At 43.2% G+C, this 144179-nt stretch overlaps 1 protein-coding gene across 1 annotated transcript; it reads left to right on the forward strand.

The window, feature by feature from the left end:
- The first annotated feature begins 219 nt into the window (after positions 1-219).
- Positions 220-81973, forward strand: large2 (LARGE xylosyl- and glucuronyltransferase 2). The gene is made up of 16 exons (XM_073464360.1): positions 220-662; positions 30400-30504; positions 58749-58974; positions 64197-64486; positions 65058-65140; positions 67526-67649; positions 70178-70349; positions 71280-71384; positions 71532-71644; positions 72962-73087; positions 73794-73949; positions 74415-74578; positions 75539-75817; positions 76548-76694; positions 76786-76981; positions 79005-81973. Exons 3-16 carry the CDS (start codon positions 58875-58877, stop codon positions 79200-79202), a joined length of 2253 nt encoding a protein of 750 aa, XP_073320461.1. The 5' UTR covers positions 220-662; positions 30400-30504; positions 58749-58874; the 3' UTR covers positions 79203-81973.
- Positions 81974-144179: the final 62206 nt, after the last annotated feature.

Consider the following 144179-nt stretch of genomic DNA (forward strand, 5'->3'; position numbering starts at 1 on the left):
GTGTGTGTGTGTGTGTGTGAGTGAGAGAGAGAGAGAGAGAGAGAGAGAGAGAGAGAGAGAGAGAGAGAGAGAGAGAGAGGGCAGGAAGTAAGAGCAGGCAGCCTCTGCTATTGGCTGAGCCGGTGTGTGTGGGCGGGGCCTGTCCCGGTGGGGGTGGTGCTGCTGCAGTCCGCCTCAGTGTTCAGGAGCAGCTGAGCAGACAGCGGACTGTGTGTTGTTCCCGGACCGAACCTCCGACCGGCTGCACAGCGACACGCAGGCGGACTGTAGAGAACCGGCGGACTGGTTCTGACAGCGGCACCGTCCTCACTCCTCCAACCCGGGCAGGGTGCACCGTGCTGCGGGTGAATCCAGCGCGGACCGAGCCTCTTTCCTCCGGAGCTCTGCTGTCCTCTCTGCTCTACATGTGTGTCTGTGTGTGCACGAGCGTTTGAGGACAGTTTTTGCAGAGCTGTTAAAGTGACACGCACACGCACGCACACGCACGCGGATACACACCTTTTTGGATTGGACGATGCCTCCACCTCCTGCAGAGCTTTGTCCCTGTTTCTGGATGGATGTTTGATTGGTTTACAAATCTCCTGGATTAAGATATGGAGTGATTCACGAGCTCGGGACCAAACAACTGTGGAAGTAACAGCCTCCAGGACCTACAGACACAGGTGAGGAACATGTTCACTCTCTGCCTCTGAGAGGAGATGATGATGATGATGATGATGATGGTGATGATGATGATGAAGAAGAAGCCAGTTTGAGTTTGATACTCAGATTTGACCCAGAGAGGATCAGAGGGAAGAGAAAGCAACAGAAATCTCTCTGCAGAATGTAATTCTGCTTTTGATGGATTATATGCGTGTGTGTGTGTGTGTGAGAGAGAGAGAGAGCGTGTGTGTGTGTGTGTGTGTGTGTGTGTGTGTGTGTGTGTGTGTGTGAGAGAGAGAGCGTGTGAGTGTGAGTGTGTGTGTGTGTGTGTGTGAGTGTGTGTGTGTGTGTGTGTGTGTGTGTCAGGTCCATGTGACCTGTGTGTTGGATAAGGTCTAACTGAGCTACATTCTTATCCACTGAGCCATGTTCAGAAGCCCCCTCACCGTGCGCGCGCACACACACACACACACACACACACACACGCTGGTTTCTCACACATAACAAAATAAATTGAAATGTTAATATTTCTGTGAATAGAAGATTTTTTTTAGGTCATGATTTTTTAAGGTTACGACCGATGACCTAATTCCTTCTGGGTTATATATTTAAATCCCAGAAACAAAACGATCAGCTGCTGTAGATCCTGAAACTCTCACTAGTGGGAACATTAACGCAGCGTCCAGTAGAAAACAAACAGGAGCAGAATCTGAGTTAGTGATTGTTTCATGAACAGAAACATGACAGGAGAGAGGAGAATCACCTGGTGATGAGTCCTGCTGTACGTCCACACAGTCGTGTCCCACTCACCTGCTCTGCTGCTTTTTAACATGAATTCTCTTCTCACCTGCTGATTTATTCAGTCCGGTTCATTCAAACTGTCGTGCTTTCATACAGCGAAGCTCCCACTGAAGCGCTGATTGTACTTTGTATTCTAAAGATGAAGGTTTTCCGGCTCATTTTGCCTCAGGATCCATCCTCCTCCACGGAGAGGGAATGGATTTGATTTAAATAAAGGAGCATATGAGTGTCATTAAAGTTTCAGTCAGTAGGATTTCCATTATTTCAGACCCAGTTCCCGTCGGTCAGCTGCAGTGTGAACACGTCCTCAGTGATCAGCGCTTTCAACACAGATTCTGCAAAAACACGACGCCAGCTTTGCTTTTTTTACACTGAACTGAACAACGCTGGCGTAAAGGCGCCCCCAGTGTGTGATTTTTAGATTACATGCCAATGTCGTGGGGCTCGACATGTAACACAACAGTGTGTGTGTGTGTGTGTGTGTGTGTGTGTGTGTGTGTGTAACGGAGCATCTCGTCCTGCTGACTCACCCTTTTTTTTTACACAGACAGTGATTCAGTGCTGTTACTCCGTCCACTAACAGCTTGTGGAGCAACAACGCCTTGTTCCACGTCTGTACGTCCAACAAGTTGGAATAATGGCGACCGCCGCTGCTTTTAACAGGTTAAATAGATGCACATGAGAGCTGAAAGGAAACAGCTGCAGTTACCTCCAGTAACCACAGGTGGCACCAAACAGAATCATAACATCGTTTATTGTGCATATTAATCAACTATTACATTTAACACCTTCTGTGTAGCTGAGCAGGGGTCAACTAATCAGTAGTTAACCAGTGAAATATGACCAACTACAACCCGAGTGCTGCAGGAACGATTCCTTAAACCTGGAAATGAGTTAGCATTTAAGATTTTCAAGAGAGAGAGAGATTTTCTGCGACACAGATATGGTTGTTAATAAACCACGACAACAAGTGTCTGAATGAGACTACAGAGGTTGTCGGTAGGGCTGGGCGATTAATTGAATTTTGATTTCGATTTCGATTTTGGCTTCCCTCGATCATGAAAACAAGATAATCGTAATAAAACGATAATTCTGCCGCACGCCGTGTCTTGTGTGGTAAATGCAGCGAACCCTTCCATCTCCACCTGTGCACTCCGCTCCGCCCCGCCACCGCCTGAACAGTTTCACTTTCAGCCTCACCGGTGCGTGTTGCCAGTGGGTGTTTGGAAAAAATGTGTAGAAGAAGACGGTAGAAGATGGCAGAAAGGAGCCTTTGGTCGGGAAGAAAGATAAAGCGAATTCTGTGGTGTGGAAACACTTCGGTTTCGAGGAGTCTGACTCGGAACAAACGAAGATATTGTGCAAGATATGTCACGCGACCGTGTCTGCACCTCAAGGGAACACGACCAATTTATTTAACCATTTAAAGTCCACACACAGAGTAATACATGACCAGGCAGTGAAGGAACAAAACAAATGAAAAGCTCCTCGACTCCTGCCACCGCCACACTGTTCTCAATTAAGGACACACTTTACACTGCCACCGCACATCCACCCAGCTCCCGCAGGCATGAAGAAATAACGGATGCCGTCACATACATGATGCCAAAGACATGTGCCCGATCAACACCGTTAGCGAGCCGGGGTTCAATAAACTGATTAACACATTGGACAAGCGGTAGTAAGTGTTACCATCACGTCACCATTTCAGCAGAATTGCGCTGCCTGCTCTTTATGACGAATGTCGCGGAAAAGTTGCAAGATAAGTGTCAACAGCATTATATTTTACCACCACAACGGACCTATGGTTTTTTATTTTTACATATTATTTAATTTATTTTATTAATATATTTTTCTCTTATTTATTTGCATTTTTCTTGTTTTTCAGTTCAAACTTATCGTGTTCAAAGAAATACCAGAGTTAAAAGTTCAATAAATGCTTGTTCTCAAATCAATGAATAATCGTCTTTAATAATCGTGATTACAATATCAATCAAAATAATCGTGATTATGATTTTTGCCATAATCGAGCAGCCCTAGTTGTCGGGGACATTAAACGTCCTCACAGCGAACACGGAGACTCATCTGCTCACTAGTCCGTCTTTACAGGCCACTTTAGTTACACACTGTTCTGACTCTGACTTTACAACTCGTACATCGATCAGTTTATAGAAAACCTGGATAGTAATTGTGCAGTAAGACGCTCAGTGGTGGAGACGTTTAAGTCATGTGACCGTGATGTCGTCTGTTTGTAGGCTAACATTAGCTTTTTACTGAGAATCATAAAGTTGTGTTTGTCACAGAGATTATTTTCTGTATTAATCCAGAATCACAGCAGGAACCAGAGTGATGCTAACTTCAGTTAGCTACGAAATGACGACATCCCTGCAGCTCTCCACCAGTGCTCTGTACACTGTATTGGGCCGGAAACCAACCCGAAAACTGTTTTAAATTTGGACCGACGTGTCAAAAAGATTCTTAGCGTTCTTTACTTCAAATGTTCCCAATATTGATAATGGAGCAGCCCAGTCTGAAAATCTGCTCACCAGGACTTTTGATCACAACTCTTCACATGTTTGAAGCGATTATAAGATAATGAAAAATATTTAAGGGTCATTTCAAACTTCATTACAAAATTTAAAACTTTATTTATGCTTTTGGAAATGACCTCTCGCTGCCCACCTGCAGTACCTTCACAGCCCACCAGTATTTAACAGGGTACTGCTGCTTTGTAGTGATACAACATTTCAGGATTTGGACTTTAACAGTTGCCTGTTTGCACATCCAGCAGACACACGGAGCCACATTAGCGTTCGAATGAAGAAGTGTTTGTGTCACCTGATGAATTTAAGTCCAGTATTGTGACACGTTTGCCTTCTGGTTTGGCGTCTGTCTTCACCAGCTGATCTCTGACTGTGACTGTCTGCTGTGGTGAGCGTCGGGTTTTTCAGAGCTTGTTTGATGACCAAAACTAAGAGCTAAAAGAGGCTAAACGGCTCTGTAAAGCTGAGGGGAACTGCAGAGTCACCATTTGTCAGATGAAATGCATCATGGGTGTATTTGCCTCTGCAGTGTACTCTGTGTTGTTGTATGTTTTCTAAAGAAACTGTGGAAATGTTGAAATGAGACGTTCTGGTTTCTGACGTCTCGCTCTGTCCTCCGTGTCCCCCCCCTCCCCCCTCCCTCTCATGTCCCTCTTTGTATTAACGGCGGCGAACACTTCCCCGGCATGTAATATTTAAATATTCATCACTTGAATGAAGGTGTGCCAGAGTGGCGCTCTGAGAGGGAACAGTAGTCGTAGCGCTCGGCTCCCACTGACTCCACACTTAACCCGTCCAGGAAGTGTGAAATCAGGTTTAGGAAATGAGAGACGCCATTTGCATCTGCTCGGAAATCCCTCGAGTGTGCGATTGGATTTCCTGATGACGCGTGTCACACTTCACCTCGAGCACTTTATGTTAATGCTGCTGTTTAGTGGAGGGAACCGGTGACGCACGGCAGAGCCGGATCAGAGCCTGAAGGGGTCGGACTCAGACCGGTTCTGGATACTGAGGCTGACTGTTTTACACATGAGATCAGTTTACATGTCATGTGGAGGACTACTCTTCTTCTACTACCTGGAGGTGTGGATCTTCTCCAGGCAGGAAGGGTCTACTCACAGGACACTATCAAGCTGCATTATGGGAAATGTAGGATGTTTTTGGAGCTTGATTCATAGATATATCAGGATATATTTTTTTACCTTTTTGAATGACTATCGCCACCTGGTGGTGTGGAGAGTTTTTTCCTCTCACGCAAGAGCAGAAGGTACGAGCTTGATGGCCGTAGGCTGAAGTCTCTGCTGTGTGCTGATTGGCCGAGACACAGGTTTATGCGACACAGGCTTGATTATTGGTCTGACTGATTATCGGAGCCGATGTTCAGCATTTTTCTGAGTACAGGTATCTGTGATTTTTGTGTCCGATTTCAGATAAAATTTTAAAATACCTGACTTCAGCTCTGATGCAGCATCTTCTCACAGTGTCCCGCCTACAACTCTATCTGATTGGTTAAACATCATGAAGATCCGAAAAGTAACTAAAGTTAACAAACACTTGTAGTGGGGTGGAAGTATGAAGTAGCAGGAAATGGAAATACTCAAGTAAAGTTCCTCAAAATTGTACTCAAGATTTTCATTTTTACTTACAATGTATGTCGTTTTCAAATACCGATCGTCGGTGTCATTGATTATATTAACTGGAATCTTTGGCCGCTCTGTATTTACAGTGTTTAACAAAGAAAAGCTCACATCTGGAAGTTGGAACTAGAAAGTATTTGTTTAATAAATGACTGAAATGATGAATTATCAAAATAGTTTTCTGTCCATCGATTAATCGACTATTGCTGCAGCTCTAGAGTCAAAAACATAAAAAGCAGATAGAAAAATGACATCACACAGATGTTGTAAACAATAAATATGGAAAAAAAATAGTATAAATATCATAAAATAACAAAGTCTTGTTCAGTTTCCTGTTTCAGCCTGACAGCGTGCACAAAACATGACTTCAGCGTCATCCAACACCTGTGGGATGAACAGGAACTATCTGAAACAGCTGATTAATCAATTTAATAATTGGAACAGAACATTTATTTACAACTATGCTGATAATCAACTTAGCATTTATGTATATTTCAAGCAAAATACCAACATTTCACAGTTCCAGCGCCTCAGTCGTGGGGATTTGATGCTTTTCATTGTTAAAAAATGAAAGTAAACTGAATTTCTTTTGGTTTTGGACCTTTGGTTTCGATTAAACAGAAATTAGCAGCCCTGGTTTGAATGCGACTGAGTCAGACCTGGTCAGCAGCACCAGTGTCGGACCTGGCTGATGCTCTGGAGTCTGACTGAGATCAAACCAGCTGCAGCAGCGTAATGAACGTGGTGTCACATGTTACATATGACTGAGCAGGTGTCCACTCACTGCTGGTTTCATCTTGTGATTATACAGTAGTAATTCTGATAATATCTGTAATAACACAGCCACATCTCGAACATGTGGCGAGTCGCTGCAGAGTAACCGAGCGAATAATTACAGAGTCGTTAGCGTCCACGCGATGACACTCAACAATCGATGGTTATTGTGATCAAGTCTAACCTGGTACCGTTTGTGACAGATGGCTGAGATGGTAACTGATCTCAGAGAAAGAGACGAAGCGATGGAGAGGAGGAGGCGGAGGAGAAGGTTCAAAAAATTAAAATTAAAAATGGAGAATGAGACAAAGAGAAAAACAGCAGATGTTCCACAATTATTCTGCAAACATACCTGGGGAGCTTCATGTGTGTGCATGACGGGGTTTAATTTTTAATCATAGTTTCATTTGTGATGAATAAAAACATTCATAACCGTGAATTTAATCAGAATCAGATGATTATAATAAATCATAAGATCTTCTCATTAAGAGCTGAAGTGTGAGTCTGGGATGTGAAGGCGACTCTGATGTGTGGGAGACGGAGATCAGGTCACAGAGTTATATTTGTGAAAGTCGTCTGTAAGCAAATATGAACTTAATATTCTGTCTCTCTAACATTATTTCATGATTCTAGTATCTTACGAACAGAGCCAGGCTAGCTGTTTCCCCCTGTTTCCAGTCTTTATGCTAAGCTAAGCTAACTGTCCCCTCCTGTAGCTTCATATGTACGTTACAGACGGCGATGGCAGCGCCGACAGCGAAGTCCCCAACAGATTCTTGGATGATTAAAAGAGTAACGACCCGTTTTTATTGAATTCATTCACTGTAACCCTCAGCAGTGCTCTGTAATGAGCTCGTCCTGCTCTGTTGTCTGCAGAACAGAAATCTAACCATTAAAATATGGCTGATCAATATTTCAAAGGTATACGCTGTATAATATTAATGTTACAAGCCCTGCTGAGTGAGCCCTAATGTACTCTGCTGCTCGTAGAGCTGATAGTGTAATAATAGTTTTATTCGACCTCTCAACCACTTCTCTAATTTACAGCACTTTTTTTTTTTTACCTTCAAGAATTCTTCTTCCTCGTCTAATAATCCATCAAGTTTTTATGTTTCCACTTCACTTCCTTTAAAGTCTGGTGAAACACAAAACATATATCAAGTGTGCAGATATAACTTAGTCGAAACTACTCGACCCATCAGTGAGTCACGCTGCTGCACCGGCTGACATCTTCTGTTATTGTTTTTTTTTAAAAATCATCTGATTTTATCAAACCTCAAATGTGTGCAAATAAAAATAATGAATGTTGATGAAGATGTTGAGGCCTCGTCGTTCATGTCAGAAGGTTCAACTGTGTTGGTGTTTCCTCAGGTGAGATGTGTTATAGTAATGGGGTGGGACAAAATATCAATACGGCAATTTTTCGTGATACTTCCTCTTGAGATACAATAATCGATACACTGGAGTCACATATTGATTTTAATAATTTGGCACAGATTGATTTAACATGAATCAGTACTCGGTAGTACTCGATGTCATTTGGTCAGTACACTTAAAAGTACAGACCAACCGTGAACACACACACCGTCCTGCTGCCACAAACACGTGTGGCAGTGTGGATGAATCTGCAGCTGAAAACAGTCCCTGATAAACACTCCATCTCCTCCTGTGTGTTTGATAAAAACTACGGTGAGCTGCTGTGTTAGTTGTTGACAGTCGGAGCACCAGCCTCTTTACAATTAAATGAAATCAGATCCTCCTTTATTTCTTATGATCCTCTTTTAATTGCTGACCTGTCTCCTGCAGTAAGCAGCAGGGCGGCAGACGGATTCGTAATAGGCAGAATTAACGACGACTATCTGCTGCTTCTGCCCGTAGCTTTGTTCTCCTCCTCCTCCTCCTCGTCCTCCTCCTCCTCCTCCTCCTCCTCCACCTCGTCCTCTTCCTCCTCCTCCTCCTCCTCCTCCTCCTCCACCTCCTCCTCCACCTCTCCTTCCTCTGTCTCTGCTCCATTTTGTGCCTCCATTCCTCCACCCGTCCCCTCTCTGCTGCTAATGGTTCCTCCATTAACCCCACCTGACGGCTGTGTGGGTAATTACAGATTTATTTACGGCCCGTGGCCACACACAATGACAAATAAATAACGTGTTTGACCAAGCGGAAAGAGACATTATCCAGCCGTGCATTTCACAGATTTGACCACACATTTAAGCCTTCATACACACACACACACACACACACACACACACACACACACACACACACACACACACACACACTACCTTTTCTCTTTAATGGAAACTGTTGCCACAAGGTCTGCACAGTATTGTCTCTGGACGTCCTTGCAGCTGCTGTATCGTCAGTTTAAACTGGAGCCCGGTGAGTTTTTCTCTCCCTCTGCTGTTTGATGAGCAGCTGAATGATTTAAAATGAAATCTTTATGGACTCTGATGCAGGTGGAGCAGACTGTGTTTCACACCATCACCTCGCTCTGATCTGAGCTGCTTCTTCTGGCCTTGTGTTTTGCAGAAGAAACAAGCTCAGAAAACAAAATCATCTTTTAGGTTATCAAGTCGTTTTTATCGCTACAGAGCAAAGTGTCGTGTTTGTGTCACCTGATGAGTCTCAGTCCAGTATTTGCTCCCTTTTAGCTCTGTTTTTGGTCTCCACCACCGCCTGAGGGAGGTCTCTTTAGCTGCTAAATGCTCCACTGAGCTCACCAGCTACTCTTTAACTGTGTCTGCTGTTTGCTGATTGGCAGGACGTGTACAGTTGCTTTTTATAGCTTTTATCTCTGAGAACAGAAAAAGCTGAAAAAGAAGTCTGCATGGGAAACCATCAGGTAGCTGTTGAGATATTTCAGTGTGGCCCAACAGAAAGAGGTGTTAGTGTGGCTGTGTGCTGCTGTGACGGACGGAGCTAACACTGCTGTATCATGCTGATCGCCGACGGTAATCGGTCCAGTTAAATGTTGAGCTGTGGTTGATTTAAATCAGATAATTAGCCTGTGCACAGACCATTTTTAATGCATTCATAATTATGACTATACTTGTGTATATAATGAATCATTCAGTTTTGTAATGAACTCTTAATTTCTGGGTTTCAGAGTTTTTCTTCCAAAATGTAAAGATTTACGCCCCTGATGTGTAGCCATGCTTAGCTTAGCAGCTACAAGAGTTTGGCTCCGGCAGACGAGCTGTACGGAGACATCTGATGTTTAAATCGTCTCCAGCTGCTTCAGTTGTTCAGCAGAACGCTGCAACTCTGTTTTACTGTGAAGCTCCAGAAATGTTCTGTGGACTCGAGACTTCAGCTGACTTTCCGTTGGTGTAAGGACTTCATAATGATTGAATTTTCATTTTTGGGTTCTCAGGCCGAAAGACTGACAGATATATGTGATTATTATGATTTATGTCAGGTTGAAATATTATGTGTGTGTGTTCATAAAGTGTTGATGCTGGTCTCTTTTTTTATGTTTCAACTTTTTACCCAACTCCTTTAAAAAAAATGTAGAACACAATCAGATGCCTCCAGAACCAGGAACTTATTCACCTGCTTCTCTGGTCTGTTCATTTTATTTAATGTGTGTTTATTCACAATCAGACATTACTCTCACGTCGATACAAAAGGTTCTTTGTACCACATTCATTAAGTTTCTACACTTGTCTCCTTCGTCTCGTCCTCTTCGTGTGAGGAAACAGATTTGTGTGTTTGTGTGTCCCGCTCGTCTTTTCTGAGCATCGACCTCCTTTCTCAACATTTCCTGAACCAGATCCAGACCGCACAGACGACTGCAGACTTGCGCGGCCTGCTGGGCTGCATGCTAATAATCCCTCTGAAGCTCTGATTGATTTCAGGTCATTATCTGTTTGCTGTGTTTGTGTTTTAGCTCTCGTACAGCTGAGAGGGCTGCTTGTCAGATTTATGCCGTCCAATACTGAGGATAAAACGTTAACAAGTGCGGTCAAATTCAGCTGTTAAGACGTCTGTTTATCACCGCTGCTACAGCTCATTTATACCTGGTCCATTTTGATTTACTCTGCGTCATTAAAACGTCTCCTGACTGCAGTTTTATTGTCATTTATTCAATCATGAGCTCGCGTTAAGAGTGTTTTTGTGATTTTAAGACCAGCTGACATTATAGAGAGAGATGGGAGCTCAGGAGGATAAAATATAACATGAAACTCCTCCTTTGTTCGTCTCAGTGGTTTGATGCTGCAGTTTTGATTTTATTTCGGCTTCACTCAGATTTCAGAGTGTTATAAAGCAAATATTGGGTTTGCCAGATGTGCCTGGTGATACAGACACCGAGTTATGAAGTGAGCTGGCTGTTTTAAGGAGTCACTACAAAAGTGTTACACATTAACATCAGTTTATTTGTCATGTTTAGTTTTTCTCAGCTGGTGAAAACAATGTAAAGATGAAATGCATTATGGGAAATGTAGGATCCACTGACTTTTTTGTGAGCACATGTCATTTAGCTACTCTGCTTCAGCTGACGTAGCCGCAGTGCTACAAGTGAGGCAACCCATCTCCAGAATGAATGTTTGTTTCTTTATGTTGCATCTTTACGTTTGTTTAGATCGAATCTTCTCTCTTGTCACAGCGCTGTGCTTACGCTCTGGTTAGGTTGAGGCACAAAAACCACTGGTTTGGATTAAAAAACCTGTTTAGGTCGACACAAACACACCTGGAAATGTCTCCAGGTGTCCTTAAAAATATCCAGTGGTGTTAACACCACCACCTTCTCCTCCACCTCCTGCTGAGAAATCCTATAATGTAAATGTGATGCCACATTTGGTACAAACATTACTGTGACCTGCTGACATTATATCCTGCAGACTGGGCTGAATGAGGAAGTTGGTTCATTTCCTGCTATATAGATTATTAAAGTACAGAAGAGCGGTTCTGATTCTGATTGTTGAAACTGATTCAATACAGCGATGGTGCCTGAGTGGGCAGACTGAGCTCCTGTCTGTGCTGGAGGTGACCTTGAAGAGGAGATTCATTCTGCAATTGAATCATAACTCTGAGATGCAAAACTGACTCGTCATTTGTTTCCATTTTGTGTCTTTGTGGTTGCATTTGGGTCGCTCCTGTGGGGACCGTGAATGAACCTTGAAACGTGACTTTGGAGGGACAGAAACACAGGAACATATTCAGGTTCTGCTGCTAGCGATGTAGAAAATAATGGTTAATAAAAAACATTTATAAATCTGCTGCATTGAATCGTAAAGCTGCTTCGAGGAGCTCTGATTTCCTGTTGACTCTGGCGCCCCCTGTGGACAGAAGCGGTATGAGCACCAGCGCCTCCTGTGGTAAAGATCTGGCCTTCATTCATTTGTTTTGGGAGCAATTAAAAGAAATATGCAACTTATTTTAATACTATATTTGACAGAAATAGCCGATCTTCTCTCTGATGGTCTTGTTTGCTTATGTAGGTCAAATAGAGGCATCAATATTAAATAGAATCAACCAGTTAAAAGTAATTTGTAGTACGTTTAATTAATTCAATCATCTCCCTGAGAACCACAGAGCTGATATTATTGGTCAGACATGAACTGAAGCTGCGCTCCACATCTCATCTCATCACTCAGTCTTTGTGTGAAAGGTGTCGAGGTCTTCTCTCACGTGTCCGTCGCTCCGGCAGCAGCAGGAGGATAAAACCTGACCCGTGTCCTGCTTCTCTTCAGTGTGCTGTGTGATACGAAGCCGAGCTGCTGCGGCGCTCATCGCCTTCAGCGCCGAGCTGCACGTGGGAGTCCAGCTCTGATTTGATGCCTTTTATAGCAGACCCCGCTGCTTTTCTCTCTGCACTCCTATTTCTGTGGACTATGAAAGGCGTGTGTGTGTGTGTGAGTGATCCTCCATCTCACCTATTTCAGTGGTCTTATGAAGGAGAAATAAACCTCCTGGTTGACTGAGATGTCAGTTTTGTTTCAAAGACACAGATCTGTGTGTTGCATTAGCGCAGCATGCTAACAGTCAGTAATGAATGAAATGAAAAGCAGATTTAGGAACGCTTTGACCTCGTCTGACCCGTGATCGTGTCCGAACATGATTTCAGTTCTATATTTGAACTTTTTGAGCTGTGAGCTGTGAGAAAAGTTCAGAGTTGACCAGGCAGATAAATGACTTTTTTATTGGTGAGAGAACCTTTCTGACTGCGTCTCCAAGTTATACGTCAAAGACTGAGAGAGCTGCTGCTTTATTTTTTTTTTGTTCTTTCAAGAATGAAACTGCAAATGGAGTTACAATTGACTCAGTGTAAGACTGAATTAAAAAAAGAAATATGTGAGGGTTTGTGTTGAGCGAGAAGTCCAGAGACAAAGTCCTAAAACTTTGTGTATCGAGTCCCAAACAAGTCCTAATACTCCATCCACTGTTGATGTTGAAACATCAGGTACGAGTCAACTGTGCTACTAAAATAGAGGAATAATCTGTTTTGATAAAATGAAAACTAGCAGAGGAAGAGCCTCGTGGATCTGACACAATCAGTGCTGTCTTCAGGCTCTTATGAGCACAGCGGGTTTGTCAAGGGCTCATTTTTCTTTAGAGGGGAAAGATTTTTTCATTCATAAAGGAAAAGTTAATCTTTCAGTTTAACTGCTGGACCCTGAAGAAGACGACTGTGTGGTTCTCATATACCATTTATTATCCTGTGGGTTTGATGTTCTGGATGTTATTTTGCAGATCTTGTACAGAAACACTTTTATCTTCTATCTTCTGTATTTTGTGCCTCGCAGTGACGTCCAGTTCACCACCTTTGTGTTTCCCACCACGTTGCTGTTGGAGTTGTTGGGGGTGTTTTGGTCCTGATGGCCTGTGTCCAACATGTGGCTTCTCAACATGCCCCTCACATTAACACGGCCTGAGTGGGGGGCTGTCGGGGGCGAGGGGGGACTCCTGCAGGGCAGTGTGAATGGAGGATCAGGGAGAGGAGGCGTTGGGGCGGGGGTAAGGTGTTTTAGCCTCAGGAGGTGTCGGCTCTCTTCATGCCGGCTCTTTTGTCCCCGCCGTCGGCCTCTTGGTATTCAGATCATCTGTTAGTGGGTGTCAGGAACATTAACTCTGCCCCCTCAGATGGATCTGTGCTCCTCTGGCTGCTCAACTGTTTCTAGCTCAGGCAGGAAGATCGTCTCTGCTGAGGCTCCTTGAGGTAAGGCTTGAACCCTGGAATCAGACCTGCTTTGTTTTGTTTTTTGTGTCATAGAAATCGATTTTGCTCAGTTTTTTCAGTTCATCTGTGATGTGCCAGCTGCAGGCAGCAAAAATATGAAAGGGAAGCATGAGGCCAAGGTACCCAGACAGAAGAGAACGCCTGATATATTTCAGACTGGTCTTTAGATGTTTTCACAGATTGAGAGGACTTTTGAATTAAGTTTTGGATCTTTTGAGCAGTTTGAGGAGCTGCACACAAGACCTAATAGTTCCTGAGGGAAGGATGGAAGTTGTCTTTTTAGAGTTGTCGACTGAATCGGATGGAAAAATAGAACAGAAGCAACACAAAGGAACCTCTGAGGCAGCGAGGCGAGCTTTAAAACCATTTATACCTGAGAGAAAGACGACTACCTCAGTCAGCTCTCGCGTCTGATTGGCTAGAATGTATTTAAAGTCGTCTGTGTTTGTCAGTTGAGGTCGAGGCCCTGGAGGCTGCTGGGATATATGTGACGCCAGATGTATGTTCTGTCAGACGTTTTTTCAGTCTTACATGAAAAATGACTTCAAGCATGAACTCCGAGTTTTGATTAACTGTTAAACAAACACACCCTGAGCTTTCCCCAGCTGATGGTGCTTCATATGTGTTCTATCAAGTTTCATGTTGTAGTTTTAAAGAAGCTTCAGTGAATTGTTGGAGCTGCAGTAACAGATGTGTCCGCCGATTTGAACTTTACTCCATGCAAACATTTTTAAACTGAATGACTACAAAGGAGGAAGTTAATGGTTTCAGTCAGATCTTTGGATGTTTGTGGTGTTTTCTCGTGTTTTTCTCTTCAGTGAATGGATATTTGGAGGCCGTTTAAGTCTGAGTAACATGTTTCACAATCACCAGGTGGCGAGACTTAATTCAAGCATATTTTTGTCTTTGTATGTTGTCATTTCGCATTATAAATTCAAAATGGCAGAGGGGAGAGGAGAAGCACCAAGCACCTCTGGAGTAGTTGTTAAATCCTCTTTTAATATAGAAAACCAGACGGGGGAAAAAGATGTGAGAAATACGTTAAATGAGATTTTAATAACATTGATCTTGTTTTTCTGGTGAGCGTGAAGCACAAAAGGGAATATTGTTCCTGTTTTTGGTGACTAACCTCCACTGGAGGAGACAGACACAAAATATATAAGAACAATATTTATAAAATCTGCTTTAAAGTATTTTAACGTCTCTTATTTAGTTGAATAATATTGTTTTTTACCTGATAATAAAATCATGTAACAGTTATTCCTGAATCACTCTTTGAACCATTGGTGCATGCTTATTCCTTCAAAATAACATATATAGGGAAAAGAAAGGTTATCGGCATAATTCTTCACTTGTTGAAGAGTTAAAACATTGAAAATGTGATTTTGATTGTGATTTAATAATTCATGCATGAATTGTAACTCTAAAATGAGATGTGGTGGAACGACATCACACGTGGCCGTCGTCTAAGAAGGAAGTTGAATCTTCTTTATAAATAGTCACCAGCTAATTTTAACTCCAGCTCCACCTCAGGAACATGTGAGATGTATATCCACGAGGTCGGCCGCAACAAACCTCAGAAGACTGTTATTTCTGGGAGAGACACCTGGTTTCAGGTACGAGTGGAGCTCTGTGATCGTGTTCACAGCTGCTGTACTGATCCGTGCAGCTCTATAATTTACTCTGCCGACTGATAATCACACTTTCTGTCCGTTGGGACGACTTTTATTATTTTTGGACTCGATGACGGCTTCCTGTCAGCTGGAGCTGATCTCTAACAGAAGTGTCAGATGGAAAATGTGGCATTTTGTTCAAATGTGAGAAAAAGCACAAGCAGATGTTTGGTGATGAGGCGACTCAGTGGTAGTAACTCTAATGAGCGACACTGTGCCTGTTTACACCGCAGGCAGACGGGACTGAAAGATGAGCTTCAGCTCTTTAGAAAAATGGAGTCGGTCTGGTGGATGAACAGTTTCTGTAGCTGAGGAGTCTCCGTCCTCGCTGCAGCTCTGTGAGGACGAACTGTCGCTCAGTCCAAATGTCTAAAAAGCTGCTGAGTCGTGCTTCAGAGCTGCTTAAAGTCCTCGTCTGAATCCCAGAAGAGGACTCGTCATCCTTCCTGTACGTATCCGTCTTGTCTCCGCTCGTCAGTCCTGCTGGAGCTGAACTTTGCTCCCAGCGTGCCATTATTGTCCCCTGATTGACAGCTCCAGTCCTGACCGGGACATTCAGTGTGACAGCTGATGATGGATCAGCTGGAGACGATGTGTTTGTGTGTGATTCAACCTTTTGTGACAGCGCTGGTTCGCTCTGTTTCCTCTCTTCACATGCGAGGGTTTGATACGAGGCTGATATGATCGCCTGTTCATGTCGGCAGCCCGAGCGTGGACTGATGTGGATCACGTGGTTCTGTCTGTAATAACGGACGAGGAGAGAGTGACAACGTTTCAGAAGATGGTTTTAAACACTGTTTTATGGATTATTTCATGATTCATGATGCAGGAATTTACTCTTTACATGAACGTATTGTGTTCTTATTCTCAATGACACCAGAGACAATGAGTGCAGTATTTTCTAATATTCTTTAATGTACAAAGATTAATAATAGTCATGTAGACCAACCGCAACCTCCAGTGGGTCGGTGTGCTCCAGTTGTCGGGGGATCACTCCGTCAGCCTCCTGGGAAAAGTTTACTCCAGGATGCTGAAAAGGAGGCTGAGACCGAACCTCAGATTCAGGAGGAACAACGCAGGTTCTGTTTAAGACGGCTTACGACCGTGTCCTCCTTTATTTAACCAAAGTCAGAGATGTTTCCAGGGACGATGTGCTCCACCAGGGTCGTCCCTTGTCCCTGATCCTGTGCGTGATAATCATGGACAAGATCTGAAGGTACAGCCACGGTGAGGAGAGCGTCTGGTTTGGAAACCTCCCGGTTGTGTCTTGGCTTTTTTTGCGAATGAGGTGGTTCTGTTGGCTTCTTTGGCCCACGCTCCTCCAGCAGACACTGGGGCCGTTTGAAGCAGAGTGTGAAGCCGTCTGAGGTCATGGTGGAGGGAGCTCCTGCCCCAAGCAGAAGAGTTTAAGTATCTCAGGGTGAAGGGGGAGCTGAACCAGAAGACAACGCTTTCAACTCACCAGTTGATCTACGCTCCAGCCCTCATCTATGGGTACCCACGAGCTTTAGGTAGTGATTGAAAGAATGAGACAGCACAAATGAGCTGCTCCTTCAGGAGTCAGCTGAGGTGGTTGGGGCATCTTGGCACCTGCTTTTGGAGGTTTTCCAGGCTCGACCAACTGGGAGGAGACCCCAGGGCAGACCCAGAGCTCACTGAAGGGATTATATATCTGATCTGGCCTGGGAACGCCTCGGGATCCTCCAGGAGCGGCTGGAAAGCGTTGCTGGGGAGAAGGACGTCTGGAGTCCCTCACTCAGCCTGCTGCCACCTCGACTCAGTGGTTGGATGTTGACCAACAGTGAGTTGGCAGTTCAGCAGCATTTGTTTTCTAGGATGACGACAGAAAGTCAAGTTTGTTCGTCCAGTTCATGAAGTTAAACCCGTGAAGGTTTGGGTTCGGGGCAGGTCAGCTGTCTGAGCTCACAGGAACCAGTGTTTCCTCTCGTCTCGGCTGCAGCAGAGATGATTTCCATTCTTTGCCTTTAAAGTCTGAATTAATGAATATTATGAATATGAAAAAGCCTCCTCCCTCTGAATCTTGTTTCTCTTTTTAATAAATTATTTGATCCTTTCTTTTTGCTCACGAGCCGAATGTAAAACATTTAGCTGGATAATTATTCATTCATTCATCCGTGCACTTGTTATATAGAGGAGAGATGAAACATTGATATATCAGTGTGGCTGGACGAGGCTGTTTTTAATGTGAAGTGGGTAAAATCACTTTCACAGACTGAGAGGAATCTCATTAACAACATAAGAGGTGACAAGTGAGTGATGACTGTAATCCTGTGCTGTTAACAAGGCAACAAGATGTGCATTAATATTTGTTCAGATATTCATCATTGATTTTTCTTTGTGCTGCTCGATGCTTTAAATCTGACAGCGTTCAGTTCAGACTGAAATGTGACTCGATCTGACCGAAGTGCGCTCGCCGTCACGGAGGACGGTGGAAGTGATGGTTGGTGTGTTGTCTGCGCTGGTTGAGGACAGGAAGCTGGCCTCAGGCAGCTGAAGGCTTCGTCCTCACAGACTCAGTCAAACTTTGATGATCTGTCCAAAAAGCTCGGCTCAGCTCGATCCTTTACACGTCTGCCAAGACGTCCCAGAGGACTTTTATCTGTGTGTCGGTACATGTGACTGTGGCTCACGGGCCAGAGTTCAGCTCTGTGAGGTTTTACATGTTTTAGCACTAATTCAGAAGAAGTTTGAGCATTTTGAGATTTATATTCCCTCACAATAAGCACAGGATATGTTCTGGTTTCTGTGACAGTAAACTAAATGTTTTTAGAGTTGTCGACACAACAAGACATTTGAGGACTCTGGGAAACGAGCTGATACTCAATCATTGGGGCCAAAGCTGATATCAGATAATAAAGAAATTCAGTTGGTGGTATTTCGGTTGATATACGGACAATTTTGCAATCGTTCCTCGTATGTTCGAGGGACACTGGAGACAAAAACATGTAACAGAGGCAGAATATTTTACAATAATAAGTGATATCAGAGCAGCGAAACAGTCAAACTTCACTGAAAATGTAATAATTATAAAGGACCCCAGACACTTTTTTATGCATTATGTTCTGAAAAAAGAAAAAGGTTTTATATATCGGCGCATTTCGGACAACATATATGCTGATACTTTATATCTGTGACAATATCAGCCGATCAATATATCGGTCAGGTTTTAGACCAAACAAGGAAAATAACTGTCAGTTGTAGACTCTTACGGGAAACATGACCATTAAATCTGAGATGTCTGAATGTCCTTGAATGCACCGTCGAGCAGTGATTTTTGAAAAAACAAATGTTTTAATTAAAATCGTCTCTGCTCACGACTGCAGCATCACATTATGATGATGTAACGTTGGTAAATGAAATTAAAGGCAACATAACGTTGGCTGTGATGGATCGTCTCTCTGCAGGTTGAAACACTTTCTGCCTTGAAGCCAGCAGGTTTATTACCTTATTTTATTTTTTCGTTAATTTTGTCGTCAAAGGGCCAAAACAGATTAAATTACCAGCATATAAAATTCAGAATAAAATAAAATGTAAGATATGAAGCTGCTACTCCCAGAATGTACTTCATGTTATTCATGGTTTGTGGGTTTATTACACACTCATATTTATATAAGTGCTCGTTTTAAATAAAAGAGGAGGCTTATATTTTTATTTGGGTCCACTCAGCAGCTCAGTCCAGAGCTCTCAGTGTGTCTCCTGGTCGTCCTCAGTAGAAACACAAGCGTTTCTGAGGTCGTGAAGGAACGTTGATGTTCACTCAGTCTTCTGTCAGAATGTTTTCGTACCTTAAAGCCGCAGTAAGTTAAATAAACCCAGGTGTCCTCCAGACAAACAGTATTATATTTACCCTTCACTTCTGCAGAAGCTGCCGGTGTGTTTGTGATCAGCGGTGACGCCGAGGACGAGCAGCAGCAGAGAGAGGATGCTGAGTCAGGGTGAAGGAGTGATGGGAGGAACTGAGGACGAGGAGGAGAGAGAGAGAGAAAGAGGGGAAGAAGAAGAGGGAGAGAGACTATTAAATATTTCAGGAAGGTGGACGAGGAGCTGCAGCTCTCTGTGGGTCAGAACATCGTCTTCACCTGAACATAGTTTTAGAAACTTGGAGAAACAAGAGTCACGCAGGAGGTCAGAGAGCACGGCTTCATGTTGGCTGTAGATCCACGTACACACAGTCAGTCATCAGTCAGTGACCGCACAGGTGATGGATGCAGAGGTGGATTATTATTATCGTCGTATTTACAGACAATCTTTGTTAACGAGTCTGATAGGCTGATTTATTTATTGTTTTATTTATTAATTCATAATATATTTTCACATTCCACTTCCAATGTTTGAATATTCTGAAGAATTTAAAGCGTACTGCTCCGTATCAGCGCCATAAAATGTTCTTAAAGGACCAGTTCACCCAGAAATGTAAATCCAGTCATCATCTCTCCCTCCATGATGATATAAAGTCAGGCTCAGCCATCATCTCCTCCTGATGATATAAAGTCAGGCTCAGCCATCATCTCCTCCTGATGATATAAAGTCAGGCTCAGCCATCATCTCCTCCTGATGATATAAAGTCAGGCTCAGCCATCATCTCCTCCTGATGATATAAAGTCAGGCTCAGCCATCGTCTCCTCCTGATGATATAAAGTCAGGCTCAGCCATCATCTCCTCCTGATGATATAAAGTCAGGCTCAGCCATCATCTCCTCCTGATGATATAAAGTCAGGCTCAGTCATCATCTCCTCCTGATGATATAAAGTCAGGCTCAGCCATCATCTCCTCCTGATGATATAAAGTCAGGCTCAGCCATCGTCTCCTCCTGATGATATAAAGTCAGGCTCAGCCATCATCTCCTCCTGATGATATAAAGTCAGGCTCAGCCATCATCTCCTCCTGATGATATAAAGTCAGGTGAAGTCTCGTAGTCCACAGAACATTTCTGGAGCTTCACAGTAAAACAGAGTTGCAGCGTTCTGCTGAACAGCTGAAGCAGCTGGAGACTTGTCTTCATATCACCCACCTCCACACCAAAGTTAAGGATGCACCTTCCTGTTTTATTCAGGATATCTGCTGATCCGATCCGATCCGATCCGATCTGATCTGATCTGATCTGATCCGATCCGATCTGATCCGATCTGATCTGATCTGATAATGGCGCTCTCTTTCTGAGAAGCTGTATTTAATGTGGACGGGTCGTGTGACAGCAGATCTGTGATCCCCTGTGAGCAGCACGCTGTCGAGCTTTGGAAACAGAAGCAGAAGCTCTGCTGCGCGTAGTGAACTTGAACTTTACTTTTCCACTTAGTGATGAAGAGGTATGAAGAAAAGTGATGATGTCACTCCATAAAGACTCTTACATAAGTCCATTTATAGCTCTCGCTGATTGATTGACCTGAGCGCTCTGGATTAATGTACATGAAGATGCACTCTGCTGCGTATCTGCCAGCAGTGCCCTCTCTCTTAAAAAAGCCTCTTCCTCCCTCCATCTCTCTCTGCTGCTCACACTGGATCTACAAGTGTCCTCCTCTTTGTATTTATAGAGCTCTCTGTGTGGGACGAGTCTTCAGTGTGTGAACACACATCTACCTACACATGCTGTGTGTGTGTGTGTGTGTGTGTGTGTTGAGTGTGTGTGTCACAGTGAGAGGTGTATATAACCGGTGACGTTGTGTGTGTGATGTGGTTATGATTTGTGACTCTCTCACCTCGGCCTGTTTGTCTCCTCCTCCTCGTTATCTCCGTCGTGCCATCAAAGAAACTCTCGATCAGGAAGTGACTTGCAGCTAATGAACCCGAGGAGACGAGGCGTGGCGCCGGGACGAGCGGCTGAAGCTAACATGAGTAAGAGAAGAGAGGGAGGAAGTGATGGAGGAGAGAAGAGCAGGATGGAGGAGCGATAAAAAGCCAGATAATGTTTTAGACTTTTGTGTGAATGCGGAAACATGAGCCGTTAATCTTGTTCATAAATAATGCAGCGTCCATTTAGCCGACGCTCCTGAACTCAGCGCCCCGAGTGAAGTGATCCACAAACTTCAGCTGGAAACTTTCTGCTGCTCTGACTTCATCTCTGCAGGACGTGTTTGAGAGCCGATCAGCTTCAGTTGATCAGAAAACCACGAGGAACAAAAGTCATTTCTTTAGAAAGAATAAAAAAGGTCGAACCAGGTCGAGTAAATCTTATTTACGTAGCTTCAAATCACACATTCGCCTCTGAGAGATTTACAGTCTGTAACATCCTTCAGACGTGTGTCAGATGTCAACAAACAACAACACTGGCAAGATTTGGACCGCAAAACCTCCTCTGTGTCTTTAGATTAAAAAATATGTAGGTACAGTTGGCAAAAGTGTCTCTTAGTAAGTACTCTTAGGCAGTTTCTTCTACAGCCTCACATGACTTCATGTAAGAGTCTAGAGGAGACTCCAAATCTTCCAGAAACACCAAAGATGAAGTGGAGCAGCCGTTAACAACACGGACTCATTGAACCTGTATCTCATGAGATGTTTACACTTTTGATTTGAAGTGTCAGACAGGAAGTGGAGCGTAACATGATGCAGCTTTGACATAAAAACTCTTAAATCAGCCGTTGCGATCAGAATTAATTCAACATTAGTTTCTGCGTCTTCATGATGGATCGTCTCCTTCTGCTCTCTGGGAGAGATGTAAAAAATGTCTCCAGATGGATTTGAACTGGACCTCCTGGTTCTTGGTTGGTGTTGTAACCTCTGAGATGTGGAAGCACCAGTGTTGGAAGTGAGCAGTCAATAGTTTTCTTCTCCTGCAGACTCGACCTCGTTGTCAGTAGAAATGTTGGCGTTGTACGTTTCTGTACACCGTGGACGGACTTTATATCTCGTGCTGTGACGCTGCTGTGTTTAAAGTCCGGTCAGGGTTAGAAGAAGATCCTGTTTTGGTACCTGGTTCTGTCGCCACAGACGAGGCTGGAAAAAATATCTGGGTGTCTCTTTTAAAATATTCAGGCTTAGAAAAGTTGAAACCCAGTCCTGAGCAGTGGTCACTGTAGAAATGCTGAACGTGTCTGTGGTTTACAGAAATGTTCATGATGCCGTTTTGTTCTGGCGACTGTTAGCTCTGCTCTGCTGTGGTGTTCACTTTTATTTTAATGAAGAATTATTCTACCAGTTTTTCCAACAAACAGATTTCATCTATAACAGATTTAGATCATCTCCAGACGTCTTGCTTTGTCCAAAACTAAAAGAAAATGACTTGTTGTTAGTGTGTGACTTCCTGTTCAGAGGAGCTTCAGGTTTCCTGAGTGCTCATTGGAGGTTAATCTGTGTGTAAACATCCAGTCTGTGTGCTCTTTGTGTGTGTGTGTGTGTGTGTGTGTGTGTGTGTGTGTGTGTGTGTGTGTGTGTCAGGTTTCACCTCCACGCTGGTGTGTGACAGTAACGACACTGTGACAGTTTGTCTGTGATCACAGGACGGGTCACTTCAGCTGGCAGCTGTTTGTTCTGCAGAGAAAAACCCGAGAGACGACGTGAAGACGAGAATCTGACAGAGAAATCATCTGATTAAACTCCAGTCAGAAGAAAACATGTTGGAAGAGGAAAGACTTGTTGAAGTTGACCACTTAACAGAACTGACCAGAGTTTTCTATTATTTTAATTTTTTTTTAGATTTGGTGCCTAAAAGCACTTCGATGTGTCTGAAAAGGTTCTGACTCGGTCCAGAAAACTGAGCTGTGAGTTATTGTTGAGTTTCAACTCAGTGTTAGAACTAAACACTCTTCAGACTGACATTATTAGTGAGCGTTATTTAAGTTGGCAGCACGTCGGTCTCCAATGATCCGGGTCACTGATCCGGTTTGATCCGGTCGGACTGAGGAGACGTTGGTCAGAAGTGTCACCTTCACAGAGAAAGTTCTGTTCACAGAAAACATCAGTCTGAGCGTCGCTCGTCGTCCTCACCTCACTCTGCTGTGTTCTGGCAGCACAGCACCAGATGTGAGTCACATCTGTGTCCAACAAGGTTGCCAGATTTGGAAGTTGGTTTCCAGGGTTTGGAACCGGACCAAAGTGGGCCAGCCGTGGGCCGGCGCTGGCACCGCTATCAGACAGGTGAACTTGAAGTGGTTATTTCACGTCATGATTCTGGCACGATGCGCTGGATTTAGAGCGCTGGTGGGCCGAACCACTTTGGTTTCCGACTGTTAGTAATTTTTACTAATTTATCAAAGAAGTCTGTGAGCGAAATAAAGTAGTTAAACATAGATGAACTCTGTAAACAGAAAAATTAAGATTAAATTTAACATCAGGCCAAAAATGAAATGTTAAAGATGTTTTCTTTCAGCTGTTGAGGGTTTATAGTCGGTTTAAAATGACAAATGTAGATTTGTACCACAAAGTCACACAGAGAGTAAAAGTATCTGATAGTAAATGTACTTAAAAAGTACAAGTGAATTATATATTTATATGTTCACCTGATGTACTGTGACTCATCATTGGATCTGATTTATAGCATTTTCCTGATTATTGGAATCAGCAGATTAAATAAATAAAATTAGAATTACATTACTTTGGCCCTGATGCAGCATGTAATCTGTAATCTGCAAAGTAATCAAAGTTATCGAATGAATGTATCAGAGTAAAAGTGCAATATCTGCACCTGTGGAGTGAAAATTTAAAGAAAATAGAAAATATTAAAATACTCTGTATCTGAATACAGTACTTGAGTGAAAACGTACTTTTAGTTTCAGTTACATTAAATCACTGTGTGTCAGAGGAGGATCGTTCTCGACTCAAAAGGCTGTTTGATTTAAATTTTTCTCGCTTTCATCAAGGTCAAGTTAAAACCACACACACACACACACACACACACACACACACACACACACACTTCCCCTCAGTCAACAAGCATGAATAAAGTCGCTAACGTGAAAATAACCAGTCGGGCGCCTGAGCTGAGCGTCCTGGGTGTAGTGGTGGTGTAGCGGTGGTGTAGCTGGGATCTCTGGGAGGCGGGTGGTGTAATGGAGCGTGGAGCGACGCTATCATAACCTCATTATTCTCCATCGCTCGCTCCCAAATACTACTGCCACCTCCACCAGATACTGAAGCAGCAGAGAGCGAGTCGATGGGTTAATCGTGCATGCAGAGTGTGTGTGTGTGTGTGTGTGTGTGTGTGTGTGTGTGTGTGTGTGTGTCAATGCTTGTTAACGTGGCAGAATTGCTTCTCTGTATTTTGGAAGTTTTACTCTAAAAGTTTCACTAATTTATGTTTTTTTTGAGTGAATTAAAAAACTATTAATGTTAAAATAATTCAGCTGAAATGATAAAATGACCACGACTCCAGAACGTTCTGTATGTTTTACTTTGGCAGCGTTTCTTTGTCTTTCTCTGTATTTTTCAGTGAAAACATGTTCAGATCCGTCGTCACCTCCAGAGCGTCTTCACTCTGAACTGTTCTGTCGTCTGACGGCAGCAGAAGCATCAGATCTTTGTGTATCTGTGTAAAATCAACAGACTCCTTTGTTAAAGGTGTAGATGTTTTCCGGGGCTGATGAGCTTCACCTCAAAGAGGAAAGCAGGATCCGCCCTCGCTGCCCTCCTTCCCCCTCTCTCTCCCTGCTGTATGCCAGTCAGGAGAAGAAGCTTTTAACCCCCCTCTGCTTTCCCTCTGCTTTCCCTCCACTTCCCACCAAAGCTAGAATCCCTCCCCGAGTCCCCAAACTCATCTAAAAATCTTTCTTATCTCCGCTCCCCCTCTCAGTTTCCCCCCAGCAGCAGCAGCATCGTCCTGTTTCTCTTTCTACTGTACCGAGAATTCAAGGATTCAGAACCTGAATTCACCCCAAAGTCTAAACCTGAGTCCCTGCAGACGCTTCACAGCAAACATGCTGAGAATACCTCAGCAGCCCTGCAGCATCTCAGCGCTTCAGTCCGTTTGTCCCGGTGAGAGAGATGCTGGTCGGACTGAAGGTAACGGCCCTGAGGTGTGGACGAGTGCTGCAGTGAGAGGCGAGGGAGCCTGGAGGAGATGTAGATGAGGACCCTGCAGTGAAAGGGTGGATGGGTCGGAGGATCTGAAGACTGGAGCCTCAGATCAGGGTTGCCAGGTCTGCTTATTAGAGGCGACTTTGTGCTTGTTTTTCTGTAAAATCACTTTCAGATGTTGGTCGTCGTGGGCTGTGGATTTTTTTTTCCAGAAACACTCAAAAATAAACTGGAAATAGCGCGGTGTCTATCACCCAGTGCATTCTGGGATACTGAGCACCTCAGGTGTTTCTCAGCTTTGTTAAACCTTAATTTCACTCAGTCATGATGCAGCCTTTAAGTCTGACTCATACAGATCATCAGTGCAATTCACAAAATTGAGTGTTTTTATAAGGGAGTCTGGGGACGTTCTGTCCCTCTTCATCTCCCTGCTGTAGTTGACTGAAGTTGAAGTGGCTGTTCTGACCTATAATATGTTGCTGTTCATGTTTGCCGTCTGCTTTAGTTCAAAATGTTGTTAATTATTGTTAATAATGGTCAGACACATGAAATCCTCACCATTCAAATCAATGCAAAAAAATTAATGTTGCCCACCGTTTACTATAAAGACATTATATAGACCGACCCCTCAGCATCCCTGGTTGAGTCTGTCTGTGAAAATACACTCCCCAAAATGAGTTCGGGGGATGGATGCATATATGCATATATGTGCATGGATGGATGGCTTAATGTGTTAGCTAATGTCTGGCTTCAGGCTGTCGTTAGCTGGGGTAACGTGTTAGCTGGGTAAATGTGTTAGCTAACGTCAGTTTGTTAGCTACAGAGCTTGTGAGTGAAACATGCAGAGCTTTAAAATTGTCCAGGACGAGTAAACGTCTGTCCTGTTAAGTCTAAATGCACATCATCATGTTTCTGCCAGTTTATTCATTTATATATTTATATATTTATATGTTTGGAGAAGCAGCTCTTAATGCTCGATGTGTTTTCACGTCGTGGCAGCTCTGAACACGACCTTGCAGTTCACTTTCTAGTCAAACTGTCGTTTCTATTTTGCACATCGATTTATTTGGAAGATAATTATGTATGTTTCTAACAATATTAATGAAATAATTGTATCAGCACTAGTTCGATCTTAATGGTAGCATGTGTGAGTACAACCTGCAGCCTGATCAAACTGTCTGACATGCTGGAAAGAGAAATCTGCAACAAATGGAGCCGCAGGGACTTAAAGGCCTGATTGAATTAGTTAAAGTGAGAAAACACTTTAACACTTAAAACATTTTGTCAGCAAGAACAGGCTCAAACTATGAAGGATAAGAATGACTTAAATGTGACTTAATCTAATGAGCTTTTTGGTCTGAAGACTAAAACTCAGACTAAATCTAAAATGGCTGCCAACATCACCACTGCAGCTCGTCCACCTCAGTCATTACTGTTTGAAGGCACTTTGCTGTATGAAGCGCCTCTGCAGCCCGCTACAGACTGAAGCTGATGTTCAGCGATATAACAACGACCCGACCACGAGACGGACTTCATGTCTGCTGTCCGTCCGTGCTGTCAGTGTCTGTTTGTTGTCCCTGTTTGTGGATCGTCTCCTTGAACGTATTTAATTATTTTGAACCCTTTCAGACGGCTGCACCTGCAGTCAGCTCCCACATGATTCGTCCTCTCTGTCGTTTGTGTCACGTCGCTTTGAAAAGTGGCACATCAAAGTGCTGATTGTCAGACCTCCTCCACGGCTCCACAAAGCTGCTAATTGGCTTTCAGTCCATGCAGTGTGACCTGTGACTGTTTGTGATGCTGATAAACTTACTGCAGTTTGAAGTATTTTTTATCCCCACGGGGTGTTGATGTGTTGATGTGTTGATGTGTTGATGTGTTGTCACCAGCCTGTCTGTGAGTTCTTCATGTGTTCTCGCCTGGTTTGATCTGAAGTCACAGACTGTATCTGATGACAGGATCCACTGAAATCAACAAGCTGTTCAACTGCACGGTGATAGAAAACAGAACTTAATAAGTTGTTTTGAGCTGCACTCTCAGTGTTTCACAGATCAGCCTGAGAGTGTTTGGTTTGTCCATTCTGGGCTACTGTAGAAACATGGTGCTGCAGCTTTTCAGTGTCACTTTGCATCATCTGCAGTTTAAATATAAGAAATCAGGTTTCAGACAAAGAGATTTGATGTATTTTCACTTGTAACGCCACGATGTGTTCGTTCACTTTTGATCAGATTTTAAATTAAGTTATTGTGAATATGTTGATCTGTGATGCAGTGAGAATATGTGTTTCTTATTTCTTTACGATGCCTTCAGGATTGTAGCATGAATTATTTTGGCCAGGTTAATTGTGACGTAAGGTTTTATATCGTCTAAAAAAAAGAGAGAATCATTAAATGTGGACATGCAATCAAACCATCTTCAGTCAGGTGATCATAAATCATAATTAAACTGTGAGTACCTTATCCATAATCCCTCACCTGATTTTAATGATCCTTGTTCGGTGTACAAGCCGAGTATTCAGCCACAGGGACAGGGCTCGCTCTTTGTATGGAAATTCAAAATAAATCAGGAAATCAATACAGTTGGACAGCTTTTTTAAGTCGTGAGGATATTCATGAACATCCTGATAATGGAAATCCACTACAAGAAACTTATCCTGAGTGTTTTTTTTATCACAATCCACAATAAAATCTTTTATCCTCCGATCCGTATTCCTGCTGCTGAGCCGTCGCAGCGACGCTCTCCCAGTCCGACCTGCACACACTCGCATGTTAAAGTGGATACATACCAGAGACTCTGTTTCCTCCAGGAGAACCAGGCTCCTCTAATCCCCCGTCCCATGATTACTGCAAACAAGTTTCCTGTAAACATCGTATACACGTCAGTTCGGTGGATTGGAAGACTTTGGATTTATTCATTTTGGACACGATGATCTTCGTCTCATCGTCTCGTCTCTGCTGGCAGAAGGAATCTTTCTTTTCATGTAGAAAAACCTTCCATGTTTTCATTCATCCTGCAGAAGTGTGTGTGTGTGTGTGTGTTAAACTGTTTTAAACCTTTAACACGATAAAGAGCAGTAATCTGTTTACTGCTGTAAGAGTAATCAGATTACTGCAGAGCATGTCAGTGCATGTGAGTCTCTCCTGATTGTGTTTACTGCTAACTAAGACAAAAACAGAAAGAAAGAGAATGAGATTATCCTCACTCACAGTGGGCAGGGCTGTGTTATGGGTGAGTGGCTGCCTCCCCCCCCCCCCCCCCTCCTCCCCCCCCCCCCTCCTCCCCCCCCCCCCCCCCCCCCCCTCCTCCCCCCCCCTCCCCCAGGTTGTATTGAGCAGCTTTAATGGCTGCTGTTGTTTCACACTACGAGCCAATCTGGCTGTGCTCCTGGAGCCATCAGAGGGCTGTTAGCACACAAACAACAGCAGCACTCCCGCTATCAGCTGCAGTAAAAACAGCCCGAGACCTCCTGCAGGTCGGGATGACTCGAGCCCCCCTCCCCCGCTCCACGCCCCGTTTGATGTGGATGCAGATTAGACTGTCGGCATGCGTGCTGAGGGTTTGTTACAGGCTCTGGCTCGGATCGGGCTCCGGGGCAGAGTTTCTGACGGGCGTCATGTCGCCTCCCTCTGTTGTGTACGGCTGCAGAGAGGAGCTGCCATCTGGACGGAGCGCAGCGAGCGCCAGGGAGGACGAAATAAAGACAACACTCTCTTTTTGTGGAGGTTTTTTGACTTCTTGCTTCACTCCACCCATCTGCCTCTCTGTCACCGCCTGAACCCCCCCAGAGCTGCACTGCACACTGGTACCTTCCCAGAAGTCAGCTGGAGTGAAGCTGCAGGCCTGGACCGATGCTTTACTCAACACTTGTTGCAGCGACTCAGTGAATACGTCTGATTGTAAGAGTTCAGTGGTCCAGTTCAGTTCTGGTGCTGTCACAATACTGGAATATCTGACTTCGATATTATATCTTGAAAAATATTCATATTTGATAACAACTGCCATCACAATATGGGAAAACATTTCATTTATTAAAAGATAAATATAATGAAGCGTGTGTACAGCATCTACGTTTATTTACTCCTTAAGGAGGTACGACAATGTGTCGAGAAGAGCGAGAAATATGCAGCTTGAGTATCGATACTGCAAACAATGAATACTGACATTGTTTCAGATATTCAGATTTATCGATATTTTTTTTGTTTATCATCACTGCCACGACATGCAGAAATGATGTGGGGCATACAACCTGTCACTTCTGTTCAGAATATCTTTGTATTTGCTTTGTCCTCCCTTTTGCTTTAATGACAGCATGCACTGCAGCTGGCACGGACTCCACAAGTTAGTGTCAAACCTGCTGACTCATGTTTCCCAGCAGGATCTGACAGTGTTCCACGAAGCGTCTTGTTGAGGTCAGGTGACTGTGGAGGAAGGACCATGTTTGGGCTCATTATACTGCTGCATGTGAATCCTTCTCCACAAAGATCAAACTAGAGGGTGGAGCATGTCTCTGAAGGATGGAGCGGTGCTTCTCCTCCGTCAGGGTGGAGCATGTCTCTGAAGGATGGAGCGGTGCTTCTCCTCCGTCAGGGTGGAGCATGTCTCTGAAGGATGGAGCGGTGCTTCTCCGTCAGAGTGGAGCATGTCTCTGAAGGATGGAGCGGAGCTTCTCCGTTATGAAATTACTGCCGTGAAGAGTCTGATTTGTGATATAATTAAATAAACAAAGCATAATATGGAACAATGGTAGTTTTTCTATCATCCAACAATCGTTGTATCACACAGCTCAAAGACGTGACCGTGTGTAAACGATTACTGGTCTTCGTTGTGGTGGATGCAGTTTTGTTTGTTCCATTTGTGATTCTGCAGTCTGAAATTCACAACATCGGATCCGGTCACATTCTGCCGTGTTCAGTCGGCCCGTGAAGCCTGATGCAGAAACACAGTGACGAGTCTAACGATGGCAGCATCAGCAGAAACATTGTGTGATTTTTCTTTGAACTGTTGAATTTCTGTCTCAGATGTTTGATTGACAGCTCAATTGATCTGCTCACACAGCTCGACAAAAAATATCCATCTTACTCTCTTTAAACGTATTTTTATGCGATATCTTCTATATTTTTTTTATCTGATAAGCAGTCTGTCACACTGTATCTGTCATCTCATACCTGTTTATGTATTTACAGACTGGATTTTCTCCCGGTGGTCCCCGTTGGAGTCGTCGACTGCGACTGAGCAGCTTCTCTCCGTCACACTTCTTTCCCACCCTGGGATTTACGTCTACGAATCTGGTGAGGAACAAACGCTTTCTTCTCCTTCTTGCTTCAAATGTCACACTTTTTCTTTCCGCTCAGTGTGTGTGTGTGTGTGTGTGTGTGTGTGTGTGTGTGTGTGTGTGTGTGTGTGTGTGTGACGAGGTTTTGTTGTCTTGACTTCATGTGAAGTGTAAAATCAGCTGCATCAAGTCAGTAACAGAAGACGTGATGATATAGAGAGTTGTTGTCGGGTTTGTTCTTTGTTGGTGATTTCTTTGTGTTTACTTTGACACGACTACTCTTCTGATTCTTCTGTGGTGTCTATAATGTGACACGAGACATGAAGAAGTAAAGTCTGAGGCATGTTTAATTGGTTTCTAAGTGATTTAAGGTTTCCTTTAATTATAGAAGCTGCAGTGGAAATGAATGTGTGCTTGAAACACAACTCATTAGCCTGGAGACTCATTCAGAGCAGGAAGCTCTCTGAAGAAAGATCACAAACAAATCAATACTGCAGTATTAATATACGATCGATACTCGCTCAATAGAGGCAGTGGAGTGTTTTGTGCTAAAATACAAAAGTGTTTCCCTGTGGTGTTTACTGTTGGTGTTGTTAGCAGGGTTAGCAACATGGCTGCTGCTAGCAGCCTGGTTCCTGTCCAAAGCAAAAAACTGAGTTTTGTGAATCCACGTTTGATCTAGAAGCCCTGATCTCAGTGCTGTGAAACGTCAGAGTAAAACAGCCGGTTGTATTAATAAGTAGGCAGACTTTCTTTCTTACCGATCGAGTGAAAAGCATTCTGGTTCTGAAGCGTCTTAAGTCCCGGTGCTGAGAGGAAACGCATATCAACGGGGGAACAGACTTTGACACAACAACGGAGCGTCTCCATCCAGTGAACGCTGTCCGTTCACTCTTGTTTCTCCCTCTTCACCCTCTTTGCCTCCTCCATCAGCAGTGATCTTTTTCTTTTGCAGTGTAGAGTTTCCACACTAGTAACCGGGGAAAACAACGCCCTTTATTGTCTCTTTGTGCCGTAATTCGACCCTCATCTTTCCAGAAAGAAATCCAGACTGAATCGCATAATGAAAGCAAGCTGATAGGGAACCAATATATAAGCGGATGGTGTCACTTTTGTACAGTCACCACACTGTACCATCAGTTATTACTTCAGGTTGAGAAGTTAGAGCCAAATATTAACTTCTGGAAGTAACAACTCTTTAATTGACATATTTCTTTAAATAACGCAACAAATGTGGAGTTATCTTAATTACACTACCACAGTTTCTGTGTCTGAATAACATGAACATGACAAACTGTATATGATGATGATAATACAATGTACTGAACTGTCAGATAGGAGATCAGCTTCAGGTGGTAAAAGTCTGCAGGGTTTGTTGCTTTTTAATAAAAATGTCACCAGCTGTGATATTTGCTGTCGGCTGCGGTCGATTTGTTCAAACACATCAGACTTAATGAGCAGAAAGAGCAAACAGGAAACAGACAGAGACGGATCTCACTGATGAAGTGTTCAAGAACGGGCTGAATTACTGACTTATATTTCGTTTTATGGAATTATATGAACGTTTAATGGAGGTACACACAGCTGATCAGTGAAAAGTATCAGTAGCAGTGTTTATCAGATCATCTGGCAGCAGCCAATCGTAGAAAGATTTTGACTTGAAACCATCTCATGTTCATGTTCAGTCATATTTCAAGATCTGTAAATATCTATTATTGCATTTATAGTCTGTGTGAATGTTTCACATGAAGCACAGATCTTGTTCACATCAGGCCCCCGGTTAGTCTTAGAAGACGATGAATGTGAGCTGTAGGCGGACTTTCTTTTAGTTTTTCCTCTGGGACACCTACAGTCGTGTTGGACTGTATGAACACTCATCCACTGCGTAGGAGAAAGTGAGCTGCTCTTCATCAGAGGTGGAAAGTTAACCAGACACGGCCGGTCCTCAAAACCAAAACACACCGAAGACACGTCCAACAAGCAGAAATATCTTCTTTGTGACTCTTGTCCAACTAAGTTTTTGAGTGCAGCGCTCACTGAGGGACTCATTACTGCCCCCTGAGGCTGGATAGAAGAAACTTTAACACAGATGGTGTTTGAGCTGCAACTTATAATTATTTCATTATTGCTTAATCACACAATTATTTTCACGATTAATCGTTAAGATAAGATGATTGTGACAAATGCTCATCATACCTCCCAGAGCCCAAAGTGACGGCTTCAGATTGTTTCTTTTGTCCAACCAACAGTCCAAAAACCCCAAAACTCTTCATGAAGCTGGAGCCAGACAATGTTTGACATTTTTGACTTGAAAATGTCTTGTGCGACTGTCACAACCGATGGTAGCGGCTGTAGTTGGTATCAGCCTGAGCTGTAGCTGGTGTTTTTCTGCCATCAGCCACAAGAGGCAGCACTGAGCCTAGTCAATATATAAAAACTAGTTTTAGCAGTTTAGTTCAGACTTTTTCCGTCACGCCGCCCTTCAGAAACTGGAAAAGACGACGACCCAACCCTGGTTACATTTTCATCAATCATCAGAAAAAAATTTAGCTCGTTTTTATTGGATGCAAAATGAGTTAACGCCCTCAAATGCAGGATGAGTCATCAAGAATGTTATTGTTCTCCAGGAAATTATAAACTCTAAATTACCATTAAGAGTCCCTGTAAAATGACTTTTTGACATCGTTGAGCCTAAAAGTGGAAGATGTGTAAAAAACACAGATTTTTGACTTCTTGGAAATTTCAAGGATGTACGCTAACTGGTTGGTTTGGTAAATGTTCGTCGTGTTAACTGCTGATGAAGAGCAGATTTCCTGAACTGAAACATCAGGACTGTTTGTCATGTCGTGGATCAGACAGCTGAGAGTGTGAACATGTGACCAGAGGCAGGAGACTCCTCATATCAAAGTGCACCAGGTGGGAATTGCGCTTCAGTTTCCTCCTGGTATCGACCGTTAGATTTCCTCCCCACCACCTCCCACATCCTCTCTGCTTTGTTGTACTCTCCCTGAAGACTTCTGCAGTGTCTTTGCTTGAGATTAGACCTCGTTCAATTTTAAAAACACGATGCACACAGCGTCGACTCTGAGCCGGCTGCCTGCACGTCGTGTGTTCTCGTGTTCGCTGCAACAACTACATGAAAAGGAGTAATTTGGGAGGCACTGGGACTTGGTTGGAGCTGTGGAGACGGAGCGAGTACGAGGCAGTGTTTTCATCCTGATCAGATAAAAAGAGGCTGCGTCGAGTGATCGTCCTCCTTTGGTCCCGTGGCTGCTGCAGATTATTTAGAGTTTGGGAATAACCGGCCTCTGAAGTCTGCGCAGCGCGAGAGGATCCACCAGCGAACTGTCAGCTTCATGACACACAGAAAACTGTTGGTGGAATTGGCTGGGGGAGTGTGTGTGTGTGTGTGTGTGTGTGTGTGCGTGTGCGTGTGCGTGTGCGTGCGTGTGTGTGTGTGTGTGTGAGAGTGTGTGTGTGTTCAGTTCAGTGGCGTATCCCAATTCGATCCCAATTTAACCAAACATCTTCCAGTTGATAAAGCAGATGTCGATAAAGTCCCAGTAATATTTGATCTGCTGTTAAGAGGAAGCAGTTGAGCTCTGTGGGGTCTTGTGGTGCTTTTCCATTGGCGCTTTTGGTGCCGAGTCAAACGATGCTACACTTAATCGTGTTTCCATTATCAGTATAAGTGCAGAGTTTTACAGAGCCGTGCCCGAGATGGATCATCTCCAGAGCAGGACCGAAGCTCGCCCGTCCTGCCTCCACGCAGGCTGCACTGACGTCTTGCGACCTTCCCCCTCTACTCAACTCATATTTGTGAAGGAGACCAGAGGGAAAGACTTTTCTAAAAGTCTGTTTGTTCAGCTCGCAGAAGTTTTCGAGTTTTGTAGCTTTTGACTGAATCTCTGTTGTCTGACGTCTAGTTTCTCTCCTGCGTCCCTGTTTACTCTCTCAGATATCTGCTGTGTTTGACTGTTTCAGGAGTCGTTAAGTTACTGCCGCTGAAAACCAACATTTAGCAGCCTCATGATAAAAGCTTTTAAATGACTAACAGGGACTTTTATTTTGAAGAATGTTTTGGAAATAAAACATGTTTTATAACTGAATTATTGGAGCGTTGTTAGCGGTTATTCTTCGATAATACTGCAGGGAGGAAGAGTATTTATTTTACAATACAAGAGTATTTAGCTCTTCGCTACCAGAGTGTCTCTTGGCGAATCAGAGTGGACTGACGGGCGGAGTGGACTGACGGGCGGACCGTCCAGCGGGCTGCTGCCACTGGGCCACCCGGCCTCTCCACTCTGACCAGCACAGAGACACTGCAGCTGCGACAGCTGGACAGGTCGGTGTGTTTACCGGGGAAACTACTGCTCACAATCAGATGTATCAGCGTCACGGCTTAGACGCAGGCCAATCAGAGGCAGTGGAGTCCATAACAACACCATACTGACCCATGTCCTCCATGATGCTGTGGCTGTCGTCGTTGTGTCCGTCTCACTGTCTCATAGAGATGCTTCTCCCTTCAGCTCGTATATTCTCAGTATCATCGATGTTAAATCAGCCTGTTTTTACAAGAGAAAAGTCTTTAATGATGAAGACCAACTGCTCAGTTTGATGAATGTACGTCGAGTCAGCGGTCCTCTGCTTTCCTGAACTGTTCAATGGGGAAACATCAGGACTGTTTTCAGACGGTTGAGACTGTGAACATGTGACCAGAGGCAGGAGACAAGTTTGCCTTTCTGGGTTTTTTTGTGTGTGTGTTGCGTTCAACGTCTCAAATGCATGGAAAAACAGGAAACAGTAGAAGCCTATCAACACCGGTGTCTGCTGCAGAGCCATCTGATGAATGCAGATCGTGCCCTCTCCCACTGACGACGACAGCCAGATGTTTGTGGGTTTTGATTATCAGTTTTAACCAACACAGCTGGACGACTTTACTGGCTTACTGACCGACACGTCTCGTATTTAACTGTAAATGTGTTGTGTATCAGTATCGTCCAGAATGACTCATGGTGTTACAAAAGTGATTCATACGAGCATTTTCTGATCCGTCACCTCGATGGAGAGAGACTGGTCCTACGCCTCCAGATCACATGTAGTAATTTTATTCATTGGCAATATAAAATATATTGATTAGTTGAGCTTTAGATAGTTAAATCAGACCCTGTAGTAGACCTGTGTGTGTGTGTGTGTGTGTGTGTGTGTCTGAACCTGCTGTGTGCAGAAATGCGACACCTCTGACTGATTGATGAGCTCGCGGCTGCAGATGACCTGTAAGACTTGTAATGAGCTTTTACAAGGTGACAGCCAGTCACACACACACACACACACACACACACACACACACACACACACACACACACACACACACACACACACACACACACAATTGTGTTCTCCCTCACCACAGTTTCCAGACCGAGGTGACCTGACTGACCACAGGGCACGCACCCACAATGCCTCGTTCTCCCACTCCTAATCCCCTGACCTCTGACCCCCTCCTCCACATCCTGCCTCTGATTGGATGGATGACAACCATTAGAGGCCATGTGATGTGCTGATCGGGTCGTCCGGGAGGCCGGAGGCTTCGTGGTTTTAATGAGCTGGTGTTCCCAGGAGAGAAGGGCAGGTCTCTGTCCTGAGGGGGTCCGTCAGGGTCAGAGGTGACATGAAGCCCCACATGAGGGTCTGAACACATGAGCATAAATATTTGACCTCATAGAAAGGTCAGTGTATTAAAGCTTAATGAATTTGAAAGTGACGGCAGGTTTCGATGTTGTGTGATCTGTGGAGGGAGGATCTGATTGAAACGTCCTATTTTTTGTTTTTATGTGGAAAGATCGAAACAAATTTAACTGTCGCGTAAAGTGGTGACTTTTTATAACCAGTTATTAAAAGAGTTACTTCAGGAATGTTTCAAGTCCACGGGGAACATCTTGTTTACTTTGTTTGACATTTAACTTTTCTTTTGAAGAGATCATAAAGAAACAATAAAAGGCGTCTTTCTTCAGAAGAAACTTAAGATTTGCGACGAGCCGAGGAGGCTGGAGAGAAGCTGTGACAAGATTTTCATTAAGGTGCCTGTTTGTCAGTTTGTGTGTCAGTTTATTATTAGATGTTTTTTTTTTTGATGGACAGAAGTACAACCTACGCTTCAAGATTATGATAATAATGTCAATAAACCATAAAGAAATTACAAAAATAATATAAATATGTTGTCATTTAAAAAATGAAATCACTTTTTCTGAATAAAAACACAAAACATGTTGATCCAAAAGATTTCTAAATGTCTGAAACACTCCATAACTTAATTACCCTGCGTCCTGTGTTCACATAGTTTCATACATAATAAACCATTTCTGTCAACCTGCTCCTCTTTAACATTCACTGGCGTGTTGTCACGACATGTTGCACCGCACGCAGTGTCACATAATGACATCATCAAGTGTACAACATGATGAGGCGGTAACACAGGAGCCTTTAGCTTTCCACTGCAAACAGAATGAATGCGCTCAATATTATGTTTTTTGATTTAAAGAGAATCATATCAAGAGCGATCTCTAACAATAGAGAGGACGTTTCCTGCATTTCATGATTACAGATGAATCAAAAATACAATAATGGATAAAACAGCCTCACTATCACTTTCGTTCGCTTCAAAATAGGATTGTATTCGTTCAAATCCTGATTGTCGGACTGATTGGACTAATTAACTCTGAACAAAAATAAAATCTTCTCATATCTGATCGAAATCATCTGAAAGAAAAAAGATTCCTTCGAGGTTGCCAGCAGCGCCTTGAGCTCCAAACAACAACAACACCGCCTCCACCCTCCTCCCTATAGTGCCTCGCTGTCCTCTTCGTCATGGCGAGTAAATGATGAGGCCGCCCTGTGAAGCCATCGACTACATTTGTTGTGACTGCTGGAGAAATGAGGGAGAAGATGGACGGGGGGGAAGTGATGAACGAAGATTGAGGGAGACAACATGCGATGCGTACAGTGAAAAGCTTTTATTAATGGATGTCACTGTATCTACTATCAACACACACACACACACACACACACACACACACACACACACACACACACACACACCTCTCGCTGTCAGGGAGATGAATCTCTGTTGGTGGATGGGAAGAAATGGAGCCGGGGCTCCGCAGGGGAAATGAACTCACGTCTATAGTTAATCATTTAGCTCCACCTCCTCTCGCTCTCTCTCTCTCTCTGTCTTTCCATACCTCGCTCGCCCTCTGTACGTGACGTTTCAAGCCGAGGAATCGCCACAATCTCAACATCAGATCCTGAAGCTGTTCGAGCACACAGCAGCTTCCTCTCAGCACTTTGTGAGTCACCGGGACGAGACGGGATTTCTGTAGATCAGCAGCCGAGAGGGTACGAGGGGTGAAATTTGATTTCACAGCCTCTCTGCTGTCGTATAATTGGTGTTAAAATAGGTTTAAGATGGAATGAACACAATGTAAACAATCCTGGAAGGAAGAAGGAGAATGTCTTCTGACTCGTGACAGATACAGTCAGATCTGGTGCTCCTCACCTGAGACGAGACCTGAAGTATCAGAGTCTTCATACTGAAAACAACAGAGTGTTTTCTGACCGCTCATCAATAGTTACAGTTCAGTTACGTTTCAGCAGCTACGTCCTCCATGGTGATGATGTAGTCCTAAAGAGATCAGTGTGAGTGTTGGAAGGAGACGAAATGTGAAACCGACCCTGTCGCCCCACAAGAACATCGCCAGTAAGATATTTAGCAAAGCTCGTATTATATTGGACGACCACATTGATTCTTCTTCTTCTACCTCTTCTTCTTCGTCTTCTTCTTCTTCTTCTTCTTCTTCTTCTTCTTCTTCGTCCTCTTCTTCTCCTCCTCCTCCTCCTTCATCTTTGTCTTCTCCTTCTTCTTCTTCGTCTTCTTCTTCATCTTCGTCTTCTTAATCATCATTTGTGTGTTTGATACGGTCTGATTATGCCATTGACCAAAAATAATATTACCATATTTTCATCTCTCGACTTCTCGAGTTAGAAAACTGTCTCTGTATGTTGGTGACCTCTAGTAAAATGACGTTACAGTTGACTATCAAACAAAAAATCAGACATTAAAACAGCAGAAATAAAGATGAGTTACAATCAGTCCTACAGATCTGTACATCATTAGACGTTTTCTCCCAGGTCGTCTGTGAGTGTGGACGTCACCTGTCAGCCGGATCACAGGAAGTGACCTGATGAAAGGTGTTTACCCTGCGCTGACCTCAGACCAGCCTGAGAGCACCGCAGCATTAATGTGGACAGAAATAGCAGCATGTGACTCACGACATTAACAGAAGCCTGACGAGGTCTCACAGCATCAAAGTGCAACGAACACACACACACACACACACACACACACACACACACACACACACACTCTGAATAATGTTGAGATGAAATCCAGTCTGTTTATGTGTTAATGTGTCAGTCAGCGAGACACAGTGTCAGCTTGACTTCACTTTTTTAGCACATTTCTGAGTCCCAACTGCCACATTTCCTCGTATTCAACCCGATTATTTATTCATTTATTCACACTGATTAAACGACGCGCCTCACATGGAAGAAACGACGAAAGAGAATCATGACATGATAAAAAGGGTTAAAAGGAAAGGACTAAAGAGTACAAACAAAACAATGCACAGTCATTATGAAACCGACCGGTTAGAGGAGATGTCAGTTATGAAAATGAGTTTGTCTGATTTCCAAAACAGAACTTGAATATTGAGATTATTTTTATGGTGGTCACCTTCAGTCCAGATCTGAGGACGACCAGTAAAGTTTTATTTTTAGATCTGAGATGAATCAAACGGGGTCAACAGCGCCGCAGAATAACAGGTGCAAACCTCAAACCTCATCAGACAGATCATAAAGCCAACTGAGAGATTTCAAGATAAGAGTTTGTTCCTGTTTTCTAGTTTCAATGCTTCGGTTGTTAAAATATACAAATCACATATATTTATATATTTATATATGACATTTATTGTTTTCCAAAGCCTGTCATGCAGCCTGACATAGATTTCTATCTTCCGGGCAGCCGTTCAGTTCTGCTCTGCTCCGGTTGTCTTGGGCTGAGTCCAGCACACCTGGCCGTCAGACTCATAATGAGCGACATGATAACAGAGTTGGCCACAGTTTATTTCCACATATATCCAAAAAGCTGCTAACTGGATCTGATTTTCAGCCAAACAGCGGCGCTTAATTGATGCGGCTCAGCTGTTCAACATTTGGAAAACCAACTCACAAAGACAAAAACCAGATTCTGGTTCTAGTTTCCAGACGCAGAGAGGAAAAATAAGAAGTGCGAGGTGTTCACAGTCAGACAGGGAACAATATTTAGCTTCAACAGCCTGATTTCTTTGAGTTTTCAGCTCAAAACATTTACAGAGGGAATTTTTTATTTAATCTCAACAAAAGCTGTTTTTACTTTCCCAAGATAAAACCCCATCCAGGCACAAACCCCTCTGTGAGCTCTGCAAGTCTGTGGACAGAGAAAGTGACAAAATATGTTTGTAGTTGCCCTCCAGACAGCCGGCATGAGCAGGAGAGCAGCTCCAGACCAGTGTAACAAAAACAAGACCATCTTCTGGTCTTCCACAGCTCTGGTTAACGTTTGGTTACGTTTAGGCACAAAAACTTAGTCAGGAAAATACTGATCAGGGTTAAAAGAAAACAGGAAGCAAACTCAGCTCTCCTGTCTGATTTCATGGCGCTATAATGTCACTTCTTCCTCAGCTCCTCCAGGTCACTAGAGGGCGCTGTCAGCTGAACTTAACACATGTGGTTTTTGACTTTGGGAGTCTGAGAGTACGTCTACGTTCATTTCAAAGTAAAAAACAGGGACGTACCACATTGATGTCATGTTCAGATTACATGTATATCTTACTTTCATGTCTGTGGGACGAGGGTTTGAGGTCGGACTCACAGCTAGATGACAAGGCTGCAGCCAGTGACGGCAGTTTGAGGCAGCATTTAAACATTTGTAAGCTTTCTCTAACTCTAACTAACTTAGCCTAAACCTAACCCGACCATATGCACGTGTGTCTCCACATACAATGTCTCCATGGTTTGCAGGAACATACATTGACAACATTTATTCTGGTGACTGGGTCGGCTTTTTACCACAAAAATGTAGCTTTTCCAAAAGTGTAAATCTTGAAACACTGGCGGTGTTTTCAGAGTTTCAGCTCAAAGTCAGGAAGACAAACACGCTGCGTCTAACTGCCTCGATCACAGTGCAGCTGCTCAACTGTGAGGAAATCCTGAAATCCTTCTCCTATTGTCTGAAAACTGCCACAGAAACACGTTAATGAGAACAGCTACTGGTGGACGTTCTCGTCCTGGGGATCACAGAGAGCAGGAGGACGGTACTGAACGGGTCACATCTGTCTGTCTCCTCACCAGATGTTTACTGTGATCCAGTTCTGTTTGTTTACCGGCAGAAAAGAGGACGAAGTAGAAAAGATAAAGCTGTCTCCTTCGTCTCAGGTGTTTCACTGTAGCAGGAAGTTCTGTCATGCCTCCTGAGCAGGAGATCAGAGGAGGTGTCAGTGGTTCTGGTGAAGTCGGTCCTGACTCAAATATGAAATGTGAGCTGTGAGGTTCAGCCTGCTGTGCCGGACCTACTCCTGCTGGTCGGGTCGGTGCCACAGGAAGTGTGTGTGTGTGTGTGTGTGTTTGGGTTTTTCAGGCATCATGGTATGATTCTGTGTCAGAGACCTATTATTTTTCTTCTCGTTCCCCTCAGTGACACAGTTCTGATCCGAAACCTTTTTAGTTTTAAATTAAAAATAAAGCAGTTTTTGCAAAGACGTGAAGATTTTACTCGTCTTTTCTGTTTTTTCATGATTTCTGCATCACGATCTTTTGAGTTCATGAAAGAGAGTCAACTCAATACTTGACCTCCGTCTGGACTGAAACAGAACCAGCTTCATTGTTCAGCCTTCAGAACAACACCAACAAAGCACTGGAGGAATATAACATTTCTCATACTGAGTTTGCTCTGGTTTAGTCAGAAAATCATGAAAAAGTTCTGGACTTGTGGACCCGTGTGTAATGAGAGACGTCAGCGTCCGTATGAAGTCGGTGTGTGGGCTGACGGAGGCAGACAGAGCGACCCTGCAGCCTCAGATGCAGCATGTTATCTGAGTCGGGGTCAGGGAAAGAGCAGCTGGTAGTTATGTAGCCTGCAGGCTCTGGTTCTGTCTCTGCTGAGTTTCAGCTGCAGCTCCACCACATGATGGAGCGTCACCTCCGGGTCACGCTGCTCCATGCTACAAGTTTTTTACTCCTGTTTCCAGCCGAGTTCTCCACCAGAAACACAGATCTTATAGGGTCAGTCCACAAAGCACAAACCACTTGATTGTCTCTCTGACCGTGTTAACTAACCACGCAGGGAGATGTTATAACTCAGGTTTCCCTCTACAGTATCAGCCTAATGCTAATGCTAATGCTAATGTCTCTGCAGTCTTACAAATGAATATAACAAAGGACATCTGAGGCTACAGGGTGTTCACAGATGTGCAGCTCATGAATGAGGAGTTTTTGCGGCCTGTTGGCATCAGTCGGCATGTTGAACCGCCTGCAGAGAAATCACTCTGATTGGCTGTTCATCTGAACGAATCAGTGCACGAGAAAAGAAACATATAAGGAAAGCCTCTTCTGTCTGTCATCATCATAGTATCCATGATTTAAACATACCACTCTTACTAAAGTAGACGCCGTCCTAATTCTTCCAGTTTTGGCCGAGACACAGGCGACGATGAGTCCTCATCAGAAAAACAATCATATAGTTCAACTGTGAAAGCAGCTTATTACAACCGTATTAATGTTTCTTCAACCTCTAGTGGCCGTAATAATTATTTCAGCAGCAAAGAAGGAAGTCAGGCTAAGTAGTCAGAGATTTAAGAGCTGTCTGTGGTCTATGGTTTATTTTAACTGACTAACATGATAAAGTGGTGTCACATAATAACATGACTGATGTCATTTTAACCCACAATGTTTTCCTAAACCGAACCAAACTGTGCAGTACAACAAAGACCTATTCAGTCGCTCATGTAGGAGGATGTGTTTGACTCAGTCGTCGTCCTTCGTCAGTTCTTTGGCGGCGGTTTGTGTCTGGGCGCGTATCTGTTGTGGTTTTATGATAATCACCCTTGTTATGCTGCGTTATGCCGACCTCGTGTGAGCTCTGGATTATCCAGGAACGTTGTTTCTCTGACATGTTGCTGTCGAGGATTTCAGACGTTTGTGAGTAAATTAAACAAATTAACTCGTCGAATTTTTAATCAGTAAACAAATCAGTACATTTTAAAAACAATGCTGCAGAATTGGAGCGTAAAAATGAAAGTATCTGGATGCATCCCACCGCTGCTTTCTATCAGAAAGTAACTGAGTAAATATAAACAGAGTTCTTGTGTCTGAATCCTACAGAAAGGTCACATTTCATTAGATTCAGTGTAAAAGAGGTCACGGACAACCTCCCATATGTTGCAGTAACATTGATAGAAATGTTTTGAGTTCCTGAGGGAGGAGAGAGATGTATTTTTTGAAACAAAGTGAGTTTTTTAAAGGCAACAATCTCAACAACTGGCCGAGCGATCGCTGAGTCATCTGTATCGATCAGCCGACCTGTGTAAAAAACCCCACGGATCTATTTCAGTACGTTTGCTCCATCGATAGATAGAAACATTATAAACCTGCAGTTCTGCTCAGAAACTGGAGGTGAACACACAACAGCTAACTGCTTTTAATAGATTCTCAGCAGAACCTCTGACCCGCTCTGTGTGTGTGTGTGAATCTGCAGTGTGTAGGCAGCCGGAGCTCAGAGAAACAGACAGAAGAGCTCTTGTGTGTGTGTGTGTGTGTGTGTGTGTGTTTGTGTGTGTGTGTGTGTGTGTGTGTGTGTGTTAGTTTGTGTGTATCTGTGTGTAAACTCTATTGTCATATTATTTATACAGTCGGTGTGGGTGGGCAGTGCAGAGCCAGAGGGCAGCACATGTTTACACTGAAAGAGATGGAGAGAGATCCTCTGCAGCGCCGTCCAACACTGATCCTCTGCGCACTGAATTTAAAGTAGCTCAGCTGTTGTTGTCCTTAAAAGGAAAGTTCTGGTTTTTTTCACAGCGTTTTTTTAATAGTTTTTTCTACCATCACTCCTTATTGATTGTGACGGTGCCGTCTGATCCTTTAATGGATAATCACTGATAAGATTTTCTTGTTTCTTGGGCTGTTGTTGGTCTTCAGTGTCCGGTTCTATTTGAGGATTGTGATTTGGTTTTCCGTTGAAGGTCAGCATGAGTTGTGATCTGAGAGAGAAGTCAAACCGTGGCTCCTTTCTCATGTCTGATCATTTGTTTTAGAAAGTTAAAGACGGTCGGACGACACAACATCCAGAAATGTGTCTCGAAAGCTGTTCGATACTGGCAGCCTGACAGATGTTAAGATGAGCTGTCATGTAGTTGTGTTGGTTAACATATATCGTATGTAATTACATCTCAGTGTCTGCTGTCCTGAAGTCTCTCTGCTGAAACTGAAGCTGGATGCTTCATTTTTAGCAGAAGGGAGTGTCGTATCGAGGAGATGAGACGGAGTCTGCAGAGTTCAAACTTCCCTGGAAGTCAAGAAGAGGAGGAGGGAAGTGCAGCAGGTGCGAGGGGGAAACCAGACTCCTCACCCCTGCCCTCTACTGTCCACTCACTCCCCTCACACCCACCACCTCCACCTCCACCTCCACCACTCTTTCTATGTTCTCCAGGGAAAGTGGAGCCTCCGTCTCTTGTTTATGTGCTACCAGTCTGCAGTAACACCCCCCTGTGGGCCCGTAAACCTGACCTCTGACCCCATAACAAGGAGGGAAGTGTTGGTGTTAAGTTGTCAGGTCGTCTGGAGGACGGTCACCTGATCCCCTCACAGCAGAACAAGTTGCAGCCAATAAAACACATGTTGTTGTTCTTGGAGTAAATTGCGAGAAGAGTTGTTGACCCTGCGACCGCTGTTTGTTAAAACCTGTTTTTATCTCGGAGGAGAAATATTACTTCACAGTGCAGCGCTGCGGTCTCTTCTCTGTCTTGGATATCAAAGATGGAGAGATTTCTTTGTTAACCTCAGAGTCTCTGTCGGAGCCTCACGGGAGCCGCATGTAGTTGGATGTTGAGACTCGTGGGACGTGTTGTTGTTGTTGGACTAAATTATTGTTGTCTCATCTTTGTTAAACCAACACAGCCGTCTTTTTTCAAACTCCAGCTGCTGAACTACAAACTCCACAGCTCGGCTGCTGAACTGATTCAGATCTTATTTGTGTCTTTAATTGTGCAGTAATTCTCTGCGGCATGCTAGCAGCGTGGAAAAGATTTAAGTGACCTTGAGGAGCTTCAGCAGTCACAGAGACTGGACCGACGTGTTAGCTCGTCGCTACCGTCATCAGAACATCAAATGAGGGAATATGTTTTAGTAGAAAGGTTTTCATCCCTCCAGAAGAGTTCAGAGACTCGTAGACGTGATGCTGAGGAGCACTGAAGCTGTTCTGTCGGCACGAAGACAAACGTAAGACTCTTAAAAAATGATGGTGCTTCTTTTAATCTGTCCTGTCTGCACGTCTGTCGTACCTCCAGATGAAGCGAGGCTCCAGGAGGAAGCTTCTGAGCTCTGCACACAGTTTACGTTACAGGAGGTGATTACAGACGTTCCTGGCACTGCTCATGTGCGGTGTAGAGTTTCCCCCGAAGCTACAGAGTGTGAGTTGTTTCCTGAGAAGAGATAAGAGCTGCAGTCGGTTTCCAGCCTCCCTGCTGATCCACTCCACTGATCCCCGTCCTTAATGAAGCATCTATCGGCGCAGCTTCAGTCGCTCAGGCATGCAGCGTGCACCGACTCGTTCTCGACCCAGCGCCGCCAACACCGGAGGTCTGTGTGCTCAGTAATTACAGAGCGCTCGCACACTCGTGATGCTTTTGTTATTAAGGGAACTTACCTTCATGCCTTCAGGCGCCGAAACACAGAGGATGAGCCAGGACGGATTCACTCCCCATGAATCATGTTTGGCAAATAAACCTGGACTCTGCAGGCGCTCCATTAGTTTGTTTAACAGCGTCTGCACCGGATCGAGAAGTGAGAGCAATCTCACATCAAAGGCCAGTTTCCTGGACGGGTTATAAATTAAACCAGGAGCTTACAGTCGTTTAAATGGGTCTCTGTTACTGTTTGACTGTGGTGTCCTGGGCAACGTTAAGAGATGAAATAAACAACTTTATGAACACAAAGCCAAGAAAACACAACATCAGACTGTAACTCTGTAGCAGGAAGATCCTCTCCACTGTGTTTCCTCTGAGTCGGACTCAGAAACTGACCTGATTGGTGAACAGATCCAATCAGGGGCTCGTTTGATACTCATCAGTCTTCACTGAGAAGATCCAAGACGTGCTAATATTCAGGTTCATATTTTCATTATACATGCTTTAATTATCTTATAGTGTCCACTGCTGCAGCATCGTGTTTCCCTCTCCTCAAGGCTCTCCTACAGAAAGTCTGCTCTGATTGGTCGGCCTCACAGGCCTGAGCCAGCACTGCTGTGTCTCCGGTCAGCTGTGCCAGTGTTTTTAGCTTTGGGACTTGCACCTACAGGTGAAGGATGGTCAGGAGCAGTGTCTGTAACTCCTGTAAGTCTTCACCTGGTCTCCAGAAAGATTATAATCTTTGGCTCCGTCAGTTCAAGACTAGAATTATTCCCAAGCGAGAGATTTGAGTTAATCTGGTTAGAAAGAAAAGTTATTTTTAGACCCTGACAACCTATTTCTGTGGTTCTGTCTTCACTGTAATCTGCTGTAGTTAGTGTTTGTGTTTGTGTCTGTGCACGCCTGGTTTATGATGACGGCTGTTGGGCTGGTTGAGTTCGCCAAGCTTTGATTTCTGCTTTTTTTAGTCTTAAAATGTGATGGAGAACATAACAGAATAATTTGAAACCATGTTCTCAAACACTCTAAAGCATGACTGTGTGCTGCGTATTACAAATGAAGAAGAAGAATCTGCGTCTGTGTCAGCAGCTGCAGGGTGGAAACATAATAACTGGTTTGGATAAAAACGAATGAATGAGGTGAAACCAGGCATCAGTTCAGTCTGATGATCAGTCTGCACAGTAGCTTGCCTCGTCTTGTTCTGGATCTAGAACTGGACTTCTTCCCTGTGATTGTTGACCGGTTGCAGGTGCTGGTTCATTGATCGACCGTGAACAATGCTGCGTCCGTCCCTCCTGCACACACCGAGGAAGACAAACCCAAACGCTTCTCTTTCTCTTTTTTTTTGTGTTGGCCTCAAAGACTTTTTGCATTCCACAGCTAAAAAACCCACAAAGCTCCTCTCTATTATCCCTGACAGTATGTAAGATGACACCGCTCCTTTCTCCCCGTTATTCCTCCTCTTTCCACCTCTCTCCTCCCATCTGTCTGACGGAGCTGAACTCGTTTCAGTAAAAGCCCTGAGAGGAAGGAGAGGAAGGAGAGGGGGCTGAAATCAGAGCCGCTCCCACCGAGGTGGAGGCGATTTATGGTGTGTTTGTGCACGGCGAGGAGGAGGAGGAGGAGGAGGAGGAGCAGTGGGAGGAGAGCAGCAGAAGGAAGGAAAAGAGGGCATGAAGCAGCGACAGAGGTTGAAGAATTGGGACAAAAGTCTGCTGAGAGAGAAAAGACTGTGGAGTTTATTGTCGGAGCTGGAGAGCTGAAAGAGGAGGATTAGGAGGAGGAGGAGGAGGAGGAGGAGGAGGGCATGACGAGGAAGAGCGCCTGGCTCGCTCTGTGCAGCTGAACTTGTGACCACATGTTAAGATCACGCCGAACGAGCGCAGGAAATATATCCAGGTAGGACGACGGGCAAAGGTCTCTGCTGTGGTTACTGGGTCAGTGTTTGCATGTGTTTACTGTGTGTGTGTGTGTGTGTGTGTGTGTGTGTGTGCAGGCAGACTGTTGATCTCTGAGCTTCTCCTCTCGTCAGGTTTCTTTCTGTTGATTCATCAAAGCTTTCCCTCTCATCTCCCTGGCGACCGCTGACTTTAATTTATCTGCTTTACCTCTGAGATGTTGTTACGAGGCGTTTTCTGCTCCTGCAGAGGAGGAGGAGGTTTGTTTTGATGCGTGTTGTGATGTCTAACAGGCAGACATGCTGTTATACCCTGGTTTATATCCAAGACAGATAGTTTGGGTTTAATTTGTCCACATTTTGAGGTCTCATATCGTCCTCTTGACTCCTGATAGTCCACAGGTCTCATCTGCAAACATTTCTCTTGTCGGAGGAAGAATCATTTAAACCCAGATGAGTTTTTCAGATGTTATTTCTCTCTGCTTTGAGCAGCACAAATGAAAGGAGGTGAGGGTTCAAAGGCAGGTGTGGCTTAAACATGCATCTTCCAGAATACTGCAGGGAACAAACAAGAGAACAGTTATTTAATAAATCCTCGGCACCAACAGTCACCTCTTTTTTGCATTTTCGCTGCATTCGAGCTGAATGTTAAGACTGCAGCACTTGATCAATATTAGGAATGCTGCCACTCATCGGTTGTTACCATGGTGAGCTACGTCTACTGATATTCAAGTTTTCTGCTCAAAATGACTGAATGTATTTTCTCATATCACAAACGATACGAGATGTAAAAAAACGAAATATTGCAGCATCAGCTGTAGTTGAAGTACCAGCTATCAACAGTCTGTAAGTAAAATAACAACTAGACCATGTTGTGACGTTCCAGCCCATCAGTACTCAGGAGTCATTATTACATTATCACATGAGTACAGTAGTCACGGGTCGGGCCGCACCCGTCTTTAAACTTAACTGCACGCTGGTGTCAATGTCACTGCCTTCTGTGAGCGCCTGTGGCCCTCGTTGATGTGGTGTTTCCTGCACTGCTGCCGCTAGTTGGCCCCTTGTCGGCACCTTATTGGTCGACTGAGCATGTAGAGTTTGAGTCAGAGGCTGTTGGTGAGAAAAATCGCTCTGATTGGCAGAGAAGAGAAAAAGAAAGGGAAGGCCCCTCGAGTCTGTCGCTTTAGTGTCCAGGATTTCACCCATTGATGCTGTTTATCCTTATATTTATAACTCTGACACTTTTCTCAATTAGATGTCATGATATTAGTGACAGTGGTATGAAAAAAACACTAATATATACAGTTTCAGTTATTTCCATTCATGTAGGCGCAGAACGTATGAGCTTGTTGGCCGTCAGCTGTGGTCTTTGCGGTGCGTTCAAGTGCTGATTTTTGTCCCTGCCGCAGGTGACGTGAGACGATGCAACAGTCGGCCTTCGTCGCTGTAGTTCTTTGGGCCCTAAGGTTTTGTGATGAATTTGGGCCAGAGCCGTAAAGTGAGAGCCCCTAACCTACTTCATACCTCCTACTTACTGCGTACTTGCTCAGACATCAGACTCGTCCTTCATTTTGATCTCAACTGAACACCAGTAAGGTTTTGTGACTGCATCTTGCACCGCACAAAAGTCTGTCCACACACACACACACACACACACACACAAGGTGATAACGTTACCAGCTGATGCCGTCGCAGCTGGTTGTAAGAAGTTAGCTCATACTATGTTAAAAATAGAAACTTTGCAAAATCTCCAACATGGAGAGCCGAGGTGACGTAGAAACCTTTGTTGTGAACAGAATGAGACATGTGCTCCAGTTCATCTGTGGGCGAGAGACAACAAGACAAACAGAGAACGAGAGAGAGAGAGAGAGAGAGAGAGAGAGATCAGTGTTTCATTGTGATTTCCAGCCAGCGTCTGTGGGACTGCAGGGAAATGAAATGAAAAGGTCGTCCCTGGTCACAAACCCACTAATCCCACCTCAGCTTACTCTGATAAATCACAAAGAAATACAGGCGACCTCAGCGAGCAGGCCAACACGCCGACGGTACAGCAGATTAAGTCGAGCGCGCCTCTGTGACCAAAAAGAAATCAAATTAAAATCAGAGCAGGAGAACGGAGCTCACAGCCGACTTGTTTCTCATTCCTGTCAGAACAAAAGAGTGAGGACAGGAAATGTTGAGAAATGTCAGACGGTGAGAGTGAATGATAAGTAATATTTGACCTGGGAGTCTGTTTGATGAAATATGTATGTTCTGTGCCTCAGACGGACTCACTTCAGATAGAGAAGAGCTGCGGAGACACTTTTAAAACTCCTTCTCCTTCGCTGTGTGATAATTTAATTAAATTTGATTAATGTGATTGATGCAGTCGTTCAAGAGATGTGTTGTCTCAGTATATCAGACTCATCACCTCTAAATATGTCGAACCTTTGAGTGTTTTTTTGGGATATTTGACGAGTCAGAGTAACAGAATGTGCTGATATCTGATATTAAATGCTTCAGTATCGTTCCTAAATCTGAAGCTGATGGCTACATAAAGCTGAGAACATGAAATCAAGAAGTGTTGTACTTTATCTAAGGAGGATAATATTCAGATAACATAAAAAACAGGCACTAAGAGTTCAGTCAGACTGCAGCAGCAATAATATCCACAGGCTAACATGTTAGCTTGTTATCTATAAATGCTTCAGTTTTGATGGCTGGTGGATAGTTTTGATATTTGTCAGTGATTTTTGTTTGTGCATTTTTCCGTCTGCACTAATATGCAACATAAAAGCACAGAAGTGAATTGATAAATCGTTAAAATTAGGGACAGACGTCCTGAGTGTCTCAAGCTTTTGGATTTATGTCAGTCCGGCCCTCGTGATCTTCAGGATCCCCAGATACATCACAGATACTCTCCACTCCAGTCAGCTGGATGGTGGCGTCATCCAACCTTCAGTGTTTGCAGTTGTTTGTTTCATATTTGGGGCTGTTAATCCCAACTGAGAACAGATGGTGCGAGTTCACCTTCAGCAGAGTCTTTTCAAGACTGCTTAACAACACCAGGTCGTCTGCAAACAAACGGATGTACACGGGGTCACCTTGCTTGAGCCCTTTATTCAACCAAACGCTTCCTTTTTCACCGCCTTTGATTCCCACCTTCATGAAGCAGCCTGTGTTTGGAGTATTCCTGCATCTGCTCATCAACCCTCTCCTCTTAAGTACTTAAGTTTTATCATCATGTGTTTATGAGTGTTTTCCAGAAGAGGCGTGTGTTTTACGGGCTGAAGTCGAGTTTCTCCCGAAAAGCTGCTGCAGAGCTCTGATTCTGATGTTGGTCGGGTAAAGACGAGCAGCAGCAGGTTTTTGATGAGAGCAGAGTCATGAAGCCGAGGGTGAGGAGGGAAAAATAGGACGAGAAGATGCTGAAACATGATAAACGGCAACGCTGGAGGGCAGAGGAGGAGAACAGCCAATTTTTGGAGAGCTGCACCAGGCAGTTTCTCACATGTTGGCACTGAGTTTTGACACCGCTGGTACACAGAAATCCTGAAGGTGACGTTGGTGAGCAGAGCAGCAGGTTTGTGATTCTGAAGATAAAGTGACGAGAGAAGAGACAGATCCTGAAGTTCAGTGCGTAGACATTGTTATAGGAGACGGCTTTCTCTCTTGTTGTAGTTGCTGTTTCACCTCCTGATTTCCCGACAGACCTTCGCCTCGGTCCTCACGATGATGTTGAATCATGATCAAAGTTTAATAGTTGTCGATATCAACACAGCAGTCGTGCTTCTCCATGGAGAATTAATGTGTCTGTAATGGTAAAACATTTAACAGTCATCAGGTTTCTGTGTGGATTTAGTCTGTTGGTAAAATTTCAGACGGTTTCAGGGCAAACTGAGTGAGTCAGTGTTGATTTATCCGTCCGTTAATTGTGCTGATTGTTTAATGGTTTGTTTTGTGAGTGGATGGGGATTTTATTAGTGTATAATATTGGCAAAGTAAGTCTGTTGTGAGTCCAACACAACTGTTCTCAGTACTTACAGTTGGTTTTTAATGAGGCTCACTTCACCGTGATGGATGGGCTGATAAAGCCGCAGGATGTTGCTGTAAATGTACTTTCAGACCGTTTTAGATGTTTGATTTTTATGAATATGAACTCTTCTGTGGGGTTTTTGTTTGAGTTCACTTGTCTTGTGTTCGTAGTTGGGGCTTTGAGCTAAAGGCTAACATCAGCATGCTAACATGCTCTCAATGGCAATGCTGGAAGATGTAACGTTTACCACGTTCACTCATCTGAGTTTAGCTTGTTAGCATGCTAACATTCAGCTTTTCTTAAACCAAACACAAGAGCAAAACTACAAACAACGGATTAAACTACTTCTGCTCTAGGCTACATGGGTTAGCATGCCATGCTAACTTGCTAAGCACCTAGAGAAACATCTGTAGGTAGTGTTAGTGTTTTTTACTTTACAAGGCGAAGTTATCATATCATTGACATTAGCTAATTACATCATTTTGTGGGTTTACAGACAACATTAGAAAGAAGCTCTGGCCAGGACCGCGACGTTGCCTCTGCTGTTCAGGGGCCAGTTCTGGATGCTAAAGTTTAGGGTAACGTTAGCTGTTGTTTCAGAAACATTATAAACCTGCCACTGGTTATCTGTAAACTGTATATTGACAGATTTATTCATTCACTGAAACCTTTATTTAAGCCTTGAAAAAGGTTTCCCTCATTTCCAATGATCTCAAGTCAAACACAAATATGCAGAATTTAAACATTTCAAAAGTGAAAACAACTGCAAACAGGTTAAGTGCCTGGAGATCATCATCTTGAATTGTCCAGTGTAAATGTATGTAGCAACAGTAATATTAAATAGACTGGATCTGAAACGAAAGGGACAATTAAATCCTAAAGTGTGTGAGCAGGAAGACGTGTTCCTGCAGACCGCTTTTCCATCAGTGTAAGTGTTTTTCAGACGGCCGACACGTTGTGCACGGAGGAAGGTGTAGTGTGCTCGGTGAGTGTGTGGAACAAACAGCATTAAAAACAGAAATAAACTACTATGACGCTCTCCTGCTGGGCATGAAAACAGCTTAATTTAAATGATCAGAAGCTGGGAGGGATAATTAGATTACAGTATATAAACACAGCGTGTGACGGCGGCGGCGGCGGCGGCGGCGGCGGCGTGCCGTACGTGTGAGGACAGATTGTTCACAGCTGAATTGTCTTATTGTGGACGACGAGTCAACACACTGACTTAATTCAATCCCAGAAATTACAAGTGTACTTGTGTAGACATGTGAGAGGAGGAAGAAGTGTGTGTGTGTGTGTGTGTGTGTGTGTGTGTGTGTGTGTGTGTGTGTGTGTGGGTCAGTGAGGTCAACAGAGAGAGTGGAGTTGATTACCCGTCTCCACTCTTATCTCCGGCCTCCTCTAATGCAGGAAGCGCCTGCTGATTATTGCCTTAATCAGGACTATCTCCTGTGTGATTAGCTTGATGCTAAAAAGCCCTTCAGTCTGAATGGAGACGCGGCCGCTGGACCAAAGGACTCTGCTCTCAGCTCTTAATTGCATTATCATACTGTATGTCCCCCCCGCTGCTGCCCTGACTCACAGGACTCCCCGTGCAGAGAGACTCCCTGCAGGTCCGACCTCGGGAATCAGGGAAGTTATCTGTTGATGAGGAGGTTCCCTCTGCGGTTCTCTTCAGTACCGCTCTGGGCCGACCTCACTTTGAGACGACTCCGTCTACTTTCACAGACATTTTAGTAAGTCTGCAAAAAGAAGTGACGGAGTGTTAACACTGGTGTTACTGATTAAACCGGACGATTCACAAGGAATCAAAAAAAGACGTTGATGCTCACGGTCTGACGAGCGTCTGTTAAAGTGTAACAGTGTGAAGTCTTCTGCGGCTCCAGAAGAAGCTGCATGTAATCTGATAAACTGCCTCCAGTGATGTCCCTCAGTGGCTGGGTTGCATTGTGGGTAATGTAGGCTCCAGGTGTTTGATGAGGAAGAAGAATGCGCAGAATTCAATCATTTGTTTTTAAACTGTTGATAATGAGGCCAACAGTGTTACAGGAGTGCAGTGAGAGACCAGTGGACGGCGTCAGAGCAGCAGAGTGTCTTCAGTTTTCTAGGCTGGTGGGTAATGATGAGCTGGTGCTGTGTCTGTGAACAAACATACAGCTTTCGTAGTAGTATGTAGATATAGCGGCGGATTTTGCAGAATGCCGGGTCCGATCTGGCGACGGCCTCTGATGATTGAAGGGAACCAGATCTCCTGGAGAGTTTTAACACCTCACTGCAAAATATAACGCGAGGTGGAGCTCGTTATTTCTGTTGCTTTGGCAGCGTAGAGTAATCCGTCTTGTTTCAGTCGACCTGGATGCCTTTTTTTATTAAACTTGCTGACTCATGGTATTTTTGTTCGTCCTAATGCCGACGTTTGTTTGGTCATATTCATTAAAATACATCAAAAATGTCATGTAAAGAAAGAATAACAGCAGTATGAAAATTCAAATTACAGTTGTGGGCAGGGATAGACTGACTATCAGGGCAGAGATTCAGAATTTTTCAGATCACTGGTATATATTTATATATGTGTATATGTGTATATATGTGTATATATGTGTATATGTGTAGTGTTTTGGCCTTTCTTGGATTTATAGGACGGCTTTAAGAGATGAGAGACGGGGGATGACATGCAGCACGGGGCCACGGGTCACATCCAGCGAGGAGACGGCCTCTATACCCGGCCACGCTCCACTGACTGAGCTGCCAGGGCACCCGCGGTGTGTGTGTGTGTGTGTGTGTGTGTGTGTGTGTGTGTGTGTGTGTGTGTCTGCTGATAACATGAGCTGATTTAAAAACCACTTTGTCTCTGATGCAGCGTCCTTTCTCTGTCTGTGGTCACCACTCATTTGCTCATCAGCGACCCCAACAGGTGCTTCTGCATTTGAGTCTCCACTTTTGTTTTTTGCCAATATTCAAAATCATATATATATTTATCATATATATATATATTTTTTAAGAGTCATGAAATATTTTACAAAGATAGTAAAAATCGTTCTCTTGTTGGCCTGACCGGCTGTGTGACCATTCCAGTGATTTTCACTGTGGGACACAGAACCGCAGGCGGACCGGTCCGATGCGTAGCTGCATTGTTCGCACACTGCAGGCTACAGGTCATCCTACATTTGTGTGGTTGGTGGTTTGAACCGCAGCTCCACTGACTGTAGAGATCATCATTACACTCCACCCTGCAGTAAATATTTCTCTACATCTCCATTGATTTCCGAGCCGCCTTCACTTTGACCTGAGAAACTTTAGCTTTGATTTAGTTTGCGACTGAATGAAAGTAAACGAGTCACAGTTTAACTGCTTCAGAGGAGCGTTCAGAGCGTCCACTCTGTGTTATCCTTTAATTTACAGCCATTAGACCAAGTTATTCGCTGTATGTCCACCCCGGTGCCGCCCACGCAGCCTCTGCCGTCCCTCCGGCGCTGTTCTCAGCTCTGATTAGACGACCGGTTGCAGTCCTCCAACGCCTCCCCCTCGTATCGCCGGCTGGCGAGTCTTTTGTTTTTACGGCTACAATTAGAGTCCAGGAGTGTAAGCGTTTTGTGCAGCTCTTGCAGAATCAACAAAAGCTGCCTATTAAACTCCTCTTTAGTGGCACTGTCCCTCACTTTTATATCCTCGCTGGGTTTATGAGTGTTGGAGGCTGAAAGGCCAATACACCTCCGCATCCCACAACTCAGCCTGGATCTTATTTACTGACTCTTTTCTCTGCTCTCTGCTGCTGTTTCCTCTCTTTTCTTCAAACTAAATCTTCCTCTATTCTCCCTCAGCTTCTGTGTTGTTCCTTATCTCCTCTGGTCTGCCACCATCTTTTCTATTTTCCTCCTTTCAACCTCGTCTCTTTCATTCCTCTCTTCCTCTTTGCAAACACTTCCCTTCCACCTCCTCTCCTCCTCCTCCTCACGTCTCTTCATACTTTCTCTTCGTTCTTTCCGTCTCTTCTTTTCCTCACTTTTCCTCCCATCTCAGCACCTTTCATTGCTCTTAACGACATACAGCGCATACATCAACCTCACTAATTAACTCATAAATCATCTCTATGTAGTTGGAAAGTTTAAACCTCTGGCAGTGTCGGTGGAGTGGAGCTCTGCACACACTTTGCTCTGATTTACAGCAGCTAATCACAGTGTTTTCATGACCTTGTATTGTTGCCGTTAACTAAAAGTTTAGTTTTATGAAGCTGTCGTTTTCTTCCGGCCAGAAAACCACACAGGATCAACTTTAGACCAAGAAGATAAACTCTTTAATGCATTTCAAGAATCTTTGAGGTTCTGATCTGTAGTTATTTCACCCTCGACTAAGATATATTCACATAATGAAGATCTGGACATGAAATATCATATTTTCACCTGACTTTCCATCAGCATGGGGGTGAGGAGATGAAGACTGAAGTTTTCCAAATGATTTCTCTCTTTATAGTCACATTTTGCATCAGTCTTGTCAGTAGATTTTAATATTTTTTCTGTGCAAGTGGACATTTTGTTCTGCTGGTGATGTTAAACGGAGACCAGGGAGTCACCAAACACACTCAGGTTCATCCTTTGAGGACCATGAATATCCGGCCGATGTCAGAGCAACTGAAGTCGGTGAAACGTCACAGATGATGACGGTGAAACTCTCAGTGGACGAGGATCTGAGATAGATGTTTTTTCCTGAGTTGTTTCTTGAGAGGTGGTGTGAGGTGACCTTCAGGTGCTGCAGAGGAAGCCTGCGTGTTGGACAGCGCCGTGTTTTGTGTTTGAACATGAAGCTGATTCAGCTGCTGAGGAGAGAAAAGAGCCTCGATGGCAGAACGTCCTGACAGAGACGGATGGATCAGGACCTTGTCCTCAGAGTAAACACAGCACCGTGGATCATTATTCAGAGCTACGCTCACGTTTCTCCTGCAGCTGACTGACACCTTAGAAAGTTGTTTGTTCCTCGAAAAACCAGAAAAAAAGTGATTTTTCTTTTTGTTGAATTCCTCTTTTTGAAGCCGGAGAACTAAACGAGCAGACATGTTCCTGCTGGCTGAAGCTTCACATCTGTGTCCTTCATCTCTGGACTGTTTTATTGAGGATATTTTTATTAAATCTCTGAAGGCCGACTGTGTTTGGACTCTTTCTCTTCACTTTGTCCTCCAAACTGCTCTTCATCTAAAGGTCAGGAAGTGTCTCTCATACAGACGAGGCCAGTCAGTGAAAAGTGTTTTGTTTCGTCTCACAGGGTTGTGGCTTCGTATTGAAACCTAAAACAGAAAAACACATAAATCATGTGGATACGATGTGATATTTGTCCTTTGTGTCTTTTCTTTGTCATTGCATTGAAACGTTTGTAAATCTACTATCAAAGAAAAATGGATAACAGAAGAAGTTTATTGTTCCTGACTGAAGGTGAAGCAGAGTTCAGTTTGTTCATTTCACGTTAATTAAATTCAAGTTTTTCAGTCGGTGCAAAGCAGGTCAGCTGGAACATACAAAAGTTTGCAAGCATATTCGACATGACGGATAAAATTTCCAGTAATAAATTATAATGAATAAAAATGTTTATTTGGGTTTTAGTGGATCAGGAGATTTGTCTTGAAATAAACTCAGATAAATGTCTCGCTGGATTTTCTTGGATTCTTTCCAGGCGAACGGCAGACTGAATGAAATGTTCCTGAAAAGTTTATACAAACCTTTTTATTTTGGAGCTGCAACTATTATTATTTTCATTATTTGTTAATCTGTCGATCATTTTCAGATGTCTTGTTTTTTACATAACCCACAGACATTCATGTTTCTGTCACAGAGGAGGAACGAAACCAGAAATATCAATATCAAATATCTGACTTAATGATCGACTGATTTATTAAAATCGTTTGCCATTAATTTAATAGTTGAAAACAAATTGATGAATCTACTGATCGTTGGATGGTCCTGAAATTTTTGAGGGGCAAGAGTCAGCAGGACATTTTTAATATTTTGTTTTTAACGCCACGGTTTGATGGATTTATCATTCATCTTGAACATTTGTCAGTTTTGTCCCTCCTCAGCTGCCGTAGTCTCAGACTGAAGCGTGCTCATCCAACACGCTGACAGAAACCAAATGAAACTTGTTGACTCGGTGTGGATTCAGCGCTAAGTTTCCTTCTTGCTGCTGTAAACTCACTCTGCTGTTTTCCTGCCGGTCTTGTTTCCTTCAGGCTTCTGTCTAATTAAAGTGGGATTAATGAATCACATTGTAAAACAAAGGCAGACCTGCGGCTCTAATCAGGCTCGGCACACAGAGGGAGGCGAGCCGAGACAGAGACCGACTGACACACGGACGGTTTACAGAGCTGCTACAGCTTGTTCTGGATTCACATTCTCCATGTTTACATGTTGCAAATGTGACACTTATTGATTCTCCTGTTCAGTTCAGTTGAGCCTCATTAGACTGAAGCTATTGAGGATCATTTGATCTCATCGCAGCCGAAGCTGAAGCGATGTCTTTAAACTGCGTCTGTGAATCATTACACTGTACATCATGGACGATAGATCAGATACCGTCTCTGGGTGGGAAAAAGAAAACTAAATAAAAGAGACAAGTGATGCAAAATGAAAGAACTGTGTTTGATTTAAACCACCAGGAGAAACCCAGTCGCCAGAATAAATGTCAGCCAGGTTTGTGTTTGCAGAACCACAGATATGTTCAAACTGAACTTTGTTTCAACTTTACGTCTGTTGAGGTTGAATTTTCTATTTCTCTCATCACAGCGCTGTGTTTCTGCTCTGGTTGGGTTGAGGCACCGTGCCTCTTGGTTAAGGTTAGAAAAACATGATGGTTTGGGTTGAAATATCTGTTTTGTTCGCCACGATCACAGATGAAGATGGTCTGACTTCCTGTCAAAAATAGCCACAAAAACACATAAAGATGTGTGCAGGTCTTCTTAAAAGAAACACACAGTGTTGATGCCAGAAAAAAACAGCTGCAAAAGCTTCATCTTTTTCGCTTCATCAGAGAAATCACATGTCTGCTGAAGCTGCCGAGACTCATCAGAAATTACTGTTTGGCACGTTGGTCACGGGTCAACTACAGAACGCTGATCGGTTGAATCACTGCACAAACAAGCGATTTAAACACTCGATAAAACAATCAGAGATATCAGATTTTCAGTTGGGATGACTGAATGAAATATACAAACTTGTGCTTGTTAAAAACGTGTAGATCTTTTGCGTGCCAACAACACTAAGCTGACTTCTGATGTACGTGTTCTGCTCGTTTTCCTTGTCATTCTGTACGTACTGTACATATGTCACGACTGTTCTGAACAACCGTCTGTCTTCTTGTGTTCGTCTCTCCAGATGAAAGGATGCTGCAGCGACCTGACGAGGGACTGAGCCCTACCTGAACCCCCCTCCCCCTCCTCTCCCCGACCCCTGACCCTCCCCCTCCCCGACCCTCAGAGCCCTCAGCGCCGCCATCCCATCATGAACCTGCTGTGTCGCGGGCGCCTAAAGCTGCTGGTGGCGTCTCTCACGGCCATCGTCCTGCTCACCTGGCTCTACCTGCTGGCTGGAAACCTGGAGAGTGAGTATGATCCCAAATCGAGCTCTGCCAGAACTTTCTCATTATTCAGTCCCATCTGAGAATCCACACTGTGTAATTATCATGGAGACTTGGAGACTTGAAAAAGTCAAATGCTGATTTATAATAAAAGAGTGGAGCTGTGGTTTGGGTCAGAGGGACACATTGATCCAACCAGCGAGAACAGAAAACATCAATTATCAGATGGTTTTTTTTGCAACTCAGCTCGTTTCCCCTTCGATCCGACTATTAAGTTAATTTTTAAAACATGTGGAGCGTATTTTCTGTTCAGTTTGATTTTTACATTCTGACATCGCAGAGAGCCGCCGCGGCCGCAGTCAGCGCTTTTGTTTGGATCATAAGAGTCGAGGTCAGTTCAGAGAATCTCTTCGCCACAAGGCCGCGGTGCTGTTTCCTGGAAGAGCTTTTATAACACGTAGTCACACAGGCAGTCAGAGAGTCACACATGCCTGAGCTCACACTGAATCTGCAAGGACTGTACTGAGTCATCTGACAGGGTACAAGAAGCTTCTTCCTGATTTATTTGTCTTATTTAGCCAGAATCAAACCTCAGCTCTGGTGCTTTCAGCACCATCTGGGCTCTCTTCTATCAGGCTAATATCAAAATCCAATGAACAAACTCCAGATAAGTCCTTCTCCGTTCTGTGTGACAGAGCATCTGTTTTCTGAGTAAATGCTTTCACTGTTAACAGGTTTGTCATCGTGATACAGGATACTGATTACAGCTTTCAGTCCTCTCGCTCTTCTCAAGGCTCTGCTACAATGTTTGAGTCTGTCAGGGCTTCCTCACCTAGAATTACTAGATGTATTAGGCTTTAAGCATTTGTGGTGACAACATCAATTCAACAATGTTGAGATTCAAGTTTTCAAGTGAAAATGTCAAACATTGTCTGGTTCCAGCTTCTTAAATGTGAGGGTGTGCTGCTTGTCTTTGTTGTTCAGGACAGTAAATGAAGCGTGTTTGTGATTTGGAGACATCACTTCGGGCTCAGGGAAATTGTGATCAGCATTTTTCACTTTTTTTTTTTTTTTTTTTACATTTTATAGACCAAACATTTAAATAATTAATCGTGAAATTTGGCAGATTAATCAGTAATGTAAAAGATTGTTAGTTGCAGCTGTGGTCCCCCGAAAAAGAAATAGTTTTTTGTTTATTTAATTGAAACAGCAGGGAAGTCATTTCCTTTGATTGATTTTGAGGGTTTAATATTATCCATTAAATAAAACTGTAGATGGCAGTGACGTCAGTCTACTGTGAGCAGCAGCCAGGTGGAACCTTTGTCACGGGAGCAGTTGCGCCCCGGGTTGTCTCAGGTGGGAACTTCCGGCCACGCCTCTGGATGATGGCGCTCCGTGTCTTCATGTGCTGAACTTCATCAACGTGTTGCAGGTCAGTAGTCGGTGAGAATAGGCAGTGACGGCGGCGTTGTGGTGCCGAGTTCAGCATTTCTGTGAACTTTAGTGAAACGTTTAAATGCCGCCACTGTCCGCCATTTTGAGACCAAACGCGACGCGGTTTGTTGCGCGACTAGCTTACGCATAACGATGGGGGGGCGGGGCGATGACGCGAAAATGGCGCCAAGCTAGCATTCTAGCTAGCACCTGTTGACCACTTTGAAACTCCTCGTCCATGTTGATTTAAACGTTTAGATGTAAAGTTTTTTACCTTGAACGCGTCTCAGTTTGTTGCGACACCAGCGCTTCCCTCCAGAATCAGCAGAAGTTGGCTGTAAACTGGGTTTCACTGGAGGAGCAGCTGCAACAGTCACGTCACAGAACCGGGAAGCTCGGATCGGTCGCACTCCAGTGTTTGAGGGGGATTTCTTACATTCCTGATAAATATAATATATTCAACATATTCATGAGTATGGACCTGTTGACGTTATTGATTAAGCAGCAGTGATTGAGGAACATTATGGCGTTTCAGTGCATTTGTGTTTTATTAATGAAGGAATGAGTCTCTGCTGGTCCATGTGCACCCTGTGGTGCTGTTATTGATTGTGATGGTGATGGAGAAGGTTGACGAGCAACAAGGGCCCCCAGACATTTAAACACACACACACAGTATATTCACACACTCACACACACACACACACTATATACACACACACATACACAGTATATTCACACACACACACTCTCACACACACACACACTCACACAGTATATTCACACACACACACACACTCACACAGTATATTCACACACACTCACAGTATATTCACACACACACACTCACAGTATATTCACACACACTCACACAGTATATTCACACACACACACACACACAGTATATTCACACACACACACAGTATATTCACACACTCACACAGTATATTCACACACACACACAGTATATTCACACACACACACACACTGTCTCTCTCACACAGTATATTCTCACACACACACAGTATATTCACACACACTCTCTCTCTCACTCTCTCACTCTCTCACTCACACACACACACACACACTGTCTCTCTCACACAGTATATTCTCACACACACACAGTATATTCACACACACTCTCTCTCTCACTCTCTCACTCTCTCACTCACACACACACACACACACTGTCTCTCTCACACAGTATATTCTCACACACACACAGTATATTCACACACACTCTCTCACTCTCTCACTCTCTCACACACACACTCTCTCACTCTCTCACACAGTATATTCACACACACTCACACAGTATATTCACACACTCACACTCACACTCACACTCACACACACACACACACACACACTCACACAGTATATTCACACACACACTCACACACACTCACACACACACACAGTATATTCACACACACTCACACTCACACACACAGTATATTCACACACACAGCTCCTGCTCACACATGTCATATGTGACGTACAGGTGGAGGTGAGCGGTGGTTCTTGGACAGCAGGCCTCTTCTGTGTTGTCGATCGTTTCTCTCTGCAACATGGACGACTGCTGAGTTGTCGCCTGCTGTGTGTCCACGATGGACTGAGCATTTAGACACTATTTGTGCTTCTGCATAGCAACACGGCGCTTCAGAAATAACCAGCAGCCTCTGCTGCTACATGTCCGTCTGTCCGTCTGTCTTTTGTGACTGCAGATCAGATTTTGTCACTGTATCTGCCGTCTCAGGTTAAGTGTCCTTCACTCTCCCTTCCTCTCAAAACTGGTGTTTCAAAAGCATGTTTGCAAGGTTTATAATGTGAGTATAATTATTCAGGATGTCGACAAAATGGTTTATGCGTATTAATACTTTATATACATTACAGAACACTATATCCACGAGGGGTGGGTGATCTGAGGATTTGAGGTGGTGGTCCAGGTGAAGGTGTTCACGTCCCTTTTCCAAACTTCATGTAACCCGAGTGACGAGCAGATCCACCGGACTGCTTCAGCAAACCACACAGTGATGCAGCAAACGAGATGGCAGTGCAGACTGGACGAGTTCCCTCACGTGACTCGTGCTTGGTGACGTTTTGTAAACAACAACGTCAGTTATAAGTACCAACGTGGCTGATGAGGAGTGTGTGCTAAAAAAGAACCGTCTTTACCAAAAATACCAAAAAAATAGTGTTTTAATAGCTGGAGTCAGATTGAAATAAATAAAGAGACCCAGACCTTTGCTTTGGGTGTCGAATTGAAAATCGTTCAGTGACTTCTGTACACCGTCACACGCCTTATTTAATGGGGAAATTGATGGAGTTTTTCAGGTCTGCCTTCAGTCGAGAGGTTATTTCAAAACTGAGAAAAGAGACCACAGCTTAGATTGTGCATCAGGATTGTGATTTAATAGATCCTGATGTTATTTTTTGGCCGGATCGCCCACCAACAATAAAAATGCAAGGTAGCAAACTACATTAAGTCAAGTGCTGTAGTCAAGTGCAACTCTGAGGTATTTGTAGCATACTTTAATGTTGGAAAGGAAATATTATACTTGTGTCCCCCAGTATTTATCTGACATGAGTATAAAAGCTTTACAGTAAATTAAACCACGCAGCAGTTTATAGATATCTCTGTTACAATGTTACAACAATACAATGCTTCTTGTATGTTGAAGCATCTGTAACATTAATCCAATAGAAACATACGGTGTGAGTTTTGTCCTGTACAGTGATGATGATCCTTCCTTCCTTCCTTCGTCGCTTGTCACTGTCATCTTTCTCCCTCAGATGAGGGTGTGAACATTCCCAGCATGCCTCACTTCAGCTGTGGGCCAGCTGCTGCTCCAACAGCATTAGAGAGGGAACAGAGGAGGAGGAGGAGGGAAAGGAGAGACCGGCAGTGAGGGAAATCAGAATATATCATGAAAGACGTGAATATGAATGAAAAGAATCAAATTTCTTTTTTTCTCTGTTCTTTATTTTGTCCGTGTGCTCAGAGCCATTAAAACAGAAGCGGTGTTGCCTTTGACGTCCCTCAAACCATACATGCATAATTTACTGTAAGTCCACTTCAAGTCAGCTTTAAATTAGGCGTCAGAAATTACTCAGTAAAAGACAAAGTGATTTATTCAAATGTATTCAAAGCAAATGGATCTCTGCCAGCGCTCATATTTTTACTTTTATTAAGTAACAAGCTGCCACACAGCGGCAGTCTGCCAGCGTTCACACCACAGTCTGTCGGAGGAGAGCGAGGGATGGAGGAAGGTGGAGAAAGAAGAAGTGTGATGAGCCAATTTTCAAGTGTGAGACTCACGAGAACATGTTGCTCACATATTCTCTGCATGTTTGTACCATTAAGTATAAAAACGTGAGCGCAGTGAGCGTGACCGCTGGAGGTCTGTGAAGTGATGATTTGAAGCTGGATCTCAGGCTTTCACCTTCTGTCGCCTGTCAGCGGGGAAGTTTTGAGTAAGAGAGCCTGTTAGCAGCCGCCGTCATCGGTATACCAAAATATCACTCTTAATATTCATGTTGCCTTCGATGAAACATCTGCTTTTCTTTTTGTGGTTCAGAGCTTCATCCTCTATCTCAGTGTAGGCCTACAGTTTGAGATTATGATACTTACACTTGATTTACTTTCTTCCCATTTTTAAGCCACCACATTTCAGTGGCAATCTAGAATGGCATGATTCTGTTCAGAGCTCCCGGTGCTTAGGTCTGGTGGGGCGGGACTACATGTCGGACACTGACAGAAACCCTGGACTTAATCACAGACGGTCTGACAGTCCCACTGTCTTCCTCCACAGATGGCCGCTCCCTCCTCCTGGCTCCCTGTCTGGCCGACACACCGGCGGCCCGAGTCCTGGAGCGAGCCGTGCTCGAGTCGCGGGTTCGAGAGGTGGAGGAAGAGAACCGGCAGATCCGGTTGCAGCTCAGCCAATCGCAAGGCACCGCCGCCCAGCCGCCGGACGGTAACTATGGCAACCAGCAGTGGGGAGCGTCCGCGGACACGGGACCGGAGGACGGAGACAACACGGCAGAGGAGAAAAACAACCACACCGAGTGTCCTCGATCGCCCACCGTCCAGAAGTGTGAGGTGAGGAAACACACACACACTTGAACAATGACTGTGTGAAGCACACTACAGCACCACACCTTCACTGGATCACAGCAGCTCATACAGACAGATCTAAGATGGCGGCAGGAGGAGGCTGACGGGGACTCAGATTCGAGGGAACACACACTTTGCTCTTTGATGTGACTTCCAACCTTTGAGCTCCAACTTTTCAAAGACTCCTCCCGCTGAAAAGTGTGTGACGTGAAATCATACATATCTGAGAAGCTAAATGTGAAATTTCACATCAGAGTGGGGTGTGATGTCCTGGATTATGTGGCGCTGACGGGGGGGAGCTGCTTTTATCTCCAGAAGATGTTGGGAAACTAAAAAGAGGAGCTTCAGTTATTTTAGAAAAAGCTAAAATTCACAAATAAGGTGTTTAAACTGATAGCTGTGGCTGCATGTTGTCATTGCAAAAAAAAAAGGCCGGTGGCAGATTTACAGAGAGAAGGATGCTGTGAACTTATGATGAAAGTTGTCTGCACCCAGAGTGTGAAAGTGTCGACAGCTGCCGCGAAGCCGCTGACTCTTCCTGTCTTCTTCTCCGCAGCTGATCCATGTAGCGTGCGTTTGTGCCGGTCACAACGCCAGCAGAGACGTGGTCACGCTGGTCAAGTCTGTCCTCTTTCACAGGTGAGTCACTTCACCCACAACAGGAAAAGGTTTCACACTGAATTTTCATTTCAAAAACCTTTCCGTGACCTCTTCCACTTCCCTCTTTGTCCCTGAGTCTAAAACTTGTTTGGGCTCCACTTCAGCTTCTATTTTCTCTCTGAAGCAGAAGTTGACACGGCCATAACCCCGATTTTGTTGGAACTGTAAATCCTGAACAGTGTCAGAGAGAGAGAGAGAGAGAGAGAAAGAAAGGTTTTGAAAATAAAACCTTTAATGATACTTTTAATGTAGCGCCCGAATTAAAGAAAAACCTTCAACCCTTTGATCCCATTTAATTCCTTCTGATTAAATGAAATGAAATGAAATTACAATTTTTATTTCTTACTGATTTCCTATTTATCAGTACTCGTATGTTTTTAACCTTCTAGATTTAGATGTTGAGAAGTTTTCAGGTTTTTGTTGCTGTTTGCAGATTTCTCCTGACCTCAGTCGGCTCTTGTCTCGTGGGTTTGTTGCTTTTTACAGATGCTTTTAAAGACTTTTCAATTTCAAGTTCAATTTAGTTATTTTTCCCTATTTGAACCTCAACCTTCTTGATGTGCTGCAGGTTTGAGAACAAACTGAATTCTCTTTCGCCGTATTTTCAGACTCTGAGTGCTTCCTCTTGTCGACCTGCTTTCAAGATATTTATATCTTTTATATTGCTTTCAGCTCAGTGCGGTCCATGTCCATGTGTGTGTGTTGGTTTTGAGATCATGTGGCTCTCGTTTCAGCCTTGAACCTGTCAACAGGAAAATTTTACAATAAAGACCAGTTTATGAAACATATCTAAATGTCAGGAGTTCGTAGATCCTTGAAGTCACCGTGAAACCTCTTTGTAAAGACGTGACAAAGCAAAATATTCACTTCAGCAACACAACACAGTCTTCATGTGAAGAGTTGACACTAACTCACCAGTCATCCTTTAGAAAATGTGTGTGTTTTGGGGGAAAGAAGGGACATAATGAGCCATAAACACAGTCTGTATGTTGTGTTTTAAACCTTCACTTGGCTCCTTTTGTTTAAATGTTTTAACTGCCACCAAGTGAGAGCCGGTCGCACATCGGCGCACACACACTGCTGGTGCTGAATGTGGGCAGTGAGCGATGTGACACACACAGAAATCAGTTTGCTGGTTTGTTGGTTCAGCCACACACACACACACACACACGTTCATTCTTTATTGTCCTCTGTAGAGGAAATGTGACTGTACACTCAGGACGACGCTTCCTTGCTCTTGGTTGCGGCTCGACTTCGTCAGTTGAGGTTCACCAAAGTTGAACTCAGCTCACAGCCATGATGCAAATTTGCTTGGCCAACGGAAGCGAACATTTTATTGCCCCTTCGCTCACATAGAAAAGAAGCGAACGGGAGGTGAATATTCAACACTGTTCATTTCATGCATGTGTGACCACCACCTGCAGCTGTGGATGGAGCGAGCTGGTTAAGGTGGCGAGGAGGAAGGAGAACTTCACACCAGGAACTGTCTGAAAAGTTTTCTTCAGGGCTGAAACTGATTATTAGTAATCAAGGAGAACAATTTATGGAACCGATAAACATTTGCAGTAAAAATAAAAATCTTAGTGTCAAAATTTAGAATAACTACAATTTACTCAAGTACTGTACTTCCATTGTATACTGTATTTCCATTTTCTGCTACTTTCTACTTCCAACATTTAATTGGCAATTTTAGTTACTAGTTACTTTACAGATTTAGAATCAGCAGCTATTACTCGTATAACCAATCACATTGTATTGTGGGCAGGACGTTGAGAGAGACCACAGAGTGGGATGACAGAGAAGATGCTGCATCAGAGCCAAACTAGCACATTTCTGAATGAATGTATTTTATTAGCAATCGGACACAAAAAACACCAACAGTCAGAAAAATGCTTAATATCGGAGCCAGTAATCGTCCAGGTTGATGATCTATCTATCCCTACTACATACTAAGGATGTTGGTGATGTGCACAGGCACAAGTAAAATAATTTAAATACTTTTCTTTAAAAAAATCATCATAAATATTTGAAAGATGCCGGTCAGGCCTGAGGCGCGGGGGAATAAAAAGGTAATTCAAGTCCAACACACTCCTTATATTTCTGCAGTCTCCCCTCGAGGCTGTGAACAGGTTCAGCCCTGCGTAGCTTTTTAAATGAGTCATATTTTATGCTTTGGCGTTGGAAAAGTTAAGGTGGTATTAACTGCACTGATGCTTCAGACCAGACCGTCCTCAACCTGCCCAGAACATCAAACCACCAACCAGATCAACATTTATTGTTAGAGAAGCAGCTGTGTCAGCAAAACTGCACCGGCTTTTTTTTCTCCCTCGTCATCCTGACGGCTCTTTTGTTTCCTTTCCTCAGGAGAAATCCTCTTCACTTTCATTTCATCACCGACACAGTAGCCAATCGTATCCTGAGTTCTCTGTTCCAGTCCTGGATGGTCCCATCTGTGCAAGTCAGCTTCTACGATGCAGATGAACTCAAGGTGAGCGAACACACACACACACACACACACACCTACACCTGGTCTCACATACACCATGTCAGTCGTTGTCCAAACACCTCGACACATCCCCCGTTTCCTGCTCCTTGTCAGGACAAGGTGAGCCAAAGTCAAACACCACATTTAACATATCAAAGGAGGATCTCTCTGCACCAGAGCAGCAGCTGGTTGTGAGGATACGAGTCGAGTTAAATGTATTTATAAATCTCCTCAAGAAGAGATTCACCTCGGAGCATCAAAGACTGAGAGACATCAATACAAAACCTGCACAGTTCAGACACATCGTGAATTTAAAGCAGGAGGTCACAGCGTGCGTCTTCATGTGCCTGTCAGATGTCACATTAACAGATCAGAGGACTGTTTAAGCTGCTGAGTGTTAACTGGATGTTACATCAAGATGTGATGGAGGGTCAATCTTCAGCTTAACCTCCATTTACACTGACAACTAATCTCAAGACAGGAGGTCCAAGTTCCAGTCAGAGTTGGATGCGTCAATATTCGACTAATTAACATCTCTGTCTGTTATTTCTATTATTGTGTCCACCCTCATTTGTGTTAATGTGCTGGGACACAATATTAGAAACACCGTTCAGTGTGAAATACAGTCTCAGCCTCTGAAGTCACCTTGTTTCATTATATAGCAAGTGTGGGATCAGTACTGTGCACATATTTCAGTGCAGACTTCAGCAGTATTAATGATGATGTTTTTTGTTTTCCTAAATGGAAATTCAATTGAGAAAATGCAACATTTGCCGTATACACTCGGAAAGTAGTTGATTGATTGATCAGTTGATTGAAAGAAAATAAATAAATACGCTGGATTTCTTTTGCTTCCATGATGATGTATTAAATATCTTTTGGTTTCTGACTTTTGGTCAGACCTAAGAAAAAGAAAAATATTGAATAAATAAATAAATCTGAGGATTAGTTTAACTTTTCCACCAGCACTTTTGGCCCCGCGAGTCAAACCGAGCCGCGCTGCTTTTCCATCACCAGTTTTACTGCGCTGAGTTGAGCCGAGCTGCCCAGCGATGGTCCTGCTCCGGGGTAGGGCCAGGCTGCAGCCGCCCCGCCCCCAAGCGGGCTGCAGCCAACACGTAACAAACACCCATCTGCCCCTCAAATCCATACTGAACTCATGTCTGACTGAATCTCTTTAGTTTCTCTCGTCCTGTTTGTTTCAAACATCTGCTGTGTTTCACCGTTTCATCGTGTTCACTGTCAGCTGGTTCATGTTTAGTTACTGCTGCTGAAAACACAGCGTTTCCTGTGATGCTGCTTCATAATAAAAGCTTTAAAATGACTAAATAACGGGGGCTTTTATTGTGAAGAAGTTATAGGAAATGAAACGTGTTTGTAACTGACTTAGCGGAGCCACTTTGTTAGCGGTGATTCTTCGATAGGACTGCGGGGATCGGGACAAGTGTCATTGGTTTAAGACACACCTTCAAACAGGTAGCCCAGTTGTGATGGAAATGCTAAACCCCGGCCGCGCCGAGTCAAACCGAGTAGAACCAGGCTGGCAGATGTACCAGTTTTCTTACGGTGTATATCTCATATTGCTCAACCCTTCACATTGTTGACTGAGGGTGGTGCAGGTTCAGTATCGTCTAAGTTTTACTGCGTCGTGTTGAGCCAAGCCGCGACTGAGATGGACCTTCACCAGTGGGGCCAAAGCACACCCGCCTCACCTCCAAGCAGGCTGACGTGATGCTTCGAGACCACGGCCAACCCATGACGCAGCCCTCCTCCCCTCAAACAAGCGCGTGTTGCGATACTCACCTGAAGAAACCTTATATCTAATAACTGTGTATTTGATATCTTGACCACTGAGACTTTATCTCAGTGATCTGAGCTGTACATCGCGCTCCTTAACATTAAAACAGTGACGTTCATCTCAGTGAGGGTTACAAGGTTTTCACTGAACAGCAACAATCTGCCCGAGCTGCTTAAACACTTTTCTCCCCAAGGCGAGTGACACTTCAGCACAAAAACACCAAATAATGTATTTTAACATCAAGTTGATGAATGAGCTCTCAGAGTGACGGGAATGTGAGGAACGAGCATGAATGTGTGTGTGTGTGTGTGTGTGTGTCTCCAACCTGCATCCCCCTCCATCACATCATCACATTCTCCTCCCTCAGTGTTTGTGCTGAACAATGAGTCCTTTGTGCCGTCAGATGCTTCGACCTGCAGCTTCTCTCTTCAGTTTTCATTAACTCACATTAAACTGGAGGAAAAACAGACGAGACTCTAAGCCGATTATATTTGCACATGATGCACTTATGCAGATCCAATTACTCTGAATCAAGAGAATTAATTAAAAGACACTATTTGCAGATTCTGGAAGAAAAGAACACATTGAGCTTTCGCCAAAATATGATGAATGTTGCTTTGTGTTCACCTACGCACAGAACACTGCTCACACATAACGAACTGTGGATCCATCACTCACTGTGTCGACCTGTTTGTTGAAACCTACACATTTGTTTTCTTCTTTGTCGTTTCAGTCCGAGGTGTCGTGGATACCCAACAAACATTACTCAGGTATTTACGGCTTGATGAAGCTGACGCTAACCAAAGCTTTGCCCTCAGACCTGTCAAAGGTCATCGTCCTGGACACGGACATCACCTTCGCCACCGACATCGCTGAGCTCTGGGGCATTTTTAGGAAGTTCACAGGTGAGACGTGTTTGAATTGTATTCCTGTCTGTAAACACGATGTCGAAGCTTTGCATGCGTCACATTCATGAACACAAAGGCGGCGGCCATTTAAACTGATGATGCTGCTGTTGCACCACCCAAACACCAACTACCATCAGAGTTTGGAGAGTTAAAGCACAAAAACACAATTACAGGAAAATGATGCAGATCTACAAATGAAAAACTTCATTGTCATTCAAATATGCAACAATTTTAATAAAAATGTAATGAGTCAGAGGAGAGACTGTCCAAAACCTTCAACCACAGAATAAATAATATTTCTCCTGTTACTTAATTAAATCTACTTTGAGATAAACAAACTGGACCAAAAAACAATAGTTTCACTCCGTATTAGAGGATTATTTTTATTTCCATCACCTCTAGGCTGTTGTTGTCTAACATGCCCGAAACAAAACCACCGGCTCATCTGTTAATCATTTGTGCTGCTGTCAAACTGCACTACGAGTACGAGATAAGATACGGATAAAGGTGAGATTTAATTGATCCCACAGCAGGAAAATTCAGTTGTTCAAGAGTCAGAATCAGAGAAATGAAGCAAGACAATAAAACAGAAAATGTAAGATTTTCACGTACAGTACACAGAAATGGATATTTCACCCATGATTGTGAAGCACACGTTACATCACACTAAAAGTATAAACATTTAATTGCACAGATTTTCACAGTACAAATGTAAATATAAGGATTTACTGTATATACATATACTGTATAAAAAGATTTACATGTGTAACTAGTAAATAGATATATGTAGTTATCGTTTATACATAAGCATGAATAATGTATGTATATAGTAATGTGCACATGTATATTATTAATGTGTTTATACAGTGAGTATATAGTATGAGAGCTTATGTTTTTGCTAATCACAGCTGTTTGTTGTGCGTGCAGATAAACAGGTGATCGGCCTGGTGGAGAACCAGAGTGACTGGTACCTGGGGAACCTGTGGAAGAACCACAAACCGTGGCCTGCGCTGGGACGAGGCTTCAACACAGGTAACAGCTGGTTTTCCGGACCGATCGTCACTGAAGTCAGCGGCTTTAAGACACAATGTGCCGTAACCTGGAGGCAGGTTACAGCGGCGGTTTCTACAGAGGTGCTTGAAGACATATTTGAGAGCTATTTTCTGCTCTCTCTCACAGGCGTTATTCTTCTTTACTTGGAGCGACTGCGGCGGATCGGCTGGGAGCAGATGTGGCGGCTGACGGCAGAAAGGGAGCTAATGAGCATGCTCAGTACATCGCTAGCTGACCAGGTGAGGGACGCCTCCAACACACTTTTTTTTGGACATTTGATAGCACGAGACGAAAGGTCAGAGGTCACCAAACATTAAAACGTTTCTTCTATGGATCATGAATATCAACAGGCTCTCTAGTCTGTGATAGCAACACTGAGAGGTCACACAGTAAAAGTGAGTCTGAATACGGTTTTATTTAACGGCTGCAGTTTCTGATGACTTGACTGTTTTTGGTAATTTGTTTGATACACTGCAGCTGCTTAAGTACAACTATCATTTCGGGACGTAGTGGAGAAGGTGAGACACTCAGAGGTACAAGTGTATGAAAATCTAAACAATTTAATATTCATATAGTGCATACTGTATAATATACCAATGCAGAAATAGATGGAGAAAAAGATGACAGTGTCAGCAGGAGGCTGAAACGCCCAGCTAGAGATTATTTTATCAAAATATGATATCCAAGATCAGTTACGCATTAAAAATCTGTGCAGTTGAATGCAGGTCGCTGGGAAGTAGGAAGGTACAGATTATTGCTGCATAGACTTGTTTACTCGGCAATACTGATTCCAGCATTTTAGGGAGTATCAGAGGATTTTCTGAATCTGGTATCGGTATCAGAACAACCCTGATTCAATATATGGAATTATATTTTTAGACCCCAAAATCAGAAATCGGCCTTAAAGAGCTTTACAGCCGACAGCACCTCCTTTACCAGACACTCGAGCTTCGATCACTGACAGAAAAACTTCCGAGGCTGGTTTAAAAAAAAAAAAAAGAAACCCAGGTAAGATCAATCATTGAGCTTATTAGGCTTTATAGGTCAGAATTCAGATTTAAATCAGGAACCATCTGACTGAAGAATCGGTAAACAAGAATATGTATCTGAACAGACAGTCAGTGAGTTTTTAATACCAAGTGCAGACAAACTGACACAAGATCAGCATTGAGGTTCGATACTCAGTCCTGGTCCATTGTTATACAGTTCAATATGAAACATGAATTATTCTTTTTGCCGCATCATTCATATATTTACAATTATACATCTTGTATTACCAGCGTGCTTGTTGAGCTTCGATCAGAGACCTTGACTGTGTTTTAAAGAACACAAAGCGGCCTGTGCGCCGGGAGCCGCCTTTGTTTACCATCAGGCTGTAAAATCAAAGCCGAGGTTGCCAGGGAACCAGCGCAGAGATAATGTGTCCTCTTCCTGATGCCTTGAAGAGCCGAGCTGCTGCGTTTCAGTCTTAATGCCACGATGACTCACAGTGTCAGGAACGCAGACCAGAGGAGCTGCTGTCAGGGATGTTCACGCTGTGTGTTGTCTGTGTGCAGGACATCTTCAACGCCTTCATCAAGCAGAACCCGGTCCTGGTGCACCAGCTGCCCTGCTTCTGGAACGTTCAGCTGTCTGATCACACTCGCTCCGAGCAGTGCTACACCGAGGTGTCGGACCTCAAGGTACACACACACACACACACACACACACACACACACACACACACACACACACACACACACACACACACACACACACACACACACACACACACACACACACACACACACACACACACACACACACACACACACACACACACACACACACACACACACACACACACACACACACACACACACACTGTAAGTAGTTAACTGCTTAGGGAAGACAAAAAATGTCACCATTATTATTGAATGTCCTGAATTGAAAATGTAATCTAAGTTTAAGTAAATTAGCAGTAAAATATTATCATGTATCAAATGTTAAAGGTGCTGCAAGCACGTGTTTGTACAACCTATCTTTGATCGACACGTCCATTACTCTCCTGTTAAATCAGTTGCACCTTTTCTTCATCCAGAGCAGAAGTCAAATCAGCCAAAAACGACTGTGGACATTTACAAGTTCCTGATAGTGACTCAATTAAATAATAAAAACAATTAATTGAGATACAAAGTTTTGACCCTCCAGTTTGAGGATTATGTGCTGCCCTGAAAGTGATATTTAAATGAGAATGAGAATGTTTTTCAAGTTTTAACAGGAAATAAAGGGACAGCTTCCTGGTTCACTTTCAGATGAATCTCCTCAAATCGTAAAAAAAAAACACTAGATCATTTTAATATCAAACGAAAGTCTCCTGAAATGGAAACACTGTCGCTGTGTTTTCAGGTGATCCACTGGAACTCTCCAAAGAAGCTCCGAGTGAAGAACAAACACGTGGAGTTCTTCAGGAACCTTTACCTGACCTTCCTGGAGTACGACGGGAACCTGCTGAGACGAGAGCTGTTCGGCTGCCCGAGCCAGGCCAGTCCGGACACTGTGCAGGTGAGAGAGACAAACACAGTTCAGGCTACAGCAAACTGCACATGACACATAATGAAGTTTGACACAGAGTCGGACTGAATAATTGAGGCTGAAGCAAATATTGATTTTTTTTTTAGAGTAACAAATATCCGATAATCTCTTTGCCAACATTCATTTTACATGTAACACTTTCAGATGTGATTCATTAATAATGTCATTGTTATTTGGCAGGATATCAGTTTTAATGTTTCTCTGTACAGCAGGAGCGTGGTTGCCATGGTAACAGTTTTTTGCTAAGATTTGCCAAATCTTGATGTTAATTTTATTGGTTGATTCATGTGTGCGGTCGAGTTTGTCCTTCAAAATCTAAAAGAGAGCCAAAAACTAAACTGAGGAGGAGAAACTTGAATCTCTTCAGTCCAGTCTGAAGCAACACATGATAAGAATTTAAAAGACATTTTCTGGCTGTTTTGTTCGTCTCCTCAGCTTCAGGCAGCTCTGGAGGAGCTGGACGAGGACGATCAGTGTTACGACTTCCGTCGGGAGCGACTCACCGTTCACCGAGTGCACCTTTACTTCCTGCAGTACGAGTACACGCCCACTGAAGACGACACTGACGTCACACTGGTCGCCCAGCTGTCCATGGACAGGTACCCAACCAACCATCACCCATCAGCCACAACATTAAAACCACTGACGGGTGAAGTGAATAATGATGATCATCTCATTATAATCAAATGTTCTTCCAGAGAAACATTGGGTCCTGGCAGTCATGTGGATACCACTTGACAAGCACCACCCACCCAAACACTGTAGGAGAACCAAGTACACCCGCTCATGGCATGTGACGAAGCGCTCAAGGTGTCGACTCGGCCTCCAGATCCCAACCTTGAACAGTTTGTGCACGTGGCAAGGTGCATTGTCTTCAGGAGCACCATTGCCATGGGGGGGTGGACTTGGTCTGTGACGGTGGTGTGTGTCTAGTGACATCCACGTGGATGCCGGGACCACAAGGTCTCCCAGCAGAACATCACATTGTAACAAGGCGACCGATGTTGATCACTTCACCTGTCAGTGGTTTTAATGTTCTGGCTGATCAGTGTATATCTAATTTCTGCTTCCAAGTGAGATTTACTCAACACATTTGGGGTTTTTTTACTCCAAACTGCCTGATTCTTAAGTCATTCTTCAAGCACAATGTCAAACATTATGTGTTTCAGATTTGCTACTTTACTGTTTTATATCACAGTAAACTGAATATCTGTTAATAATGAGTCGGGAAATAAATCAAGAGAGACTTGATAACTCGTTATTAAGTACTTCATTATACTAAGAAGTATAAGCTACTTATTAACTACTCTATCAAACTGGATGTAGAGTTAATCATTTACTAGAAATTAGTTTCTAATTTGTTCCCTCGTAACTATTCTACATTTTTGGTCCCTTTTATTGTAAATGTTGCTGAATATATTTGGGTTTTGCACAAACTAAGACATTATAAATGTCAGCTGGGGCTCTGGAAACTTGGCATGACTACTATTTTTAAGACATTTTGTTAACTAAATCAATTTTTAAAAAAAATCATAACACCTGTGACTTCTCACCTGCAGGCTGCAGATGCTGGAGGCCATCTGTAAGCACTGGGAGGGTCCCATCAGCCTGGCGCTCTACATGTCCGACGCCGAGGCTCAGCAGTTCCTCCGGTATGCCCAGGCCTCCGAGGTCCTCAAGAACCGCAAGAACGTCGGCTATCACATCGTCTACAAGGAGGGCCAGTTCTACCCCGTCAACCTGGTGAGGAACGTGGCCCTGAAGAACGCCAACACGCCGTACGTGTTCCTGACCGATGTGGACTTCCTGCCGATGTACGGTCTCTACGATTACCTCAGGTAAGATCGGCCGCCGTGCTGAAAGAACATTAATGGTTTGTTAAGACAGTGGATTTTATACTCATTCTAACATTAAAGTATCATAGCAGGAGAAACACACGAGTAACTAAAAATAGGTCTAACATGACCAGTGCTCCAGTGCTGTGACAACAAATGCATTTTAGTTTAAAAGCGAGTGCCTTAAAGTTTTTATGTCTACATGAATCACAATCCAAAGAGCACATCTAACAACTGAGTCCAGACAGGAGCTCCTACCCTCACACAGACCTACTGCATCCTGTGTTCAGCTGGTCAGTGCAGAAAAAAATAGAAAAATGTTCAAATTAAAATAAGTTAAAACTTTTCAAGTACATTTAGTTTTTGTATTTTTTCAACAACTGGTAAACACCATCACCAGACTTTGTTTTGTTTTTTTAAACTAGTGCATGTGATCAGGTGGTGAGGTCAGCTCAGAGTAGAGCTGCAGCGTTTAGTCAATAGAAGGAAAATTAAATGCCAATTATTTTTTGATAACCAATAATCCTCTCAGTCATTTTTGCCACATTTGCTGGTTCCAGCTCTGTAAATGTAAAGAGTTGCTGCTTTTTTGGGTTTTGACATTTTGTAGACTAAACAATCATAAAAATAATCGTTAGTTGCAGCCCTTGCTCAGGATATCTTACGTCTACTGATAGAACATCTTTGTTTCCTTTTTTACCTGTGGCTCACCTGTCCTGTGTCCTCCGAGCAGAAAGTCCGTGGTGCAGCTGGACATGGCTCACACTAAGAAGGCTCTGGTGGTTCCAGCCTTCGAGACGCTTCGTTACCGTCTGTCCTTCCCCAAATCCAAAGCCGAGCTGCTCTCCATGCTGGACATGGGGACTCTCTACACCTTCAGGTACATCGACATGAGCAGTTTTTCATATTAGTGAACGATGATTGAGGGAAAGACAAATCGATTATAAAACATGTCTCCCCTCCCTCTCCAGGTATCACGTGTGGCCCAAAGGTCACGCTCCTACCAACTATGCCAAATGGCGAACAGCCACCACACCTTATAAGGTGGAGTGGGAGCCGGACTTCGAACCGTACGTCGTGGTGAGACGAGACTGTCCCGAGTACGACCAGCGCTTCGTGGGCTTCGGCTGGAACAAAGTGTCCCATGTCATGGAGCTGGATGCACAGGTACGTCTGATCCATGATGGCAGCTTAGAAAGGACATAAATACACAGAAAGATGAGCAAAGATGTTGGCTGAATTTAAATCCGAGAGGTTCGATAAGTAATCCTCTCAGCGAGTCACTGCACTCGTCTTAAAACAGATTTAAGAGATTTTTAAAGTCAGGTTATGTTTTCAGAGTCCTCACTGTGAGGATGTTAAAACTGAAAATGAACTCATGAAAGCCATCATGTCAGTTCTGCAGTCAGTGTGATCGTGGTGCAGTTCGGACTCCTGGTTCTGATCTCTTGAAGATGAGTCATAAAGTTCAAATGAGGAAATTGTCGATATGTTCCTGACTTCCTGGTTACATTAAAAACAGCAGGAATGTTTAGTGTGTTTCTTTGTGCCGTTGTTTTTCTTTTACAACGTCGCTAACGTTAGCTGTGATTGCTGACATTAGCCAACATCAGATCTTGTTCCAGCAGAACGCCAGACCAGAATTACATCAATTCAAAATGAACTTTAATCCAGCCCGGTTCTGTGTGAACGAACAACAGCAGAGAGAAACAGACTTAACGTACCTGCAGCTTGGGGGCTCCAGGTGAAATTATAGTAGCTATGTGCTCATGTCAGAGCTCTGCAACTCCATCAGAAGAGTTTTCTCATTAGTATGCAAATCACACGTTATTGCCCCTCCCCTCAGACGCCTCTTCTCCACGCCAAAACAGTGACAGAAAGTTGAAACTGAGAAAAGTAGTCTGAAGAAGAAACATCAAAATCCCCCAAAAATCTAAATTAATCAACTTTTGATGTCTGTTTTATTTTTTTCAGTGTTTCAGTGCCAATGTTTCTTTGTCAGTTCAGGTTTTGTTTTTCGATGCCAGAACTCAGTGTCACTGTTCTGGCTCCGTAATGGTGCCTGAAACATCACACGGGGAGTTAATAAATGTTCCTGGGAGAAGATTTCGTGTGCAGACTCTGTTTTTATCCAGGATTTTGTGCCACCACTGAAACAGAGACTGTTGTTTGGTAGTAAACACAGCAGTCCAGTCAGTACATGTTCTGATATGTGCAGCTTTTAAGTCTTTGCTGTGGTATTAAAAAATCTACATGCAACTCCAGATCAAATGGAGACAATTGACTGGTCGAGAAAAAATATTTTTTACATGTTGCAGCTTTTTTTTCAGTGAATTATTTTCTGGTCACTGATTGTAATGTGTGTCCTAACAATCATAATGAAATAATAAAGTTTGACTCACTTGATCCTTTGAGTTTGAACTGTGTCTCTTTGTGCCGCCTCGTTCACACAGCTGAGAGGAACGATGATGAAACCTGTTTGAACAAACACAAAGGCCAGACGTTATCCCGAGGGAACAATAGATGAGTCACGATGACATGAAAACTGTTTCTGATGTAGAAATTCAAATCCAGTTATTGTTTTTCTGCGTGAGAAGAGTTTCCTCCAAACAAACCGTTCAGTCAGGTTTGTGTGGAGACGGTGATTTAAATTTGTTTCAGTAACTTTCAGTTGTGTGAGAGACACACGATGTTTGTGAAGGTATAACAGGCCATTAGTGAAGGAATGTAACTAAGTACAATCTTGAGGTACTTGTACTTTACTTTACTTAGTATGAGTATTTCTATTTTCAGTTGCTTTCACTCCACCACATTTATCTGATAACATTAGTTACTTTGCATTTACATTATTTTCAAATTAATCTGAATCAGCAATTGGATAAAAAAATAAAACACTGATTTCATATCTTAAGTAATTATTGGGAAACGTGGTGCGACTCCTGCGCCTTGTGCTTTAAAAACAGTCGGTGTGATCGGCCTCATACTCATACATAGTTTTGATACTTAGGAACATTTGATATCAGATACTTTTACTCGATTACTATCCATACTGGTGACTTTTCACTTTTAACAACTAATATTTAACACGCTATCTTGACTTGTAGTGTGACTTGTTGCTACTTTTTAAAACACTAAATCTATATTCCGTGTCATTATTTCTGTCTGAAGCTGTTTCTCTTCCTGTTCTCAGGAGTACGACCTGATGGTTCTCCCCAACGCGTTCATGATCCACATGCCCCACGCTCCCAGCTTCGACATCTCCAAATTTCGCTCCAGCTCCAGTTACCGCAACTGTCTGAACACCCTGAAGGACGAGTTCCACCAGGACCTGTCCAGGAAGTACGGCTCGGCTGCTCTCAAGTACCTCACCGCCCAGAGGAACATCTAAGAACATGAACTGCTGAGAGCCAGCGAGGCCGTCAGCCTCGGAGCTCCTGACTGACGAGGCCCGAGAGCTCGGACACGTACTGACGCAGCATGGCGCCGCCGGCCGCATCGCTGCAGAGCGCAAAACAATGACGGTAAAGCTTTACAGCCCTTTTGAACATTGTTGGGCTCCTGTGCATTAATTCTCCAGTCGACTCCACCTCGAGGTGACCGAGGACGAGATGCAGAGACTGAGTATCTCCTGAAGACGGGCCGACGGATGAGTGTGGATACTGATGGGACTAGCTTTAAGGCCGGAAATAACAACCATATACTTACAATTTGTTTTGACAATCAGGGCTTTTTCCAGAAGACACAGGATGAACCAGTCCGTCCTCGTGGACATCTGGACACGACAGGAAGCGTCTTGTCTGGGGAAACATTCAAAGAGAAGAGTCGTATGTGTGAGGCCAGTCGAACTGGAGAAAGAGTTAAGCCTTATTACTTTCATGGTATTTACTGAGATATTTAATATTTTCATTTCTCTTTTTTTCCCCCGGTGTAAATCAGAACCAATGAATAACAAACATTGGCATTTACAATGTTTTGATTACGACTTTACATAAGAATCAGTTTATTTTTCCTTTCTATATTTTCTGACCTCTTTAAAAGAAAATCCATCGTCCCGGTCGAGTCGTGTCAGATTCTCTGTGAGCTTCAGGGACATGCTCAGTGTGTGTGTGTGTGTGTGAGTGTGTGTGAGTGTGATCCAGCTGCATCATATGGCTCGTCTTCAACACGCTTACTGATTGTTGTCGATGTCATTCTCGCTTTTGTCTTGATCATATAGCTGCTTGCATGTAAACAGTTGCACTACACGTTATTTTCACGTCAGAGGAAAGTCATCGTTCAGTTTGTTTTCCAGCATTAATCCTCAGAGAGAAGCAGAATCTATTAATAACAACAGAGACATCATCACTGAGTGGGACCAACTCTGACATGTGACAGTGAGTCGTTATTAATGAAGCTATTAGCTCTGAAATGAAACAGCTACACTGGGACGAGGGGCAGGAGCTTCTTTAGTTTGTGTCATTTTATCTTTAATGTGTCTGATTCACTGGATTTATGTGCCGTCTACTGAACCGCCCTACAGATGCCGTTTGTCTAAAGTCCAACTGAAATGTAAACTTCATACCTTCCTGCAGTCAGATCAGATTCATTGTTACTACTTTAATGAATTAAAGTATGAGAATCTTTTCACAACAAGATAATTTCATCTGGTTCATATGAAAAAGAAGCATTTACGTTACGTTAGACACGTACACGGGTACAGACGGATACTGAACAAAGGAGCGAAGGTTGACAGTGAAGGTTATATTGTTCGAAACAGTCTATTTTGGTAGATAAAGAGAAAACTCACCAGGCCTTCAGACGTCTTTCACACTGGACAGAAAACCCACGAACATCTGGCTTCTGTCTTCAATGTGAATGTGAGTCATCAGTGTTTCTCAGCTCTGATTGGCTGAGATGGAAACAACGCCTGGCTATGACGCATGCAGAAGTCAAGGATGCTGTGTCAGAACATGAACCCGTCAGCTGCCTGATCGGTTCTGAGCGTGTGCAACGCTCAACAGAGATCAGAAAGAAAGGAGACGTCTCACTCCTCAACAACTTCCATCATCAGCTCCAGAAAAAAACAACAATGCGTCTAAATTAGTTTTAAAAAGTCTTCAGAATATTTTTAATTAATGTTCTGGATCAACCGTTGCTACGCTTCCTTCATTTTTTTGGTGCATTCGAGATGAAAACACTGAGAGACGAGTCAGTCAAAGATTTTAGCGAGTTTAAAAAATATATAAACTCTAATTTTGGTGTAAAAGTGACCAGAACAGTGTCGACCGGCTTCATACAGAGAAGTGCTGATCTGTGCTCAGAAAATAAAACATAGACGAGAAGGCAACGCCATGAAGCCACATATAGAAATAAAAACTGGTTTTCTTTTTTGTATTTCTTTAAGAACGACACCTGTCGCTCAGAGCTCATCTGGAGGCTGCAGCAGAAGGAAAACGTGTGAAACAGTTTCAGTTGGACTTTAACCTTCCTCATTTCTTTATTATTTTTTTCTCTTTTCAGTTTTTACTTTCTCGACTGACCGTGTGACCTTTAGTGAGCGAGCTGTCGCGCTCCCCAGAGAAGGATTCTTGAATGAAATGAACCTTCAGTCCCTGACAAACTTTATGAAGAGATGATTTATTTGTCCTGTATAATCGAGCTCCCCACAGATGATCCTGATGTTCCTATAGGACTGTCTTTTTACTCTTTTCGCTCCAATACGAGCTCAAAAATTTGAATAATTTGGGATCATCTCCTCTTTTCACTTGTTCAGAATATTTTGTCCCTTTATTTTATTTCATTTTTATCCCATCCTGCATTTGGACAAAAGGTAAGCAGAGCAGAACCGATTCAGATCTGGTATCATTTCCACAGAACAGACAGAACAGGGAGTGGCTGTTGGATCTTGAGTGGTGGTGTACGTGAGGCCCGCGGGCTCAGATAGTTTGTTGAGGAGTGACTGTGAACTGCCCCCCCCCTCCATCCACGCCGCCTCCATTGACTTGTTGTTGATTGTGGTAAATGCTAGTGCCTTTGCTGTATTGTGAAACTGGATATTGATTGTACTGTTGTACCGACAGGGCCTGGGGATAGTCAGGCACTCTATTTATTATTGTTGACTCAAATCAATCATATTTTTCTATGTAAGTGCTTTAAATAAATTTGCCCTTTTTTAAATCACTTCGTCTGGTGTATTTTGTTTTTCTACACAGAAACTTTTCTTCAGTTAATCTGAATTCATGTTATTGTGGGATTGTTTATAACTCCGCCGGGACAGATAACATCTTAGTATAACCAGCGGGTCATAATGTTCACCAGGCTCGCTGGTTTTAAGCCTGTGTGAGTCGTCCATGTGTGTAATTGGTCCAATGAACATTTCCAACACAAACTAAAGTATTCTGGATGAAGACGGGAGCCTCCTGATAGTTCATGTCCAGGTTAAATGTAAATTACAATAAATTAATGGACACAAACTCTCCTGCAGTGTGTAAAAAACATTAGCTTTTAGTTTCTCACTCGCAAACACTAGAATATGTTTTATATTTATCAAGTACAGAACATTTAAAAAAGCCTTAAAATAAACCCTGAAACTACATCTGGGCGATGTGGCCTTAAAATAATATCAGGCCGAATCATAATACACAACAAAATTAAATATCACAATATTTATGACTAAATACCTCCATTGATATTCAACACATTCTCACTCCTAACTCATAAATACAGCAGCTGTCAGCGGCTCCAGCTCAAGTTAGTAATATTACATCTGGAACATCTGGTTGGACTTTCAAAATAAAGCTTGCTGACAAACATTTCACATTATGACAAACTTTGACTTTTGGACTGTTTTAATGTCAAACAGAGGTTGGAGGTAACAAAGTACAAAAACTTCATTACTGTCCTTCAGTCCATGTTTCAGGTATCTGTCCTGTCCTTCAGCAGATGTTTCAGGTATCTGTCCTGTACCTGAGTATCTCTGAGACTTTCCCTCTCTACATCTGAACACAAACATCTGAACTTTCTCCTCCTCACAGCTTCAAACAGCCTCGTTACTTTAGTTTGATGCATTTGAGGTGAATTATGGATTATTGTTATTTGGCGTCATCGCACGCCGCCTTCCCAACATCACCAGACTGATGTCGACCTATCAGAGCACATCACGCACGGCAGACGCAGCGAGACGAAACAAAGACGTAAAAGACGTGAACAGACAGAGAGGGAGGCTGAATGGGGAGAAAAGGCGTGTTAGTGTCTCGTATCTGCAGAGAGTTTCTTATTTTCTCTCTTTGTTGCTGCTCGGGACGCTTTACAGCATCAACCTGGCCTAACCCACAAAATATGAACACAAACAGACTTTAGATCAACAATTATCAGTGATGTTGATAGGATGACTACGAACCAGAACAGTCCGGTTCAGAAGATGACATCACTTTACTGGGATACATACAGAAGTCCTGAGGGGCAAGTGAGACATTATTTATTTCTGGTTCTCCATTTTGTAAGTTCTAAAAATGTTTTTTCATGCGTCGAGCCGAGTGAGAAAATATTTTTCTGCTCGGCTTGAAAAAAAAAATTCTTGTGAGAAATGTTTTTTTTCCACTCGGCTCGACACATGAAAAACAAATGTTTGCTTGTGTCGAGCCGACTGAAAAAAAAATTTTCACTAGATTTTTATTTTCAAGCCGAGCAGAAAAATGTTTTTTCACTCAGCTCGACACATGAATTTTTTTTTTTTTTCTCTTGTGAAATTTTTTAGGCCCCCTCGGTTCGACAAAAAAAAAATACTATTTTTTTTCCACTGTTTCACAACATGAAGACACTTTTTGTGTGTTTTTTTTACCTGTTATAAACATGAAATTATTTTAAAAACTTAGAAAATGGAGCACCAAAAAAAAATATTTCCCACTTGCCGCTCAGGGCTTCTGTACACATGTGAAAGAGAGTGGAAAAAATTATTCTGTGTGTGGAACAGAGTGAACTTTTTTTTTTCACGAGGAAAGTAAGGTTCAAAAACAAATGTTTGTTTTTGTGATACTCATTTTGACCACAAGAGGCTGAAGTGCACGACGACTCGTGTCCAAAATAAGAAAAGCATCCATGTTCCTGCAGGAGAGTTTGAATTTCTCCCTGCACTCTGAACACGAGATGCATCTATTACAGTATATGTGAGCAGCTGATGTAACGTGAGGAATATGTCATACTTGCACTCCATATCCTCAGTGTGAGTCCTGATCACGATGCAGGCCGAGTTCACCGTTACTACCTCAATAAATAAATAGTGTTCATGTATCAAACTTCTATTTTTCAAACGATACCCCGGCGGAGGGATACCACTGATCGTCACGCATAATCTGTGCAATTTGGGAAGCAGACGGTGTGATCGCTGTAAACAGAAATACTGCGGTGGCTCTAACCTCCATCTCAGACACTCACAGCTCGTTTTCTGTGTCAGATATATTTATTTTCTTCTTCCTTTCGGTTGTGGCCGTGATTCACTACTGACTGTAGAGAACCACTGATGAGAAGGCTGATGATACACAGCACCAAGTTATGTCATATTCCTCGCCAAAAGAAACATGACAGTCACGTTACATCGCCTGCTCACATATACTGTAATAGATGCATCGTGTGTTCAGAGTGCAGGGAGAAATTCAAACTCTCCTGCAGGAACATGGATGCTTTTATCTCATTCAAGACATCAGAAGTGGTTCACTTCAGCCTCTCGTGGTCAAAATGAGTATTACAGAAAGAAGCACTTCGGAAACAAAAAAAAAATGTTCAAGAGGAAATTAATTTTGCGCTCAGTTCCACACAGAAAAAAAATTCTTGTGAAAAAAAACTTTTTTTTCTCATGATTAGTTTATATAGTCTCACATCACAATAATAATAACCCTAACCCTTGTAACTGGCCAAGCAACTCCTTAAACTAAGTTTGTCAGTCTGAACGTTCAGAGTTTTTGTTCTCAGAGAAATCCACAAAGTCGTTCGAGCCAAAAGCTCCTCAGTCTGAGAGAAGTCTGAGGTCCAGCGTGACAAACTTTTAAAAAGCACATTTAAGTTAATAAGGATCCAATCAGCTCATCAACAGACGGGAACTGGTCAGTAACACTGGAGTTCATATCTGAGCTGTCACAATAATTCGAACCTGAACGGCTCCTCAGGCGCCACAATCATCAGTTCATTAAGTGAACAGCTGAAATAAATACATGAATACAACTCATTTCATTCCCACCACTGGATCACCTGATAAACCTCATCAGATCAACATCAGCTCCATCAGTGTCACAGTATCAACATGCAGACGGTGTTTAATCTGCTTTCATGTGTGAAATCTGTGATGAAATACATGAAATACCTAAAATACTTCCAATTAAATCCTGACCATGTTCACATTCACTGACACAGACCCGTCACCTGTCGACCAATCACTGAAGCTGTCCTGAGGACGTCCATCCATCAAACATGATGTCATCCACAGCAACAGGGTTTCTCAGTTCCTCAGTAAAGAGTCGATCAGCTGTTTTATGAGTGAAGGTCAAAACTACAAGTGTAGGAACCAGGTTCTAAAGGAAGAAATGGTTCTGCAGGTCCATTCCTGTGAGTGACCTCTTTTTAACTTTTAAGACCATCACCGTCTCTGCAGCTCTGTGGAGCCTTTAGCCTCCTTTAGCTTCTAGTTTTGGTTTTGCAGAACAGTTTGTCTGAGCAGCAGCAGACACAGCTGGAGACGTTCAGTAGGACCTGTGTCCACATGGCTTTTTTTCTGAGCGCCTAGTTGATTGATTGGCTCTCAACTTTTCTGAAAGGTGCTGGTGACGTCAACGTTGCTCTTTTTGCACAGCCAGCGCTTTTCTGCCTGAAAAAGATGCTTTGTGGACACGGACCCCAACTGGTGAACATGGTGGAGCATTCAGAGTCAGATGTTCCCCTCAGGAACTGGTGGAGACCAAAAAACAGAGCACCACCCAGTGTGAGGACACCATCCAGGTCGCCAGGATAAAAATGTCAGCACTTAACGTTTCTACAAACTTCTGATGCATTCACATTTGTACGTTTCAGGCCACTCATCATACTGACAGTCTACAAAATGTCATATCACATTCAAATGACATGTTGATGGCCTGACTTTCATACTGAGAGGTGGAGTTACAGCAAGGTGAGAAGGCTGCCAGGCCAGAGACCTCTGTACATTTGTAAGAGTGAAACCGCTGGATCCTTAGAACAAGACATCGGTGTTGTGGCGACAAAACAACATGATCTCTGCCCGACTCTAACCAACAGGTCTTTGTGCCTCAGCCCAACCAGACTGTTAACACAGCGTGAAACGCAGGAATGTGCACGGCCAACATTCATTCGACTGGGATACAGACAATTATTTACTGACTCAGTCGCCATATGAACTTAATGAGGTGATAATATGTCAGAGTTGTTTTCATGATTGTTTCTGTCCGGACTGATAAAAAAACTGCAGCTTTGACGTCGAATGCATTTTCTGAAATGCAGGAATATTTCCTGAAACATGAGCCGAACATGTGAACCACAGAGGAGCTCGATGTCGTGTCGCTCCTCGACGAGTCCGACACCTTCAACGTGTCTACATTTACCGCAGCTGAATGCACATACACACATACATGCACACAGTGCTGCTCCTCATGGTTGTGTGTCTGTATGTGGAGCAGCCTGCAGCCGTCCTCTCCTCCGACACATTAACATAGCGGGAACACTCGCCTCCTCGTCCACGTCTCCCCTGCAGGGTTCTCAGCTACGACTCTTCAATTATTAGTCAGCCTCTCTGCATGTAGGCCAACCAAGCCCATAAGTAAGGAGTGTCACCAGACATACAGCACACATGTACAATCATTCATCGAAGAGACTGTCGCTACATTCAGGACGCCACTGATTATTTTCAGAATAACCATAGTCTATATTCACGAATCCATCATTCATCTGAGTCATACTGAAGCCTACAGAGAACACTTTTATGAGAAAGAACCAGCTGTAAATATCTGTGTATACTGCTGATAATAACAACAACAATAATAACAATAACAATAACAATAACAATCATCATCATCATCATCATCATCATCACGGGTTTGAGGAAAAACTAAACATGATGATTCTCAGGTCAGTGTCTTCTCTACGATTTTATCATGAACTCACGCATATTTAATCAGCCTGCGGCACATTTCTCAAAAGTTATATCAACTTATAAACAATTTATAATCTTAACTGAGATGTTTAACAACTTCACCTGAACCCAACTCCAAACACAAACACTCATTTATCTAACCGCCTTAAATACTTTGGCTCCACCAGCTCATGAAAACACATCTTTGATGTGAAGATTGAAGAAAAATGCTTTTATCTTCTTAAATTGGTTTGAAGTTTGATTTGATTTTTTATTTCCTCTGAGTTATTTTGTTGTTGTTGTTGTTCTTTGACTTTAAGCCTGAAAATATCTAAGAAATCAAACAAAGTTAGAAAGACAAAGAGCTCTAAATGTGAGGTCCTCTGTGGTTCAGACGAAAGGAAACGAGCTGCAGGTGTGAAGATGATTTAACTCTCCTGAACAAACGAGGAGCGAATCGCTCCACCTGGACCTCAGCCCGCCTCTCCAGCGGAGGAGTGAAGCTCCCACTGCCATCATTTCCTGCTCCGCCATGAAGCTCAGACAGAAATAAAACACGTCACCACATCTGATCTGCTTCCTTCTTCTTCTGTTCCCTCTCTCTCGTTTCATGTTGTCAGTATCTGTGCATTGTAATGATGGTTATAATGAAACATAACTACAAGTTGCTTTGAATAGATTAACAGTAATATCAGCTGGATGTGTTTTAACATGCAACAAGTCTTTTACAGGACGAACGAGCTCCTGATGATTCACATCCACGTGTGAGGCGTTCAGGGTCAGGGAGAGTGGAGGAATGTAAAATTAATGACAAACTGAAACTCAGATTACAGAATCTTCTCTCAGCAGATCGTACGTTGTGGAGTTCAACAGTCAAAGTCAGTTCAGCTGATGACAGCCTGCTCATTACATTTTCATCATCTGTGGAATAAAAACTTTCTTCTTCTGGTGATTTGTTTGAATAAGTGTGTTCATGAAGCCGAGAAGAAACAAGTCAAGAGTTTGTTGTGTCCTTGTTGGAAGTGATGACGTCAGAATGTAACACTAATCTCTTCCATTAGAGCTGGAAAACTGGACGACGTGTAATATGTCACTTTTAAGGAGGGCTCCAATCAAACATTAATTATGAGTATTACTGATTAATATGCTGTGTCACAAAAGTTGTGGCAAATGTCCAAAACCCGAAGCCTCTTCATTTACTGTCAGAAACGGAGAAGAGCAGCAGATCTTCACATTTGAGAAGCTGAACCAGTAAAAAACATCCGCTCAAACGTTCATCCATAATTTAATTAGTTGGCAACTAATTTTCCTGACGATGGATTATTCTAAAACTTTTAGTTTGAAAATACCAGAATTGAAGACTGATTGATCGAGCAGCTCTACTTTCAGGTTCAGTCCTCCTGCTGTGTTCTCTGAAGCGTCTCTGGAGACGTTGTGACGCCGGTCACTAGTTTGTACGGAAGCCCTGAAGGACAAGTGAGAAGAGTTTGAGTGAAAATACATTTTCATGAGAAAAAAAAGAAAATTCTGTGATTTTTTTTAAAATTTAAATTTAAATTTCTTTTCCAGTAAAAATGTTTTGTTTTTTTCTTGCAAGTGAAAAAACGTTTCAAGAAAAAAAACATTTTTCAAGAGGATTTTTTTTACTTTGTAAGGTTCATTTTGTGATGCGAGTTTGTTTTTGTAAACTCATTCTGACCACAGGAGGCTGAAGTGCAAACTACTCGTGTCCTAAACAGGATGAAAACCATTCAGGCTTTTTTCCAGGTGAGCTTTAATTTAATAACATGAAAATGCTCGTATATCAGAATTTTAATAATTATGAGGCCACAAAATGAAATCTTCAATCTGTTCTGATATAAAATATTCCAGCCATGACACTAACGGCCGATTAGCACCATGTAAGAAACAATCTTCGGAAAAAGACAGACGTCTTACAAAGACAACAACAAAAACATTTCCTGCATTTTTTCCCCACCTGGTTTCATCACACGGAAAAAAAATTATTGTGAAAAAAAAAAAGTTCACTCATGAAAAAAACTTTGATTTTTTTTTTTTTTTAACTGAATAAAATTTTCCCAGATGGAAAAAAAATAAGGAACTTCCATCCTACCAAAACTTGTTTTCACCACTAAATCCAATCCCACTTGCCCCGGAGGGATTTACGGTGAATCAGGACTTTTTTGTTTTCCCCCCAAAAAAGATTTTTGTTTTCCCCAGGAGAAAATCTTTGTTTCACATGTGAAAAAAAAAGTCTCCTGAAAACTTTTTGTTTTCTCCACAGATTTTCACAGGTGAAAAAAAAAAAAAAAAAAAAAAAAAATATTAAGGAACTTAGAAAAGAGAAAGATTATTCTGGCAAAACTTCTACCAGCACTAAATTTCGATCAGAACATGGATCACTTCCTCACTTCCGCTTCCGTAAGTTTGCCTCTGGACTCTCCGGGGGAAAAATGTTTTGGCGCCTCCTCCGGTTTCACTAGAAGCGCTCTGGTTTCATGGAGAATGAAAATAAAACAATGGTTTTGACTTCATCTCTCCGGAGCTGTGGCCTGAGCTCGGTGTGGAGCAGGAGGAGGTGACGGAGCCGTCGGGGGACCGGGCCGGGCACAGGACGATTATTAGTGTCAGAGTCGAGCTGGATCGATGTGCTCCCAACAAAAAGCAACTCCCACCAGCGGCCCGGAGGACAGCGACTCCTCCTCCTCCTCAGATCGATGACAATAACTGCTCCCTCTCGGTCTTCTCCTCTCCATCAGCTCAATAAAGGGGAGGCTGACACTCCGTCTCTCTCAGCAGTGATTAGGCTCACAGCAGAGCAGCGCTGATGTATCACTCATATTTACTCTGGGTGGTTATTGTCCTGTCTGCCTTTTATTGACCGCTCTGTCTCTGGAGAGTTTGCTTTGTCCATTGATGACTCTAATCCAGACCCGGTGGTGCCGGAGTCACAGAGGACAGACCGGACCACACAGCTGAACACATCTCAACTGTGAGTGAGCGGATTAGAGACGTTAACATGACCTCCAGGTAAATATCTGATAACTACCACTGGAATATCAAACATGATGTGAAGTTAAGAAGACCACTTCTCTGTGATTACTCATTGTTAAAGTCCGCACATCACCAGCCGCTGTCCTTAGCTTGTATTTATGTTGACTGTCAGACGATGTCGCCGTCATGAACTACAGATCTGATCAGCAGTTTGTGAAACAGATTATTTATGAGCTGAAGTCTGGTTTTTACTCTCCCCACTGACTGACAACAGAAACAGTAAAAGAAATGGTTTAAAATGTGAACTCGGCTGCTTTAAAACACAGTTTAGGTCGTAACAGAGAGCACGAGGAGGCTTCACCTGTTGAGCTGCACGGCTAATTCACCAAACGACACAAACAGCCAAGCAAACAGGCTAACGTCTCAATACAAGTACACAGTCATGATACGAGACGTGACTCTATTCATGCAAACCAGGTCAAGATGAAACCACATCAACAAACAAACAAGCTAATAAACTTGCATGAACAAAGTTTTACCTGCTCACCATCTCAGTGATGCATCAAGTCCAACAAAAACTGTCTTCTCTTCTTCCCAAATGTCCACAAGAGAAAAAAATGGCGATCACGGATGTTTTTCATGCTTTAATCTGTAAAAAGACTCATTTCACGTCAGATGCCATTATCCAACGGATGAGCTTCTATGCCCGTCCTAGAGCCAACAACAGCCAGCGAGTGAAGGTGTAGACAAGTGACTCCTCTTTGTCCTCTCTCCTGAGCCTCCAGATTACTGATGCATCATGTAGCCAATGAGATTTCAAACCCAGTAATATACAGTTTGTCAGTTTTTGAAGCCATAAACCTGGAAATTATGCAGGTTAATGTAGTTTTATGTGGCTGTTTTTCCACCTCAGCGCTTGTTTTTGACCATTTTATCAGCACAGTCGGTGTGAATAAGAAATACAGAACTATAATGAGTGTTTGCTCCGGTTCCTCTCAGGCTGGAGGACTGTGTTCACTTTCAGTGACTGAACTTGGACCATGTGAGACTATCTGATGTGAACCCGTTGTGTTCTCCAGCTGACAGGGGCAGTTATCGCTCATCTGCAGGCTGATTTTTGCATTAAAACATTTATGCAAGAAAAATAAATATTTTATACACTAACGGCTGAACACTTAGAGTTTTTGAGGGCACCACATGGAGGTGAAGTTTCTCACTCATTCAGCCACATAAATAACATTTCTGACAGAAACTAAAGATGCTTCTGTAACAAACACGGCGTCATTTCTCAGAAGTCAGTTCAGATAAAGAGGAAACGTGCGCTGTCATTAAAAGGTCGAGTTGGATCCATAGTTGTGACTTTTTCTCCATGAAGAAAATCAAACTGAGAAATGTTTCCTCTAATGAGAGACAGAGGTTGTTTCTCTCCGCTGCCTGTTCAAAGTTAATTTGATCAACATGTGTTAATTGGTAACTTTTGATATTTGACATCTGCAGTTTAATGAATTGTTTTGCTTAATGACAAATTGGAAGCAGGTTCCTGCCTGTGGGATGATTTCAGTTTTATTTTAATTGAGTGCACGTCATTTAGAAAACACTGAGCTAATGAGTTTACAGCCTCTGCTCTCAGAACACATTCATGTTCATGTTGGGTCGATACAAACGTTCAGATTCTGTGTGTCATTAAAGTCAGCAAATTAAATAAATCAAATATTTCTGTTTCTCCAACTCAGACGACAAAACAACATGTTTTAGCTTCTAATTTCACCTTTAAGTTATTTCACCTGCCGCTGATTTCACAAAAATGTAATCTTCAGCAGATTTTTTCTTTTACTGAGTTTTTCTTCTCGTTTTTTGCTTCTCGAACCGAAACCCAAGATCATTGTTAAACACTCGTTGTTGCTGTAAACTCTGATCAACAGATTTGTAACTTCTGTAAACAAAATTGCAATTTTCATAACTATTAAAGTCGATCAGACGTCACAAGCAGCGACGGCTGCACTGGACAAGACACTCCTTCCCTTAGCTTTGGTATGAAAACTAATTATCCATTATTATTCTATTTATTATCTTATTTTAGAAATCCTTCAAATCTACAAAACCCAGCGATTTAAATGTGATCTGACAGACTCAATCCACACGATCGCTTTCTACACAGAGAAACAGCAACGATAATTCATCCTGATGAAGACCATGTGATGGTGTCGAAAGTTAGTGGCCCTTGAGTGGGATCGTTCTGTAAAACTACGATTTCCAAGCTCAACAATGAACTTTGATACCAAAACACTCTCACCTCCATGACACCTGAGCAAACACCCTGATGAAGACTGCCTGATACGACTGAAAGCTCCAGAAAAGTCTCCATTTATACAAACAGTAAATTAACAGTATTGCCTACAAATGATATTAAAGTCTCGTCGTTTCACCCTGAAGCTTCATGTTTGTGTCAGTCAGCGGTTTTCAGCTGTTTGTCGTCCGTAGCGACAAAAGGCCCTTTATCACACAGGATGTAAGAACTTGAACACAATGAAGACAAACGGTTACACAACACATCCTCCCACCACTGACCTCCACATCCTGACTGCTGCACACTACATCAACATCACATCACAGCTGAGCCGCAGCGGTAAAGACACGCAGACGTTTAGACCTGCTGATGATGATGTCACATGTTGATGTATGTGGCGTTCGGCCTCGTCTGTCGATTATTTTCTCAATTAATGGATTAATTATTAGGTCGACAAAATGTCAGAAAATGGTCAAGTTGACGTCCTCAAATGTTTTGTTTTGTCCAAACCCAAAAGATATTCAGATTACCGTCACAGAGGAGGAAAGAAACCAGAAGATATTCACATTTTAAGTGGAAATTATTAAATATTATTGCAACTATATTATTGCTGCCGTTGCCGTTGACAACTGGATCATTTCCATGTTCCAGTTGTCTTCATCTTCCTGACAGAATAAAGCTGTGTAGAGTGAAGTGAAGTTTATAGGGAACCAATGATTATGGTGTCATTATTCTACAGCCTTTACATCATGTAAATAACGTGCTTCATAATGATACGTTAAAGCAAAACACACGTCTGTTCACAGTTAAAGAAGCTGGAATCAAAGCATTTTGAAAAAATGACTTATAGAAATATATGCAGATTAATAATTGACAACTTATTGATGAATGGTTGCAGCTCTACAGATGTTCAGCGTCACAGAACCACAGTACAGATATGGTGTTAAAATTGGTCATTTGGAAAATTTGGTAAAAGTGAAAGTCACCCATATGAACAGTAGTCGAGTAAAAGTATCTGATATGATATGCACTTAAGTAAGAAAACTACAAGTAAAAGTAAATTAAACATTTAAGTATAAACCACGTACTGTGCTGACCCGGTGTCATCGACCCGTCCGGTCATCACATCTGATATTCTGCATTTCTCTGATTATCAGAATTACTGTTTTTATTTTATGTTCTCTGATGCAGCATGTAATCTACAAAGTAACTAGTAACTAAAGTCATTAAATACATGTATAAAATAGCAGAAAATTAGTACCTCAAAGTTGTACTTGAGTAAATGTACTTAGTTACATTCCATCAGTGTGTGTAAAACCACAAAGTAAAAAACACAGCTGAGTCTCCAAAAGCAGAAACGGACTGTCAGCAGCTCTGCAGCAAAAAGTCTGGCTCACTTTAGACCAGGCCAATCACCATGGCAACCTGTGCTGCCCAGCTAACCTGTCACCTGCCCGACTACTGACCAATCAGCTCATTGAGAAAACATAACTCCTACAGGACCCTGTCAGGGACAAACGCGCTCATCATGAAGTGATAAAGAGCATCATTAGAATCAGGCTGACGATCAGATGATTGTTTTTCACACGACGAGCGCGTTTCTGCTGCGAGTTTAAAACACGGCGGCTCACAAACAAAGAGACGCCTGATGAACGATGATTACAGCTGATTAATTGTGTTAAGTTGTTTTCATCCTGACAGGATTCCTCACAGAGTCGATGTTCGTCTACACTCCTGCTTCAAGTATTAAGTCTGTGAATCACATAATAATCACATAATAGTTTGTTTATCAGGAGACATGAAGGCACAAATGTGTGCAGCTTTCACACTGGTCCACGATTGGCTCCAAGCCAGCTGTGATGTCATGAACGCTGCAGGTGCGTCCAGGTGAAGAGAGTTTCAACCTGCTTTGTCATCCGGACCACACACGGTCTCCTGCACCACACACAAAACTGTCCTTAATATTGTTGAAGCCAAACTTCAGCAGCTGGACTCAGGACTCATGAGCATCAACACGCCAGCAGGGCAGCCTCATATTTATCTGACATCACGCCCACAACATTCACCTTCATATCTGACGCCTTTAAAAACAAATAAATGGACATTTTCCACTTCATTAAATCTGATTCCCCCCGATCCTTCCCCCTGATGGGAGGATGGTCGAGGGGCCTCTCAGCGGCCAGCAGCTGTGTAACGTGGATCAGAGAGCCGTCTTCTCGTCTCTGACATCACGTGGTCCGACGAGGAGGCTGCAGCAGCGGCAGCAGCGCTTAATGAGGGCGAAGGGGCGAACACGCTTTTACACGATGGATTCATTAGAGAGACATACTGCAACATTTGGTAAATGAAGCCCAACTGGTGCAGCGTGCTAAGTGTGTGTGTGTGTGTGTGTGTGTGTGTGTGTGTGTGTGTGTGTGTGTGTGTGTGTGTGTGTGTGTGTGTCCATCGTGGCCCCAGGTCTCCAATTACAGACCAAACTTCTCATCTGGAACAGAGGCCAAAACACCTGCTCACAACATCTGCTGAGCTCGCCGCAGGAAGCGTGTGTGTGTGTGTGTGTGTGTGTGTGCGTGTGTGTGTGTGTGTGTGTGTGTGTGTGTTAATGTGAACTAGGTTGACACTTTGTGTGTGTCAGTTTTCAGGTTTTTGTGTCGCTGCTCTGGAGGGAAACGATCAGTTTTCTGGCCTCATAAACCTTTTTTAAAAAGGGACTTCTGCGGTTTGGACTTTTAAAGATGTGGCTGTTTACCAGGTCTGATGGAAGACACTGTCAAGTTGCATTATGGGATGTTTTTTTTGCAAAAAGTCTGGATTATGCGCCGTTCAGCCAGAACAAGAAATGACATTTACACAACACTAATCTGCAACAGTCATGTCAGTCAGTATGTCACCTATAACACACCTGTCAATCAACAGAGTGAGACGCTGTTCATTCATAAAGCTACAAAACGTTGACAACTTTGTTTTTATAACAGCAACTAGACAGGCACTGTGTAGAGTGCATACCTCCACCGACGCCCAGCAGTCCCTTTTAATATGCATCAAACTGTACTCACTCAGCCAGCTGACACCTGATTCTGTTCACCCAGATCCATGCATGTCATCTCACAATGTTAAAGAAAGTGAGAAAAAAGTCCTGGATCCATCCCTTTATCTGGATCAGCACCAGGTTAATGAGAGCCTATTCTGGGCCGAGACTCATCCTCTACCCAAGGTTTTGTGCAGCTGACCGACCGTTCAGTGAAAACACAACCTTGTTGGCAGAGATAACTACAGCAATGAACATTGTTACGCTCATCTTCAGGAAACTTGAAGCACTCTGTCAGGATACCAGCCATATTTAACAGGTCAACACTGAAACCCAACACAAAACCGCCAAAACAAATTAATTTATACCGACAAATTAGCGCCTCAAACACAGGTAAATCTGCTAATAACTGCGTCTGCTACCTTGCTAATTTTCTAAGATAACAACAAAAAAAGGGAGATTTTAAAGACCCATATTTTTCGATCTCCTCTTACACATTTGACATCATGACTTTGTATTGATTTCTTGTACTAGATTTTCTTTGATATTATTTTTTTGTTCCATATGAGCCGTAGAAATAATCATTGTTCAATGTGATTATTGAAATGGCCTCCATTTATTTCTATGAACAATTAATGTAACACTGGAAAGCTGATAAATAAAGATAAAGAAAAAAAGCCTCAGATTGCAGCGTGTTGTCGTAGCATAGCATTTTATCAATTCAGTGTGGTTTGTCCAAGTCGGGTTGCCGTACCTTACTGTCCGAGATAGCAGACGCACTCACATCAGGTAGTGACACAGATTATAAACCTCATCAGAAAACATCCAGGAGACGTTAACCTCGTTTTAAAAAGTCATAATCAATAATAATCTGAATGAGACACATCGTTTTTTTTGTTGCTGAGGAGTGAGACATCGCGCTTCTTTCTGATCTCTGATGAGCTGCACATGCTCAGTACTGATCAGACAGCTGACACAAATCAGTGTTCACATCACAGCCGAGCCGAGCCGAGCCGAGCCGAGCCAGAGGTGATGAAGACCCGTGACTGACTGCTGCAGGGTCGACTGACCCGGGAGTAAAAACCCTGATAATATACATTCACACCGCACACAGAAGCCAGATGTGTGCAGGTGTTGGTGTTTGTTTCAGCCAGTGTGAAAGAGTCAAACATTTGTCAAACAACAGTACACTGCAACAAGAACAACTATCTTCTCTTACTTTCTCTCTCAGGATCAAAAATATAAAAATACATGAAATCTATCAGAAAGCCGACGCTCTTAAAACAACAATCTTCAAAAAACCATTAAAACAAAATAACAACAGCTCTTCTTCTTCTCTCTGTAGCTCACACTGATGTGTCCCAACTCAACTCTACTTTGATTTTTGGTTTAACTTAGCTTCACAAAAACCTTTACACAACACGCCCACACCTGCTGACACGCCCACACCTGCTGACATAAACACACACACCTACTGACATGAACACACACACCTGCTGACATGAACACACACACCTGCTGACAGGAACACACACCTGCTGACAGGAACACACACACCTGCTGACACGCCCACACCTGCTGACATAAACACACACACCTGCTGACATGAACACACACACCTGCTGACAGGAACACACACCTGCTGACACGCCCACACACACCTGCTGACACGCCCACACCTGCTGACATAAACACACACACCTGCTGACATAAACACACACACCTGCTGACAGGAACACACACACCTACTGACATAAACACACACACCTGCTGACAGGAACACACACACCTACTGACATAAACACACACACCTGCTGACAGGAACACACACACCTACTGACATAAACACACACACCTGCTGACAGGAACACACACACCTGCTGACATAAACACACACACCTGCTGACAGGAACACACACACCTACTGACAGGAACACACACACCTACTGACATGAACACACACACCTGCTGACAGGAACACACACCTGCTGACAGGAACACACACACCTGCTGACACGCCCACACCTGCTGACAGGAACACACACACCTACTGACATGAACACACACACCTGCTGACATGAACACACACACCTGCTGACAGGAACACACACACCTACTGACAGGAACACACACACCTACTGACGTGAACACACACACCTACTGACATGAACACACACACCTGCTGACATGAACACACACACCTGCTGACATGAACACACACACCTGCTGACATGAACACACACACCTACTGACAGGAACACACACCTGCTGACATGAACACACACACCTACTGACATGAACACACACCTACTGACATGAACACACACCTGCTGACATGAACACACACCTACTGACATGAACACACACCTACTGACAGGAACACACACCTACTGACATGAACACACACACCTACTGACATGAACACACACCTACTGACATGAACACACACCTGCTGACATGAACACACACACCTGCTGACATGAACACACACCTACTGACATGAACACACACCTGCTGACATGAACACACACCTGCTGACATGAACACACACACCTACTGACATGAACACACACCTACTGACATGAACACACACCTACTGACAGGAACACACACCTACTGACATGAACACACACTTGCTGACACGAACACACCTACTGACATGAACACACACACCTACTGACACGAACACACACACCTACTGACATGAACACACACCTACTGACATGAACACACACCTGCTGACATGAACACACACCTTGTCTCGAGTCTGGGGAACGTGCTGCTAACAGCAGTTTGCTAGTTAGCGTTAGCTGTAGCATGTGAAGCAGTGTAACTCCTCTCTGCTGGTGTCGACAGTTCGGATCAGAAGCTAAACGCTCTGCTGCTCTTCCTTCAACACCACAGAAAACAAAATGTCTGCCTGCCTGCAGAGGTCCAGTTCAGGTCCAGTTCAGGTTAACATCTACCTGTCTGCTCACCTGTCTGCCAGACAACCAGGGAGAAACATCTCCATCTCCACAGGCTGTTTTTATCCATTCAGTAATAAAAACTATAAAGACACATTTCAGTCTGTAAACTAAAGCACTTACAGTCTGACTGATAACATCTTTACTTCATATTGATCCTACCTGCTGCAGGTTGTTGATCTCAGTCAGTCCCACGTCTTCTTCTTCTTCTTCTTCGCCTCTTTGTTGAATCTCACAGTTTAGAAGAAGTTGTAGAAAAGTGATCCTGTGATGCATTCAGGGGCTGTTTTCACTGTTACTGCAGAGTCTCTGTCATGACTGTTCATATTCCAGCTTTTTATTCTTGCTCTACATATTAATCACAATCCAGGAGAGAATATTTGACCATGTCCACACCGTCGACACCGTCCACACCGTCCACACCGTCCACTGTGTCCAGAGGCAGGACGGCTGTCTTCAGAGCACAGTGTTCTTCAGCTGACGTTGTTCTGTGTGTTGTGGCAGTTTTCTCTCTGTTATATTCAGATTTAAGACTTTCAGCTTCATCTCCCTCCACTCCAACATGTGCTGACATCCACACACCTGCTGCTACTTCCTGGTGATGAGAGGGAGCTCAGGAGGAGGCGGGGCTTCTCCTTCTTCTTCTTCTTGTCTTTCTTCTTCTTCCTTCTTCTTCTTCTTCTTCTCTTTCTTCTTCTTCTTTCTTCTTCTTCTTCTTCTTGTCTTCTTCTTCTTCTCCTCCTCCTCCTCCTCCTCCTCGTCCTCCTCCTTCTTCTTCTTCTTCTTCTCTTTCTTCTTCTTCCTTCTTCTTCTTCTTCTTCTTCTTCTTCTCTTTCTTCTTCTTCTTCTTCTTCTCTTCTTCTTCTTCTTCTTCTTCTCCTCCTCCTCCTCCTCCTCCTCGTCCTCCTCCTTCTTCTTCTTCTTCTTCTTCTTCTTCTTCTTCTTCTCTTTCTTCTTCTTCCTTCTTCTTCTTCTTCTTCTTCTTCTTCTTCTTCTTCTTGTCTTCTTCTTCTTCTTCTTCTCCTCCTCCTCCTCCTCCTCCTCGTCCTCCTCCTTCTTCTTCTTCTTCTTCTTCTTCTTCTTGTCTTCTTCTTCTTCTTCTTCTCCTCCTCCTCCTCCTCCTCGTCCTCCTCCTTCTTCTTCTTCTTCTTCTTCTCCTCCACCTCCTCCTCCTCGTCCTCCTTCTTCTTCTTCTTCTTCTTCTTCTTCTCCTCGTCCTCGTCCTCCTCCTTCTTCTTCTTTTCTTGAAGTGACTTCTTGTGTTGCAGATGACTTCTTCTTCTCTCCTGTGTGTATTTCTTTCTGTTAAAGTTGCTTTGTAGATGAAACTGTGGAGAAACCTTCCTTTCTTCATGTTGTGGCCTTTCCTTCTTCTTTTCCTTTATTCTGCCGTCAACACACCTGAGCAGATTAACAAGAACATTAACCAACAAACAAAACATAAATGAATTAAAGTAATAAAAATAACAGACAGAAAACAGTTTAACAAAATACATTTTACAAAATAAACAAAACAAGCCAATCGTTTCTATCCTTATGATTTATTCAGTCTGTGTAACGTTAAAGTGATTCTGGAGAGTCGGGGATTTAAAAACTAGCTGCTATTTAATGTAAAATGTGTAGATTATAGTTACACCGTCAAGGATTACTTGATTTTTGATTACATCTTTAAAACACATACACACAGCTCACCTGTACTTTGTACCACTTGTTTTGTTTTTGTAAGCTGCTGACACAAACTGCATTTTATTCACACTGAAAATGTTCTGAGATGTTTAAAAATGATTAAATTAGTAGTTGCAAAAAAATACCTTCTGATTTACATTTGGTAAAACAAGTTATCTGATCCGAGGCCGCTCATCAAGTACTGAAGCTTTGGTTTGGTTTCTCCAGAACTGCTTTAAAAGTTACACAGTGTTGCTTTAACTTAATTGGTGTCCTGAGATCTAAATAAACCTGAAAACATGAAGTTACACAAACCAAAACAGACTAACAGAGAAAAAACAGGCCGAACCACAAACAACAAAGACAAGTTTCACAGCCATCGTTTAATAATCAGGACAATATCAACTCAAACAGGTTCATCCTGTTGGTTCTGATAGTTGATCATCAGACTTGAACCAGAGGCAGCTTCAGACACACACACACACACACACACACACACACACACACACACACACACACACACACAAACATCAGACCATATAATGTTGGCTGGTACTTGGTGTGTTTGTTCCCAGCAGCTTAACTCTGGAATACGACTCAGTCCAGCAGCGATCTGAAGCGTCTCTGAGGCCTCAGCGGTAACTCGACAGTGACAGAGCTGCACGCCTGTCGGCACGCTCTCCAGGTCTTATCTGGACTTGTGGTTTCCAGGCCAACAGCGTGGGAGCCGTCCGGTGCACAAACTGTGGCGTTTGAAATTGATTAACTCATTTATATTCATGCCCGCTGCTTCTTTGAGCCAAGACAAAGAAGAAGTCCCTTCAGCAGAACAAGAACAGCAGACGAATAAATCACTGTCGATGGCTTCTTTTAATACACCGACGCGTGTGAGATGAAGCTAATTTAGCTCTTTTTGTGGAGGAACCAGCGCCGGGTGGTTCTGCAGAGCTCGATGAAAGGTGAGGCGGGAGATGACGAGATGAGAGCGGCTTCAGGTGATCGATCTGAAACACAGCCAGACGACTTACAGACGACTTCGATCACGAAACCTTCAGACGCTCTTATTAAAAGCTGCATAATTTGACACGGTGTGATGAAGAGGGCGGCCGGACGGTCCCCACGCCCCCGCGGCCTGAGTGACGGCCGGCGGCGCTGCGTTGTGACGTCACGCTGACTCTCCTCATTAGGCTAATTGAGCAGCATCCAGCCGACGGCGCTTCACATCAGAAAACAGCCCGACATCTTAGTGAGCAGCGTGGAGCATCCACATCCACCCACCAACACATCAGGACACATCCGCACACACTGCAGCTGCAACCTGTGTGCGTGTGTGCGTGTGTGTGTGTGTGTGTGTGTGTGTGTGTGTGTGTGTGTGTGTGTGTGTGTGTGTGTGTGTGTGTGTGAACAGACTTGAGGACAAACTTTCCTGGTACATGGAGCCGATGGGTCCTTCAGTATCACTTTCCTGCTTGACATTGAAAGTAATTGACCCACAACAGGCTCCAGTGGATGTTTTGTCTGTAGTAAGAAGTTCTCAAACTGTTGAAGTCTTAAACTTTATTTACATGTTGTAACGAATGACAGCAGCCTGAAACAAATTATTATATTTGACAGAAGCATGAAGCCTTTAGTGTCTGTGAAGTCTGAGAAATGTCCTGTAGTGATGTCATCTTGGTCAGCAAGTTAGAAACTGAAACGAACGTGTTGGTGTGCAGAGAAGTGAGCTCATCCTGCAGGATACAGGCTATGTTAGCCGCTGCTGCTGGTCAGGTTGCATTGTGGGTAGTGTAGTTGCCAAAGACGATATCTCTGGCTCTGCTGCGTCGATCAGCTCAGTGAGGCACTCAGTGAATGTCATCACCAAAATTCAACTTCACGGTTTTATTTGTCATTTTACAGAACATGACTGGAGTTAAATGAAATACAGTTAGGGTTCCCCTACATGTTACACATCCTGAAAATGTAAAGACAGATATTCAAATATTTAAAACAGACAACATTTACCTGCTAGCGTGTACAAGTGGCGTTATTAGTAGCAGCTACCAATAACACAGAAATGTGAGTTTATTCCTTCATTTAGTCGACAACAGAGACGTGAAAGCAGAAAAGAAACAGTAGAAATGATGCCGGCTTCACTAAATCAGCCAGCAGGAGGGAAGGTAGAGCGTCACAGTTACATCGTGCAGTCAACATTTACTTCATCAAGATGCTTTAAAGCCATAAACGTGTTTATTTCCATGGAATAGAATATAAAGAATACAAGAGAACAAAACTTGACTTGCTGTTGAACATGTCACTTTAAAGCCCCGAGCGTTCCTGCGCTGCCTCCACTCTCCTGCTTTCCACAACATTTCAGAGTCAAGCTGCAGGGATTTGTTGGAGTTATCTGCAGCTCAGATCGTCTTCACCAGGCTGTGCAACCTCGGAAATTAAATTTCCACACAGGCTCTGTGAGAAGTATACAAGATAAAAAGTTTTGTTGTATTGTGCGGCTCAGAGTCGAGACAGACTTTTACATTTATTACAATAAGTTGGCTGAGAGGGATAAACGCTGCTGATGTTGGATTTTGCCCTTTAAGTGTAACGTACCGAGACATTTCAACAAACTTTTCAACAAACTTTAACTCGGAAGTGTTTTGACCTGAAAACCATCAAACTGAGCTGATAAGGTCGACCACAAGCTGACGGACGGGCGGAGACGTTTACTCTCAGTCAGTCAGTCAGTTCACCTCACCTGCAGGCCTCTGGACTGTAGAGGAAGTCAGACATGTGGAGAACAACTCCGCACAGGCACCTCAGTGACCCGGAGCGTCTCATAAACTGAACCTGGAAGAGCCTGGAAGAACCTGGAAGAGCCTGGAAGAGCCTGGAAGACATCCTCTAGGTTCTGCCAGAACATTTTAGATACACGTCGGTAAAAGTAAACCACTTCTGGCAGGACAGACATCATTTGTGTGCACAGTTCGGTGGGTGAGTTCTGTTCAGTTGTGGAACAGAAAACAGTGTTACTAACGTTTAAACCTCAGTTTTATAAAATCAAGATATATGAGACTGACTCCAGACCAGCTCCCTCATCCCTGACTGCCTCCTTCTCTGTATCACAAAAAACTGCCTGCTGCTCGATTTTCTCCTCGATCAGAGAGGTGACCGTGAAGAAAAGCTTGAGAAGAAAAGACTGCAGGGTTCACAGCAGTAATTATGACTCATAACATAAAATGGAGCGTTTGGTCGAACATGATGTTTAAAACTGGTGATGAGCAGCTCGATACAGAAATATCAAGATCCAAAATGTTTCTGTTGATGTATTTTCAGAATAAAAGACTGATATCTGAACAGTCATTTGGGCAAAATGTGTGTTTTATGATCATCAGGGACACAGTGGACAGTAACCACACTATCTCCAGCATCTGTTCGTTCGGGACTACTTTTCCTTCCGCCTGCCGGGATATGATAAGCTTGTGGAGCGGCGTTCTGAAGAAGACGAGAAGAAAGATGCTGGCAGGTATCCATGAGTGTAGCTGTTGGTGACGTCACTGACTGTGGGAAAAGTGATGATAGAGACAAATGCTGGCAACACCTTCATTTAAAGGAACGTTTCAACCAAAAATGAAAACCCATCATCATCTCCTCCCTCCACGCTGATGGAAAGTCAGGTGAAGTTTCGTAGTCCACAAAACTGAGGGTGTAAATATCGTCTCCTCAGAAAATCAGCTGTGTGCAGCTGTAACCGATATTCAACAGGACTAACCATCATATTTGTTATATGCAGTCACACTGGTGGACTCACACTAACACACATCACGTCACCGTTAAGTAGAAATGATTAAGTCTCTTTTACTTCCAAGTTTTAATTACTGACAAACTATCTGTGCAGTCCAGCGGCAGCAGACCTCCTCGTCTTCTTCTTCATTATCTCAGACTGTGAGGCGGTGCAGCCTCAGGACGACACTGCAGCTCCCTCCCACCTACTTCTTACAGCATCAACACAACTTCCTGTTTTTCCTCCTGACAGCCTAAACAAGGGCTCATAAAGGAAACATTTATAGAGTGGAACACACTTCATCGTCTATTCATATAGGGCACGCACTGAACAAGCATGACAGGGAGCGAGGCGATGATAGTGCCAATATCTCAGGAAATAAGCGTCACCGCCTCTTTCTTTTTCAGTCGCAGTCGTCAGTGCGGCCTCCGCCTCTCGGCCCGTCTCCTGCGTGTCATCTCAGATTAATGGCGTGTGGAGAGGTGCAGGGGAGGGATGTTTTCCACAGCGTTTCACAGAGTTAATCTCGGCTGCGGTGTCTTGTCAGCACATCCGATATGTGGCGATTTCCCCCGAGGCGGTCTTGTATCTCCCTCTCTCTCCATTCTCCAGTCTCTCTCTCTCAGTTTGTGAGAGGAAGAGAAGGCGGCGATGAACAGATTCATACAGTCCTGTAGATCCTAAAAACAGGAACTAGTAGCAGTCTGAATTATTTTTGATTTATTACATGGAAACTTTATTCCACTAACGCAAAACCAAAACCACGGGCGGACAGAAGTTAGCACACAACAGCTAACGACCGCTGTTTGTCTGTTTCACAGAGGAAACTGTCTCGTTTCATTGAAGAACTGCGGCTTACTGACAAGAAAAGAGAAAAAGAGATCCAATCAAATTATTCTGAATGCAAAAAGGCTGAACGATGTGACTTTCTGACATCTGATGGTCAGATTCCTGTGGGGACTGGAAGACAATTACATCGTGTCAGAGGACAGAAAAACAAGCCTCACCAGAGGACGGCAGGCGGGAATAATCACTGTGCTCTGCCAGTTTTACTCGCTGAAGCTTTTTAATCACAGGGTCATGATGTGTGACTGTTTGCTCAGAAAAGCAATTATCATGACTAAATGTCTTCTGCATGTTAGCGGCTCTGTGAGGCTGCGATGTACATTTACACACTGAAAAACTAATCTGATAGATGGATGAAAAAAAACAGGAGCGGCACCAGGACGGTCAGTCTGAACGTTTATTCATGCCCCAAAACAGCGTAATCATAACTGTTAACATATTGCCATGCGGCCTGGAGGGCAGCTCAGTATCTGACAACAACACACATGGTGACAGCGGAGGAGGTTCTGACGGCCGTGAGGCCACGAAACCAACCCGATCTCCAGAACCAATGTTATTTCAGTACGTTTCTGCAAAACCACCGATAAGTGCGAACTGATCGTTTCTTTATGATGCAACTTTACGTTTGTTTATGTTGAATTTTCTGTTCCTCTCCCGTCACAGCGCTGTGCTTCTGCTCTGGTTAGGTTTAGGAAAACATCACAGTTTGGCTCAGAATATCTGTTTTTGTCGTCACAATCAAGGATCAAGACGGCCCGGCAAAAAAACGTCCGGAAATGTCTCCAAGTGTCTTTAAAAATATAAAGCAGTGTGACTTGAACTGTGGTCGTCTGTTTGGGCACCTTGTTGGCTGTGATATCACTGAAGGCATCGACCTGTGTCCTCGAGTGATGTCGCTTGAAGTAGCTGCTCCTCATCTCTGCTGCAGGACACATGAGCTGCTAGTAGCATCACACACCTGAATATCCAGCCCAGGTGTCTGTGGTTGAGTTGCATTGTGGGTTGTAGCTCAAATACAGTTCAGTTACAACATTTCCAACACGAGCATGTTTGTTTCAGGTCATTTCCAGGATGCTTCCACAACTAAAAATAGGTAAATAATTTTTGAAGTGGGAACCATGACAGGATCATTTCCAAACCACAAAGGATTCATAAAAGGCTCAGCAGCTGCAGAAATAATGAACTACAATTACTTCATTTCAGGCATTTTTGTAGGAGCTGATCGGACCTCCAGCTGTGAAGCTCTCCTGGAGTCTGAACCTGGAAAACGAAGCAGTTGTACGAACTGTAATGACTTTAATGAAACCTGTCACGAGACCCCTTCAGAACTGATTGCTGTAAAATTAACACTCCTGCTCTGCCGCTGCCCGCGGTTCATCCAGCGTTCAGCAGCAGCTGAGGGAGTCGTTCAGTGAATCGTGACCCGCTGGGTTTTTCATGAGAGCGGCGCTGCGGCGAGCTAAAAGAAGGAACAGGCTGCACTTCCACTGTAATACTGAGCGTGGACGTCTGCTTCAAGCGTTACATCACCTGTGCTGCTGCTGAGCTGGAACTCATATTCTCCTTTAGCTCTAAAAAGATCAGAGTGGAGGTTGTTTTTCATATTATATCATATATTTATATTTTTTTATATCTCTTTAAATATAAAAATGGTTTCATATGTGATGTTGAGGCGGGTTGTGCTGCACACACTCAGTGATTTCATGGAGCATGCAGAGGGGGCATCTCATGAGTGGATTGGGAGGATTGGGAGGATTTATCTGTCGTTCTTGTATCCGAGCCATGCCTGGTAGATTATGAAATCATTTAACCCTGTAATCACACACAATCCTGTTATGTGAGGAAGAAAGGAGGGATGAGATGTGTGCATCTTTCTGCTGCAGCGTCGGCGTCTGTTTGGTTTTTAACTGCGTGGTCGTCGATTCACAAACAGCCGAGACACCAAAGACCACCGCAGACGTCTCCGGCAGCTCCAATCAATAACATAAAGAAACACTGTGATGTCTCTGTTTATAGCACATGTCTACCGATACTCTCTCTCTCTCTCTCTCTCTCTCTCTCTCTCTATATATATATATATATATATATATATATATATGTCTGTTTCTTACTGTCATCAAATCCCCTGAGAGTGAAGTATTGTGTGTGTTTCACAGCCTGATGCATCTTCTTCCTCTGAGCTCCATTAAAAACACATCAATGAGAAACTGTTGCTCTGTGACTCGACTCCATGTGACTCACTGTTCACCAAAAAACACTACAATTACATTTATTCAAGTATATTTACTCTGAAATGCATTTTTTCTACCTAACAAAATTTTACTTTTTACTCTTTTTACTTTGATTACTTTTGAAGAAGAAATTCAAACTCAGAATTTTAATATTTATTATATTGATGAGGCCATAATACAAACTTTCTCCATAATAAAATAATTGATCCTTTTCAAACATTAATATCTCCGCTAGTTTTCACTTTGATGAGTCAAATGTTGATTCTGTGTGGTTCTGTCACAGCTCATCAAGTTATTTGGTGCTGAATAAAAACCTGAGTTCAGTCTGAGAAAAACACTTTTTCAGATATTTTGATTTCACTTTTTTCCCAAGAAGGAAACATTTAACTTCCCTGAAACTTGTTTTCATGTGAAGGTGTAAATATATATATATAAATATTTATTGCATGTATAATAAAAGTTAAAGATGTTACTACTCACACACTGATGACCGGGCTGCCGTTCACGGTGCCGACCCGCTCATCAGGAGAAACTCAGGATTCAGTATCTTGCTCAAGGATATCTTGACATGCAGCCGGGCGTCCTCCAGCTCTGCCTCCTGATTCATCATTTCATTTAAAATAGCACATTTTTCATACTTCACCTGTGAAATAAACGCTGAATGTAATATTACAGCCAGAGAAGATATTTACTGTGTTTTCTATCTTTGCCCGACACCTGTTGAGCCTGTCTTCAGTCGGGTTCAGGACATTTAAGGCTCGGCTGGTTCCTCCAAAGCAGACCTGTTTAATAATGGTTCTGTTTAATCAGCATCTCGACACAAGCATTTATATTTTTGTTTAGTGTGTGTGCTACTTTTTTTACATACACATATTTTATATTCACTCAAGTAAAAAGATCTTAATGCTTCTTCCTTCAGTGAAGCTGCTGGAGGACGCTGACGTCAGCAGAAACCATTAAGCATCTGTAAAAACTCACCTTTGTCTCCAGAACCTGTAATTTCAGCTCCTCTGTCATTTCTTGATTATGTTCACGAAAGCTCAGTTTACAAGGATTAAAGTTATTAATGTGAAAGTGTTTATAATGATACTGTTGAGAACTGTGATTACTGTTGCTGCTCGTGGTTGGCGGCCGTGGGGCGAGTAAAATAATTCACTCTGGTGTCCTGACTGACGAGATAATGGACTTAATGACTTCACCTCCACTTTGTGTGTTATCAGGACATCATGTTGTCTATTAACACTAATTATTTTGCAGACCAGGACAGAGAGCGAATGACTTGGTGTGATATTTAAACAATATAAATCAGCCTCGCCCGTCTGAATCTGAACGCTTCTCTCAGACTCTGAACATTACCAGTTTGTTTGGCCGCTCGGGTTCAACAAAAATAATTGAATGTAGCTTCATGCAATTGATTTTGCATGGAGGGCAGCGGGTCGCACGTCAGACCATCTGAGGAAAATCTGTCTGGAGACGAAATTGAATTATGTCGAGAAAACACGGTGAAAAAGAAAAACTAAAACACACATCAGTGTTATAATAAAGAGGAAACAATCATTGTCGGGCTGGAAAATGGATTCTATTTGTGTCGGAGGCACATTTCATTGTAGCTCAGACAATGAGTGACACAGTTCACGGTACCGAATTCATCAATTAATCTGCATCCACCTCCACCCGCCCCTCCATCCTGTTCTCTTCTTCTATTGTGTTCGAGGCGGGTTTCATCTTCTTCATTGTTACCTCTGAGTGGCACCTCTCCATTTTTTAATCAAGGACTAAAGATAGCGCCGTGCTTCGATCCAGTCAAAGAGCGTCGGTTCTGTTATTGAATTATTCCATCAGTTTTCTGTCTCCATCAGAGAGAAAAGGTTCTATTGTTGAGAGATAGATTCTCATTTGGAGAAGCTTCATGGGAGAGCAGAGAGAAGAAAGGCTCTGTCATGTTCCCACCACCCTCGTCTCCCCTCGTCTTCAGTGCTGCTTCGCCCGGCGCCGAAATTGACTTTTAATAGACGCTGACGATAACATCAATGTCACGAGCAGAACAATTCAATTTAAGAGCTCTGTCAGGTGGAAATGTGATGAACTACATTTATCCTCAAGAATAAAAGCAAAAAATGATTTGCTGTTGGTTCAAAGCAGCGGCTCTGTTGTCGTGTTCAGAGGCGGCGACCCGAAGAGAAAAGAGGCGAGGCAGAGGGCAAAGAGTCCGAACGTGTGAGGGTTACTGAACCGTTAAATAGTCCAGACTTCTGCAGGAAATAAACTCAAACTGTAAAATGAAAAGTTTGGTTTGGGTTCATGAATGATGTGCAGATTACAATCTGTGAGGTTGAACTAATTTCAGACCCGAAGCAGGACTCACACTCACAGAGTGCAACAGTTCAACAGCAGATTTATTTTGGAGAACTGAGTCAGAATCACGGTGGAGCCGGCAGGCGGAGAGAGCCGAGCTGTGACTGGAATAAAGCCCGAGGTAAGAAAGGTAAACACAGAATTCAACACGAACACGGGCAAGAAAACACTAACTTGACCTCGGCTGTAGAGTTAGAGCCGCTCTGGGGAACTGAACCATCTGCTGAAGACTTGAGTGTAAAGCCGGGGCGGTACTGTATGTACTGCTGGAGCAGGATGAGTGGGTCGGCTGCAGGTGTGAACGAAAACAGCCAGAACCACCGAGTGAGAGGACAAACAGGAAACCGAGAAGAAACACAGAGGAGGGTGAACAGCAACAACACTGGGGAGGAGGAAGCTGCACAGCTGGACCAGGACAACCTGCCAGAGGGATGATGGGACAACAGGACGAACTGTACATGAAGCCAACACGGTTTCTCACCGGAGGCTGGAAAAAAGACAATTCAAGATTTGTTCTTGAGAAGGACGATGTCTCCGCTCTGCGTCTGACTGGTGCACGACTCACGACACCGACCGGCTTTAATGAGCAGCAGAATTATTTTAATCACTAAACATGTCAGATATGTTTGCAACTTCTGGAACAGTCGACCACATTAACAGCAGTTTTTACATGTACAACACATTTTATTGTTATCATGTCCTTTGTAGGTGTCACTGACGGGCTTTAAATCACTTTACCTTCAACAGTCAGGACATCTGAATCCTGTTTTTGGTTGTTTGATTAGAAGTATCACTTACAGTTACATTCGGTGTAAAAATGAAGAAAAGTCTGTTCTTTGTGTGTAAATCCAGTAAATTCTTGAAAAACTAATTTGCAAAACTTTGAGATAGGATGTTTCTCTACATTTTGTTTCTTGTAAAATGTTGCATTTACTTGAGTCGTAGATTCAATTTCTTAGAAAAGCACAAACACACTCAGACAGTTTCTTTAAAACCACTAAATGGTTTGAACTCACTCTTCACTTTTTAAATATTTACCCGTCATCCTTCAGAGATTTACACCATGTGCTAAGAGCGTCTAAACTGACCCGCCGAGCATGAATTATGCTCCAGTTTCTGCACAAGCAGATATATTTTAAGAAACCAAATGAAATATTTCTCTCCTTGGCGCCCTTATGTTGATAGAAAATGTATCTCAGGGGATTTAGATGGATGGAAAGATTGATAGACACTGAGGGAGATTTATGTTTCTTTCAAAACATATTTGCAGTTGTAGATATAATAAAGTTGCATGTGAACGTGATTTGTTTGAGACCATAATGACACAGAAGCAGTACGATCCTGTAAATGTGTTATTTTAAGAACAGAGTTTGACAGGAGGTGGAGATGAATGTGACCACGTGTCAGTTCAGAGACGTGTTGAGAAATACAGATGTTGTTGTTTTCTCTTCTGTTTTAATTAAATGTCGGAGGTTCCTCTACATGTCTGTTGACCACAGCACGTACATGCTCACGCTGTGTAGAGGGAAAAGACACCTTTAGAAATAAACACGTCTTTTAAATGTTTGGCTGTCCGTGTTGATGCTCATTAAGACTGCAGGCAGGCTGCTGAAGCCCTGACTTCAGCCCCATCAGCACCTCTGGGATGAGCTGAGGCTGATGTGAACGAGGCCTTCATGTACGAGCCAGATGTTGACGGCTCCTCGTCATCACATCTCACCTTGGAGAGTTTTTTTCCATCTTGGAACGGCGACAGCGATGTTTCACTCCAGTTCTGGCTCGACTCGTTCCGCTCCAGCAGCTCGTCGTCCTTTAAGTGATGAATCTGCGTCTTTACCTTGGACCTCTTCCCAGACGAGAGCAGCCAGACGGCAGGCGGTGCAGGTTTTTTATGAAATTTGGACCACCGGTGTGTTTCTGCAAATCAGAGAGCAAACACGTTATTCTACAGTCGGGTCAAAAAGTCAAGATCTTATTTCATTACAGATGATCAGAGCTGAAATCTTTTTATCTCTTCAGAAGTCTTTGGTTTGTCCTCCTTTTGTTCTAATGACATCATGCACTCGAGCTGCATGGACTCCACAAGTCAGTATAAAACCTGCTGACTCATGTTATCCCAGCCTGATCTGACAGTGTTGCACAAAGCTTCTTCCTGTGATGTCACAGACATTATGCCACCCATAAATGTTCAGTTAACTTCGGCTGGGCTCTAAAATCCCAACCGACCGTGAAATCGGGTCGCAACACGCACATGAGGACAGTCTTCACAGATGTTCTCCGATCTCAAACCTGGATGTCATCAAGATTACCGTGCCAGAGGGAGCGATGCTGCGTTGCCAAAGGAAACAAATAGAAACAACCTGCTGTAGTGACGTTAACACTTCGCAGTGAGACATAAAAAAGCAGAAGACACAAGTCCGGATGATAAAACGGTCGGAGAGACGCGTCATCACGGGCTGTCTGTTCTTCAGTGAGAACAGGAAGTGAGGTTTTATATCTGTCAACAGTAGTATGCTAGCTAACGTTAGCGCTAAGCTTCTCAGTCATTCAGGTCATTATTATATAATTAAAAGTGCTCTGTCGTTGGCAACTGGACTTGTTTCGTCCAAGAGGCTGAAGACATTATTATTTATCCATTAATGGTGAAATAATTTAATCTAATAAAAAAGACATGTTATATGTTTTCTTTGATTTTACATCAAACACTCACATCAGTCTGGACTTCAGTCACATGTACACAGTCATATATCTTCACTACTTTATGTCTGTCTGTGTGTGTGTGTGTGTGTGTGTGTCTGTGTGTGTGTGTGTGTGTGTGTGTGTGTGTGTGAAACTGCTTACCTGGAGAAAATGGTCAGGTTGATGAGCCCACTGTGACCCCCATCTCCTCCTCTGTCACCTGCTGACATGCACAGGAAAGTGGGAGGGGATGTGTGTGTGTGTGTGTGTGTGTGTGTGTGTGTGTGTGTGTGTGTGTGTGCGTGTGTCTCAGGTTTATCTTGTTGTGATTTCCTGGATGTTGCAGCCTGATTTTTGATGATAACAGCTCTCTGTCAGCAGTCTGCAGAAACCCTCCTATAAGCATTTCTGCCCCTTTAGTACCAACTGAGCCTCAACACACACACACACACACACACACACACGCACGCACACACACACACACACACACACTGCTGTATATCAGACTTCCTACATTAGTTTTGTGATCTGTGCTGCTGCAGCTAAGCTCCCTGTAATTAAAATAAATTAAAAACTATTTTTTTTGCAGCTAGTTCGCCTCTTATTATAAAATGTGATCCAGTGGAAAAACACACACACACACACACACACACACACACACACACACACACACACACACACACACACACACACACAGTTAATGTGTTAATGAAAGGATGTGAAATTAAAAACCTCAAAGTGTAACTTGGTTTTTATTTTAGACACGCTGATATTACAGACCTTTATTTCCAATAATCTGCTGTTTTAAAATTAGATTGGATCATATTTGTTCTGACTCCTCCAATCTTTAACATTCCTGCTGTCGACACCGTGTCAGGTGCGTTTATTGAACCATCTGTGCACTTCGTCTCCCCTGAGAATAAATAAATAAGATTCACATTTTTATTTTTGTAAACTAAATATATCAATGGTCTGTTTGAGCCTCAACAGCGAGCAGCAGATCGTCTGTGTGTGTGTGTGTGTGTGTGTGTGTGCTGCTGCAGCACCCTGCTGTGCTGCTATTGATCTGACAATCTGAAGCTCAGCAGTAAGTGGAAGGTAAACAAGCTGCTCGAGGCCTGATGGAAGTCTTGTTATCCAGATTGGAGGGCGAGTGAAGCGTCTCCGCCCCGTCCTCTGTGAGTGTTCACGGTCTCCTCTCCGTCTCAGACCTCCTCCGTCAGCGCTGATGTAAAACATTCGGCACAGGACCGGATCAAAGAGCAGCGTGGCCCGATACTCTTTCTGTCTTTACTTGCTCTCTCGTTATCTGTGTTATTTGCTCTGCAGCCGCCTCAGTCACACATTCAATTGGCTGAGGGACGAAGGAAGCTGAAGTGACTGATGGAGGCATGTTGGAGGAAAACAAGGTGAGGAAATCTCTTAACAAACTGGAGGGAACAGCTGGCTGGATATCATCATTAAGAGGAAAGAGAAAGATGAGGAGTCGCAGAAACTCTCCAAAACGATGCTCAATTATTCCATTCGGTCCGATAACATTAATTCGTGAGGCAGCTGGATTCATGAGATCACCTGATCGAGCTGCAAGCTTGTGGTTGAACACACTGGTTGAACCAATCAGAGTCCTTTGAGGATCTACTGGCAGCTCGAGGTTCAGATGTGATGACCAGCGAGAGAAGTGAGACTCGGCGGTTGATATGCTGATGATCAGTTCAATCAGAGTTGATTTAATTGACAGAAGACTCGACTGACTTCAGTGAGAGTTTGATTTACCAGCTTGCTCTGCTGGTGGTAGCGCTCTCCTACTCTTCATCTGATTGGTTGAAGTTAGCCCACGATGGACAGAGATGGACAGATGGATTCGGTTCGCCCAATCACCTGATGATAGTTGTTGAAAGTGCCTGCTCTCTCTCAAACTGACCATTGTCAGGGCCGAGTGTGAGTGCTGGTATCTCTTGTCGGTGCAGTGTTTTCTGCAGCATGTGCACTGGACGGCTCTCGGTGAGATAAGATCACTCTTATTGGTTTCCGGTGAGCGGATCAGTGCATGGAAAGAGAAAGAGAAAATAAAGTGAAGGCCCCCTGAGCCTCAATCACATATCCATGACTTCACCATTTTGTGCAGTCCCTCCTTATTTTTCTCCTCTGCCTCTTCGTTAATGTCATTTGCAGCTTTTTATCAGACATATTCTTGATCAGAAATGGTGATATGATCGAGAGTGGTGTCAAAAAATGCAGAACGTACAAGCTTTAGGCCGTCAGCCTTAGTGTTTGCGGTGCGTTCAAGTGCAGCTTTTCGGCAAAGAAACAGGAGACGTGACTCTGTGCAAAAGTGGGCCTCAGTCACAGCTGGTCGTTTGATGTCAGGTTGGTGTGGCTGGACCTCAACGAAGCAGCTGGTGCATCAGGTTACCAACGACATTTGGAAAGTCCAAAACAGCTGCATGATTAAATCATTTTATCTCACCCGTATGTGCCAACAGGAAGGCTTGCAGACCTGAATCTCACTGAGGACAGACCGGACGGTCAGATACCTGATTCTTCCAGCTTCTTCAGGATCACAGAGTTACTGCTGAGTTTTTTTTTTTTGCCTCTAACTGTTTATCTGAGGACAAGATCCAAGATGGCCCCCGTTCTCTTCCATCACTTGTTCTCTCACCTGACGAGCCAGCCGCTGCACCTGCGACTCAAGGATGAACTTTTATAATCTTTGTAAAGACTGCGGCGCCTCAGAGGTCTGAATAGGTTTCTTTTCATTCATTGTGACCACAGAAGAAGAAGTTCTGTCATCTCGAGGAGAAAAGAAGTGAAGGTAACACAGAGTCAGCAGCGGGACGACAGGACGGCTGAAGCTCTCGACTGATTTAATGTGTGTGTACACTTCAGACTTTACCTTCTGCGTCACTGTTTCTGTGTATGTATGTTCCTCTGTTGTATCATTTATGTTTTGAGTCTTCACAATCTTTTCATTCAGCATTTCTACAGTTTCACTCACAAATAAAAGCGACTGCTTTTCCAAACGCTGACGCTCACTGAGTCAGAACGACTGACGAGGCGTTCAGCTTCCGAGAGCATCCAGCCCCTCGTTCCTGTGCAGTTTAACTCCTCGTTGATGTTTGTTTGTTCATTTATTGGCTGTTTGTTTGTCGGGGCTGCTCAGTCATGCTCTCTCTAAGTGCGGCTTCGTGCAGCGAAGTCTGGACCAGTTGTATTTATAGATCAGTCTGTCTGAGGACGGAGCCAGAAGCCAGAGAGTAATGATGCGCTACAAATGGGACTCATCCAAAACTCGTTCTCCCTCTGCCCCCACACACAGCCCTATTAACCTTCAGACACACACACACACACACACACACACACACACTCTTATGGTATCTTTTTTTATAGATTAAAAGCTTCAAGCAACCGTTTGCCAAGTTCTGCATCAACCTACAGGAAGTGATCAAATTATATGACGGCACATTAAAGTTGCACATTAAAGCTTGTGGAGCTGCTGCAGCTCAGCCACGTGTCCACACATCCTCCAGTCATGTGTGTCGGAAACATCTTACTGTCTGATCTCTTATCATATAAAACATTTAGTGTTCATGTATGCAGATAGCAGATATTTAACTAGTCTGACAGATTTGTTCCTGAGCATCACACCACATACAGGGTGGGGAGTTACTTTAATAATCTGTTCTGATCCAGGTACTATTTACTTGTTAATTATGTAGTCAGTCACCAAATCCAAGTATTAAAGTAATGTAACTTGATTACTTTCCATTAAATCAAAGTCAAAATGAAGACGAGATAAGAAGTAACTTGCTCTGGACGCGATGATGAAGTACCAGCTGTGGTTTCACTTGAGACTTGTGATGTAATGTTTGCATGTGCACGGTTGTATTTTATTCTTTACATGTGTTTTAAAATCAGGCCTTCGCTATCGCTGTGCATTTAATGAGCAGTTGTTCTGTGACAGGGCTCATAATAATAAAATAAAGTCAATAATCGTAGTCGATCATGAATAAGTTTGTTTGATCAATACCTGCCGACCTCGAGACATCAGAGCTGAAATAAGGAGACCAAACTTAACCAGCGAATGTGGGGATTTTATTTATTTATGATTTTGCAACAAATTCTCCAGAATAAATGTTAAAGCTGAGTACGATTCTGTAAAACCACAGATACGTTCAGACTGAACGCTTGTTTCTGTTTCTGCTGTCCGTTTGTTTGGGTTGAATTTTCTTGTTCTGTCTCGTCACATCACTGTGCTGATGCTCTGGTTAGGTTCAGGGAAACATCTTGGTTTGCTGTAAAGTATCTGGTTCGGTCACCATGATCATGGATGGAGATGCTCTGACTTCCAGCTTTGATGCCACAACAACACCTGGACATGTCTCCAGGTGTCCTTGGCCTTTAATGATGGCCAACATGAAAAGCCATGACGTGAGTGTCCTGACTGAACTATTATTCCAGCTGCTGTTGTTCTTAAATGATGGTAAATTGCTTCACGTTTGAACTGTAGCAGTGAAGAAAAAACAGGATTGTTTCTGCAGAAGAAAGAACAAGAATCAGTCGTTTCACTTCAGCAAAATGCTCCTAAACATCTGTCAGCAGCTGGAGACTGACTCCTTACAGTTATTGATCAGTACATGTACGCTTTGTGTCAATCTACATGCCCACGATCAAACCAGACATCTGAAACTGTGAGCCTGAACGATCGTTACTGATATAAAAAGAGTCGACATCGCACAGACTGCAGGAGGTCTGTGTCTGTCTGTGTGTGGTGGAGGTGGCGACCGTTCGCTCAGCCGGTGGGCTGCTGACAGACTGAACAAGCGACCGACCATCCTGCAGCCACACGGCTACTTTTAAAGGAAAATCTGCTTTACAGCTGAGACCAAACTAACTGTACTGCAGCGTAGGCAGAGAGAAGAATAGAGAAGACATCAGGTGTCACCGTCAGTGACTCAGATGTCTGAGTGTAGACGTTTGGTCTGTTTCCTCTTCACAGAAACGCTTCAGATCACTGGAACAGTTTCTGTTACAGACCTCAGCTGGAGCTGCTGCGAACATCTGGATGTGACACACGATGTGTAGCTGTTGGATGATTCATGGCTGTGTAGGAGTGTCCTTTATAAAGATCTTGCTTTTCCTTTCAGTGCTGCCACAGTGTGGGCCCTGCACAAACTGGATTTGGAAGTACTGTACATAATTACTGTCATGCCAATAAAGCAAATTTGAATTTGAATGAGCGAGGGAGAGAAGAGGAGAGACGGAGGTTGTAATTTCTCGCTCTCTAACTGGAACTGATCGAAGCCCTCAGGACACAGATACATTTCATTTAGAGGTGAAAGCAGATCATCACACGACCTCCTGTGAGGATGAAGGAGGACGACTGCTGGACTGAAGGAGCAGATCCACCATCTTGCACCAGCGTGGAGAAGAATCAGACCAGTGTTCACACAGACAGCAGCAGGAGGTAGACCAGAATGCATTGCAGTAATTTCACATGTTACATGTTTCAGGGGGCTGACCTGACACCTGCCAGCCTCTTTATTTTTGTCTCCACCTACACAGGAGTGAAGTTAGCTTGGTCTCAGCAGTCAGGTGGATTTTCATGTTTTCACTGTTGGTGACTCGGTTCTGTGGGTCATGATGTTCGTCTGACGCTGAACCACTTCAGTCCAAACTGTCAAATCTCAGCACCTTAAAATTAAAAAAAAAAAAAAATGTAGTTCAGATATTCATGTTTCTCTCAGAATGAATCGTGATGATGTTGGTGATCCTTTTCCTCTAATGTCATCATCAGGTCCACATTTAAACTATGAATACTTTGATTTGTGATCAAATATCTTTTCCCATCAGACTCAACTGTACAGCTGAGCTTACTAACCCAAGACTGAGATAGTGAGCATGTCCAACCATCAGACTCACACGCCGTCCTCTAGAGGATCGGTGGGTCGATTGCACACTTTGCCCCGCTGGTGTACCACAGTATTTCCAATTTCTGATGTATGAAGGGAAAAGTTTTTTTTGTATTCACTGTTTCATCTTCAGCAGTTTGTATTCACAGTTCCTCGGCTTTAGAAATCATGCTGAAATCACGATCAAACAGTCATGATGTTGTCGGTTTTTTAGTCTGCACCAGAGTTTGAATGACAACTTTGACACCAGCCTACATGGACCAAAGCAAACAGGAGCATCTGTTTAATCTGCCGGCAGCGGGTCAGGTTTGAAAACATCATCAGTCTGGTTTCACCTTAAAAATATCTCAAAGCAAAAAGTAAATCCGCCATGAAGAGTATTTTAGTTCAGTTCCAATTTGCAACTGTTGGGAGCCTTTTGTCCAAAAAGAAAGTGGTTTGGTTCTGTTCTCTCAGATGGAGCCAAAAATACCAGGTTCTTCCTGACATGAAGTGTGAACCCTAGTGGGTGTGTCATAATCTATAGGTTGTTGTGCATTGTGCAGCACCCTCCGTTAATAATCCTCGATTACAATGGTTCTTCAAAACGTGTGAAAATGAAGGCTGGTTCGCTGGATAGCACCAAGGTCCCACAAGTCTGTAAGGTGACTGGTTCAAGACCCAAAGCGTATTTGATAGAAAAGGAGAGAGAGTGAAGCCGGAGCAGAGGAGCCTCACGGAGGGAAATGTAGGTTCACTGTACATCACCTCATCTCTCAATTAGTCCCGAGGAGAGCTGAGCAGAAGATGCACAGCTGGAGTTTCCTTTTTACACGCTGCCTTCAAAGGCAGCAGCTCTGAGCTCACTGTTCCTGCAGCTGCCGACGTGTCTTCATGTTTTCAACTTGTTCATGTGTCCTGCTTTACTTCACTGCAGACTCACTCACTTTTTCCAAACTCAACGCAACTAACAGCACAGAAATACAAAAGGTGTTATTTCTGCTCTACCTGTCTGTCATTGTTCAGAACAGACGAGGTTAATATGGCTCAACGCAGTCAATTAATCAGACACAAGTAATTGCAAGAGGACAGTCACCAAATTACACTTTGCTTTAATTCACATCCGCGGTGCGTGTAGAGTTAATGACGCAGAGGTCCACACTGAGACGCAAACTCAAGTTCACAACTCTCAGGTTGCAATAATTCAGTGAGTCTGGGAAAATAACTGGAATTAAAATGTCACAATGGATTTTCATTCAGGACGACTTCTATGTGTATTTACTCACAGACTCATTAATCCTCTGAAGGAAAAAATGAATTGCTGGTTTGAACTTGGAGCGTGATGATTTGGACTTTATGTGATATATTACACTCTGAACCCTGCACTATTCATCAAAGGCAGCTTAAAACTTAAGCAAAATCCAAGGATACCAGCAGGTGAGCAAACAAGGTATGATGGATTACAGACGCTAGTAGAAAACTGAAACCGCTGTGGCATCAGGTCAAACATTGTCACTGAGGTGAAGAGCGAAACACATGCAGAACTGCATTTGTGTTTCGATGGATTTAAACTGAAAAACATGCCGTTTTCGTAAGTAGTTAAAATAATGAAAAATCCATTTTGCCACATGTGGATGACTGGTAATTTTCCCACCAGGTTGCAGAGAAAATGCCAAACAACAATGACAAACATTTTCTCCCAACAGAAAAGGAAAAAAGGCACTAAAAGAAAAAGCACTTTGCACATAAACACAGTGATGCATGTCTGCATCATAGGAGCCAGATGGTCTCAAGAGATCCTCATCAATACTCAGTAATCTGAAGTTTCTCACCTCGATCTTTGATGAGATACGTTGTAAGTTTGTTAGAGAAAATGCAGAAAAAGCAGCAAGAAGCTCGTAATTAAATGCAGAACATAAAAAACCCGAAAACAAAGATGTAAGAGGAGATAAATGGAGGAAGTCCCCGAGCTCGCTCCGTCACGTCAGAACAAAACACCTCTGTCAGCACGTCAGCGTTAACGCTTCGATACGTCCCCGGAGTCACGCCGTGTTACTTCACTACAGTTTTAAAAAACCCACACAGGCTGCACAGTAGTCGGATGTGCAGCCCTTCACCCACAGGCGCTCACTCAAATATATACATAAGTACAGAAAAGTAGAGACGCTCGCTGATGGAGGAGGCTGCAGGATTAGCTGAATTATTTTTCGGTTCCTCGAGGGAAATCAGGCGCCGAGCACAAACACACCTTCGGTATCTGTAAGCCATTAACATCAGACATGATGGAGTGTGTCGCCTGATTCCACATGAATCCGACTCTCATTGTTATTCTAATTGTCAGAGTGCATCACAATCCTCCAGCTTTAATGTGTTTCACTGCTGCAGGCTGACGATGCAGCCAGCTGCAGGCTTCAATCTGCCGCCGTTTATTCCACATTTTACCACAATCAGTCCGATGATGATGATGATGATGATGATGGCGGGTTGTAATGGCGTAACGGTCTGTGTTGATGGTTAAAGATGTTGAGACGTCTGCAGCAGTGTCCTGACAATGTGGATAAAGAGCCTGTATCCTCAGCAGAGCAGATAATGTGACTTACTGACCGTGAGACGAGAGACCGCCGGCTGATTTAAAGGTTGTCATGGGGACGTCGTCACAGAGAGACGGCCGAGGAGCCGTGAAGGTCATCGCCTAACGAGGCCGTCCTGTAAGAAACACATGGCGGTGAAGTGACCTCACACACGTGACAGGTGGCATGACAAGCTGCGTGATGAATGAAGAGTCTTATTGTACATGATGTGATGATTACCAGGATGTTCTCAGGAGGTCTGATGGACTGGAGAGAGTTCATTATTCCGTTTTTCATTTGGATTGGCAAGTCACTTGGACTTTAGGACGTCCAGGCAGTGCAGAAGATGTCAATAAGTAACTTAATTAAATATTTATAAAATGCTGACTCCACTGAGTCGACTCCACCGACCCCTGACATCTGAATTCGGTCAAAGAGGAACTTAAACCACCCTGAAAACCTAGACTTTGCTGATGTTGCTGCAATGATGTACTGGTGCACCACTACTGGTGAACAAGCTCCTTGCAGGTCAGGTGATGTGGCGTAAACTGTCTGCACAGGGTGGAGGTCGGGGTTGGGGGATGGGTGAAACAAAGACAGCCATCTACTGGGTGAGAGTCCAGTTTGTGTCTCATGCGTGTAAAGCAAAAGAAAATAGTCAACTATGAAAAACTGTAACTTATAAACATAATTTCACTAATGTAACCTACTGAGGTCTCGTTCAAAGAGATCTGAAATCTGACGAGAGGTGAGTTGTTGCAGGAGATCGACGGTGGAAACATGAGTCAGAGTTGGAATGTATGCCCAAAGTCGTGGCTGAATATTGAAGTGATTTTCAGAGCGAGACTTCTCCCTGAACAGTTCTTGCGTTCGTGGTTACAAAAAGTTCTCTCTGTACGAATCGTTTCTGTAATGTTGTCAGACTCTGAGACTAGCAGCAACAACAAGAACTTTTAGTGGACGTAACTTTGACGTTGCAGCCGTGACGCAGCTGCCGGCTGAGGAGATCTACTGGACCGGTTCCAAAACTTTTGGTAAGTGTGAATCATTTACAAACCAAATCATGTAAATACATTCTAAGGTTTAAAAATACTGAAATTCCCCTTTAATCACTGAAGTTCATGAACCTCCAGGTTGTAGGCAACATCTTGACAAAGGCCTATTCACAGAACATGTGACCTTCACCTGATGAACACTTGCCCGAATACCATTGGTGGGAAGTAACTAAGTACAATTACTTTGTTTCTGTGCTTAAGTATCCTTACTGTACCTGAGTGTCTCTGAGACTTTCCCTCTCTACATCTGAACACAAACATCTGAACTTTCTCCTCCTCACAGCTACAAAACAGCCTCGTTACTTTAGTTTGATGCATTTGAGGTGAATTATGGATTATTGTTATTTGGCGTCATCGCACGCCGCCTTCCCAACATCACAAGACTGATGTCGACCTATCAGAGCACATCACGCACGGCAGACGCAGCGAGACGAAACAAAGACGTAAAAGACGTAAACAGACAGAGAGGGAGGCTGAATGGGGAGAAAAGGCGTGTTAGTGTCTCGTATCTGCAGAGAGTTTCTTGTTTTCTCACTTTGTTGCTGTGCTCTTCACACTCGACACAGAACACAGGTGGTTATCACTTAATGAATCTATCCGTCTTGATTAGACAGCTCCTGAATCATCTGGTTGTGACTGGAATACTTCATGGTTATTTCTTACGTCTTTTTTTCAGGCGAAAATCAAATCAGGTATTTGTCCTGCTGAGCTCTGATAAACGTCCACATGCTGCCGTCTCAATGGGCACTTAGGCAGCGCAGTAAATACCTGAAATACGTCACACAAGCAGCCACTCGACTACTCACCACTGCTGACAGAGCTTTAAATAGACCAACCAATCAGGAGGGAGGATGCAGGTGGCAGGAGGTGTTTTTAATCAGCTCATGAACTGGTACAAGGATATTTAGAAATCTACACACGACAGAGATATTAAAGAAAACGCTCATAGTTTCGTTCTCTGATTGTGAGATTTCATGTTAAAAGATTCATTTATTTTCATCTGATTCGCTCTTCACGCTGTAAAGATCTGTCAGACAGGACAAAAAGAAAGTGCTCTGTGATCTTGTTAATTTCTCTTGTTAAAACATTAGACAGGCTCTGGTGTGCCGGAGTGCTTTCCTCTGGATGCTTAACATTGACTTCATCCGGACTCGAGTCAGCTCTGACTCCTGAACACCTCTCGTGGCTCATTGTTTCGTCCTCCTGAACCTCTGAGTCACCCGTGGAGACAGAGGGCAAGTGGTGGTGAAAATAAATCAGGTTTTTCGGTGTGAACTTCTGAGTTTCAGTCCGACTGAGAGGCACCTCTGCTGCTTATTATCTGCTCCACTACTTCACAGTTCAGGTGATGTGACAAAAGGAGAACGACAGCGCCGGCTGCTTGTTGTACAGTTGATTCACTGCATTTTAAAAAGGTGTAAAGAAAGAGGACAGAAGCACTTTGTCAGCGCTTTAGGGCGAATTTGTTTCCTGGAGCATTGTGTCAGCTCTGGTGGAGACTCTCCAGGCCGCCCCGGCCTTCACCCGTCTGATTACCTGCTGAACCCACGACGCTGGTGTCAAGTGATCCTTCTCCACACACTCAATCAACTCAGTTACTGCTGTCGGCCTCATGACATCAAATTTAAACGGAGATGTCCTCTGATGCTGAGTCAAATGACATATTTCTGCTTTCTCGCGCTGTCAGAGATTCTCTCACTCGTTTATACATCATCAGGTTTCTTTCTGCTGTCATCAGGAGGCGCTGACGTCCACCAGCTGGATCTTCATCGTGGGCCGAACTTCTAGGAACGTGCTTGAAGGAATACAACGACATTTTGATAAATCCATGAAAGTTAGAAGAGAGAGGGAGTTTTTTTGTTGGTTTTTGAATTCTGTGTTGATTTTACTTTAGTGTTGTAAATGATCAGAACTCGTGCATGAATTACAAAACTCATTCTTTAAATACTGAGATGACAGAAAAATCCAAATCAGTGTGTTTTACTTGATTTTGAGGTCAAATGTTTTACATTGTGTGTAAAATAATAAAACTATCATGTTAAAGACGCAGATTGTCAGATACAGACAGAATTCCAGTTCAAAATGTAAAAAAATAAAATGTAAAGAGACAGCAGTGTTGATGTCCAACACGTCTCTGTTCTGTGTTGCAGAGGTGTCTACTGAAGTTAGCATGCTAACCAGCTAGCCTCCTCACACCACTCTGCAGCTCAGAGGTGACAGTCTGACAGCCTGTAGTCTCAGCTGGAGATGTAAAAGCAGCCAGTTCACTACTGAGTCTAATAAGTCGACAACATGAACTCACTAAATGTGAAGACAGGAAATATTTTGATACCTATTTTCCTTCTGAACAGAAAAATACAACCGTCCACCGTCTGAACTCAAGTTTGTCTCTGACTGAACTCAGACGAGCTTCATCGCCTCGTTAACTCATCGTCAAACACACTTCATTCAAACTGGACACAAACTGAATCACAGTCAGCAGAACAGTGTTGGTTTGTCTCCACAGTCACCTCTGGTTCGGTCCAAATAAATCTTTAGTTCACAGTAACGTGTGAAAATATTCTGGTTCTACACACTGATGATGTCCGACTCTCTCTCGCTGTAAATCGCCTCTGTACTGTATCCCCTGTCTTCAGACTGACCTCCGTCACTCTCAGAGGCTGTTCACTCTCACGTTACTAAATCCAGTTGAGCTGAGCCCCATCGCTCGTGGTGACTTCCCTCATGATCCAAAGTCTCAGTCAAGGCGAACTCTCCACGGCTAACCGAGCCCTGAGAAATAAAGCTATCTGCAGCTAGGTACAGCCTAGGATAGCTACATCCTATCCATGTTGAGTGGTGAGCCTCTTGTACTTCAGCCTGACTCACTGAGGACTCTCAGCTCCCAGTAATGTGGTGATTACTGCTATCGAACACCACAAACAGCTGATATGTAACCAAACACTGCAGTTGTACCGAACCCATACTGAAACAGCTGAGCGGCTTGTTTACATTTTATAACCTGCAGATATGACAGATTAATGTGATTACACAGATGCCTTCTTTTCAATAGACGTCTGCTGCAGGATGTACTACCCGCCTATTGATTGCTGAGAGCCAGTAACTAAGCCCTTTTCAGTTTTCTAAGGTAGCGGTATGATGCTAAATGTCAGAGAAAAGTCAAAGCCTCCTGGGTTCAGATTAAAAGCGAGGCTGAGGGGTCAGGCAGGAGTCAACCATTACTGTGGCGCAGCATCCATTGTGTCGACGTTTCTCTGCTGAGTCGGAAAAGGCCAGTGTGTCGATATTTAGAACGACTGGGCATTTTTCTCCTGAGGCCAGCACAAGACTCCAGCAAGGATTAATTTGAGTTCAAACCGTATCACAGGGACAAAAATAACCAGATAAAAGACAAAGTTAACAGCAGAAGTGGAATTAGTCTCACAGATATCACAGATGGTGGTTTAATTGGTCTCAGGCAACTTCAAATGAGGATGATGTAAAGGTAGAAAAGAAAATGAACTAACGTTACATCAAGCTTGTGAACCTGCTGCTTGTATGGTCCCATTTATTTACTCTGTTCTTCAGTGAGACTCACATCAAGACAAAACATGATGGAGAGAGATGAAACACCAGAAACACACAGAAATCAAATGCAGTTTTTTTCTCTTGATGATACAAAAACATTGTTTTTTTGCTATAAATTCACCTCATCATCACGTCTTATCACAAAGAAAACAAAAGCAGTTTTATAAATCACAGAAACACTGAATGAGGCAATTTCATAGATTTATTTATAACTTTATTGGGGATTTTTCTTTCATTTGACACGAGAGAGATGATCTATGGTGCATGTCTCAACCACTCGGCAACAGGACGCCACAACAAGATATTTTAAGTCCTAAAAGACTTCTCAGTCTATAGAAAATATATTGTGTGTGAGGAAAAATAGGTACATATATATATATATATATATATATATATATATATATATATATATATATATATATATATATATCTATATGTACACACACTTCCCTGCCAACTGCATGAATGTGCGATCACAATGGGAATAAATGAGTCACAACTGAAAGCATGTCTGTGTGTCTGTGTGTTCACAAGCTAGCATTAGCCACCTGGTGTAAAACGGTGGGAACGAGCCCGTCATCGGTCGGCTATTTCAAGCAGCTTTCTTCTCTCCCTCCACTATCTGTGAGTTTTCAAGTCTTTATGAGAAACAACAACCTCGGAGGTCTGCTATGTGAGACTAAAGAGTTGTATGTTGGACCTTGTATACAGGCAACGTATCAGATTTCATTATGTTTCAATAGGTTGACCTTAAAGCTTAACTCTGTCTTTACTTGAACGTGACTGATAAAGTCTGCTTCAAACACTCTCTCTCTCTGGTTCTGTGTCAGGACTCTGACGGATGATCATGTTGACACTTTTACAGCTGAGATTAAATATGAAGACAGCAGCCTTGCTTTGTCATCACACAGGATTGTGCCAGAAGGTGCACATTTGTGAGGATGGATGTTTGGATGAGAGAGAGTGATGAAGACGAGCCACGGGGAGCGATAACAGACGAGACGCATCTCAAATCAGCTCCGTCTGCTGTTAGTCAACTTTTATACCACAGCCAATGAAAACACTGGTGTTTTTTTGTTTTCTCTGGGAAGTGAAGAACGATGTGATAACGCTCGGAGGAACCTGATATCTCAACTGTCATGAAATTAGCTGTGGATAATAAGAACATAAGTTCCTCTGGATCAGGAGAAATAGTGAAATCTACAGGTGTTACTGTTTCCAGCACAAAGAATAAGACCCGTCCAGCTGATAAAACCTGAGGTTTGAGTCAGGTTGCAGAGCGACTGGACCGTCTAGGAACCGGGGAGGTTGAGACTCAGAGTGGGGGCAGGTGTTGGTCGGCGTGGCTTCATCATCCCCCCGTGGTTCCTGTGCTGGAGTGGATGAAAGCGATGAAACAGGCAAAATCACAGAAGACGAAAAGTGAAAAGAAAAGCAAAAAAAATAAGGGGCATAAGAAGACGATCACATCAGGAATCAAGAACTCAGAACTAAGAGCAGTAAAAGGAATAAAAAGATAGAAAGATGGAACATCAGTTTAAAAACGTTCACAGAAAAGCACGTCTATAAAAGTGGGTTTTAAGAGGTGATTTAAAAGACGTTACTGACTCTCCGAGCTGTTTCTCCTCAGGTAGGACGCTCCAAAGTCGAGGGGCCCAGACGGCAAAAGATTTATTATGTATATGTTTATATTTGATTATGATAAATAGATGATATGAATGAACAGATAATTATTTCTACAGTCACTGCCCGATGTAAGAGATGAAAACATTCTGCTGAAACTACGCTGAATCTGAAATCAGTTTCATGCGGCGAACCGATATTATTTAAAGGTTCAGGTCTGAGGTTAGGGACGGTATCATGTCAGTGTTGGTCCTCATAAAGACAGAAGTATAAACGTGTGTGTGTCTTTGTGTGGCAGCTCGCAGTGAATTGTGTCATGTTGTGCCAGCGGGCTGCAGCTTACCCTCTCACCCCTCAGCTGTGGGTGATGCAGGAGACATTTCAAAGCCGTTCGCCCACATGTGGTGATAATGACGCAGTAGCTGACCCTGGTGCTGCTGGAGAGGCCTGAAAACTGCTCCGTCATCTCTCAGCGAGCGACAGAGCGAGAGGAGGAGTTTATTGAAAGAGTGGATGACATAAATCAGCTCAGTGATGCGACCTCTGTGACCTGAAGCTGTATATCTGAGCGGAAACCTGCCGACACCGACCGACTCTCTCTGTTAGTTTGATAATGAGACTATTCCTGAGCAGAGGCAGTAACCATCGGAGTCGGGTGATTAATGTTTGTCACCAAACTGAAAATGAACCCAAATGAAAGTCAGAAAAGGCCGAGCATGTAATCAGAACCAGAACACTTTCTATCTTTACAGTCACAGAGTTTAACGTCGAGCCTTCAGGCCACAGGACAACCTCACAGCTCAATCAGTACTGTACAATCAGTACAGAATGATTCAGTCTCAGGTCTTTCATCCCGTCCTGTCTCTTTCTGACCCGTGGACCTCAGCTGTCTCGGCACACCATTGTACTTCTGTTTCTATTGACAACCTGAAGCTGTTTGGACGCAGACAGACGGATCATCAGGGGAGTTTTCAGAGTACAAAGCCTCAAGAGCACGTGTGTTTCCATCAAGGTTCATTTCATTGTCCTTCTAGTTCACAGGGCTGTACAATGAAATGTAAGTGTGTGTTGCTTCATGCTACACAAGAGAAAAAATACTTTTTATTTGTCGTGTGTGAGGATGAGTTCAGGAGTATCACAGCCTGACAGGCTGGACACACTGGATGCAGGAGTTTGCCTTTGATAATTATCAGTAAATACGATGACACGATTTTCCTTTGAAAGAGTGAGAAAGTACGAGGGGGAAAGATGGAGGGAGAGAAAGTGTAAGAAAGAGGAAAGAAACTGGCTGCTGTGTGTGTTATCTTCATGTCCCTGTCATATTCTACAGATACAGACGTTAAATCTGTAGTAAAACACTGGTATGATGTGGATATGACGCGTGAAGAAGCGCATCTCATGCATCCAGTGTGAACAATCTAACCTGTTAACACTGAAAGCGAGAGGCAACGCCACACACATCCAGTGTGTCCAGCCTGAAAGGAGTGAAGCTGCTGTGTCGCCTGGTGGTACGGCAGCAGATACTTCTGTATCTGTTGTCAGATGGCAGCAGCGTGAACAGACTGTGGCTGTTTTTTAGTATCCTTTGGGCTCTGTGCAGACAGGTTAGTCAACTCAACAGTGACTGTTTTTAACTTTTTTGTTATTTTACAGGCTGGCTCCGCCCTGTCCACATGTAAACAGGTATTTATGTGTTTGGGCCTTTTGTACACGTTAACAGTTTTAAGTCACCAAGTAAACGCCGTCCTCCTCGTTTTTGTCTGGACAGACAGACGGACACATTTATCAGTGTTTGCAGCATTATTGGCAGATGTACATGTTATCTTATTGGAGTATTTGAGCTTGTACGCTGACAGAATGGATGTTACATTGTTTAACTTTAGATTTAGAAAGACAAAAACAGAAATTGATAATACAACGATGGAAAAGAGACAAACACTGCTGCTGTCAAATTATCCCAAAAGAATCTGAGAAGAGACGTCACGTTTCCAAACACAATCCGCTTCCTGTTTACAACAGCGCTCACATGCCCGTGAATGTGAATGGACATATGTGTCTTCATGTGTTGTGTCATGAGTTTATTTCTGAAACTAAAACGCTGCGGATTAGATGTTAATGCAGCTGCTCCACTGTGAACATCTGAAGTCTTGGTGGTCATAGACTTGCCCTGATTCATGAAGTATCTCGTTTCCTGTGCAGGCTTCTTTAAAACATGTCCGCTGCGTGGCTGTAGGAAGGTCAAGGTCAAGGTCAAATTTATTTATAGCACATTTAAAAACAACCAAAGTTGACCAAAGTGCTTCACAGGTTCAGGAATTCACAGTACAAATAGATACTTCAAACAAGCAGGGAATACAAAAAAGAAAAACAAAACAAAACAAGGAAGTAGAATTTAAGTCCGTAGTAATGTGGACTGTCATAATATTTCACATTCACAGTCCACTGCTGATGAATCCTGCCGACCTGAGTGATGCCTTGACTTTCGTCTTGCACCACCATGAGATTGACATTCAAGTCTTCAGTATCTCAACAACCTTTGGATGGATTGTGATGAACTGTGGTTCAGACATTCATGTTCCCTTCAGGATGAATCGTGATAACAACACGTCCTCATAAAGGACTGAATATTGCTGATGACTCGAAGAACTGACACATCACTGTTCCCAAAACAACATAACCATTGCAGTGTGCTTTCTCGCTCTTTCTTCTACTTCACCTGACTACCTCCTTTGCTCCTATAACAGTTACTACAGCCACCGCCTAGCAAAAAATGTAAATGTGTGTCATAATAAGCTGCTTTATATTAGTTTTTCTGACGAGGACGGGCTTTATGACCAAACACCTGCAGAACTCCTGACATTCCCATCAGACTTAACTATTCTTTGTGTTTTTAGAGCTAATTAGCAAACGTTAGCATGCTAACATAGTAAATTATGATGGTGAATATGGCAAACATTAAACCTAATAAACATCAGCATGTTAGCATCATCATTGTGAGCATTACAGCATGCGGACGTTAGCTTAAAGTACGACCTCAGAGCTGCCGCGTGGCTGTACAGTCTTGTTTTTTCTTTGAGGGCTGTTGTGTCATTAGTTTTTTGAACTGTGGAGGAACTAGTTGGCTGTCTGGACTTTGTTCTGATACTATGCAAACTCTTTTAAGTCACACGGGAGATGCTCTGATCACTTCCTGGTGCTCCATCAATCAGACTTCAGGAGGTTCAGGATGATTTATCGCTAATTCACTGACTGTCTGAGGATAAATCAGGTTTGTGCTTTACTCAGGACTGATACATTAATCATGACTGAATCATATAAATCATTCCAGTTTGAGACAATATGAGTCTTTTGATTTGTCCATCATGCACATGGGGACATGTTCATGGAGGAGTCTCTTGAGGAGGTCAAGATCTCTTTTCCACCAAAGACCTGAACATGTACCACTTCTGTAGCTCAGTCACACAAAAGAGAGAAGTTTCTACATAGATAAGTGAAGTAGATTACTTTTCAAGAGGTGAACACCACTGTGGTCTGAGTTTGACGGACAGCTGAGATGAAGGAAAGGCTTGTTAAAGTCTCGAAACTGTCTGTACTCAATAATACCTGCCATCCCAGAATAATCCCCAGTGTGTGTTAGAGCTGCTCACCTGCATTATGAGCGATCTGGTCTAAATATTGCAGGATCTTTTGTGACTCCTGTGGTGGTGAAAAAGTGTGTTTTGACACCGTGTGATATTAAATGCTCGTGTTACTCTTCTTTGAATGTGACTGTTGTGTGCATCCTTTTTTTTTTTTGCTCATAAATACTTTATATATTTGTATTTCTTATCTTTGGCAGTTCGTATTTTACAGTTCGGGCGGATCATCCACTCCTGAATTCTTTAAAAGCCAATCAGTTATTAATTTTTCATTGGCCTTTGCCCGGCTGACTTGTGGCCTGTTTCTGCCTCCATAAATCTGCTCGGACACTTTAATGACCTGTGTGCGTCTGCCGGAGATGCTGCTGCTGTGAAAACCGAGACAATTCACAGACTGGATCACCTTTATAATGAAACAAGGCCCCAAAATATGAGAAAATATACAACCCACAAATATTTTATGATGGTATGAAAGAGCGAATGTGCAGGTATCAGAATCCTGTTAAAAAACAGAACATGCTTTTCTTCTCTTCAGGGGACTAGTGGAGGTGTTGAAGTTTTAACTTATAAATAATTGAACTAATAAATACATTTTTTTAAACTACTACTCCTGCGGCAGTACTATTCTCACCACTCTAGACATTTGTAAAGGGTTATTTGTGTATAGGGAGGAAACAAATGACAGAAAAGTATTATACTGAACAGAAGAAGTAAAAGTTCTCTCCGTCTGATCGTTCTTCTTTTGCAAAAACATCGTTCATTTCCACATTAAGTGACTTATGTGGCCTCTGGGGTCCCTCAGAGCTTAATACAAGGCCCCTTCCTTCTCCTCATGTTTCCACTATTTTCCACCTGTGCGTAGGAATACAGACGTTGTACGGTACAGTTGAGGGAATGTACATGTAGTGCCAAAGGAAAAAGGCTGTTTAACGGCAACGTAAAGCGCCAAAAATGTTAAAAGCATAAACAAACAAATATACATATATATACATATATATATATACATATATATACATATATATATATATATATATATATATACATATATATATATATATATATGTATGCATTATAATAATTATACTTTTAATGATCATTATGTAAATAAACAAATAAATACATGATCTTTATATACGTAAATAAAGATTATTTTCCTGTATTGTTGGGGAGCGTAAAAGCTCAGGATGATTGAGTACACAGATGTCTACACCTGAATATACACACAGTTTTAAACATGTGTCCTCTGGTCTGTGTGTCAACACCTGTGAGTCTCATGAACTAAGTTTTCTCCTCCATCACGACACTTTAAACTTCTACGTGAAGCAGCAGCAGTCAGTATGAAGGACGGAGATGAGCTACTATGTTTAATTTTCATTGGTACACATTTATTGTATGTAATTTATTTTCTCTCTGACTTTGACTGCTGTGAGTCACTTCTTTACTTCTAAACTTTGCTCGTAATGTTTATTACCATCTTCATAAATCTATATGCATAAATCTCAAGGACTGGTGTCCCAACAGAAAATTAACTTTTTCACAGTTTTATTTAACAACCTGCAGGAAACGTTAATAAAAAAATACGGCAGTTTAATAAAGAAAATGACTTCCATCTGTCCTGCGGTGTTTCGCTCTGTTTGTTCTCTTGTGTTCGAACTTTACTGAACAACTTCAGGTAAATTAATTTCCTGTCCTCTGTGTCATCTGTTGTGTGAGCGCTGCTGCTGCCGCTGCTGCCGCCGCTGCTGCTCTCTCAGGGTCCTCAGGGTTCAGTGGCAGGTCAGGTGTTGTTCATCATGCCAGCAGAGGGACAAGGTCATTAATAATAATCCAGGTAGGTGAAGCCACAGCTGCTAACCTTGACTCTGATCTTTTCAAACCGAACAGCAGGGCAGTCATCAGGGGACTTGTTACTAAGCAACAACAAGATGTTACCGTTAACTACAACATTTCTGTGGAAAATCTCCGTGAAGCTTTTATCATTCAGAACAGGCAGGAACATTGACTCAGAGTTCAGGTTTTTGTGCCTTCTCATTTCACAGCTTTTTGATTTTTTTTAAGTCTCAGAGTTGTGTTTTTCCTTCATGGACACAAAAACACTCCTTGTTGTTCTGTTCTGTGGTGTTGTGTGCACAAAATGTTCCCGGTGACAAACAGAGCGGCAAAACAAAGTTCAATCGAATTTTGTCAAGGCTGTTTGCAAGTAGGAAAAAGAACACATTTGGGTCTGAACAAAGTTTAACTGTGGATTTCGTTAACCTCATGATTGCACTGATTGCTTTCAGGTGAATCACTGTTGGTCCAAAGTTTTTCCTGTTCCACATTCAAACAGGATCTCATGAGATGTTGTATAAAAACACAGCAGTTTTAAGGACACTTTTGCGTGTCGTGTCACACATTATAAGTCTGTCGTGTGTCACTTAACACATCTTTTAAGTTTTGGAGGTGCAGAAAAGGAAAGGGTTGTGTAAAATAAGTTAACTTCCTGCAGACATGAGCATTCTTGCTCTTTTTACGACATCACCTGACGTTGTTCGTCTACATCATTCTCTGGTGGATTCAACTTTGTGCACATTTCAGTCACATGAGGATGCAGCCACTTCATAAAGCTGCAGTTTTTTAGAGTTTGGCTCAAAGACTGTAACGAATGAGTGTCCACACGTTCTGAACTGGGAAAGAGATTTATGAGACTAAACATAACTCATACCGAAGTCATGTTGGATATCAGGAGCGTGTGTGTCAAATGAAACAACACAAAACCAAACTGCTGCAGGGTGCAGGTCACGTGGTCGGCAGGCTGCTCAGACACCTCGAGAATCAGTCAGCTTAATAAGCTTGGGCCACGCCCTCTGCAGTGGTAGCCAATCAACTCTGAGGACTCGTTATCTGCTGCCACTCAAGAGGCCAAATGTATTAATCATGCGTACACATGAAAAATGTACAAATCACTTTCCCTTCAGATTTCTGAATGTATAAAAATCCAGAGGGTGAGAACTGTTTCTTACTTGCTTCTGGCATTTCTGCACAAAACTAGACTAAATTCTGCTCCTTTATATGCAAACCAGGTAATTAGTTTACAGCCATTTATAGTAAATTGTGCGAACGATTTCAGGATGATGGAGACAGATTTCTACACAGAATATGTTCTCAGTTAATCAGGCTGAAACATTTTGGTAAGTTAGAGAAAACTTTAAAAAGTAAAGTTGTGAGACATCTGAACAATATCACCGACATCAACACGAGCCATTCTGACATTGAAACAAGCTGGACCCCTGATGTGTGTTTGATCCAGGAGTTATACTGAACCATGACTCCTCTGGCAAGAGTCCATATAATCTTTTAACCACTCAGTACAAAGTCCACAGATCATCGTCAGTTTGATGGTGAATAGCCTGCAGATGTGCATACAGGAAGTTTTTAACCGGGAATAATGAATAACAAAATCTAATTGGTGGTGTTGGAGAATCATCATCGTGCTGTTTTCTTGTACAGCCTATAATCATCACACATTCACGACTCACTCAGAGCAGTTTACAGTGTTCATCCTCTTGAACTTCCTCTTGAACAATGTGAGTCCCTTCATTGTTACTGAAGCCTGTAATCTGTCTGTGGCTCTGCAGCCTGCTCACAACCTCACAAACAACAAATAAATGATTTTACGCGGCCCGTTTTTATTTGTGATTATAATCCTGACAGCAATCCGACGTGATAAAAAAAGGCTTCTACATGATAACAATGCTTTGTCATTAGAGGGAGACATTAGGATGTTAGCGAGCCCCCCAAACGGCAGGAGAGAAAACATCTATTTATCTAATGACTTAAACTACAGCTTTAACAGGATGAGCTGTGATTTCCCCTCCTCAGCTCTGAGTCTGTGCAAACATAATGAGGTGGTGTTGGCTGAGGGAGACACAGACACTGTGATACCGACAATCATCCGCAGATTTATAATGATTTGGTTTCATTTCTACGGGAGCTGTAACTGAGATAAAATAGGTGACGGAAACAAAGATTAAGAAAATGAGGCTGGAACGAGGGAACATTGTGTCATTATGAAATAATTATCTGCACGTGTGTGAGATAACAGCATGTTTACATCCCTCAAGTCGAAACACAACAGTGGCCGTTAATAGAGAGCTGAGTTTGCATCGAGCCAACATTAACAACCCGCCGTGAGCTGCAATATGTCACGAAATGAGTTGAGTTAGAAAAACTCTCAAATGTGTACAATCATATTTTGAATCAACGTTTAAAAAACAGCATGAAAGGATGATAATTAACACGTGTCAGCGCTGATGAGGGTCGACAGTTAACTAATGGCAGGTGATGAAAAAAACTATCATTTAGTATTTATTAAATGCTTAAGTCAGAAGGTGACAGCTTATGAAAGTCAGTGCTGTGTATTGTGTGTTGATGTGGATATTTAACAGCCCCTCAGGTCCAGACTGGGTTTTCCTTTTGGTTCCTCCAGTTGAATGTTTGAACTCTGTAGAGTGACGTCCGTCCAGAGTTTGACACTAAAAGGCTGTTTTTCACATTTGTTGCTGAAAGTGTAAATTTTCTCTGAGCTAACTGAAGATCTGATTTTCAGAGGCAGGCCTACAGGCACGATTTGTGCAGCCCGTTCTCACTCTGGACCTGTCAGATACAGCAGCCTGGTCAAAAGCCCTAGGCTAAGTTTTTCTTGTTGTGGTTACCCCTCTAGCGTCAGTTCTTGAAGTTGCTCTGCTGCAGCCTGAATAAATGAGCGAGAGCGCTGGAGCCAGGAGCTGGTTGGTGTGGTTTGGGTTCATGTCCTGTTATTGAGTCAAGAGTGATTTGTCTTTCATTTATTCAACATAAATAAGAGAACGTACATAAATGGCTTAAGTGATGTCACGTCCAATGAGGTTAGTGACATCACGCATGTAACTATTATTCATTCATTCATTCATTATCGGTAACCGATCCCCGTAGCGCGCTGAGATCAGGCTGGAGCCGATCGTACGAAAGGCTGGTACATCCTGGACAAGTCACCAGTTCATCACAGGCCTGACAGATACAGACAAACAACCATTCACTCTCACATTTGCACCTACAGGCAATTTAGAGTGACCGATTAACTGAACTTGCACGTCTGTGGACTGTGGGAGGAAGCCGGAGTACCCGGAGGAAACCCACGCAGACACGGGGAGAACGTGCTGACTCTGCCCCACCCTGGTACCACACCCTGCCTGAGTCAGGCCTCCAACCCTTGTTGCTGTGAGGCAACAGTGCTAACCACTGTGCCACCGTGCCGCCCCCTTACTCACATAACTTACATGAGTTTTTTTAACCTAAAGAATTATATTGTCCTAATTTAACTGACTGTGAGTGTTTGACAACGTTTATAACACTCGAAACATTCAGCACGCTTTATTTTGAAAATGTAATCAGACATCGTTTCTAACATATTGTTAATTTGACCGTCCAAAAGTGATCAGAGAAGTCCAATATTCAGCAAACACATACACATGTACACACACACTGAGAATGGACTTGACAGTGAAGGAGGAGACATCTTGTGTCAGGAAAACTATATATTAACTGTATGTAAAATGATTTACATCTTCATATATTCTGGAATTTTCTAACGAGGGAGAAGAAGTAGCTGCCATTTGAAGGATTTTAATGTGGAAATTGTACCTTTTTTTCCTGCAAAAACACAAGTACAGTTACACAAGAGAGAATTTCTCATCCCTTAATACATGTGTGGAGGAGATCCTTAGTTTTCAATCTAAAAGTGCTTGGAGCGGCCGCACAAAAAAGGAGGAGCTCAGAAAAAACGTTATGTGGACAAAACATTTCTGGAGCTTCACAGTAAAACAGCGTCGCAGCAGTTTCGTAAACACCTGAAATAGCTGGAGACTTTATTTAAAACAGAAAAACAAACAAAAAAAACATCGGATGTCTCCATACAGCTCGTCTGCTGTAATCAGTCTGCAGAAGCCCCACGATCACAAACTGATCTGAAAAGACAGCGACGAGAAACTGCCTATAAAAGTTTTGACTGTTTGAGTCATCATGAGAGGAAAACAGTTGTATAATATCCTCTGAGCTTTGTCAAGTCAAGAGTTTTCAAGACTTCTCTCTTCCTGTACCCGTGTGAGAGCATGTTGAGGGCAGCAGTTTAAAGAGGAGAGACTATTATACGATCACGTCCATCCTATAAATGTCTTTCTCCTCTGGTGTACAGACGTGATCCGGTGACCTCCTGTCAAAAGGCCACTTCTCTGACATTTAGTCTCCGGGGAGGACATAAAACAAAAGAGGGAGAAGAGGTAAAGGTGTGCGACCTGTGTATGTTTGTCTGGGGATGGTGGAGCGATAGAAGACGGCGCGGTGGTGTCGGTATCAGTCAGATAAGCCGCTGCATGAATCTGACCTTTCTCTGACCTTTTGGAGGTGGATTGGTATCGCTCAGCCTCCGTCAGGTTAATGACCTGCCAGACTGACTGATCCGTGAGAGCGCTGGACTGTGACGGGAACGATACCCAACACACACACACACACACACACACACACACACACACACACACACACACACACACACACACACCTGTCTCATTAACTCAGTGAGGAAGAGAAAGAGAAAGAAACAGGAAACATCTGGACACAGAGCTCACAGGAAGAAAAGTGATGCCTTCAGAGTCTCACAGACAGGCACTGTGCGTTTCAGAGGTGCTGTGGAGGTGGTGGGCGTGGCTTTCTGAATCAGAATCAGAACCAGAATCAGAATACTATATTAATCCCCGGGCCGGGGGGAAACAGTTTTTGTTCCAGATGCTCCGTGCAAAGTAGAAATAGAAATATAGCATGAATGGAAACAAGAGATAAAGATAAAGATATAAATAAAATAATAAAGTAGACAATCTCAAGTGTTCAATGACCACTCCAAGTTTTTACAGATATACAGTGCAATATATTTATGGTATGGGAAATATACATAGATACACATATATATAAATATATAAATATATATAGCCATTTGAGTCCAATCATCAGAGGGGGGAGTCATAAAGTTTAATGGCCACAGGTAGGAGTGACTTCCTGTGGCGCTCAGTGATGCTCCTCTGTTTGAGCAGAGCGTTGTGGAGAGGGTGAGAGCCATACTGCTGTATCGACAGCATGGTCGCTGCTGGTTCTGGTGGCCTGGGCTATGGCTGATCACACACACCTGCAGCGGCTTGAGGTAATAAGCGGCAGGTTAAAAGCCGTGGCCTCCTCTGCTCACGCTGCCACATTATTTTGTCAACCAGACGTGGTACATGGTCTCTCAGTGCTAAGAATCGTATTTCTAGAGTTACTAGAAATAATCTGAATAATAATCAGATGAAATAAATTAAAGGGTGTTTCTCAGAACAGTCTGCCACATTATAAGGCTGTTCTGCTCCCTCAGGGCTGGTTCCTGCTGAAGCAGATTACCAACATTCACATCATGTCTTGAAAAGCACATAAATGGTCTCCAGATATCATCAGAACGTTCAGCTTGCTGAATGTTGCTTACATCTGACAGTGTATGTCATTTTTACCATTGACATGTTTGATGCCATTTCTTTAATCCACATTCTGATTCTTGGTCCATCAATATTTCTCTAGTGAAGAGAAATGATATGTTTAGCTTGTAATATGCACATGTCTATGAATCTAAACCCTATGTAAGTGTGGTTTGGTTGGATATATACCCAGAATAAAACTCTTAGGATCCAGCGGTAATTTCTTTGATAAAATCTGTTCAATCATATTGATAATATCTTTTCAAATGGATTTCACTTGCACACATTCCCACATACAGTGTTCCTCTTGCTTCATTACACTTGATGCATATATCAGGGATGTTATCACTTAACTGTCTGAGCCTTCTTGCATACCCCCTCCAGTCTTGTGAAGATCTTTCATCACCATGTCTTCCTTCCACAGTCGCAGTTTGGATTCTGAGGATTCATGAGACACAAACGAATCATACAAAGGTGAAATCAAACCTTTATCAAAACAATGTCCTACGATTGCTTCTTCTAATGATAAACTGTCCGCTCAGCTCGGTGAACCCTTTGACTCAGCTATTAGCCAGGGAGCTAACGCTACGCTAGCAAGCTTTAAAATCTAATTTGCGTATGGTTGACAAACAGTAAATATAGTATTGTATCAGCTCGTAGTGATGCAGGGACGCAGCAGACAAATGATTGCAATTGTTATCTTTTGTATCATTTTGTTCTCAAAGAGGCTAGACGATTCATGATGTGGTGAATCATCTGTAGAGGCTCTCTCATATTTTGAAGAGCAGGCAATCGTTCAGCCCTTTTGGAAAGAGGTGACCTCTGAATTCAGACACAACCAGCGTCATCCTCACACAAACACTGAGACACGAAATGTCATCAAACAAAAGAAGAACGGCAGCTCCTCAGCTGAGACAGCAGGAGGAGGAGGGAGGCGGCGGATACATAGAAAGAGGCAGAGGAGGGGAAACTGCTGCGTCTTGGTTTTGATAACCAGCCAACAAAATTGCTGAAGCTTTCATCAGGGGACCTTGGCAGGGTGGAGTAATGTGTTTTCACTGCGAGTGTCGGTGCTTCTCCGTCCTGTTTCTGCTTCCCTAAGACAGACACGCAGAGACGCTAATCCATCTTCATCTGTTACGGCCGCAGCTCTGTGTGCAAACCACGGCCTCTGTAGGGAAACACACACACACACACACACACACACACACACACACACACACACACACACACACACACACGTTGTTGTTCCAGTGGGTTTGCTGAGACAGTGCAATTTCCCTAAAAAACGTCCCGTGGCATTTTGGGATGCAGATTGACCCCCTGCCACTAATCCTGAGTGTGATGATCTGATAACTCAGTGAAACACCATCATCAAGCCTCAGCAGCAGTTATGATTGCTGATTAAGCTACAAGACTGAAAAAAAAAGCAAATGATTATGATCCAAGCTGAAGTTGATTTGGACGCTTCGAGATATTACACAATCTGAAATTAAGCACTTACATGATGAAGCGAGACTGTGATTTTAGAGGACATGAGCCTGGTGTCCTGCTAATTTAGCAGCCAATCACACCGGGACATGTCGTTATAGAACGTATAACCAGTTCGACCGTTGTTTTCCTCTGGTGTCCACGCCCAGTGTCCGCTTTTTCCATCAATTGCATTCGATCGCCCAGTTGTGCACGCAGCCCCACTCCACAGGCACACCACGCTGCAAAAGTGCTTTTGAAGCCGCCACGCCTGGAGCGACTGATCAGGGCCTTACTTAACAACTGAAAAGAGTACAGTTTACAGAGTACAGAGTAGTTTCTGAGGTGCTGGAGGCTGGGTAGCTGATCAGGGTGAATCTTGATCTCTGCAGATGGAGCAGAATTAACAACAGGCAAAACAACACGTTTTGCAAATACATACTCGAGAGTAACGCTGGAGCTGCGACCATGTAAATCATCTGGCAGCGAGCGCGAGGTGACCAGGGCTTTTTCAGCAGACGCTGATTGTCAATGCGCTGCAGGTGTGAGTAGACGTCATGCTGCGCCAGAGGAGATGTAACCCGCCCAAAACACAGAAGAACACAGCAAGAAGTCCAAACTACAACCAGAGGAGATGAATGATGAATAAATGAGTTAACTGTCCATCAGTGTGACGTCAACTTTGTCAGTGTGAACATGAAACAGAGCAGCAGACACATTAAAACTCTTTAAAGACAGAAATTAAAAAATTGAATGAACAGCATGGTGTCACTGACTCTGCTGCAGATGTGAAACGATGTGAACATGTGAACTTCTGATTGTCATCGGCCAATCAGAGCTGAACACTGAACAAAGCCCTGTAATGACTCTGTAATTAGAGGCATGTTTTCCTCTCTGCTCCTCCTGATTTCACTAAATTAAGACAATTATTCATAATTTTCTTTCATCTCCTCTCTGCACAGATGCAAAATGCCAAATTACAAAGAGCTAAACTGCAGTGATTAGTTTTTTGTTTTTCATGTGAAACGACCTCGTCACATAGAGGATCCTCAAACATAAAACAGATGATGGAGACAAGAATACTTCACTTCACGAAATTCTCTTCAATTAAAACAAATAAGTGAATTATACCACATCTACGACATGACAGACTAAAACAGTGAGTATTACATATCAGCCCTATAGAGTACTTCTGTATCCATTACTGAAGTCTTTCCTCCTTCTGGCTCCATGTTCTGCTGAAACTATACAGTATGTTTATTTATTCTGCTACATTAAACTGATTTATATAATCATTTCTGTACATTTTCTGCTACATCTGCTCTCGTATTTGATTACCCGGCTCTTACGTGGACTCTTTTCCTGCTCTTTACCGATGGAGGAAAAGTGGACCTGAGACATTTCTGCTAAACTTGTCAGACAGTCCTCGTCCTTGAAATGTACTTCGAAAGGCTAAAAAAGTTTTTTTTTTTACATTGCAGCTAAAATGCTCTCCACTCTTCTGTTTTTCAGACTCTCCTGGTTGTCTTGGAGCATTTAGGAGATCTTCTCTCATGTCAGTCTCTACAAACACTTCTGGGCTGTGTGGCAGTTGACCGTGTCCGGTCTTCAGCAGTAAAGAAGTTTGGAAACATTTTCCGCTTGTCAGAAATATATTTCATCCTTGGCAGCTCTGCCCACTTCACCAAATGGAGCACTTATACTGAATATCTTCATTCAGACTGCCGGCTGATGTGTTTCTTTATGCCTCACAGTCACTCGCTTGCAGCGCTGAATCTTTAGATGGTGTCAGAGCAAACTGCCTTCGGAAACATTTTTTTTGTGGCTGTCAAGACTCACCATGAGGGAACCGAAATATTTGACAGACATTCAGATATTCAGCTTCTCGTCTTCTCTTCACAGACGGATGGTCTGGACACTTTTTATTGAATGCTTCTAATTGGATGACGCCCCGGCCAATGGCGGGGATCTATGTGCTGTATTGTACCTGGATCAGCCAGCGCTTTTGAATAGAGGGCAGACACAGACGGATGAAATGGAAATGGTAGGAGATGATGGCACATGTGCAGCTCTCTCCTGACACTTCTGGATAACTATTGACACATTCCTCAGGTCCAGCTGCACAACAGCTGTTATTCCATCACTTCTACAGAGACAGAAACTGGAGGAGTGACACAACAGAGGAGAGTATATATACGTCCATTATTTGTTTTGCTGCTGCCCACGTCCACGGCATTACATTGCTTCCTACACCGCTACACTCGCCACTTCTCAGCAGCTGAACTCTGTCTTTAAAATGTCCTGTGAAACCCGGACACTCAAAGAACCAGGACAGAGGCTGAGAGTATCGACGATAAAAAAGGACATGACATTGAACTGTCCAACAACAAACAAGAAATGTTTCTATAATCTGAAATATTGTTGTGTTTGCACCCTCAGAGCCAACGTAGAAAACCTTTTTTCCAAGAACATTTCCAACATTACGGCACAGACATGAAGAACAACGTCTCTATCAACAAATATTAAGCTGACAGAAGAATCCACCAAAGTGTTGAATTCAACTGCGACTCATCAAACACAGCAGCTCGCTCGGTGGCTTTTAGCTTCAAACTATTACTCAAAAAACCTCGAGTCAGTTTTACATGCAGTCATGTTAGTAATAATACGTATTGTGGTTAGACTTTCAAAGTAAAGCTTGCTGAGGTCACATATTATGACTTTTGGACTGTTAATATTAAAGCTAAGAACATTTCTGCAAGTTCAAACTGAATGTTTCTTTATGTTGCCACTTGACGTTTGTTTAAGTTGAATTTTTCTATTTCTCTCTTGTCACAACACGGTGCTGATGCTTGGTCAGGGTTAGAAAACATCATGGTTTGACTTGATATCAGTTTTGTTTGCCACAAAAACAGCAGGAAATGTCTCCAGGTGTCCTAAAATATCCGGTGGTGTGACTTGAACTGTTCTGCAGCCCTGTTGGCTGTAATATCACCACCACCATCCACCTCCTGATGTGAAAGTCAGCTATTAATCATATAACGTGAATGTGATATGACACGTTTGGTACAAATATCAACCTTGGATGTATCTGTGGTTTGCAGAAATGTTAACTGCTGACATTATATCCTGGAGACTGGGCTCTGTGAAAAATGAGACCCTCCCTGTCTCTCTCTGTGGTCTTTACAAGCCTGTGGATGATTTGTTGAAATAGTTTAATGCTGCTGGACTGTGGATTTCTTTGTGAAGGACTCTGATTTCATGACAGTCCAAAGGATGTGACTTCATGCCTCTCTCCGTGTCGCTCACAGTAGCTAACAGTGAAGTTCCTCAGAGCCCCTTTAACGTTGTGAAAACGTAGTTTCATCTGTGGTTTAGGCACAAAATACTTGGCTAGGTTTAGGAAAAAATCATACTTTGGGTTAATATAACCACGTTCAGTCATGTAACTTACGTTAAGTCACGTCATATTATATCATTTATGTATTCACATCAGCTCTGGTCTCCGTGGGGGTAAGTCCTGTTAACCTTGACCCAGCTGACCAACCCGACCAGCCCCAACTTGGTCTTTTCTCACTCTTCATACTACTGCACGAGAGGGCGCGGCAAGAAGTGATGCTAGAGGGGTAACTGGCGTCCAACGTACAAGTGTAGGACCGCTGACCAGGCTGCTGGGTTTGATGTGTTGTAGGTGAGTATGACTCTGGGTGAAACATCATCTAACTCATGCAGCTGGAGCCCTGCAGCTCCGCCTGTACAGGTCCTGTTGTAACAGAGTCACCAGAACAACGAGCCGTGTTACAGATTCAATGTCTGAAAGAGGATTTAGAAAACAATTTATTCCTCCTTCCCTTTTCTGTCTGAAAAACAATTACTCACCCAAACTATTCATTATGTGCAGAATCTGCTGCTTTATCAGTCCCACTTTGCTGCTTTCTCTCCGACACATTTATTCCGAGCTGCTTCCTTCCTCCCCTCTGGTCGTATTTCTTCACTTCAGGACTTTGTTGTTTTTGTCTCAATGCTTCACACTGATGCACACATACACACAAACACCACCCCCACTGTGTCACACACACACACACACACACACACACACACACACACACACACACACACACACACACACACACACACTCTCTCTCTCTGTCGGTTTGACACTCTGAGTTGTTTCTTTGCTTCCCTCCAGGCTTCGTCTGGAAATAAGAATTTGTGCTTATTTGTTAACACAAAATTAGGGAAGTTGAAAATAAGAAGTGTAGATTTGTCTTTAATAAGACACATTACTCACACTGTACATTTATGTTTTATACATTTGTACAGTTTATTAAAAGCAAAACAGCACAGTCAGTGTTTCTTCCAAAGTTGTACCTGCTTTAACTGAAGGCCTGTTTCTTTTACCTGCACCTGCCTGTTCCTGTTGCAGGTCTTCACATCAGAGGACTTCAACCTACCGAACCTGACGTGCATAAATTAGTATCATTTTAAAACGGGACACCGGATTCAGAAAGTCCTGAAGATTATTCCACATGAAGATGAATTCATACACATAAGTCCTGTCACCTCCTGCGGCAGTTATCACTGTTGATAACTACACAGTCTCATTCTGTGGTGAAGTAAGTTCATATATCAGGACGAGGTTACACCTTCAGAGATACTTGGTTAGGTTTAGGAACACATCACGGTTTAGTGTAAAATAACTACTTCCTTAAAACAGTCTCCGTCGATTGATTGCTTCACACAGGATTCAAATCCAGTAGGTCACCCAGCCTTACGTGGACGTTCTGGCCCTTTGTTCTCCAGCCATTATTTGTCCTGCTGGTCCTGCACCTTAATGCAGGCGTGTACTTTTCACGACTTGAGACACGAACGGTCACGCTCTGTCTGCTAACGGAGGCGGCAGGTTGGTTATACGCTCCATGACACTTTCATACTTATAAAATACCTGAGCACTGTCCTCGTGCAAAGACCACTATCTAAAGGGTAGGGTGTGCTAGTGTAAGAACTGTTGCTATGGTTACCTAGTTACCTCGCTCAGTTATTTGGAGCTGTGGTTAAAATGTCGACCAGCCGAAATAGCAGGTTGGTGTCAGATGGCTGAAACTAAACAGCCATCTTGTCTCCA

This window comes from Pagrus major, chromosome 4, assembly GCF_040436345.1.
Source record: "Pagrus major chromosome 4, Pma_NU_1.0".
NCBI classification, from domain to species: Eukaryota; Metazoa; Chordata; class Actinopteri; order Spariformes; family Sparidae; genus Pagrus; species Pagrus major.

Coding starts and splice junctions, on each gene's coding strand:
- large2 (XM_073464360.1), top strand. CDS start 58,875: ATGAACCTGCTGTGTCGCGGGCGCCTAAAGCTGCTGGTGGCGTCTCTC. Junction 73,950..74,414: donor CCAGTCCGGACACTGTGCAG/GTGAGAGAGACA, acceptor TCGTCTCCTCAG/CTTCAGGCAGCTCTGGAGGA. Junction 74,579..75,538: donor GCCCAGCTGTCCATGGACAG/GTACCCAACCAA, acceptor TCTCACCTGCAG/GCTGCAGATGCTGGAGGCCA.